The sequence below is a fragment of the Eriocheir sinensis genome, chromosome 31 (genome assembly GCF_024679095.1).
Source record: "Eriocheir sinensis breed Jianghai 21 chromosome 31, ASM2467909v1, whole genome shotgun sequence".
Taxonomy (NCBI): domain Eukaryota; kingdom Metazoa; phylum Arthropoda; class Malacostraca; order Decapoda; family Varunidae; genus Eriocheir; species Eriocheir sinensis.
In genome coordinates, this window is record NC_066539.1 from 15,497,978 (window position 1) to 15,642,156 (window position 144,179).

At 40.0% G+C, this 144,179-nt stretch overlaps 8 protein-coding genes and 1 long non-coding RNA gene across 17 annotated transcripts in view; 6 read left to right on the top strand and 3 right to left on the bottom strand.

The window, feature by feature from the left end:
* Positions 1-628: 628 nt before the first annotated feature.
* LOC127005951 (transmembrane protein 268-like) lies at positions 629-40,013 on the bottom strand. Of its 6 annotated transcripts, XM_050875405.1 has the most exons (10): positions 39,848-40,013; positions 15,505-15,674; positions 13,830-14,082; positions 13,394-13,509; positions 12,857-13,090; positions 12,125-12,271; positions 11,721-11,879; positions 7,336-7,525; positions 3,937-4,043; positions 629-2,545 (listed from the first exon to the last, which is right to left on the bottom strand). In XM_050875405.1, exons 2-9 carry the CDS (start codon positions 15,670-15,672, stop codon positions 3,955-3,957), a joined length of 1,356 nt encoding a protein of 451 aa, XP_050731362.1. In that variant the 5' UTR covers positions 15,673-15,674; positions 39,848-40,013; the 3' UTR covers positions 629-2,545; positions 3,937-3,954. The 6 variants fall into 6 exon arrangements, with proteins under 6 accessions (XP_050731362.1, XP_050731364.1, XP_050731360.1 ...); XM_050875407.1 differs by lacking the exon at positions 3,937-4,043; XM_050875403.1 differs by having other exon boundaries at positions 629-4,043.
* A 1,489-nt stretch (positions 40,014-41,502) lies between these two features.
* LOC127005954 (COP9 signalosome complex subunit 8-like) lies at positions 41,503-49,500 on the top strand. Its single transcript, XM_050875411.1, has 5 exons — positions 41,503-41,667; positions 43,352-43,422; positions 43,954-44,132; positions 44,672-44,927; positions 48,186-49,500. Exons 1-4 carry the CDS (start codon positions 41,611-41,613, stop codon positions 44,920-44,922), a joined length of 558 nt encoding a protein of 185 aa, XP_050731368.1. The 5' UTR covers positions 41,503-41,610; the 3' UTR covers positions 44,923-44,927; positions 48,186-49,500.
* LOC127005953 (regulatory-associated protein of mTOR-like) lies at positions 46,146-71,636 on the bottom strand. Of its 2 annotated transcripts, XM_050875409.1 has the most exons (25): positions 71,411-71,636; positions 70,579-70,813; positions 69,332-69,434; positions 68,610-68,851; positions 65,278-65,424; positions 64,667-64,902; positions 64,263-64,363; positions 63,434-63,567; positions 62,991-63,185; positions 61,991-62,185; positions 61,324-61,398; positions 60,733-60,990; positions 60,371-60,520; positions 60,072-60,281; positions 59,650-59,746; positions 59,064-59,215; positions 58,840-58,922; positions 58,578-58,653; positions 57,896-58,038; positions 57,111-57,278; positions 56,280-56,536; positions 55,755-55,922; positions 55,164-55,329; positions 54,376-54,492; positions 46,146-53,353 (listed from the first exon to the last, which is right to left on the bottom strand). In XM_050875409.1, exons 2-25 carry the CDS (start codon positions 70,714-70,716, stop codon positions 53,161-53,163), a joined length of 3,804 nt encoding a protein of 1,267 aa, XP_050731366.1. In that variant the 5' UTR covers positions 70,717-70,813; positions 71,411-71,636; the 3' UTR covers positions 46,146-53,160. The 2 variants fall into 2 exon arrangements, with proteins under 2 accessions (XP_050731366.1, XP_050731367.1); XM_050875410.1 differs by lacking the exon at positions 71,411-71,636 and having other exon boundaries at positions 65,278-65,412; positions 70,579-70,962.
* A 2,698-nt stretch (positions 71,637-74,334) lies between these two features.
* LOC127006026 (trypsin-1-like) lies at positions 74,335-77,766 on the top strand. The gene is made up of 3 exons (XM_050875502.1): positions 74,335-74,480; positions 75,021-75,268; positions 76,541-77,766. The coding sequence occupies exons 1-3, from the start codon at positions 74,426-74,428 to the stop codon at positions 77,087-77,089; spliced, it is 852 nt and encodes a 283-aa protein (XP_050731459.1). The 5' UTR covers positions 74,335-74,425; the 3' UTR covers positions 77,090-77,766.
* A 1,650-nt stretch (positions 77,767-79,416) lies between these two features.
* LOC127005956 (T-complex protein 1 subunit zeta-like) lies at positions 79,417-89,421 on the top strand. Its single transcript, XM_050875412.1, has 12 exons — positions 79,417-79,565; positions 80,250-80,474; positions 81,171-81,234; positions 82,775-82,954; positions 83,129-83,338; positions 84,503-84,720; positions 86,262-86,517; positions 86,727-86,906; positions 87,221-87,329; positions 87,502-87,673; positions 87,867-87,962; positions 89,307-89,421. Exons 2-11 carry the CDS (start codon positions 80,338-80,340, stop codon positions 87,934-87,936), a joined length of 1,596 nt encoding a protein of 531 aa, XP_050731369.1. The 5' UTR covers positions 79,417-79,565; positions 80,250-80,337; the 3' UTR covers positions 87,937-87,962; positions 89,307-89,421.
* A 4,064-nt stretch (positions 89,422-93,485) lies between these two features.
* Positions 93,486-106,466, top strand: LOC127005957 (TATA-binding protein-associated factor 2N-like). 3 transcript variants are annotated; one of them, XM_050875413.1, is made up of 4 exons: positions 93,486-93,554; positions 101,206-102,003; positions 104,519-104,687; positions 105,039-106,466. In XM_050875413.1, the coding sequence occupies exons 1-3, from the start codon at positions 93,532-93,534 to the stop codon at positions 104,679-104,681; spliced, it is 984 nt and encodes a 327-aa protein (XP_050731370.1). In that variant the 5' UTR covers positions 93,486-93,531; the 3' UTR covers positions 104,682-104,687; positions 105,039-106,466. The 3 variants fall into 3 exon arrangements, with proteins under 3 accessions (XP_050731370.1, XP_050731372.1, XP_050731371.1); XM_050875415.1 differs by having other exon boundaries at positions 101,206-101,793; positions 104,519-104,677; XM_050875414.1 differs by lacking the exon at positions 104,519-104,687.
* Positions 106,467-110,349: 3,883 nt separating this feature from the next.
* On the bottom strand, positions 110,350-118,875 carry LOC127005958 (endochitinase-like). Its single transcript, XM_050875417.1, has 13 exons — positions 118,735-118,875; positions 118,184-118,265; positions 117,423-117,625; positions 117,040-117,205; positions 116,726-116,832; positions 116,223-116,338; positions 115,633-115,759; positions 115,129-115,323; positions 114,441-114,519; positions 113,742-113,892; positions 111,610-111,676; positions 111,119-111,268; positions 110,350-111,000 (listed from the first exon to the last, which is right to left on the bottom strand). Exons 1-13 carry the CDS (start codon positions 118,744-118,746, stop codon positions 110,560-110,562), a joined length of 1,896 nt encoding a protein of 631 aa, XP_050731374.1. The 5' UTR covers positions 118,747-118,875; the 3' UTR covers positions 110,350-110,559.
* LOC127005959 (uncharacterized) lies at positions 111,600-112,435 on the top strand. Its single transcript, XR_007758990.1, has 2 exons — positions 111,600-111,744; positions 111,844-112,435. It is a non-coding gene; the product is annotated as an uncharacterized LOC127005959 (long non-coding RNA).
* Positions 118,876-134,567: 15,692 nt separating the features above from the next.
* Positions 134,568-144,179, top strand: part of LOC127005960 (liprin-beta-1-like) — a 118,777-nt gene continuing 109,165 nt past the window's right edge. The window contains exon 1 of the mRNA XM_050875423.1: positions 134,568-134,645. The gene's annotated coding sequence lies outside the window, so the exon portion shown is untranslated. The remainder of the gene's footprint in view (positions 134,646-144,179) is intronic.

The following is a 144,179-nucleotide window of genomic DNA, read 5'->3' on the forward strand; positions in this document are numbered from 1 at the left end:
AATGTCCAATAAATAAATAAAAAAAGCCCAATAAATAAGTGAAAAATACTAATAGATTAACAAGAATGTCCAATAAATAAATAAAAAGCCCGATGAATAAATAAAAAGCCCTATGAATGGATGAAAATCCCAACAAATAAATAAAAGGCCTGATAGATAAATAAAGTCTGATAAATAAATGAAGCCCAATTAATAAATAAAAAAAGCCCATGATCGCTTGTGTAGTCCTGAACCACACATCAGTCGGGATTACTGGCTGGTCCATTTCTCATATGCAGATTTGTTTTATATGCATTTCAGCTCATTATTGTTTGAGCTAAAAACAAAGCAGTAAATGAATTGCTGCCAAATATATAAGAAAATATGCAGATATCTTGTATGGACACATTTTTTATCACCATATTAAACATCTGCAGCAGTTGGCTTCAAGTCCTCCACTAGTCAAAGGACAAAGACTAACAACTGGGTCTATGTTCTCTCTGTTAATAAAAAAGATAGGAAATACATCTACATGGTGAACCTCTCTCTTGTGCTGAAATTCGTAACTAGGGGTATAATCAAGGATTCTAGAGTATATCTTCTCTAAACTCCTTGGGTATAATAAACACTGGGCTCAAGAAAATACAAGTTTCAATTTGCCAACTAAAATGTATTGATATTTATAAAGCATGTACAATGTTACAAGAATTGGGCTGGCACCAACATAACTCATGAATGCAAATATAATCACTGAAAATAACATGAGTCTATATGTCATATCTAACAGGACTGAATAATAGCAGTATCTATCTTCATGTAGTATTACAATGGAAATGATCTAGAAAAATATCATCTAATATGACAATTTTAGAACTGGGAAAAGTTAGGTACATAGGAGAGTCAACACATCTCAAGGCTTACACGTGTGGCACAACAATCTTGTACTAGACTTAAGGCAGCTCAACATAGCAGGTGAAGCCAGTCCACCCCCGAGGGGCCTGCCCAGTGACAAGGTCCAGTGCTGACGTGGAGGGTGAGAACTGGGATGCTCCTTATGCAGGTGAACACTATGAACACTACATCTATGCACCGCTTGTACAAAACCCTAAAGGCCATTACACTTATTGGACGGATCAAAGTGATTGAAGGCTACAATCACACACACACACACACACACACACACACACACACACATTAAACACCTCAACTCCACAACCCCTTGTAAGAAACGCTATCTTTAAAAAAATAAAGTTTTGTATGTTCATAGTAAATGTAAAGATTATAAACATGTATTTAGGTTAATAACATATCCAATGCATAAAAGGATCTTCCCAATTATTTCAAACAAAAAATGAAAAGGAGAATTCTAAGAAATTATATGTCTGCATGCATGCAAATAAGGGGACACACACACACACACACACACACACACACACACACACACACACACACAGCCCAGGCCTTGTAAAAATTACAACTAGGTAAATACACACACACACACACACACACACAAGCATGCATGCACACAGACACACACACAAACTATTTAAAGTCATTATGTTACAGCAGAATATAATGATGGTTATTGCATTAAAGTCAAATAATTTAATATTTAATACATAAATGAAACAATGATAAAACTTCACAATGATAAAACTTCATACAACAACTGGATGTCAGAACATGCGTCATAACAACAAATTATCCTAAACTATATTAAACATTTGGTAAATATTCACATCTGGAATAAAATTTTAATAATAACCAGTCAAGAAAACATGTAGAAGCTCCTACATAATTGTAACGGCAATTGTCCAAGCTAGGTGGCATCCGGTAGAATGAAAATCCTCCTGAGACACTGAGATGCTAGTATAATATGTTGTGTTATTGTGTAAGATTATCTAATATTAGAGACTACTCATTCTTTTGACAATTAAGTGATGTAATGATGAAACACAGGAGGCTCATACAGTCAAGTCCTCAGCTTTCCGGCCTTTATCCAAAATCATCACAATACCTTCTGCTCATGGGTCAGCAAACATACATTTCTTTTAAAAGATAGTGTGGACAAGAACTAATATAAATGGATTGATTGCTTCTACTAATACAAAATTTTACAATTAATGATAAAAATTCATGAGCACTTTGTTTTTTGGAGGGTTCCTGCACAATGATGAACATCAGATCATGCATGAAGTTATTATTAAAAACTAATAATAATAAAATAAATAAATATGATTACAGCAAGGCAGGAATCTATATTTCTTTAGTAAAATAAATAGTATATGTATTGCAGTAAATGACATCTTGTTTTCCCTTATATATAATTAAGAAACTGTAAGTCATGAAACTCTAAGACAAGGTTTGTCTTTTAGAAACTCATGGAATTTGTGTAATACTGAATATTTCAAATTGCATTAAAGTGTGATATACAATTAATCTGTATCATGACACTGACATATCCATTTTCCCCTGGCTGTAGTGTCCAAGGTTCGTCCATATTCATGCTAAACTGAAGAATAATACTCCATCATCTTGCCCATTTGTTCACATATCAGACACTCTCCTGAAAACAAACAACATTCACACAGGAAGTTAGGGAATACTTAGAAACAAATAATGCAAACATCTGGGGAAAGGAGTAATTACTGCAAACAGGTTTTATTGTAGTATGACTGTACGAGGATATTTTTCAATTAGGCAATGAAAACTCAATGTCATTACATTATTTCAACTATGGTTGACTAAAAAAAATAATGCAATTTTTAACCCATTTCCCAGATGCATTTGACATTTCCTTACATTAATATATGTATTTTTCAAAGACAAATTGCATCACAGGCTGAATTAGCTATAGAAAATGACATTAGGCTTGTGTAGTTTACTTACATTTATCTGCAAGTGAATACTCAGATGAGAGCAAGAAAGAGAGGACATTCCCAAGGGAAAATGTGCACGGAGACCAGAAGAGAATGAAGATTAATCTTAGCAAGAGACACAGGCCCTTCCACCCTTGATAGTGTGCACTTACTGCTAACAATGCAGCATTGAGACAGAGAAACATTTCACAGGTTTAGCTATAAAAGAAACTACTTTACCCAAGTCAGTCAGTCAGTCTTCTAGATCATTTACAAGATGTGGTGAAAAATAACATACTCATATGTACATATTTCAAGAGTTTCTTTGTAAAATTCTACTTATCGGAATTATTATTTTGAAGATGAATGAAAGAGGAGAATAACCGGAAATCTGGTTTAATCCCAAAGTTAGTAATATCTCCTAGAAATTACTAACATTCAGGCATTTCAGAACATTTGATATTTTACAGTGCCTATATTATTATCTTGTATAATTATTTGTAATTCATAGGAATTCTTGAAACATTTTTCTTTTGTTTCATCATTATGAATATTTTAAGAAACTTCTTTTGTTGTTCACAAATATCAAGGCTACATATTTTTATGGCCAATGAAACTCTTCAAAATGTACACAATATCACAACACACCAACCTTTTTATATAAATCAAACATTACCTAAACCACACTGATATATCAATTATCATTTTTTTCAGTAACTGAGAAATGTATTACCAAAACTGGCATTTAAAATTAGAGTCTAATACTAAATTCTTCTTGAATTATCATGAGTGTGAGTGGAGGGAAGTGTGTGGCTTTTACTCAGTACACTGTCTTCATCATTGCTCTCTGTTAGCAGTAATATCTGATTTCCAGTAACTTCATTGTCTGAAGGATCAAACCACCTCTCTTAATATGAAAATGAAATGTTAATATGTGTATTATATAATGTTGCATTGCAGTTTTTCTTTCCTTTTCTAAAAATGTACTACTCGGTCTTACGTATACAAATTTATAACAAACAGTATATGAAACTTTGTTTTGATGAGGAAAACTTGTTTACATCAATATAAGTTTCACACAGTTATCATTTCAGCTAACCCTCAGGCCAAGGAGATTTCAGGCGAGATTACAGCCGGTGGCTGGGGGGGCAGCGGTGGTGGTGGAGCGGCCCCCCTGCTGCCACAAGTCACACAGAGCATAACAACCTAAAATGGCAAGTTAAGAGATGGACTAGTCAGTGTGGGAGCCCTTCAATCAAGTCTTGAGAGTATGTATGCAGCAGATAAAGCATCTCTTAAACATTTTTTTTTAAATCTTCCTTTGTACTATAAACTTTTGTATCCATCCGAACACAAAAACACACACACCTGAACAACCAGTGGTGAACCAGTACTGTTTGCCAATCAATGCCTCATGCATGTTGGTTAAGATTAAGGGTTGATTTTGCATGCAGAACCAACCAACCGGATTTTTAATATTTGTCATGCAATATTCATCATATTGGAATGCAAGTATAGAATATATTAACAACTATAAACAATAAATACTCATTGTATGATAATCTGTGAAACCATCTGATTACTCTATTTACACCTTTAAACGTCTTACAGCATTAGCTACGTTACAACGTAAATTACAAACCAGGGATGGAGTGTGCGTATTTGGTATATTAGAAATAGGTACATTGTTTAGGTTTACTTGTATCTATCTTCTAAATCTTATTAGAAATCAAAGTGCTGCTCGCTCAGTGTCTGGTACACAAAGGTACCAGATGGTACGAAGTGTGGACAGTTGAGATATGCCTGTACTGGCCCTGTGTCCTGGAGTAATGGGCACTTCCCACCACAGGCTGAGGCCAGTGTGACATAAATGAGCACCAAGGCCATGTGCAGCTGTAGAGTATGCCCCCAACTGTACCTTTAACTAGTCAGTGAGAGGCTGTCTTCTGTTGTCCACCAGCCACAATTCTTTGCTCATGAAGTCACTCATGCATTACTTGAGTACAATGCTGTGCTGAGTTAGAGACAATTTTTTTTTTAATGAAATGTATCCATTAATGTATTTATGAATACTTTCATGAAGTATTTGTATTTGCATTTGAATTCACAGTATTTCTTTGTATTCGTTTTCATTTTCTTAGAAATTAGTGGTATTCATATTCGCATTTGAATACCTAAGTCTTGAATTCACTCCATCCCTGCTACAAATTGCTTTATCATGCCATTTCCCTAAATCCTGAGGCCCATAACTCACTCCCATATTTCAACACTCAAAATTTAAACAAATAGCATGCATGCTAATCCAGACATAACACACATACATATATTTCTCCTCAATATCAGTATGTCATGAGTATTTTGCAACAGATTCTACATGTATCATAATATTTTTCATTAAAATCTATTATAGTTGATATATTACATTACATTGCTGAAGGGTGCAATGCTGTTATGCATCAAGTGATCACTGACTGTTAAATATTCTACTAGAAACATACTGAAATAGCCGTGCTCATGGATGGCCCAATACATGTATAATAAATGTGCAAGTACTGTACACCTGATGCTGTAGGCATATGAAATTCTTAATGGCAGCAGCTACAGAAGAATCTGCAACACAGTTATTAAAGCTACTTGCTACTAAATTTCTCCTTAAACACGACTGCACAGGAAGGGCATGCAGCAACAAGAATGCAAACTGTTGCATCACTTTTCTAATTTCATGAGATGCTAAAAAAGGCCTGAAATGGGTGAAATTTTAGAATTACAAGCAAGCAAGCCCGAGCACCAGCCCCAAGTACCTTCCTCCACCAAGGTTGTCACTTCAACAACACCACCACCCTGTAAGGAGGCCAACCGTTAGTAGAGAGCTTCATTAGGAGATAAGGGAGACAAGGATATCACAACACACATCCACAATGGAAGGTTAATCCCTTGTTGGTTTGTAACCTGCCTATGTATACAATATTTAAGGTATTTAAGTTCACTGCTTTCAAAGGGCCTTGAGCACAATGGGAAGACTTCAGTAAGAGCTAAAGCCTGCAGACAATGTTCAATGTCTATGATTTATCTCAAACATATGCCAAATTTTTTAAATGTCATTTTGGTTTTTACTAATGCTAATATGCTGTCTTGAAATTTTAAAACCATTTTAGGGATGGGTTGTGGATATCTCAAGAAAAAAAGCAAACATCCCCTTTTAAAATTGTTGTAGGTGTTTGTATCTTACTTCCAGGTGTGTTTAGACGATCACGTTCACTGACAAAGATAGATAATTAATTCTTCACTTGCCAAAAATCCCTGTGCTAGATTATTGTATCCACTGTGACTTCATCTATTAATTCTTCACTAAACTTCCTAACTTGGTGTACAACACTCACCCATTTATCAAATAAAACAAAGACAAGAAAACTTTACCTCCCTGACCCATGTTAAACAGCTTTTCAGCAGAGCTGCCTAAGCCAGGACCACCCTCAGCTGGCTACTGCCATGTTTGTCTACAAATATATGGGGTAAAGAAGTAAACTGGGAAGACTTAGAAGCAAGAGGGAATGAGGAGTCTTGGGGAAATGTTACTCAAACTTGCATTGGATGATTTGCTTATGCAACATATAAAGTAAGAGCCCTCAAAGATCCCTCTACATTGGACTTTGTATTTACTACTGACCCCCAAAAAGCCTTTCTCAAGCTGAAGTTTTTTTTGGGCTGACAAGGAGGTGTTACCTCAGGTATAGCAATGATGTTTCATTTACTAAGAAAGTACATTTGGTTTGGTTATTCCAAACCTGAAGTAGTTTAGAAAGCAACAGACTATGTTTACCAGCTCATGGCTGATGTTCAAGTAGATATGTTACATTTCCTTCCAATCAGGACAACCAACCCATGCGTTGGGTGGTGGTGACTTAACCCTAAGCTAATGATAAGTGTTGGCACTTAATAAAAACATGGTTGGGGGATAAAAGTGACTTTTTACCATGTGGAGTTGACAGTTTTTACTGAAAACGACATTTGAAAAATTGGGTCACATTATATATTTATGCAATGCAGAAATTTAACAAGCACAACACTGATTGAAACATCAGAGAAATGCAATAATCAAACTGCAGACAACAATGTCTCTCACTGAAGTCCACTCTGGGAAAGCACAAGTAATTTGACTTATAAATAACAATAAAATATATAGAAAATGAGGCAATCAAAAGACCCAACTAGATTAGTTTGCCATGTGACATACATCTGTGCACTGAATTATGCAATAAATTGTAATGCCACAGAGGTGTGTGCCATGGCAGGCAGTCCAGACCAAAGCACCAGAAGCTCTCAAGTAATAGCCCCGGAGACCACCAAGCTGATGTTGTTGTTGCACAGTGGAGTTAGTGGCCAGAAACAGTTAGTAACACAGTGTGTGCTTGAAGTGACTGGACTGAAGGCTAAATCTGTTTCAAGATCTAATTGAAGTTTGGCAGTACACAAAATGTGCACAGAAGATGACACAAACCTTGAGGCTTATAATGCAGGTGGTCCTCAATGTACTGACAAGGACACTGTCGGGAGAGAGCGTGGCGCGGTGCCACGTGAGAGGAATTAGGAGTCGAGGTACCTTCTGCACCAGTGATTGCCAGGGCCCCCCGTGACACAGCCTTCACCCACCGCTGGCTGTAGCGGGCCAGCAGCAACCGGGCACGATCCTGTAACAGGACGCTGCACTCAATCTTAGATGATATTTGAATGTTTTCCTGTTCTGCACATAGAAGTCAGCAATAAAGCTGGATATAAGAATCTTGGTGATGGAAGTATCAGGAATAGGAAAATGGGTGACTCATAGGTAAGTATGTTTGTAGAATGGGGTTATGGGGATGACAAAATTACATGCCAAGAAAGGAGAGAGAGAGCACAGGACAGGAGTTACAGGAATAAGAGACCTGAACAATATGTTGGGATGGTAGAATGCTTTATGTTATACAGGCGAGAAGGTGATAGCACATATACAATCCATGATCTGAAAGTTACACAATAATTATACATGATGTATAGATGAACAAATAAAGATTCAATTCAGTGATTCAATTTAAGGGCAATTATGTTATCACTTAGAAATTAATGCCAACAGTTATTGACAGAAAGAGCTGCAAGGCAAGAAAAGACTTAAGATGATGAATAAATAAGTAAGTTAATGAGAAGGAAACTGTAATGCTTCAGACACCAATGGTCATGTGGAACTGTGGTGAGGTGGAGTAAACGGTGGGGGTGGGGGAAAGAGACAGTGGTGTGTGGTATGGGTGGGAATGTGTTTGACAAAGCAACAATATAAGGGCTGAGGGGGTGTCAGACTTGGAGGAACTTAAAATAACAGGAATAACATGAGGATAAGGAATGAGCCATAGTGGGGAAGGGTGGATACAGAGCAGAATATTAAGGTTAGAAAAGGGGGAGTGGTAGAGGAGGATATGGCCATGGGGAGGAAAAGGGGGTGGTAGTCTTGGGTATTTAGCTCCTCAAGGCTACCATGACCATGAGTAGTGTAAGGGCAAGGGAAGGAGGAGTTCATGGAGAGGAAAGGGAGGTGGTAGTCTTGGGTATTTAGCTCCTCAAGGCCACCATGAGAAGTGTGAGGGCAATAGAGGGAGGGGCTCACCATTCTTGTGTTACTCTTAGACTGTTAATGGCAGAACATGGGGTTTGCCTCTCCTCTCTGAATATCTCTATCTTATGAAAAAATGGGCTATAGTAGAGGGCAGAGGAAGAGAGAGAGATGAAGAAGGGAAAGTCCAAGCAAAATTTGTTGGATCAAGAGACCAGGCCCAAGGATGAGGAGTTGATAACAACGTCTCCCCTGGCATCAGGCACCACTCCCAGGTTCCAAAGATCACCTGACAGCGACATAGACCTTGGAAGTCAGGGGATGAATGAATGAGACAAGCCTAAGTGTATGTGATTTGTTATAAGAATGGTCACTAAGTATAAAAATCAGTCATGAAGGTGGAGAATAACAGTAACTAAGACAAAGAACCATTTTTACGATACAAACCTGATACCACTCAGCAGACAATTCTGGGCCAAGGAGCACGTGCATGTACATGAGCACTTGTTTGAAGCAAGGAAAGAATCTCCTTGCACTGTGGCTGGATCTAAAGCCACTAACTTCCCACCACCACCAACACCACTCCCTCATTAGTACTCTAGGATGATTTCCAAACAAAATTACTGGTAAAGTCTTGGCATTAAGCAAAATTTTATGGATTTAAGGTTCATAAAAGTTACTGAAGAATTTTGATAAGGGTCAGTTAAAGATTGACCGGTTCATTGCAAGTACAACAGTCAACTTCCAGCCATCTAACCTCCTCCTGCCTCCTGCCCCTGTGAGCCCTGACCACCAGGCGTGCAATGTTAGATCCTCTCTTTACTGAAGAAAAGTGCCTGCATCTAAAAGTGTCAGTGATTATCTTAAGGTGGATGGATACATACACAGATACATGTATGCAAATTTTTTAAATGGGAAGACAAGACATTAAAATCATTAAAAACATCAATCAAACTACGTTCTTTAAGTTCATACAAGCTTCAAGTATGCACTCCAACTAAGCAAATTTGTAAATGTTACAATTAAAGCAATGCAGTTAAGTAATCCATATGAATGATCTAAAATTAAAATGTCAACAAATATTTGTATACCACCCAGTCTATCCTGTCATACATAACTGAGCTACAAGACACTGCTGATGACATAAGAAAGGCTGGCTTTGGGCAAGAGATTCTTTTTAGTTCTGTGTAAAAATTAATGTGTGGCAGACGAATTTGCACATACAATTACAAGAACAATCTACCATTTATCAATGAGATATTTGCAGCCTTTTGTCCATTCCTTAGTATCAGCATGCATTTCATCCCTATTGAACACAGTGTAGGGAAAGTCTTATGAATAAGCATAGGAAAATAAACTACATATAAGTAGATAGCAAGAATCATGATATGTACTGACCTACATGTTTGACACACAGATGTCTATTACATAAGCAGGTTAGGCAGGACAGTTTTAGAGATAGAGGAATAACTTCAAGAAGAATGAAAGATGCTAAAAATATCAGTAGCTATTATGTTGCTCCTAAAATATGTGAATAATGTTGTCAAACTAAGATGATTATGCTGCTTCCACAACCTATAGTTATGTTAACCTGAACTGGAATGTTACATCGCATCACATAGGAGATTAAAACCTCACTAAATTATTTGTTTCCTATATAATATTTGGGGGAAGTATATTGAAGAGTGTACGTATAGTGTGGTGTGGCATGGTACTGTTGTGTTGTGTGATGTGTAGTGGTGTGTAATAGTGTGATGTGTAGTGGTGTGTACTAGTGTGGTGTCTGTCAGGCAGTGTGTGCCTGTGTAGGATCTTTAGTGGCAAGGGGAGTGTCACAGGTCAGCATCCTGACAGAAGCGTGAGAGGCAGGAACAGTGTGAGGAGGACTGTTGGCGCTGGTGGTGGGATAATTTAACAAACAGGTGCTCTTCAATATACTGGCAGGGGCAGCGGGCAGTGGTTAGATGGCGAGGAGAGACTGGGGGAGCCAAGCCCTCCATGCGTGCTTGGGCATCAAAGGCCCAATCTAGCCGCTTGCGCAGGTAGTCCTTAGCCCAGCGCTGGCTATATCGGGTCAGCAGCAGGTTGGCGCGCTCCTGTAACATGTGCAATACTTCCATGCAGCATATACTGCTTGGAACTAATATAAAGTACCAAGACTCTAATGTGCAGGACTGACCTTTTAAATCTGGAAGTTCTCAAGTTCTCATATCCAGGTATCTTAAAAGGCTATTTTGAGATTCTTTCCATAACTGTACATGAAATATGGCTAAATATTTTACAAAATTTGAGTAGTAGCATTGCTTCAAAGGCAGCTCAGTCCACAGAACCAACTCATCTTAGTAACCAAGAGAAGATGTCGGTCAAAGTATATCATATCTCTAGACTGTTATGCTTTTCTGCAAATTATATAATGTTGAAATTTAGACAAACCCTCAGGATTTCCTGTTCAGGTGAAAATGAGTCTTTAGAGATGTAGACACTTATTCTATTGCCGTCTTATTAAAGATGAAGGAGAAAACAGCATTTTTGTCTATAGCAAATAATCTTAGTTTGTCAACTGAATCTAAAATCTTAAAAGAATCTATCTTCTTCCAGATTCAAAGAATGCTCTGCTTGAGAGGAAATTATTTGTACACATGCAACATACAGGTCGTCAAACTTAACAAAGTAAATGTGAAAGCTATAGGTATAAAAACTAAACTGAAATTAGTCATCATCATCAGCCTTATCATCCCCATCACCTACTTCCCACAGAAGCAGGATGGAGGGTGGGGGGTTAAAATCAATGAATAATAAAATAATAAAACAGTCATTGTACATTACATACAAAACAGTACAAACATGCAACAGTCATATTAGATACATTGCTGTGCTTTAATTCATATGCTGATAGAGAGACAAGGAAACAATTCTAAAGAACAACCAAGGCCAGACACTGAAGCACATGTATTTCCATTGCAGTATGGTGATGATATTTTTTATTTCATGCACAGTTTTGTATTTTAATGACTGCTAAGGAAATCTGCACCTTGTCACAAATGTGCACTTACCAGTCAGTATAGTTCAACTGAATATAACAATGCTAAAAGCATAACAGCTACCACAAAAAATGGATCTGGCTCCATAAAGTCTTGAGCAAAATTAGCCTTACAGGTAGTGAAAAGATAACAAAGCCTCCTAGCTACACCTAACAACAAAGTACAAAACAGAAGAATCTACATTACCAGCTGAACAGCTCTGAATAAGATGCTGTGGGCAAGTGGTGACTTGAGTCAAACTTGACCCTTCACTACCATTACCTGTTGCCGGGAGATGCGAGTGTTTGTGGCACCAGTGATGATGATGTCAGAGTCATCGATGTCCATGCGCTGCCGGAGGGACGGCAGCTTGCCAGCCTCCTCGCTGTTCACTGCTCGCCCTGCCCGCTCCTCCTCTTCCATCACCTCCTGCAGCTTTGCCTTTGAGAGGTAAAAGATCTCAGTAAACTTTACTTTTTGCAGAAATGTTAGTGTGTAGTTGGTCTATGGGAAAGTTTTCCAGTGAAAATTGTGAAGATTGATCCTGCTTCTTGAACTATTTTTTTAGTCAGTTTCTGAGCTGCTAGACAGATATATGCATGATAATGAAGGTTTATCTACAACTGGACTGGTAATGTAGGCTTACAGGACTCAAAAGTACCAAATGGTATTACTTTAGGACTCACCAGACAGTCATGAGTGTCAAAATAGATGAAACAAAGGTTAACTTTGTGACACGACAATTTTCCACGGTCATCCAACCCAAGGATAATCTTGTGGCGAAGTAACTGAATGTTGATCTCCGCCAAGCACTGTTCCAGGGACTTGTTAAGCTGTGTGATGATAATGATAATAATAATAATAATAATAATAATAATAATAATAATAATAATAATAATAATAATAATAATAATAATAATAATAATAATAATAATAATAATAATAATAATAATAATAATAATAATAATAATAATAATAATAATAACAACATAGCATCATTATCAAATACTACAAACAGTTTCCCTGTAACTTGGTATCCACACAATAACCTTTATACTACTGCATGTACTTCTATACTGAATGTCAAGTCATTTTTACTTCTGTGAGCTACACAATAAGTATTAACTACAATTTACCTAATGATGCACATCTTCAAAATATTTGTTCAGCACTCCCTACACCACTAAAGCATTCTTACAGTGTCAAAAATGGTGCAAAATGAGAGCATAGATTTATGAACAAAGGAAAAAAGGGTAATTATTGGGTAAAAATCAGTCTGAATCTGTCAGCTTGGAACCAACTGTTTTTTTTCCTTAAAGTTTTTTACCTTACAGATCATGAATTTGCATTTAATGAAAATTTTCTGACACCAACTACACTCAAACTGTGAGAGCACAGTATGTTAAGTGTCCACTCACCCTGATTTTGATCCACATACAAAAGAATATAGCTGCCGCATTGACCATGAGCCAGCCAATGCCAGCCCCAAAGAGGGCTAGCTGGGAGAGCCCTGAGAAGAGGATGCAGAGCAGGATAATGAAGCCCATGATGATCCAGGCCATGAGGACTCGCTTGTAGCACACGTTGTACAGGGTGAAGCGGTAGTCGTTCACCAGCTGGGACATGATGTGCACGTAGTCCTCTACTGTTAGCTGTGTGTGCAGACGTGTGCCATTAAATAGTTGTGCTAAACCAGGACACAAAAAAATGTTCCTATGACTGTTCTAACAAGGGAAATTATTACTTGATCTATTAGGTGCATTTTTTTGTAGACAACTTTTTCTGAAATGGTAACATTACAATATAAAATAAGCCTCCTCTGTTCTTTTAAAATAGGATGCTGCAGAGGAGCTTGTAAATGTAGCTCATTATGATATTTGCAAGTTACTGGCAAACTAAATGGCTTATCTTTTAACTAAACATCCATACATCTGAGAGAATACAGGACCACTGACCGTTAACCCTTGTGCCATGAGCTCTTCTGGCACCAGCTCAGGACGGAACTGTGCTGGGGTGATCCATGGCAGCGAGGTGTTCTGGGGCAGCAGGGTGACAATCACATCACCATTGGCTGAAGACAACAGGGAAGAAGTTTCATGTCAGTGACCAGAAAGTGAAGTGGACATGCAACTAGGACACAAAAAGAGAAGTGCAGTTTTGTGTAAGGAAATAAAATATACTGTATATACGTGCATATATATAACTTTTATATAAGTAAATAACATAACTTAGTTTTTAATGTACTGAGGGTACAAGTAAAAGTAAACACAATGGCACAAACTTTGTGGGACTGTATTGAAAACAGTCATTATTCATTCATGAAAAAGTAAAGATGCTCTGTGTTCTAAAACGTATACATTATAAAATACATTCAGAGAAGCAGAAACTTACAAAAGCCTTGTCTGACCACTGGCTGGGAGGCAGGTGGTGGGCGGTGGGATGGTGGGGGGCCAGCTGAGGCCTCATTGAGAGGCACGTTGTGGAGCTGTGAGGGGCTGAGCTGGGACATGGTGACCCGTGACTCTGCCATGCCCCCCGTGGGAGGTGCCGGCAGCCTTGGTACGCCATTGGATGGCTCAGAGATAGCCTTGGCTAGGCTGTTTCTGTTCTTTTCAGGTGGTGCATTGTGGTTCTCCAAACTAACCTGAGAGAATAATAACACAAATTAGTCTATAGATCCACTTATGATGTACGTACATGCCTGAACTCTCCTGAACAGAATTAATAATCTAAATTTTTTTTCACATATTTTTTTGAAAAACTTATGAAAGTTTTATAATAAACATTCAACAGCAAGAGGATTCATGATACATAAACAAACTACAGACATTTTTGAAGAGTAACTGTAAAAATGTAGCAGTGGGTGTCCTGCCTAAAAATTGACTTGTTCTGGAGCCTATAGCCCCACACTATTTCATGACTCCTGCAAATTTTTTCTAGGTGACATTTTACATGATTCAGTAACCTTTTAAATGTGAGAGTCTGTGACACATTAGTCTCTTGCTGTTTTATTGTGGCTGAGAGAAAGGTTCTGGAGGTTTATCTAATCACGAGGAAATCCCCACTAGCCGTATTCTTAGCACCTTTGTGGTAGTTAACACATCTAGCTGTTCATCAGGAAGACTTGGGTTGACTCTGAGCTGGAGTAGATGGCACACACTATACTGACTGCACTAGGCAACACATTAAACAAGAATGCCACAATGCCAAACCCTTTAAAAATATGACCTCATTTAGTTAATGATTTGTAATCTACTTCAGGTTCATAAATACTTTCTCAATAGAATATCCAAGCACATCCTCCACTACCATCCCTTTAAACAATGAAAGTGTAGTTTTCTTTTTATCTTTTCATTACTACTCTTAATTATGTATATTGAGTTTAAACTGCTTTTAATGTTTAAACTATAACTGTCTTACGGTGTCCAACCGATATGTTATAGCTACATATATTGACCTATATGATACATATCTAAAATAAAAGTGGCATCCTCCCAGTCTGGGATGGCCATGTCCTCGCCTGTGCTCCCCCCAATCCATCTGCCTTTTAGAGCCCGTGATAAACGTTCATGTTCTGGATCATTAGTAAAAGTATTCAGGAGATCCATATCTTTGTAATAATGCATAAAGGCAAGCAATGGTACAAATCTTGGAGAGCTGGCTGTGCTTGTAAAAACAAGAAATGTGCAGACCTATCAGATAACTTCAAGTTCTCGACCACATCATCATTATCACTATTTTTTATGAGCAAGGTGAAGAATCTACTTAAGAATTAAGTAAACAATTACAGTCAGTTAAGGAAAACTTGCCAACTACAATCTATACTTCACCAATACTTCAGTTTCTGACAATAACTGTTACCACAAGAGCATTAATTGATATTATTTGATCTCATCTCATTCAATGTCCAATGAATCATAAAATATATATAGTATGTAATCATATCTGAACCTAACAAAGCTAAAGCAAATAACATATGCTCAATACTTATGCAATCCAATCCAATGCATGTCATGATGATAGAGTTAAGTGGTGTCAGTATTTGCATTGACCCCTGACAACTAACCTGCACAGACTGGGCATCAATGACAGCCGGCGTGTTGAGGGAGCCCTGCGTGCCCTTGCCATCCTTCTGGCCTTCTACGCCTCCTTCCTCTTCTTCAAACTGAACCCAGGACTTGGTGGGGGATTCAGCGTTCCCCCTCCCAGGACTGTCTTGGTCCTTGCCATTCATTCCTGAAATATAATAAATAAACAATAGAAAACAAAACATCAGTTTATCCATATCCATAAAGAATCTCTCTCTCTCTCTCTCTCTCTCTCTCTCTCTCTCTCTCTCTCTCTCTGTCCCAATTATTTTCACATTCCTTGATAGTATTGCACACTGTCAGTAGCACAGTATACAAGAAAGGGTGCAGGGGTCACAGTGTTTCGCTCAGCACTTATACGAACTCGATCATGACCACTAATCTTCAAGAGCACTCTGGAAAAGCTAAACCTACCTGCAAGTATATTATGAGCCTATACAAACTCATTACAAGTAACACAATTCCGTATGTCTATCATTCTCTAAAAACGTAGGCACCAAAACTCAAAGCACATATACGTCAGATATAAATAAATGTAATGCATATTGATTTTTCTTTTTATAGTAAAGGAAGCAGCTCAAGGGCAAAAATAAAGGAGAACGAAAAGCCTAATAACCACTGCTCCTCCTGTAATAAAAAGTATAGATGAGTGGCCAAAAAGAGAGGTCAATTTCTCCCATCACTTGCGGTTTTTCTCATTTGTCGCGCATACAACCATCACGAGGCTGCCATTGCGTTTGGTACAGCGAAGCGCGGTGACATAAAACCTTATCATTTGGTGCTCGCATGATAAATGGATCGAGTTTTAATACTGCTGTGTGTGTGTGTGTGTGTGTGTGTGTGTGTGTGTGTGTGCGTGTGTGTGTGTGTGTGTGTCAGGGCCGAAGATAGAAAGAGTTTAGCCATGCGCAACCCGGATACCATCTTGCCTCTTTGCTGCTGCACACACTCAACGCGTTTTACCCATCGCTTTAGACTGAACACAAGCCAACCACCAATGCATAGAAAATGACTTTGAAACACCAGAAGCTTGTGTTCAGGCAGGAGCACTGGACAGGATCAAGGATTATGAAGTACGGGCTGCATAAAGGCAACATGGCGACTGGGAGGCAAGTGGCCATGCATTGAAGGTCTGCGCGGTTACATAAGTTTTTTTTTTATTACGTGATCCGCGCATGATAATTTTGGTCCACTTCTTGGCCGCACGGTAATTTTTTTGGATGCCATTAAAAAGTTGTAGCCTATTAATTAATATTTTCGAGAGTGTGTAGAGTAAGGTGACCAGATTTCTGAGACAAAAAACGGGGACATTTTCGGTTCAGAGGCGTAAAAACCTCCAAAACATGTAGTGTTTTTGTCATTGAAAAACTAAAATGGGGACACTGCCCTTACCATTTAAAAACCAGCATTCAAAAATTTTTCTCACCCTCTTTATCCTAAATTGAATAAGAATTCAATTGATTAGCAATTTTTATGTTCTTGGAAGGCAATCTCGCAAATTATGCCGTGCAAAGCTGTTGATCATTTCCTTAGTTATATATACACTGTACACTGTACCTTAGCACTGTACAGTGCGAGTAGTACGGTGCGCAACTATACGTATAGTTTGATCAACATTTTCGTGTTTTTTTTCGGATCTTTCAGTCATAGTGAAAACCGGGGACATTTCCGGGGACAGCAGTAGCCGGGGACAGGTTCACTGAAAACGGGGACTGTCCCCGGAAACCGGGGACGTCTGGTCACCCTAGTATAGAGGCATATCATTACATCAAACAAGTAGAGGTACGTACTACAAGGGGTCTTTTTATATCTAAACTTGAGCCGTGTGGTGATAATTAACATCATCATTGAGGTCTCATTACTACATAGCAGTTTAATGTACGGTTGAAAGATTAACTGTGAAATATCGTGCTTCTTGCTATCTATAAAAAGTGTAACTGGCTCAACACTCATATATACGTATCTGGCAAGTGTGTGTGTGTGTGTGTGTGTTTCGTGTATACGTGGCTGGCTCCCATTCTCCCTCCAGTTCCCCATGGCAACAGGTAAAATTGTTTCCTGCCATTATGTTGCATCTCAAAGGTGTGTGTGTGTGTGTGTGTGTGTGTGTGTCACGATATGTGGAGCATCAATTACAGCTGTTATTGTTATTGTTACCACTAACACTGGCTGTCTCATTATCGTAATTACCGTCACAATCACAATTAGTTTTTGACAATATAAAAAATAATTATGCTACAATGAATGCAAATGAAAAGAAAAAAAAAACATTATTACGGTACAGGGGTCAAGGCAATGGAACCACTCCCCCCCCCCCCCCACACACACACACTAAAGCTGTAATTTGCTGGATTGATAAAATGAAGATTGAGGATAATGCAGAAAGACACAGATTGAGTTTGGTTCGAGAGGTGTTCTAATACTCTCCTCGTAGGTAAAGAATAGGGAAACACAGACGAAGGAAGGCAGTTACAGGTTTCCCGGTAATAAAACGTAGACAGAGGAAAATGCAGAAAGACAGATTGGTTTTGGCTTGAGAGGTGTGCTGATACTCCCCTCGTAGGAATAGGGAAATAGATGATTCAAGGCGGTTACAGGTTCACCGGTTAAAGTTTGCATCGAGATATGTACTGGTTAAACATTGCATAAGGATTCGAAGTTGCGAGATACTGGTTAAGTGTTGCATATAGGATCCTAAGTTGGACATCACGGGGCTGTAATAAAGATGAAAGCCATGTGCATGAGAGCCGTGTAAGGAGGTGGAGGCATGCAGTTAATTGGCGAGTTCAAAAGCACAGTAGCGTGAAGACAGTTATGACAGATGGCGATGGAATGAGCACTGCAGGAAAATGAAGAGAATAATAAGAGGAGTGAACTCGAAAAAGGGGAATGGCCTCTATACAAATACTCAAATACCAAGACCCACATTCGGGGAGGCAGTGAACCGATTAATATGAGCAATATATACTCTGAAAAGGAAGGCAGCCAGCAGGTAGCCTACATATGACCCAGTAAATTCACGCCTCAGCTCAAACCATGCCAAATAAATATAATGCAACAGACGTAAGTAAGTACACACACAAAAAAAACATACATGATTTTCAACCCCTTTCAGTCCACCCTCTGTTGCATTGAGTCGATGGCTAGAGGCGTGACTGAGGGGGTTGGCGAGGTAAGGAGGTGAAGGAGGAGGGGGCGCAAAACACACACAAGGAGGGAGTGAGGAGAAATGATAATGGGAGGGCAGGTGATGAAGCAGGTTGGGAAGAAAGAGAGATGCAGGTGGGTGGGTGGGTGGGGAAATTGAGGAAGGAAGAGAGTGGGAGGGAGTGCAGGTGGGGGAGAGATGTGAACGAACGATGAAGGGAAGGGAAAGTGAGGTTGTGTGATCAAGAGTGTAAAGGAAGGAATGGCTTGGAGCTTGTAGACGGGGAAATGCAGTGAGAGTGGAAGAGACAAACTATAAACATAAGAAGCACGAATGAGGTGGTTGATGGAAACAGGCAAACAGGTGCAACGAAGTGAATGAGAGAAACGTATGCAATGAGGAAGGAAAACGGAGAGAGTAATGTAGTGAGGAGAAAATGTAGTGAGAATGGAAGAAAAACTATAAATATAAGAAACACGAATGAGGTGGTTGATGGAAACAGGCAAACAGGTGCAACGAAGTGAATGAGAGAAACGTATGCAATGAGGAATTAAAGACACGGAGAAAGAGAGTAATGTAGTGAGGAGAAAATGTAGTGAGAATGGAAGACAAACTATAAATAAAAGAAACACGATTGAGGTTGAAGAGGGAGATAGGAAAACAGGTGCAGCGAAGCGTATGAGAGAAATGTATGCAAAGAGGAAGGAAAGATACGAAGAGAGTGAGTATGTGATGTGAAAAAAAAAAAATTGAATGAAGAGGTGTGGGAGGAAGCAATAAGAAGGGAAGAAAAGGATACAGAGAGTGAGCGAAGAGAATAACGGGATGTGGGAAGCAGAGAGAAAACATAAAAGAAGTGAAGAAGAAGAAATAATGGATACGAAAAGAGGGTGTGGCCGATGTGATAGCGAATGAATGAATGAGAGAAGACTAACTGGGATAAGAAAGAGCGTAAAGAGAGAGTGTAAAGATATGTAAAATAGGTGCATGAGTAAAAGAAGCGAGAAGGATGACGCATTTAGAGAGAAGCGAAGACCAGGATACGGAGAGAGGGTGTGGTCGATGTGGCAGCGGAGAAATGAATGAGAGAAGAATAACTGGGCTACGTGAGGGTGTAAATACATGTAATATGGATGCAATAGTAAATAATAGAGAAGGGTGACGTACTGTGGGAAGGAATGAGAGAGGGAGGAGTGTAGCCGGGAAGGTAATGCAAGTCTTGGGCAAAGGTGGGCTGGAAAGTGCGTCTGCCGCCGTCTCGTGAATGAAGATGAGGAGAAAGAGGAATCAACACGTAGGAAAGGAAACGAAGAAAGTGTAGTAAAGGAGTGAAGAAGAAGAGGAGGATGACAGATTGCAGGATGGGAAGAGATGAAAGAAGGAAGTGCAAGAAGGAATGAAGGAGAGGAGGATGAGGGATTGCAGTAAAGAGGAAAAAGAAGTGTAGGAATAAGGGAAGGAAGAAAAAAATGCAGGAAAGAAACAAGAAAAAAGGAAAAGGAAGCGTAAGGAAAGAAGAAGGCAGGCGGGAGGTTGCTCAAGTGGACGGGTATAGAGGTCGACGACATGGCAGGCTGGCACGTGACTGAGGAGGACCTCTGTGGAACGGGGTGGGGAGGAGGGAGGGAAGGGAGTTTGCACGTGTGAATATACAACAGCCTTCGTCTTGTCCCCCAGACACGACCCAGCCAACGGAAATATGCTTATGCTATTTATTTCTTCGAGTTAATTTCCCGTGAGAGCTGTGGGAGACATTAATAGGGATGAACCAGATTGCTGAGTACTCGTGTGTCTTACCTACGCCGGGAGTTCGTATTTATATTATTATTATTATTATTATTATTATTATTATTATTATTAGTAGTAGTAGTAGTAGTAGTAGTAGTAGTAGTAGTAGTAGTAGGAGGAGGAGGAGGAGGAGGAGGAGGTGGTATTATTATTATTATTATTATTAGTAGTAGTAGTAGTAGTAGTAGTAGGAGGAGGAGGAGGAGTGTCAGTGGTATTAGTAGTAGAAGTAGTTAGTAGTAGTATCACCAATTTATTCATCATTATATTATATTATTTATTTACTCTTTCGTCCTGTTTGTTTTCCAAGGCAGCAAAGATTTGTCACTATATAATTTGTCACTACAGACCTAATGACAGCCAATCCATTACACGTCTAAATGATCTATTCTCTGACCTCTACAATGCAACAGTATCATTTAATGGGACGATGATTTTATTTCAACCCTTTATAATTATCTAACTTTTCAGGAGCAATAAGAAGCACAGGAAAATAAATAAACAAACAAACCCAACTAGATATAACAACGAAAGACAAAATAGAGATCTGACAGAAAGAAAAAGACGCAAATTTTGTTTCAGTGACGCCATGCAACTATAATAGGCTTCCAAGTTTCGCGAGTTCGTGGATGGCGGAAAAACAGTTGGAGAAATGCGTGTTCCCGCGTTTAGGGTGACCCAGTATTCAGCAAGGCGAGTTTTTTTTACTTTCCCCGAACAAATTACGACGAGGCAGAGTTGGCAGGGAATGCAAAAACTCAATCTTCACCCTGACAAAACTATTAATCCAAGCCGTCCTATATTATATTTTCAACTCAAAACACACACACACACACACACACGTAAATAATATGCAGTCAGATTTTTATAAGATTGCTCTACTTTGTTAATGTATAATATAGTAGCAAGAATACTGATAATAATAATAATAATAATAATAATAATAATAATAATAATAATAATAATAATAATAATAATAGGCTATTTCACACCGTTCCATAATATAATTTTCACCTCAAAACACACATACGTAAATAATATGCAGTGAGTTTTTAAGGGTGCTCTCTTTTGCTAAGTATGTAGGTTAATAGTAGTAGTAATAATAAAGATAATAATAATAAGCTATTTCACACCGTTCTGAATATTTTTCGCCTCAAAACACACACGTAAATATATCATGCAGTGAGGTTTTATTTTTATCTTGTTAATTGATTTATAATAGTAGTAACAACAATAATGATATTGCTACTACTACTACTACTACTACTACTACTACTACTACTACTACTATTATTACTAATGATAATAATAAAGAGAAAAAGAAGAAGAAGAAGAGGAGGAAAAAGAAAAGAAGAAGAAAAAGAAGACGAAGGAGACGCAAAAGTAAACGAAGAAAACGAATAACAACAATAACAACAGCAACAACAACAATAACCAACTCCAAAGCGCATATCTAATTCCAGACCTCTTGCACAAATTGCGATGAGAATAATATCCCTGTAAATGTATGCAGAATTATCATGCATGTGTTTATGGAAATGTGTGTGTGTGTGTGTGTGTGTGTGTGTGTGTGTGTGTGTGTGTGTATCCTGTCATTACATACATGGGGAACAGTGTGTGTGTGTGTGTGTGTGTGTGTGTGTGTGTGTGTGTGTCACGTACGTTATAAGTTTACATGCTTCGTAACATACCAAGGCCACTAAATCATAAGGTAGTAAACTCTCTCTCTCTCTCTCTCTCTCTCTCTCTCTCTCTCTCTCTCTCTCTCTCTCTCTCTCTCTCTCTCTCTCTCTCTCATTTGCTTGTTATATCTGCGCCATTTTGATTTTTGAGATCTACTTCGAAAAAGAAAAAAAAATATTTGGGGCTGTAAAAATCATGAGAGAGAGAGAGAGAGAGAGAGAGAGAGAGAGAATGCAATAACCATCACCTCTCCACCAGCTCCTCAAGTTCACTACATTCCCTTCCTCCCTTTCCTTCCTCCCTCTTTCCTTGCGGTTCTCTTCCTCCCTCCCCCTTCACTACCCTCCTCTCCTCTTCATACAGACCAAACAAAGGTGTGTGAATAGCTTGGATATCAACACCTTCACCACCACCACATCAACATCACTACCACTACTACTACGACGACCACCATCACCACCACCATCAACAACAACAGTAACAAACATTTGGTGATGGTAACGTTACAATAGCATAATAAAAAATAAAAAAAATAAAGTAATATGAAAACTACTACTGAGAAGAAAATAAGAATAACATAGAAATTAAGTAATATAAACACTACAATTGAGAACCAAATAAAAATAAGAATAAATAAAGTATATAATATGAAAATTTCTGCTACCGAGAGAGAGAGAGAGAGAGAGAGAGAGAGAGAGAGAGAGAGAGAGAGGACCTACAAACAGTTTATAAGGCTACATGAACAAGGCAGCACCAGCAGTAGTCTCCCCCCTCCTCCCCCTCTCCACCCCATCCTTCCTCACCCCTGTCTTACCCTTGTCTTCCTCATTTTCATTGTCTTCATTGCGACACACAAATTAAAGTCCTCGCTCCTCCGCATCCTCCCTCCCCCCCTTCCCCCTTCTCTCTCTCTCTTACTACGTCATTCTACATCCCTTTCCTCTGCATTATTTTTTTTTTGTTGCTCTCTCTCTCTCTCTCTCTCTCTCTCTCTCTCTCTCTCTCTCTCTCTCTCTCTCTCTCATTCTTTTACTACGTCATTTTACATCCCTTTCCTTTGCATTATTTTTTTTTGTTGCTCTCTCTCTCTCTCTCTCATCCGCCTCATTCTTCTATTCTTCCGTCCTTCTCGTCGTAATGTGATATCGGTGGCATTGTCGATTCACAACACACCTGCCCCCCCCCTCCTCTCTCTCTCTCTCTCTCTCTCTCTCTCTCTCTCTCTCTCTCTCTCTCTCTATCGAGGCCGTTCGTCACCCCAACAATCAGGTTATTGCGAGAGCTATGAGATTTAGAGAGAGAGAGAGAGAGAGAGAGAGAGAGAGAGAGCAAACACAAGAGCAAGAATTATTGTCAGGTCTCCTTGGTACTCACACACACACACACACACACACACACATGCATAATACCTTGAGTGTCATGTCACCAAAATCTCTAATTACTACTACTACTACTACTATTACTATTATTACTACTACTACTATTACTACTACTACAACTTGTATAATTACTACCCCTTACATACCGAACACTACGCTAGACCTGGGGAAGGGGACACGGAGAGGAAGGAAGGAGAAAGAAAGGAAGGAGGTCGAGTGTGGAATAGGAGAGTCAGAAGCAAGCAAGTGATAAAAAGAGGACAGAAATTACCTCATATCCAAGCTTAGCGCCATCAACCGAGTCTTATGAGTCACCACCATTATCCACTTTCCATGCCATACGTTATGCCGTCTCTATTTCCCTTAACCTTACGATCGCTGCCTTTCAATACAATAACACATAGGCCATCTAGTTACTCAGTCATTCCATACCATACAGTCAACATCGTCTCTGTTTCCCTTAACCTTACGATCGCTGCCTTTCAATACAATAACACATAGGCCATCTAGTTACTCAGTCATTCCATACTATATTGTCAACATCGTCTCTGTTTCCCTTAACCTTACGATCGCTACCGTAAAACGGGGTAATTTGGGACAATTTTTTGGTAATTTTGGGATTATGAACGAAACAATAAACATTTAAAGGGCAGAATGTGGAAGGACATTTAAATTTTTAAGAGTTTAACTTTTTATAAAATTTTAGGGAATTTTGAACCCTGCCCTCTACAGGTCCTAAAGTAAAGGTTTTAAGGATTTGGAATCCTCTAATTAATCACTTACATAATTAATTCAGGCGTCCCAAATTACCCCAAATTACCCCGTTTTACGGTACCTTTCAATACAATAACCAGTGACATCTCAAGTTCACTGCAATAACAAATAGACCATCTAGTTACCCAGTCATTCCATACTATATAGTCAACATCGTCTCTGTTTCCCTTAGCCTTACGATCATTACCTATCTATTCAATAACACACCGTCATCTAGTTAACCATTCATTCAAGCTTCAGCTGTAACCTACTATCTTCCATCCTGTATATAGTCAACACCTTCTCAAGTCCCTTAACCTTACGATCCTATCTCTACACTCAATACAATAACACACAGCGACGTCTAACTACCCAGTCAACCATGCTTCACCTGTACTACCGTCCATACCACCTGTATACATACCTTACATACTCATCCTACCTCCATGCTTCCATCCTAGTCAACACCGTCTCAATTCCCTTAACCTTACGATCATATCTCTACTTATCCATACAATAACACACAGCGCCATCTATTTTTATTTTATTTTATAGTTACCCAGTTATTCATGCTTCATCTGTACTACCTTTCATCATACACTTAAAACCGTATCCATTCCTTTAACCTTACGATCCTATCTCCACCTTCCAGTACAATAACACACAGCTCCATCTAATTACCCAGTCATCCATGCTTCCCCTGTGTACCTTCCTTCCATGCAAATTACACTACCATCACCAGCTTGGACATTCACAGTATACCAAGTAAGCTCCACTTCCATACTCATTCAGGGGGTTAAGTCAAGTTTGCCTCTCGCTCTATTGTGCCTCAGCTCTTTCGCTATTTCTTTTGTCAACCTTCAAACCCACCATCCTTCACATTTCAATAAGCGGGAGTAGTAGGTCATAGCATTGGCCTTTCATTCCACACCACTTTGTCCGGCATTCTCTGACGCTTTCGGCACTCACAACACATTTCCAAAGGTCACAAAGGAGTCAGTCATGTTCTCACGTTCCAAAGGCCACAAATTTCAGGCGATTAGTCAATTTCTCATGAGTGTTTTATCACGTTCATGGTGCAGATGCCTTGTCCAACTATCAATAGGCGCAAAATACGGATATACTACCCATGGAAATACTAACACAATCTCTACGAATGTCATACCAAATGTGGGTGTTTACCAACGCTGCCAAATTGTCGTAATCTAAACATTCCATTTATCATTTTTAGGCCCCCCAATCTGTCGTACATTCATAAATAACGATAGTCTATTAAAGTCATCATTGAAACTGTTAAAATTTGATGGTTTTCTTTCTTTTTACAATAGTTATCGGTGAGAAACTACGAATATGCATTACGATTCGTACGATAATTTGGCAACGCTGGTGTGTACTGTGTAAGCCCGAAATGTTTGGGTGCAAGGCAGTACACAGCCCATACATAACTTACCCTATTCCTCGTGATTATATTAAACCTTTTCCTGCTCTCCCCGGCTGTTGCTGTGGGTTTGTGTTTGTACGTAGAGTTAGGTCAGGCTATATTGTTGTGAATGATGGAGTCTTGAAGTGTATGTATGTCAGGCGCTATGCTTAAGATGGTGAGCAACGTTGCCAGATTGTCGTACTCAGCCTCCTATGTTTGCCGATTTCCGACCCAAAAACTGCCTCTTAGACCCCAATAACTCCCTTCATATATAGTTACAGTTAAAATGGTTAATTATTGGTGCTCTTTGGCAACAGCTATGGCTCAGAAACAGGTAAATACGAGGCTCTGAGTACGATAATCTGGCATCGGTGGTAGTGACGTATCTGCAATAACAACAGCAACTACTACTACTACTACTAATATTATCCCTCACCCCATACCATCACTTCTATTACTGGTATTAATGCTCTCTCCACTACTACCACAAGAAACCCAGCCAGGTAATTCTTCGACACGTAGGATCGCATTACAAGACATTTCGCCGCTCAAGAACACATATTTAACAAGGCTTTCGTAGGAGTACGTTGTGGGCATTTCCAGCAGTAGTTTTATGACCCTGGTGGTAGTGTGAACCTTCTCCTGTACCATGAACCTGAAGAAACACTCATTAGAAGCTGACTGACCCCCTCTTTGGCTTTTAGAAATAGATGATGTGAGAAGCAAAGGTGTCTTATTGTACCAACCGTAATCCTTTCACACGCGCCCCCCTCCATCCTGTTTTCCTACTATGCCGTCCTACTCAAGCCGTGCCCGCCACACCCTCCTGCTTCTATCCTGACTCGCCCTCCTCCAGTACATCTTACACCACCCTGATCGGCTCACCTTCGCCCTTATAGTAGTTTGTGTGTTCTATTTATGCTCTCCGTGGTCAAAATAAGTATATATTCAAGGTACGACTATATATTATGCTTTTTTGTTTGTAAGTGTGTGTGTGTGTATCTATGAAGTCGGTTCCCAGAATGTCCAAAGGCGTCCAGCACCAAACATTATGACAATGAAAATGTCTGGGCGCGACAACGTTTCCTGTTATTTTGTTTTCTTATGCCACAGCAGGAAGACTTACACCATTACATGAAAACAAAAGAGTACGATGATTTTTTTTCTTGTTTGTTATTTATACTCAAACTACCACGAACTATTGCGTAGACTGAAGACTTATCACTTTTTCCTATTGTGGGATTTATTTTACTACTTATTGTGAGGCTTTTGGTATGAACATCATTTACTTCTGTGTAATTTTCAAGTGGATGCGATTCTTCTATGGCCGTATCCTCAGACGCTTTCGGCTCTTAAAACAAATACTACCAAAGGCCACAAAGGAGATTAGTCGGGTCCTCATGAGATATTTTTCAGGTTCACGGTGCATAAGCCATGTCATATTATCATTAGCCTCATAAAACTACCCATGAAAATATCCACCCATATAGATTAGTCGGGTTCTCATAAGTTATGTTTCAGGTTCACGGTGCATAAGCATTGTCAAATTATCACTAGCCTCATAAAACTGCCCATGAAAATATCCACCCATATAGATTAGTCGGGTTCTCATAAGTTATGTTTCAGGTTCACGGTACATAAGCCTTGTCAAATTATCACTAGCCTCATAAAACTACCCATGAAAATACCCACCCACATAGATTAGTCGGGTTTTCACAAGTGTTTTTCATGTCCATGGTGCAGAAGCCTTGTCAAAACTATCACTAGGGTCATACAACTACTCTTGGATATACCCACCCATATAGATAAATCGGATTCTCATGAGTGATTTTCATGTTCAAGGTACAGCAGAAGCCTTGTCAAAACTATCACAAGGCTCATGAAACTACCCATGGAAATACCCACACACAACTTCTACCAAAGCCTTATCTAATGCGGGTGTGAAAGCCCCGAAATGTTTGAGAATATGGACCCAACAAGACTCAGAGCAGGACAGAATGCGAGTCTTCGTGTGATGGGATAGAAGCGGGATTGAACTGCATTGTAACTGGTATACATATCATGCGTTGCAGTCTTCATGTCAACACGACACTTTCGCTTCAGATGAAAGAACGGGATGCAAGTCTTTTCCTATAATGAGGATATGACGGTATACGAGGGGAGGGAGAGGCAAGAGCTTTGTAACGAGTATAAATATCTTTACACTGAAGTCCTATGTTAGAACGCCACTATTAGGTTTCAGATAAAGAGACGGCATGTATGTAATTTTTTTGCTATAGCCTAATAATGGATAGCACGGTAGAAAAGGGGGAGCGAAAAAGAGCTTGTAACGACTAAAAGGTATACATATCTTGCGTTGGGTCAATGTTAACGACACTATTAGGCTTCAGATAAAGGGACGGCATATATTAAGTCTTTTCCTTTAACGGGGATACGACGTTACAAGGGAAGAGACAGAGAGCTTTGTAACGGGTAGGTTGTAAACATTTCTTTTGTGTTGCCGTTCCCCTGTTAACGACACTTGGCTTCCGATAACAGGATATAACGTTATTTTTAGAATGTCATCACTCGCTGCATGAGGGAGTGGGAAGAGAAATGGACGGGCGGGGCGAGAAGAGAAGGGTGAGAAATAAGTGCTTTGTAACAGTGCTTTTTGTGTATTTTGTTAGCGGGCTTTATTTGTTGTTATTGATCTTTCTGCCCTTTAGATGCACCCTTTGCCGTAAAAAAATGGTCTTGTACTTACCTAGTGTACTTAAGTTTTATTTTCCTAGTTGTAGTGTAGAGCAATTCGTTTTATCTCGTGTTGGTCTGTCTCCATATCTACTTTTATCTAACTTTTACTTAAAAGTCGTGGATGTTCCTTGCCCACACCGTATCCACTTCCAACTCTATTCAGGCATTATACTTCTACTGATTTGGTAAACTAAACCTTCTTATTATTATTATTACTATTGAAATCTATGAAAGGGCATCAAAAGAAAAGAAAACTAAAACTAAACGGAGTCCCCTCGTTAAAAAAAAACATGAAAAACAAGAGCGTGATAGTACAAGAAAAAAAAAAACGGGGGGATGGGGTGGGTGACAAAACAAAACAGTGTTATGTCTGCGCTAACACGATATCATAAGCTTTCAAGAACAGGGACTCCAGCTTTTTTAGGACACTGAGGTCGGTATTGTCAGACGCCTCCACCCCTCACACCAACTATTTTCAAAGGCCAAAAAGTAGATAAGTTGCGTTCTAATACATGTTTTTTTAGGTTCAAGGTACAGATGAAAGATTAAACTACCACCAGGGTCATAAAACTCCCCCTGGAAACGGCCAAAACGCCTACGAAATCTTGGGCCGTATTTTAAGACACCATCGCTTCTCACATCAACTATTTCTAAAGGTCAAAGAGGGCATCAATCGGGTTTTCATGAATGTTTTTTAAGGTTCATGGCACAGAAGGGTCACACTACCACCAGGGTCATAAAACTACTCCTGGAAGTGCCCCAAACTCTTAGGAAAGCCATGTCAAATTGGTGAACGAGGTGGCAGAATGTTTAAAAATACGGCCCCTTGTCAGATATGTGTGCTGGGGCGCGGAAATGTTTAAGAATATGGTCCTGAGGCCTAAGGAATAACCGCAGCTCATGAAGGAGGGAGCGAGGAGGGCGGAGGGGCGAGCAGCGGCACCCCACCAGCTCATTACCGTCGGCGTCCCTGAGGTCGAAAGCCCATCTCCATGCACCATCACGGCCCGGCAGGGGAATGGGGTGTTAGGACTCTGTATAACCTAGGAGGCTGCCTGGCTGATACTGTGTGTGTGTGTGTGTGTGTGTGTGTGTGTGTGTGTGTGTGTGTACAGGATTTGAGTTATCCTCGTGTTGTCCTGTCTCCCTAATGATCTGCTTTTATCGAGCTCAGATGCGGAAGTTCTTTGTCCGCACCGCCTCCACCAGTTCTAACTCGCATAGACCAAGCATCAATATTTCTTTGTGTGTGTGTGTGTGTGTGTGTGTGTGTGTGTGTGTGTGTGTGTGTGTGTTATGGTAAGATCAAGGGCAAAACAACCCCCTCAGCCCCTTAAAAATAATGTCCACAAGGCTGCCCCTCCAAAAGAACACAAAAGATGCCTCCATAGATAAAAAAAAAAAAGTGTGTGTGTGTGTGTGTGTGTGTGTGTGTGTGTGTGTGTGTGTGTGTGTGTTACAGTAGTGTTACAGTAGTGACAAGGAACGTGGCCGGCACCTCGAAAACTCAATAAGCGTTGCAAGACGAAGAATGACAATAAACTCCACCTCCACACCTGCGCCAAGTCGTTAACAGGTGTGGGCGCGGCGAGACCAAGAGGCTCACACCTGCCGACGCCTCACCTGACTAAAAGGCTGTACCAGTAAAACACGAATGGCTTCCCACCTCAACCATAACAGGGCAAAAACACGCAGGGGGTGATACTGAATATACCTCTTGCAAATTAAGAGAACTAAGCAATGGTAGTGACGGCAGTAACTATAGTGGGTAGAGTGGTAATAGAAGCAGGGATGGGGTGAATACAAGAACTGTATATTCGAACACGAGTGCGAATACTTCAAATTCCAACAAACACGAAATTGAATTCGAATGCACTGAAATGGCTTTAATTCGAACACAAATACCTCCTCGACGTAAATAGGTGTAAAACTGTTCTGAAGTTATGCAACAGTAAAATGAACTCATGAACACACAACGTCCACACTGGCTAGTGACAACTGAATCAGACTCCAGCGTCCAGCTCGGTCACAGTCTGCCAACCCTGTACTATTCACGGCGATTACACTTACACGTCCGCCCAGCAGGAGGCTTGAGTTGTAAGGAACAACGGTTGTTATTTCTGATAATAAATTTTGAAGTATTCGTCAGATTATTCGCAGAATAAGAATACTTTCCCCTTGTATTCGAATGCGATTGGGAATACTTTGATTTTTATTAATATTTATTCGAATACGAATACACCCAAATACGGTATTCAGTTGTATTGGAATACGAATACTCCATCCCTGAATTTGAGGGTGTGAACTCTTTGACAGCGATAAAAAAAAAAAGAGGAAGGAGGGCCGAAGATGGAGGGCGAAGGAAGAATAAGAGAAACAAAGGAGGAAGGAGGACGAAGAGGGAATAAAAGAGGAACAATAGTCGTACAGCTACAGTTAAGAGATGCACTGACAGCGACGGTACGAGTAAACAAGGCGGTAACAGCCGTAAAAGTGTCACAGATGACCGTCATGAGGAAGTAAAACATTGTAGTAGAGTCGTAAAGAGCAAAACATAGTAATAAAAAGCAGTATGGAGTAAAACTGAATAGTAAAATGTAATAGTACAGAATAAAAACATAGTAGGTAAAGAGTCGTAAAGAGTAAAAGTGGTAAAAAGTAATAACGGGTAAAACTTTAGTAAGAGTATAAGGATTAAAATAGTAAAGAGTAAAGAACTAGTAAAAAGTAGTAGAGCGTAATAGTACAAGTAGACATGACTCGCAATATATTAAAAAAAAACAATATATTAAAAAACAAACTCGTTGAACATAAAACCACTGACAGAAAAGGTAGTAAAGGTGAGGTTGGGGGCGCACGTTCTATAACTGCGCGTGGCTCGGGTGCAGTTGGTAATGGAAATCAAATAACAGCTGGATACAAGTAACACTGAATAGTGCGCCACGGAAGGGAGAGGAATAAAAAAAAGGCGAACCAACATAACAAGAATATAAAGCACAATTCCTCTTCTTCTTTTTTTTCTTCTTTTTTTTTGAGGGGAGGTTCTTTGCTTGGCTAACAGTAAAAATAAGAAATGAACGAAGGTGGAGAAGAAGAAGAAGAAGAAGAAGAAGAAGACGAAAAAGGAGGAGGAAAGGAGGAGGAGAGAAAAGAAAAGGGAAATAAAGAAGAAGAAGAGGAAAAAAGAAGACGAAGAAGGAGGAGGAGGAGAGAAAGGAAAAGGGAAATAAAGAAGAAAATGAAGAAGAAGAAGAAGAAAAAGAACAAGAATAAAAACAAAAAGAACAAGGATAAGAACTAGAAGAACAAAAAACAAGAAACACAAGAACAAGAAGATGAAGAAGAAAATAAAAGATAAAGATGAAGAGGAGGAAGAAGAACCAGATGAGTTACGACACTGACATACAACAATAAAACCAGAGCAAGAAAAAGAAAAAAAAAGTGACAACAGCAAAGGAGAAAGGATAAAGCACCAAGGCCAAATACGTGGAGTAAAAGTGAAAGCCGAACACGTATACATAACAGCAGCATTGACTGAGCATAATGAACGAAAAAAAAAAGGTAGAGACTCAAGGACAAATGAGCAGAGGGTAAGTGAAAGCTAGTACGTATACATAATAGCACTGACTGAGCATAATAAACAAGAAAGTGATAGAGCACCAAGGACGAAAGGGCAAAGTTAAAAGTGAAAGCTAAACACGTGCAAAATAGCATCGACTGAGCATAGGCACTGGCATGTATCTATCTATAATGGGAGAATAAGCTATGGCTGCACGCAGCCTCGGCATGCTGGTATAAAATAATAAAGTCAGTGCATAAATGAACACGAAGGGCACAGCGCCAAAGGGACACTTATGTTAGGAGAGTAGGTTAAACCGCAGAGGCGCTCGACATGGAAGTCACCGCCAAAGTCTGTGGTTACTATATTGAGGTCTCGTTTTCAGTGTGTGTGATTTGTGGGGTTTCTCACGTATGCAGACTTCCGCATCTTGTTCTGCGACACCGTACATCGTTGTGTGTATCATCATTGTATGTGTGTAAGAGAGAGAGAGAGAGAGAGAGAGAGAGAGAGAGAGAGAGAGAGAGACGGTCGACCATAATCATTCAAGTTTGTAATGAAGTAAATCAAACTCAGAACACGACTGTATGCTGTCAACCAATAAACCGCCTCGTATTCCAACGCTGTCACACGGCAGCCTGATACTCAAGTTCATTCTCCCTTACTAATGAAAGAATTTAAAATTTATATAATCGATCTAAGTGGTTATCATGAAACAGCATCTTGCGACGATCCCTCCTTTCTATCTTTGGTTCTTCGTTTGGTTTAGGGTAAAAAAAATTAACGATGATTATGATGATATTGAATGGGGAAGAGGAGGAAGAACAGAATGAAGAAGATGTAGAGGAATAGGACGATGATTAAAAGGAGAATGAACATGCTGATGATGATGATGATGATGGAGAGGAAGAAGACAGGGAAGAGGAAGAAAAAGAAGAAACAATGAAGAAACAATGATAAGAAAGAATAGAAAAGCGGGAAAAGAGAAAGAAAAAAGAAAAAGAAAATGAGGATTTTTTTTTTAAAGAGGAAGATGGAAAAGAAGAAGAAAGAAGACGAAACAATGCCCTTGGATATGACAGTTTGGTTGAAGTGACAATGATGTCGTGACAGCAACATTTTCTCTGGTAACAAAGCAAACAATCAAGGCATTATATTTCACATACGACACCCTACCGCCCAATCCATACCAAGCGACCACGTGCAACAAACAACCCCGTAACAATAATACAAGTTGGAAGTCGACCTCGCCAGGTGTATAGGGGTACGCTATTAGCCCGTGAGCGCTCCTGAGCCATACCTGGGTTCACCTGCTGCATAGAATGTTTACCTCCGCGACCACCGATTTCCTCGACCTATTGTCACCCGAGATACAACGTCTATTCAAACCAAAAGACCAACCATCCTTAGGCCCTCGAAGACAGATAGGAAGATGTAGATTGACAGATAGACAATAGACAAAAGATATAGACATATAGATTGACAAGTAACTAGATAGATAGATAGATAAACAGGCTCAGACGGAATGATTAGTATGTTTTTTTTTAACGAAAACTACTTACAATATAACAATCTGAAGCTCTAGCAGATAAACAGGGAGGTAAATATAGATAGAGAAAAGCACAGGTAGCCTACTGACGAAAACTACTTAAAAAATCAAGGACAAGATTATAACTGCAAACGTTTAGTCCAGAAACTCAAGCCACGAATAGTCATCCATGAGAGGAGGTCTGTAGCCTGTATATACTGCATACGTATGTAAATAACGTAGGAAAATGTTTCGGATACGTTTTATGATTCCCTTCGCAACAGGAAAGTTTGTGCAATGCTGAAGCGACTATAGGAATGCCGACTGTCAACCCTACGATGATGTAAAGGAAATTTCAAGTTATTTATTAGTTACCATTATCATTATTATTATTTCTATTATCTTTGTTAATATTGTTGTGGGGCAGTTTAAAGTTATATGTTAGTTACCATTATCATTATTATTATCATTATCTTTGTTATTATTGTAATAGAACGGTTTCTTGAAGCTGTATGTGATAGTTATCATTATTATTACTATTATCTTTGTTGTTGTTGTTGTAGAGCAGTTTCAAGTTATTTATTAGTAATCACCATTATCATTATTACTGTTATCTTTATTATTGTTGTGATTCGCTTTCAGTCTAGTTTCCTATTCTCTCTCTCTCTCTCTCTCTCTCTCTCTCTCTCTTGTATCCCCATTTCCTTCCAGTTATGATTTGAATGCCTCGCCTCATCTCGCCTCTTCTCTCGCCAAACATCTCAGTGAGTCAGGGAGTGGCGTTACCACCTACCATAAACTGTTGCTGGTGAAGCCCGGCCAGGCATGCAACAACATCATTTACTGACTTAATTAATGCATGATCTGACTTGCCGAGCACAACGCCATTTGTTATAACACACACACACACACGCGAGCTGAGGAATCCAGGGAACTTATTGAAATGGAAGATTTTTTTCAACATCAAGGGAGGCAGCTCAAGGGCAAAAACAAAAGGAACAACCAAAACAAGCCCGCTAGATTGCTCCGAAATAAAATAAAAAAAAGTCGAAAGAACGCGAGGCCAAAAGAAAGGTCAATATCAGGTGAAGAGGTGCCTCAATACTCTCCTCTAGAATGAAGTCTTAGGCAGGAGAATGCTTTGAAAGTGAAAAAGGAAAGTCCAAAAGTGATGAGTCAAACATTCTCAGGCTTCAAGAAAACAAGCAAAAAATCAAAAGACGCGACTCAACGACCATGACTCAGCTCCATAAAATTACAATAATTATTTCAAGTAACAATTTTTCCTGCTAGGCCGCCGGCGCTCCCGTCAAGGTCACAGAGAGCATCGCGTGACCAGCAGGACCGCCCGTCAGTAGGTCAGCGATGTACTCTTATGTAACTGACTGACTGACTGGCTGGCCGGCCTCTTGAAGCTAAAACCGAGGTAATGTTACATGACTTGATACTCGGATGCAAGTTATGTACCACGGTAGGACACTTCGGTAAAGGATGCGCTCTCTCTCTCTCTCTCTCTCTCTCTCTCTCTCTCTCTCTCTCTCTCTCTCGTAAGCCACCACCAGTCGGTCTGTCACAACACAAACGAGTCTACTCTTAACCGGTTCAGAACGTTGACTTTCCAGGACAACACACACACGTACACACACACACACACACATACACACACGATAAAGATATTAGTATTTATTCAGGACACACGTACGCACACGCAAACACACACCTGCCCGATATTTGTCAAGGGTTATCGCTCCTCCTCAGCTTCGGTAGGGTGGCTGGGCACTGGGCAGGGAGAAGGAAGGGTAAGATGGAGCAGGACGAGGACGAGGATGGGGGTGACGTGAAAGGGTTGTAGGGCTACTATCGTTTCGTCGCAGCACCCTCAACCAGGCCCCGTCACCACCACCACACCACCTCAGCTCGTAGCATTCCAACACAACAACACAGGACACACACAACACACGCACGTGCACGGGAATTAGTTAGCAGCTTGGAGGCGCATGTAACACTGCAAAGGGCTCCTGTGTAATGGGTTCTTGTCCGTCACTCACGTTGACCCAGGCACTTTATATCGAGGTGCGCGTAATAGTATTTACAATCCATCTCTCCAAGTAAGGGTGGGCTTCGTGGGTGTGGCATCAGAGGTGGGTCCGATATGGGCAGGTGAAACGCGCACCGCGGCTTGGCTACTTTCCCGACGCTGGTTGTGGCTCGACTGGCGGCTGGCTGGCTCGACTAGACCTCTAGACTACTCGAAATCTTGTAGTGGTGCGACACGTGGATGACTGGGATGTTGGCAAATGTAATACGAATAATTGACGCATAAGTATTATTATTTCTTACGCATGAAGACCCAGTAAGAGCTATGCCAATGTGGGACACTGCGCAGCGACCATAGCTTGAGTCGAGGATTAGTGGGATGAAGTAAGCCACGGATAAGAGGGTGGTGAAGGTGGAGGAATAGGAGGAGGAAGCATGCGGCACTAGATGAACTTTAAGAGTTCAGGCGCATATTTCTAAAGTGTCTGCGTGATTGACACTTCCCCGAGCGGTTGATCCGTAGGTGACGCTCAGAAAGTAAGCTTACAAACTACCACATAAACCTTTTTTAATCATTCTCGGTGTAATACTCTACAGATAGTATTCATGCACCTAACTCAACGCTAACCTAACCTAAACCGGGCCGGATACTGGACGCTGCTACAGTTTAGGAATATGCGTTATCCTCATTCAATTATTTTCAGTGTATTACCCGGCAAAAAGCACTCATACACCTCAAGCCTAACCCAACCTAACTTAACCTCAACTAACCTAACCGAAACCGAGCCGGATGCTAAACACTGCTGCCAGTTTAGAAATATGCGTCCGGGTCCTGCTAGGGATAAACAGCGGCAAACTCACGAGGTGGCGAGAGACCAAGGTGTGTGACCTTTATTAAATACCGCAGGTCGAGCCACGTAACAGCATCTGCCCGCCATAGACCGAGTTTGTTAGTACTGCTGTGACCAACGTTTGCTTTCACCGATGTCGCCTCGTTCACACGGGCAATTTCGGGTTCAGCTTTGACGCACTTTGCATTGAATTGTCATTCTCACTTCCTTTAACAGATTACATGCATTTAAAGTAAAGGTCATGAGTGAAAAGAAATAATGTCACTAGCAATATTGCCAAAGTTGAGTGCAAAGTTTATCTTAAAGGAATGCACTGCCTTGAGGAGGATAGACAGTCTACTTTTAGGCTCCAATTCTTTCTTAATAAGTTTCAGAATATTAAATAATAAAATATCCAGAAAAGCCTTGAGTCTCTTGTACAGATAATCAAGTTCCATGGCTTACTTTTTTTTTTTTTTTTTTTACAGGGTTCAAGGGCAAAAGGGAGTGGGAAAAAGTTCACTCTAGCACTGCTCCCACAACAATAAGGCAGCAGGTAATTCCAGGGTCAGAACACAGCCATTTATGAAATTAATGAACTTGCCTACCAGAAAAATTGAATATACTAACTGTCAGTATCCCAAACAGAAATGCAGTCCTTAATTAACAAAGAATTTATATAAAAAAAAAATTACTAAAATTCCCTAGGCTCTCTTCAAAAGCTAAACCACTAATGGAGAAGCACACAAACATCATGGCACAATCAGCCAGGGACAGAAGAGGTGTAGTAGAAACCAAATGTGTGCCATAAGAAAACTGAACAGGAAACTTGCATAAAACAGGACCAAAATAATAAAGTTAGTTGAGGAATTTTATGGTGAACTATATCATTTCAACCAGTGAATCCTTCCCATCATGATATATGGATCAGAGACATGGACACTGACAAAGTCTCTGGATAGGAAAATGAGAAGTGCCTAAAGAGGGAAGAAGAGAGTAATGTTGTATATCACTATAATAGATAAGTAAACTTCAAATGAATAAATGGATGAAAGAACTGACAGAGGTAGATGACATGATAAAAGCAATTAAAGAAAAATCAATTTGGTCCATTCCTATGGTAGATAGAGACAGACTGTATAGAAGCTGTGAGGATGAAAGGGCCATGAGGGAAACCAGCCAGAGGAGCAACAAAAAAGTAACATGAAGATGAATGACAGTGTGATAAATATGAGACAAAATGAAGATATGTTTGCAGTACTAAAGAGGCAACAGATTATTTGGGTTTTGTTCTGCACGCAATTAGAAGGTAAGGAAGAATCTCAGAGAGGTGGGAATTAAAGAAGAAAATGCAAAAATGAAAGCTTAATGGTTTAAGGGAGAAAAATGGATTGATGTTAAAAAAAATGGAAAAAATGAAAGAAACATGAAAGGAGGAGAGGAGAATGGAAGAGGATCAGAGATATATTAAGGCCAGATTTATTACGTGGAAGAAGATGTATGTGAAATTAAGGGAGAACCTTGAGATGTTTGAAGAGAAAGTGAAGGGGAGTGAGGAGGAAGAGATGGTGAAGAGAGTGACCGAGAGAATATTTGAGAATCTGGAAATGTGGGAAGTAATTAAAAAGGTAGTGATCTAAGATATGTCCAGGACGAAGTAAATAGGATCAGGATTGCAGTAGATGAAAGTAGAAAAGAAAAAGAGGAAGAGGCAGTGCTAAAAGAAAATAAAAATAAAAATACAAGAGAAAAGGTGGGAAGATTGTTAGTTTGGTAGAGGATCAAGGTAGAGGATGAGTTATCGGTATAAAGGAAAGAAATGGGTAGGGGGATGAAAAAGAAACACTAGTTTAAGTATTAAATAAGAAGGGGCTTACTAAAAACAAGGGAAAAGTAGTTTGTTTCACAGAAACTCAGAAAAAGACTAGAGATGTAAACTTTGATGATAGCTAATAAATTCAGAGTTATATATAGTATAAGAGAAGAAAAGGACAAAAAGGGAGGAGGTTAATTGTGATTTACAGAGAAGAAAAAGGAAAAAAATTCCAGAAGATAAAAACAAAATTTAAGGAAATAACAAAAATAAGAAACACATCAATATGTAGTCACAAGGAAAAATCAGCACTTGAGGGCTCACAAGGCCATGAGGAGGGTGGATCCTCCTGACGGCTGCTGTGACCCATGACCATCACCCTCACCACCATGGTCACCACTCTGCACAGTGAAATGCATTACAAACAGCAATCAAGATTGATTAAACCTAACAACACTGATCTAACCAAAAATTTTATGTGGGGGGATTCACCCCCCTTTGGCCTGCTTTTAACTGCATCTAACAAAACAAAACCTAACATCACCTCCTATGGGAAAGACTTCCGCAACAGTGATTTATTACATCAAGGAAACATTAGTATTACAGGAGCGAACCACTTGCAACGAAAACAATCATCAGAATTATGATCAACACATAAGACCTACCAGAAAATTAAGGTGTTAACCACTCCAGGTAGTTAGCATGTTATGCACTTGCACAAGTGCCCTGTGCATTATTATCAAGATCAAGATCAAGATCAAGAATACTCCAAGTTCTTGGAAAAAAAATGGGGTTAGGGGTCAAGTAATAAATATAATACCTCCAATAAAATTGAGGATTAGATTTCAGTGTATGGGAGTAACTTTTGGGATACTCTAGAGGGGTGAGGGATGACACTAGAAAATGTTTAGTATTACACCCTCTGCCTGGCGCCCCCCACACTGGGATGGTCATCATGCCAACGCATTATTACTTGATCCATCACAACATTTGAAATGTTGCATCCTTCTATGAACACCCCAAAGCTGTAAATAGCATCAAACAACACCAAGAGAACACAAACACAGAAAACATGAGCATTCAGGTAGAAACACCTCCACATCTTTCCTTTATCTTTGCGGTCTTTTCCTTTATTGTGACAAAAACTGCCAAAACACTGTCAAAACATTGTCATAAACTGCCGAAAGACTGCCAAAACACTGTCAAAACCGAGAACACACACACAGGTAGAAACACCATCACGCCTCTCTACATCAACTTGGTCCTTCCTTTCATTACGCCTTCTACCAATCATCATAACTTCTACCATTCATTATATCCTCTACCATTTCCTTCATTATATCTTCTACCATTCCTTGCCTGCCAAAACACTGTCACAACCAAGAACACACAGGTAGGCACAACATCACCTTTCTACATCTACCTGGTCCTTCCCTTCATAACACCTTCTACCATTAAAGGCTGTCAAAACCTGCCCAAAAATCGTAAAAAAATTGCCAAGACACTGTCAAAAGCTGCCAAAAACAACCAAAACAGTCACAACCAAGAACACACAGGTAGGCACAACATGACCTTTCTACATCTACCTCGTCCTTCCCTTCATTACACCTTTTACCATGCGCTACAAACACTTAAATTACTCACCGGCTTATATAGTTGGCGGCGGAGACTAATGGGAAGCTATATTATGGACGGATTCAATCACAGCATCGTGCTAATTACGGTTTCTACCTGACGTCCCCCCGAACAGGTGCCTCGGCCATAAGGGACGAAACTCTTGCTGGACTTTGGGATTCGAACCCTTCACCTGCGCTCCTGTTGTCGAACCTTCACACCACTTTACCTTCTGGAGGCTGGAGGGGGTGGTGGAAAGTTGGTATAATACACGCATGATGAGAAAAGAGCAGTTGGTTAAGTAGAAAATGAGATATTGGCACGTTAGTAATGCCAATCCTAAAACCAATAATTATATCTTTTACTTATCCTCCCATTGCCTAACCTTCACACTATATGACACTTTGGGAGGTTTAAAGTCAATAGAATACATATACAATAACAGAAGAGCAGTTTGTGAAGTAGAAAACGAGATATTGGAGTATTACTAAAAACCAATCTTCATCGTAGCAGGTTCTGATCCCCTTTGCTCCTAAGTGTTCCAAGCGTCTATGGCCAGGTGTGAGAGGCGACAGTTAGCCTTGAAAAGATGTTTAACGTTAGATTTTTCTTTTTAATAGGGGAGTCATGCTCATTAACCCAGACTCGGTATGTTACCCCTAGCCTTCCTTCATGCCGTGGCTAAATAAAGGGAAAATCTGAGCTCTGGGTATTACGTGGGTGACGCCAAACACGGGACAGCCAGCTAGTACAGGTAGCCAAGCAGCCTTGCCCCGTGTAATAAGGATATACCCCAAAAGAAAAAAGGGCTCGGTATGTCACCTCTAGCCTTTCTTCATGCCGTGTCTAAATAAAGGGAAAATCTGAGCCCTGGGTATTACGTGGGTGACGCCAAACACGGGACAGCCAGGTAGTACAGGTAGCCATAAGCAGCCTTGCCCCGTGTAATAAGGATATACCCCAAAAGAAAAGGACTCGATCGGTATATGTCACCCCTAACCTTTCTTCATGTAATGGCTTAATGAAGGAAAAATCTGCATGAGCTCTGGGTAATGTACGCGGGCGACACCAAACAATTAAGTTAAGAAACAAAATGCGACATGTATGAAGCAGAAATAGAAGACCTGAGACGCTTCCTGCTATTGAGATGTTACATAGAAAGAACTTATAAAATGAGAAAGCCATAGGAGAAAGATCGAAAAGTGCAGGTTGCAACAATCATATATAGAAGAAGATGACATCACTGGGGAATACTAAACTAACTTGAATAAATAACAAGCTTAATCCCTTCCGGTATTCTGCTCGCAAACCAAAAAAATCGTAAACCAAAACGAACGCAGACTGTAGTGCTGAAAATACAAAGATTGCACACTAGAGCACAAACCTAAGTGGACATGAGCGTGCAGGTGCTACATCTGCGAGTATACAGCGCGGACCGAGACCTTATTCTCATTGTTTTCCGTTCTGAGAGCTCTCGTCATGCGGTGAACAAAGGGAACCCACGTTCGTGTCTTCGACTTGTACAAACAGGATGCTCGTATACTAAGTCACCGCTCGTAAGCCATTGCATTTTTAGTGATTTTTTTTCTTCTCGTAAACCAACACTCGTAAAGTGGGGCACTCGTAAACTGAGGCATTACTGTACTGTGTTAGGACTACCGTAAAGAGGAATCAGTGAAGCAGGTCAGAAAAAGTACTAGAAGTTTACCTGCAACAATAAACTATCAATCAATCAAGAAGAAGTCCCGTTACAAAGGCGAAACTCCCGACCGTCAACAAAACAACACAACTCGATGGCCGAGGTGGACTACAACAAACTGGGCGAGGAGCTGGAAAAACAGGAGCTAGACGTAAGCATCTTCCCTCAGACTAACAATACATCTCGGACTTAATAGACGGCATGTGTTGGTGTTGTAGTTGGGAATTATTTGAGCTGTTGTTTGTCGCTGTCTGGTTGTCACTCCGCGGTGCCGCTCCGGGGATTATTCGCTTCAAGGCACCCGAGAACCACCATCTAAAGAACAACGCTCTCATCCACATTCTTCTTATTTCCTTTCTTGTTACTCATTGACATTGGGAAATACGGTTAATTTTTTGGTTTTCTCTCTCATCCCGTCGCACCTGGGGAATCACCCATTTGGAGAGTCAAGCAGGCTCACTGCAGACTCATGCCTTTTCATGCCATATTTTACTTAAACTTAAAGAACATCACCTTAACCTAATGGGTACTAACCTATCACTGCTAAAATAATAATATCACCATTTAAAACAGTGGTCATCTATCAATTCTTAATTAGTTGTATAAGTCTCAGAAAAGAGTAATTTGCAACAAACGCACCCAGCCCCATTTTGCTGGGTGTGTAAGGGCGGGAGAAGAGAGAGTGGGGGGTCAAGGGAGGGAAGGGGATTGGTAGTGCTGGAGTAGTAGTTCCACTGTAAAGTTCACAGTACCTATGTCAGTCAACATAAAAACACTGGTGTGTCATTGACGCACTGTGTATTTCACAACTAGGGCTTCCTGTAGTGTTTGTAATATGGAAACAAAAACAATAATTGAGACAATCTACTATAACCTGCCAAAGCTCCAATTAAGGAAATTACAGATGTTCTTAAATAGAGTAGCGAGATTACTCAAAGGAATTCCACCACGAGAGAGGATTACTCCTGTTCTGATAGAGTTCCACTGGTTGCCAATAAAAGCAAGGATAGTATTTAAGTTATGTGTTTTGACACACCAAGCTTTGATTACTGGCCGTCCACCGTATCTGAGAGAATTATTACATGAAATACAGCTAGGTGACGGCATTAACACTCGCCGAGCCACTTCTGGAATCACACTTCATGAACCACGGTACGCTTCAAATGTTGGATTGCGCACTTTCAGTTCTGCCGCCCCAAGACTGTACAATAAACTCCCTCTTGACATTAAAAGAACAAAGGATCTCTCCAAATTCAAGAAAGAACTAAAAACTTCTCTGTTCTCTGACTACTACGACATGGAAACATTGACAATTAGCGTGGCATATAAGTTGTGATCAATATTGAAAATTTAATGAATTAAAATATGTGGGTCCTGCAGAGTGCTTTGGGTGCTTTGGAGGAAGTGGGACCAGATAAACAAGAAACACAAGAAACAAGAAACACCTTTGATGTGTGATTTGATTGTGGTACTGTCAGATTCCTGTACATAAAATCAGTTATGGTACTTGCAAGTTTAGTCTCATGTTGTAAGATGTTATTGAAAGACCTGCAGTAGATGAAAACAAAGACCAGGCATTGGCGGCGGCAGTCACAAAGCATACGCCATTTTCTTTTCATCTCTCTATGTGCTGAAAATTATCATACTACTGGGAATTGTTTACAAATGTATGTCTCTTTCTAAAAAGTTGGATAATGAAAACTGAAACATTACCATTGCCAACAAATGGTCAGCTGGCACAGTAAGACATTTTTGTATATGTCATATATGTTTTATTTATTTAAAAACTTGTTATTTTTATTTTGAAAGTGACTTACTGCCATCATGCTTTCCAGGCTCCCAATGGTGTTCCTCCAGCACATGTCTATGAGCAGCTCCTCACCATATACCTGCTTCAGGATGATTTGTAAGGGCCTGTATTTTCTGAGTCTCATTAGACTTCAGCTGTTTCTTATCAATGTAGGCTCTCACCAGCAAGGTCCAATAGGTGGCTGAAAGATACTGTAATAAACAAGTGATATTTGTGTGACATTATGATAACTTATAAAAACAGGTTCTTGGTGCAGACATTCAGACTATAATTCATTCTTTCACTTATGTCATTTATAGCTTGCCTAGCAATTTCAATACTACAGAAATTAATATTTATTGATAATTAATATAATTAATAATAATGAATCCATGAATATTGTCTAAATGAAAATATGAATGATCAAGAGATTTTATAAGCTAAGATAGTTTCTTTTATGTATGTATATTATGCGCTAGGGCTCATTGAACTTTCTACAAAATTATTAACTGACTGATAACATCTGCTGACCTATCTAACTACATCATTCACATTTCATATTTCTGATTTAGAAATCTGTCATATGAATTTTTACATAAATATATTATCAGTATTTTGAAGCATTCTAACTGAAATAATCTGTCGCAGGACTGGTGCTAAATTTCTATGGAAGCGAATACCCAGCAGCACCAAGAGTGCAACTCCAGAGCTGGCGCATATTTGGGAGGTTGGACAACACCTGTGGCAGCGGGACCTACCGGCCGTGTACACTGCCCTGACTCATGAGTGGTCACCAACAGTAAAGGACATCATGAAGGCTCTCCATGGTATTCTACCTATATTGACAGCACATCTGCTTGTCCTGATAAGAATGAATAAACTTCCAATGGCAAACTGATGATAGCAGAGGCCTTTGTGGGATATTTACCTCAACTCAACTCAAGGTGGCAAAATGACTTGAGTGTATGAAAATAATAGACACAGGTCTTGCATTGTAAATCTCATTGATAATATTATGACTGCCAGTGAATGGCTGAAGATCAACAGTGTTCTATCAATCAACCTAATATTTAATTGTAAGTTTGAACAAGCAGCATGATCCTCAAGGAGTCACTATAAAAATCCACCGAACAGGCTGAGGGTTATCATCAGCTCATCACCTGAAAGTCTTAAAGCATTATACTATTACTGCATAGAGAGACATTATTGATCACTGTTACATGGAGAGCAGTGGTAATAACACTTAGTTTTGGATGATAATCATTAGTATTGCCGATGTCTTTCAGGCAGTTAATATAAAATAACAAAGTATTATTTTCTATACCATCTTTTTACCCCATCATCACCCTCTTATGTATCCTTACAGAACATGTGCGAAATCGAGCCATTGAACTTGTAGGACGAGCCTATACATCAATCAGGGCAGATGACTTTGCTCAGCTTTTGGGGATGAGTGTCGAAGAAGCAGCGAGTTTGGCCCAGGGGCATGGCTGGGGCTATGATGAGCCCACATGCATGATCTTGCCTGTGCCCCAGACACCCCAGCCCCATGCTCCCACTCCCTCCGAAGAACAGCTACGTCGCCTGGCTGACTATGTATCGTTCCTGGAAAATTGATGCAGGTACTGGCCTCATTTAATTTTTATTTATCATTGTATTGTTGTTCTTGATTATTTTTCTTCTTGGCCATGTGTCATGGGGTTATGGATTTTTATCTACCGCAGGCTCAATGGCCAATGAGATGGAGAAGAGCATCGAGACCTCAAATGTGTTCTTTACTCTAGCTCTGTATGGCTTTGCAAACTCGATAGTTTGCTCTCTTTTCTTCCCAAATATCATAACATTACTGTTCCCAGCATTTAACTTTCTCTTACACATCCTGTGAAATTCATCCAAAATCCTATGCAACATCCTCTTACTTTTTGCCGACAGACACTGCATTATCGGTAAAAAGGGCTCCCACCACTGTTTTGTACTTCTCACTTTCAGCTGTGGACCAAGCTCCCCTGCTTTAGGTTTCACTTATCTCATACAAACACTCATATCAAATATTAAGCAGACATGGTGACATCACACACCCACACCAAAGTTCACACTGAGCTCAGTTTTTAAATCCACAGAGGCACTTACATTCTTTTAAAAAGATTTGATTCTGTCAACTAAATGCTGTCCCACACCATGTATCTGCATGAAATCCCATGAACCTTTCCTGTTAACAGTCATAAGCCATTTTCCAGGTCTATGAAAGTAGCAAACAGCTTCCTGTCCTCCTCTAGGTAGTTTTCAACTATCATTTTCAGTGCAAAAATTTGATACACAAATTCCCTCCCTTTCCTGAAATTTCCTTGTTCATCATATACAATTTAATCAGTTATTTTCATCATCCTCTCATTTAACATCCTTTAACCTTTCCTGCCAGGAATCTCTCTCTCTCTTTGAGAGAGGTTCATGGCACTTTGTTTTCATCCACATTATAAGCACTACTGTTCATGATATTTATTAATGATTTTAAAGTAAAAAAAAAATTCCTTTGAAGAATACAGTAATGTTAAAATTCTGTGACAAACAGTGAGTCAGTCAGTCAGTCTCTCTCTCTCGCTCTCTCTCTCTCTCTCTCTATATATATATATACATTATGCTGCCAGGTGTATACCCACCAGTGTGTGATGTCATCACCATGTGGCAATAAGGGACAGCCTACGATATGTTTGCTGTACTTCTGGCCTAGTTCGTGTCACATATCTCTGGTTTAGTTATACAGCTTTGTGAAGAATAAAGGATTTGCTTCTATTAAGGTTTGATTCATTAAAGGTCTGAGTAAATTCTTAAAAATAATGTAGCACTGTAACTGAATATTTATTAAGAAATTATATCAAGCAAAACAAATTATTGATTATGCAGGAAATATTTCAACCTAGCTGCCAGGGACCTGTACAAGTTTCTTAATGACAATAAACATATTGCTTTCTTTTGCAGTGACAGAGAAAGTAGCATTGTTAACTCATAAAATCACATTGTACTGCCAAAGACTGCCTTGATGTCTACCTTTAGTTTATTATGAATATATACATATGGCAAGGTAGCATGACAGAAGGGTATTGGCTGATCAAATTCAGCCTTTTTGTTGTTGATTAAAGATACCACAAATGGTATTTGGAAAATTTTTGCCTCCTTTGTAAGATGTCACTTTTTATTGTGCTTCCTCAATAGTATCACTAATCAATGGATGGCAAGTTACTAGACCACTTTTATTGGCTTCAATCTTTCTCAGTTGGTAGCCACATACTATTTTCACAATGAGTACTATAATGAAGCACAACAGTGTTAACAGATAGTGGTAGCAAGTCCAATAGTAAGGTAAACATTTTTTGCTTATTTTGTCATGCCATACCCTTCCTCTCCTAGGCCACCAAAAGTTGGTCTCAGCCACAAAGCACTAATGAGCATTGCTTATCTGCCAATCAGAAATGTGTTGTCATACACAAGTAATGAACCCCTCCATTCCATGATATAGTAGGTCGTTTCATATATTATTCAGCAATGTTCTCTTTGGATTTTGTAAGGAAAAGGTATTTCTTCCTTTTCTCTGAGAATATCAAATGTTAAGTTGTCATACAGGTTCATGGCACTTTGTTTTCATCCACATTATAAGCACTACTGTTCATGATATATATTAATGATTTTAAAGTAAAAAAATATTCCTTTGAAGAATACAGTAATGTTAAAATTCTGTGACAAACAGTGAGTGCTAAAATGTAGTTGAGCAAATGCCACATCTAGTATTGCACCATCCTTACTGTCTTCCACATTGCAGGTGAATGAACAATGCTACTTGAATTCAAGGCCTACACATAATATTAATTAAAAAATGAGACTACATAATAGTAAACCTAGTATTCTAATAAGGTAAAACTTCCACAATAATGGCAAGTTATCCTGCATCACATTCTGGTGTCTTGCACTTTGTGATGTCTTTTTGGTGATAATTGTAAGGCTTAATATGAGCTGCTTGATGGCTTACAATCATAAGTCAGGAAAATAAACAGTAACACTAATTAAGGGTGTGAGTGACTGATGTTTTTGGTTCATATATCTGGTGGATAAAAGCTCTTATTACAAGGTCTCATTCAAGTAGTACATATTTGGGGAGTAGACTGTACTATTAGAGGTACTTGACCATTATGTATCATTAATGGCAATGAAACACCACATTCCTCCATTCTGATGATGAGGAGCTTTCTTGTTTTCTTGTATTTACATAATTTTTTTTTGGCCAAGACTTTGAAGCTCAGAAAAATATATTGTCCATAAAATCATAGGTCAGAAGCATGTCAGATATGGAATCTCATACTGTACAGTAATAACAGCGCAAGTTCATAAACATAAATACATTAATAATGATCTAATAAAACTACTTTTGTCAATTATTCTATAGTATTTACATCAACAATTTACAATCAAAGTATCTTCAAAACAAGGTTAAATTCCACTGCTAAACTTTTTTCCTCCATTACTTCTATTTTCAAGCCAAAATTATTTAAGTTATTACAGCTGTGCAGTGTTTAACTTTAACACTAACCTTTCAAGACACATTCACTGTAAAAACAAACCAATGACATAGTGTTAGGATGTGAAAGAAGTAACATATTATATCAGGCAATAGAATAGTCAATCTTTTATGACGGATTGTTTTTCCTGTATATATCACACAACTCAATTTCTCTTTGTTTTCTTTAAGATGTGGACTTTAGGTTACAGCTTTTTTCAAGTCTTGCAAGAGGACAACACTCAGGGTTGTGGGTATTAGATTCCCAAGTCGGAAATACACTACAGTGACATCCAGTATTAACCACTAACAACTACATTTTATCTATTTTCAGGAAATGAAACAGCCCCTGCCCATGATGCACATCAAAAGGATTACTCTCAACCACCACTTTGTATACTCTTTTTAATATTTTACTTAATTTTAAAAGATCAAACTTTCCTGTTTTATGGAAATGTTCATATTTTTTTTTTCCTTCAGAAGAAACAAATGTATAAAAACATAACATTGCATAATCATACAAATTTTCTTGCCAGTGGTCCAAATCACAGCAACCCAAGTCCAGAATGACTTGATTTCATCTGTGACTGCTAATTTTGTTAATATAATAAACTGATCCAGTGAATTTACATTTCATAAAGGTCAAGTGATAAAGACAGTGATCCAGCACTCTTGTGTGTATATGAGTGAAGTGAAGGTGGTTGAGGGTGGGACATGTTATACTGGTATATTTCCTATATGTTCATCTTCATTGAAGTGAATGTAGTACCAGACATACTTTTGTACATGCACCAGAGAAAACATGAGATGTGAATTAGTATGTTCTGTGATGTGAAGGAGATTAATGTGTGAGCATAATCTCTATAAAGTATGGTTTCTAGAGGCATGGTTTGCCAGAACTAAATTTTCCTATTTATGCTTGTTAGGCTTTGAAGCTGATCATACAAATAAAACACCCCAACACAAACAGACAATTTTCTTTAATATAAAATACCTGATAGATTATGTTTGTCTTGTTCTGCACCAAAGAATCTGCTGGTAATGCTGCTACTGAATCGGTTAATAGGTGGTGGGTGGAGTCAATTTCACTTCAGGGAAATAAACGACAGATTATTTTTAGGTATTTTCCAATTTACACAAGTTATGGATACACACAATAAAGAATAAGATGCTGGGGCTCCACTAAATACATATCCACCCTTTGTCCGTTCCACCATTATTATATTGCACGTGTAAGCTTTTGCACTTGTAAAAGTCAATAATGAGCCTCAGGAATGCCATAGGTTCTCAAACTAACCAGACCACAAGAATCATTCAATCCATTACAGGTATATACAATCAATTTATAATTACTGACAGGGCAGCATAACAACATGAACGTATAATTGCCATCCCTTAAAATAGAAGATATTACTCATTATTATTATTATTATTATCATTATTATTATTATTATTATTATTAATGTTATGAGAAATTATTTTATTTTTTCAATGAATTAAGTTTTATGAGGCAAGAGTGGCTGTACATGTAAATTTTTGGATGTATGAAGACAGTTCAGTATTGCTATCACAGATATGATCAAACACTTATCCATCCCACACTGTAAAATGGCACCACTGCCACGCAACAGTAAAGTCAATACAAGAGAGTGCCTCTTTATATCCACATCCTTCAATAAATTTATATTGTATAGCATATTGACCTTAAAATAGTAGTGAGACATCTACTGTTTGCCTTCCTGTATATTTCAGTGTTTTGATAAGCTGCTGGGTTTTAAGTTTGCAAGAAACGAATAAACATGAAGATGCAGATTTATCCCTGAATTAATGAGAATCAAAATCAGTAAGGTTGATAATATGCATGACTTCCTGATGTTCAGTGTCCTTTGACAAATTAACCCTTTCTATCCGTGACACCGTCGGACGCCAACGTCGGCGTTGCCAGAGTGAAGGGGTTAAGAACTACCATTCCTCTAATCAGCCCTGCAGTATGTGTGGGCACTGCGTCCCCTAACCAAATCTGCCAGAACCATTGACCACAAATCTACATAGGGTATGAGAAAAGGGAATGAAGTTCCATAGGAAATTTCAGCAACTTAAAAATAACATACATATTATCACATCCTCCAAAAAGTAGTTTTATAAAAGCAACAACTGATAATCATATATAAAAATGAAATGGAAGGCGTTATCTACCATGTTTCCACGAACTTGCCTGTGACATTCTTCTTCATTTATATAACTGATGGACCACATTTCCAAAAGTCTGATCCATGAAAATTCTGGCAATTGGCCTTGGCCAAGAGATATAAAATCAGTCAAAAGGACTGATTCTTTAAAATTATTTAGAAATGTCTTAAAATTCAACCCACAACCTGTAATATATATTCACTTGGTGATAAATCTTGGTATTTATAATAGTCTGGTTGACTTCTACTATTGTATTATCTGTCAAATTTCAAGATGGACATGGTTCTTAGCACTTTATAGCCCCAAGTGGTTTGGTTCCAACCTCTTCCACAATGAAGATCCATCACACTTAGGATGTTTCAACCCCCACTTAGTCACCTACGAAACTACCTCAGCACTCATTGATACAAGGAAATACTCTCATGACACAGGCACTTTGGGATCACTTTCAGATTTTCTCCAATATAGTTTTTGCTTAACACAGCAAATATTTATCTACTGAAAGGATTACGTTAGTAAGAAATTGCAACCTTTTAATCTACTGTTTTTCAGTATGGGAAGGGAGACTACATTTTACAATTGATTCTAATTTTGGATACAGTTCATGCATATATCCCTATCATTTTTTTAAATCTTCCTTAGAAGTCACATAGGCATTTATATTACTCTCAAAATTCTAACTGAAATAAGAGGAAATTTTAACCTTTAACAAACACATTAGTACTTCTTCAAATAACCACAAATTTTAGCTTTATAATACACACACACACACACACACACACACACAGACACACACACATACACACACATGCAGGCACACAGAAAAAATATAACTATCAAAACAAAAAGAAAAATTTAAAATTTGAGTTATGCAATATTAAAATTCTTGCCCACTACTATCTAATGATGTATACATTGTGTCACGAACGGTTAAAATACAGTGGGTTCACCTGTTTGTCAGCGTTTTGGTTGGCAATTTACCAGTTTAGCAGAAGATAGAAAAGTTCTCACCACAGCTGTCTGGTGTAAGGCCTTGCCTGTCTCAAGACTCAAAACACTGCTGCATAAATTTAAGGAAAAAATAAATAATGAGAAAAGATTATGAATATGTTGAAAATGTACTGAGTAATGTGTGCACCATGGGTAGTAAAATAAAAAAGCCCCTTGTATAGTGTGGCATCTCAATGATTCACAAAGGACAACAAACACCAGGCTTCCAGGACCACAGGACCTTCCTCTCACTAGTCTGTTGCTCACCACATTGAAAACTGAACCTTCCCCCCAATACATGCCATCCCTGTCTTACTGTAACTAACACGGTAGCCAATACACATGCACTAACTGTAACACAACTCAATGGTTGTTTAAATAGCCAGGAAGAGGTAAACAGCTGAGACAACATGCCCCTACCATGATCAATAAAGTAGAGAAAATGTGGCTTAACTGATAATGATCATAATAACAATGATTATAATAGTAAGAAAATAATATATAATAATTTTAGTTAATATTTAGTATTACTATTATTATTACTATTACATGCTCTATCTTGAAACTTTGGGTAAATGTGAGTTTCATCAGTGTATTCCATGCCTTACCTAGAATTTTCTGACTTTCAAGCAAGTTCAATCAACTCTTGACGGAATGTTTTCACTATCTGGAAAATGCAGAATAAGAGGCAGAGGAATGTGAAGTTCTGAACCCTGGCAAGCTATCAATGATGACTCCCTGATAACACTAGCATATCTTAAAGAATAAATGAATGAATGGAAGGGTTATTTTCATCATCGTGAGTGGTTCAGTATTCAACTAGACTGAGTATTTAGTCATTGTAGAAATATGTTCAATGCCCATCTCCCTGCCTACAAAATACTGATGAAGAGTTATCGGATCTGTAGAGAACTAGTTTAGTCAGCAATTACTCATGAGTGTGGATGATGTTAATGACACTATTGAAATGGATAAAGTTCTTAAGCCTGAAATGTTTTGGGGTGAGGTTACCATGATGTAATGGACCTGAGGTGCTGCAGCCATTTGTGCTGAGGGAAGTGTCATACAATTCCTGTACTGTCATGCTGAGGTGTTATCAGCGAGCATTAATCACAAGTGCAAAGTATTTTGGTGTGTAGTTTCTGCAAATGTATCATCCACAGATTTTCCTTAAGAATAAAAAACTTCCTGAGTATTTTTTCAACATGACAGATGAGACCAGGTCTATGATTATAAGAAAGCTGAAGATGAAAAATATTGGTTTGTCCATTAGGTTTGTCAATTGTCAAACTAGTGAACCCATTGTAAATTTATATAATTGTCTTTCTATATCCTACCATTCTGAAATACCTTTAGAAGCCATAATGCCATTTCATAGAAATAAATTATTATTATAACACTAAAACTTACCATTTCCTTGTTATACCTGCAAACAATCTACAGCATAAGGATGCAGAGTATAGAGACAAATTAATGTACAAAAATTGAAATGATATGAATAGGAGAGAAAATAAGGCCACACATTTCACACAGACCCTGAGGCACCAGTGTGCCCGCAATGAAATAGTTGTTGTGTAAGAGAAGTAGAGTTTCTCGATCATAGTCATTCTCCGTACATACTATTAGACAACTTGTTTGTTTTAAATAGAGGCTGGATGGATGCCAAAAATAAACAGTTGGTGTATGACTGATTGTACATTCCAAATTAACATCACCTGACTTTTGTGATTGCTTCTGTTCATGGCTATACTGACTAACTTACCTATCCTGCCTCTAAGATTACCTATATACTGCAACAATAATAGCAGCCATTGAGCTTGGTTGTGCAAACATATCAGTCACAGTAGCCTCATTAACAATAGTCCTGAAACAACACCACAGGAATAACACAACGGTATACTTCTTAGTATACCATAGGGCAGGACATGCCACCACCAGGCATTGGGTTTGGGAGGTAACACCTAAAATTACATTCCTTTAAAAAGCACAAAACTCTAAAAGGGAATTGGGACATAAATATGAAATATGGCAAAATTATTTTTGTCTTAAGTATAAGTCAGCAGCAGGCAGCCCATACCCTGCCTCAAAAATGATCAGGGAATGGGCAGAGGAACACACCTTTGATGATACTATCTGTGTGACAAGCCATACACAGTGATGTAGGTGTCAGTGGTGCCAGCTGCCAGCAAGACACGTCGAGGGTGGAAGGCCAGGCAGGAGACGGGAGCAATGCGGGTACCCATGAACCCCTCGTGGTACTTAATGGTGTTGACACAGGAGCCACTGGCATGGTGGACGCCAATGACCTGCTCCACTGACCCCCTGTGGAGGGCAAGGAAGCACATAAAGAACAACACACTTAATTGTACTGTTATTAATCATTAATTAAAGCACACACATTCAGGTCACACTGTCACAACTGATGGATATCCAACAATACTCACACATGCAAACTATGGTATATTTATCAAGTTTTCAAATTTCTTTGTATATGTTTATATATGTTCTTTTATAAATTTCACTGTTATTTGAGGAAGGCACATTGTCAACTGACACTCACTTACAACTCTCTATAATCTATATGCTCAGGCTTTTTATATCATGTGAAAAATTACTAGTGAGAAAGCCACTTACAAGCTTAATAATGAACTTGTGTAACAGAAAACCCTAATTTGCAGTTAGTACTCAAAACAGATGTGCAGTATCTAATATCAAAGAAAATTTGACACTGTTAAGATTAACACAAACCACTTTGCTAAAATTCTGAAAGAAGTTGCACTTGAATCAATAAGTAAAAATAAAAACAAAACACTGTAAGTTCCATTCAGAAGCTTAACAGACCCAAGTCTATATGTGAGTAATGTTGAGTTGAGGATAATGCAATGTGGAATAATTAACTTTTACTGTTGTGTGCATATATATATATATATATATATATATATATATATATATATATATATATATATATATATATATATATATATATATATATATATATATATATATATATATATATATATATATATATATATATATATATACTTATTCATATAAGTAGGTAGCAACTAAAATAATATAGAGTAATTTTATAGTATAATAATATTCACTTGTAAAGTAAATTGTTAGTTTATGGAATGATTAGTGCATCACATCTAAGATATACAGCTGAAAGATTTTGACAGATTACCAACCTTGCCTGTCACAAACAGGGAAAAAGAGATTTTGTTTCTTGATTATTTTTAACAGAAGGAAGAAGGTTGCTTAATATTCTGGCACAATAATAATCGTGACCTTTTTCCAACATCTACAGTGACAACAAAATCACAAGTTGACAGGATACTTACGTGGCGAAGAGATGAGCGTTAGCATGAGTGGCCATGGCAGTCATTTCATGGTGGGGTGCACACACTTGAACTGAGTTGGCTTGCCTCATATCCCAGAGACGAACCTCTCCTGACACTCTGCAAAGCCATAACCACACCATGATGAGAATCAATTTGCAGGAAGACAAGGAACTCATGGAATAAGTCCACATTTTTACTTATGAAACCTGGAAAACCCTAAATCATGAAATTGTCATGCCCCTTTTCACCTGTTTAAGGAAACCTCAGAAAAGGATCATGGGGATCATTTGTTGTGAGGGCAGCAGTAACTTGTTTATATGTAATCAAGGCATCAGGCTGGGTCAAGGGACAGGTCAAGACAACCACAGAGAGCATTACAAACTATCTATATATGGAGTTTTATCTAAGGGTTTCCAGTACAAGATATCTCTATCATATTCCTCTGCTCAGTTTACTTTTTTAAGCATGTCCGTATCATCTATAAGAAATTACATTAAGGAGGAATCTGATCTACTCTTCTTAAATTAAATATAAGATGGAGACAGTTTTAGACTGAGGTTACCAGTCCAGCCATTTTATTATTGTAACATAACAACACAAGCCAATGTTAGTCTACCCAAGGTATGTATTGTATGGACCACTTACAAACAGTGAATATGTGTAAATTTAATTTTATTTTCTGGCACCCTTTGGTATATTAACACTGGTAAATGTGGCACAAAGCCTACAAAAGGATGGGGACCACTGATGTACACAGACCTACATACAACAAAGACATAAACGCTTACACTCCTGTTATGATCTTAGTGGTAGCCTGCGAAGCATTGAGGAGGTGAGTGCTGATCACCCATGAGGTGTGCTCACGCCACTGCCGCACCACCGTCTTGTTGCTGGGCAGTCGCCTGTCCAACACACGCACATATCCATCGGAGAAACCAGCAACTATCCATGGCCCTATGGGAGAGATGGACACTGCAGATTGACATACATGCTATATATATAAAGATGAATGGACCATAGATATAACTATGTGGAACAGTGCCTACCATGATACACTGTAAGACTTATATGGTACTAGTGATAGTAAAATAATATGGAAAATTGTTGATATGTTCGTAACTTAACATGCATGATACTTAGCCAAAACTTAGGTTATGTTTTAAATACAGGTCTCTCTCACTATGATGCCTCAATATATGACATTTTGCATATACAACCCCTCTATTCAGTGAATCAATCTCCCCACTACCCTCCTCCTACCCACCTTGATCACAGTACGATTTGTTGTAGAAGTTTTTAACAACCCTAACTACCTCCTCCATGTATCTCTCTCAAGCTGGTCAGCCCTGATTTCCTTCACTGATGCAGACACCACGAACCTGCTTGATGTGAGTGGAGAGCCGTCACAATGGAGGAGCTGTCCCCGCCTGTGGGCAGTTCTGAGGTGCGTCGTTCAGCCTTTATGTCCCACAGCCTTATGGTGCGAGAATCCCCGCCCACCACCAGGGTTGTTGTGTCTTGCTCCCAGCTCATTAACAGTCCAACACCTGAAAATATTTGTTGGGGTGAATGTGATAACCAAGTAGGTTTCTTTATTGCTAAACTGAATATAGTGAAACATTATCATTGTCATCAGTAGCATCACCACTATAATAAATGATCATCATAATTAATAACCTTGTTTCCTGCAAGTTGACCAGAAAAAATATATTTTATACTTCATAAAGAATCATATATATTAAAAAAAAAAAAAAAAAAAAATCACATGTAGCAAGTAGAAGATTGTATCAAGATAATCAGAAATTATAATCCTTATCTAGTTTAGTTTATCCAAATAATTCAAGATATTATTGTGAAAATGTGACTATAATTGTGTTGAAGTAGAAAAAGGCAATACATCTTACTTCTGGTGGCAGGATTTACATCTGTTGATGCCTGGAAGGCAGTAAGAAGAGACGGTGTAGTTTCTTGGGGGCTAGAAGGTGCGGCCTGTTCCTGGAATACCCCTCGCCACACCCGGACACTGCCATCATCACAACCTGTGGTGACTAGTGTTTGGGGTGTGCCAGCATTCAGCACAGCCAGGGAGGAGATGCAGCTGGAGCCTCCATTGTTGTTCATCCAGTGAGTGACTCGCTGGTTGCGTTCTACATCCCACACCCTGAATGGTCCACCCACATCTCATTATTGAGGTAAATCATGTACAGGAGATAATTCAACAAAATGTAATGATTCATATATATTTTTGTATACTTGTATATGGTTTTTTTTAAGTGCATACACAAAAAATAAATTGAAAAATAAATAAAGTTTCACCACTTGGCAGATTTTACTATGTATGTGTGTCTAGTTATCCAGCAAGTTTTGAGACCCGACAAAACAGTTGATAGTAAGCTTTAGTAAAGTTAGCCACTGCATATCACACAGCTTACAAGATCTGGGGTCTATATTCAAGAAACAGAATTAAGAGAAAGAAAATATGGCCCAGTGAAATTAGACATAGTCATTCTGTCTCTCAATGTGAAACTTCAATCCCTGAAACTATCATTCTTGTAATAAATACGGTCTGTGGAGAGCTGGATATGATATATTTAATGAAACTGCAGTGCATAATTTGCTTAGCTTTCATCTAGACACTTCAAGACAATCAGACAATCACAAACCACACAAATTCTTTTTTTTTACCTTGAAGCAGGTCAGCTCAGAAACAAGTAAACACAAAAATGTTCACTCACGTTACATTGGTCTTGTCAGCCACTGTCAGCAGAGGATCAATTGGGTGGAAGAGGAGAACAGCTGGGGGGCCTGGGTTTCGGTGCACAAACACCTGATCATCAAGCTTGTTGGTGCCAACGCTTCGTCGCTCTTCAAACTCTCCCAACAGTCGGGAATTGGCTGACCTACTGCAAAGAAAGTAAATATTTCTGTCGAATGAACATGCAAACTAAAAAACTGTCCATTGCATTACATTTTGTTAATAAAGCAGTACGCAACAACATTGATGTGAAGAAAATTATCTTTCTTGCATGGAGTTCAATATTTATTCATTATTACTAACTAGTATCTCCTTGCTGATAAAGATATATTGATGACAGTGGTTTTAAAGTTATCCACACAAAGCTGTGGTAATGTCAGTCATTCATTCTACCAGTCATTCAGCTTTATAACCTATTCCATTCCAACCAATCAGCCATTAGCTTTTAGTTTCCTACATCACCACTACACAATGGGATATGTATCACCATACCTATCATATGTGGACACCTTGTGTATCATCCATAGTAGGCTACAACTTAGCCATGAAATGTGTTGCAGAGGAGCTGTTCCATAACATGGTTTTGATACAAACACAAATGGCACCTCAGAAATCATTTCCTTGATCCACCTTCCATAATGGTTTCTGAATTCCACATTTCCTAATATTTCTCCCATTTTCATTACTCCATTTGTAAGCAGAAGGAAAAGTAGTGGCATCATTTTGAACTTTAAACAGTTTTTACCCACCACCCTTTCAACTTACCTGCATGAGTATGAATGAAGGGGAGAGGAGGCAGAGTTTAGTTCTGAAGATTTCTGTCGAGGGAGTATGAAGGTTGTGGCACTCCACTCCACAAACTCTGTCGTAACCAATGGCTTCAAGAAGGTGCTCTCTCCCTCTTCACTCTGTAACAGATAATTATTCTCATCCACTATCCAAAAGCCTCCCTCCTATCATCATTAATCATCACCAAATCTTTTTGAAACTCGTTGTTTAGACTCATTTAAGTTCAGTCTATCCTGGCCTGGAAAGGGAGTCAACGGAGAGCTGGTTGACTCACTACAAGGCTCCCTGTTATATTCTGATTACATCATCTGGCACTTGAGTGACTAGTAGAGAAATTATAGCACTTGCTGTACATGTGATGGCGTGGAAAAAAAAAAAAAAAAAAAAAAAGGACCCAAAAGGCCTTAAGCCACGAGGATCCCTTTGCCCCAACACTAAAGTGTTCCATCAGCAAAGACACAGTTTGAGAAAAAACTCCTGTTGATGGCTGCACTACATTGGGAGAAAGAGGACGAGGAAGCATTCATATTTCCCCCGTGTTTAACAGAATTATGAATACCAAAGTTTTCAGTGGATGATTTTGGGTCTGAAAACCTTGAAGAGAATTTTTGTTTACTTCACATATTAAGATCCTGTAAAGCTTAACTGAGAAACTCACATGGTTGTGGTGATTCCTGGACCGTGTGCGGGAGGGCATGGGGTCCAGGTGGTGGTGTGAGGGTGGAGACTCTCCCCTATTGGTAAGAAACACAATGGGGTTCTTTACTCTTCTAGTCATGATCATCACTTCCACCCATATTATAATCACTGTCATCAACATTCTTAGCAGCTATATGTTCAACTAATCAACCCTTACATCAACAATATTGAGTTCTATGATGGTGGTGGCATTATGATAGTAAGGGCCAGAGAATACCTACACAATAAACATGGGCTTGTTGACAGGAGTCCCAGGGGCTGACTCTACACGCTGCTCAGATACCTCTTTCCCGCCGCTCTTGATCTGATGGAAAAAAACATACTAATAAGTGAGTGTGTGTGTGTGTGTGTGTGTGTGTGTGTGTACTGAACACCAGCAATACAAAGGAGTTTGTTGGCTGTACAGCATTGGATTATGCAGGAAAAAATCTTGTGAATGGTTTACCTTTGAGCGAATATGTTGTATCAGGGTGTTTGACAAGTTTGCCACGGCAGGGAAGGGGTCATGCTGCAGAGTGATTAGGGCATTCCATAACTTCAGATACATTCCACTATAGGACAAGCTGCTCACGCCTCCACTCAACATTCCCCCGGACCCTGTGGAATGTAAAGAAAAAGGTTGTCTCGAGAGCACTGAAGCCTGCCACTATTATTCCAAAAATAGAAATTCTTGTCATGAAAAGATAAATAATCAAACATCTACGATCTCAGCACAAAATTAAAATTATGCGACAGGGAAAGCTGAAATACAGATTTTAGAAATGGATAATCCGCTAAATTTACTTATGTGGGTCAATTCTACAAGGTTTGGAAATTATGCTGCATGCAACAATACAACATGAAAAAGAAAAGGTGCTATACTACTTTACTAAAAAATACCCTACCCCAAATATGCATGAAATTTTTTTTACAGGTAAAATGCAATGTAGATAAAAACAAGTAGTAATGTAAAGGCAAGACTCTGAGCCTCTATGCTGAAGAGGAAACTGAGCAACATCCTAAATCGCAGCACACCAGCAAGCAACACACACCAATGGAGGAGATGGAGTGTGTGGAGGCTGCCCGCTTCACCCCCATGGGAGAGTTGTAGACATCTGAGAGTGAGGAGTCTGGACTGGACCCTAAGCCCTGGGAGAAAGAAAGAGTATATAAAAGGTGAAAATACAACATAGAAAGCTTTGCAGTCAATAGGTGAAAAAATTCCCTGACCAAAAAGAAAGGGCTTGCAATTACTCAGAATAATGGTCTTTTACTGTATCTAAATGTAAACTTGAGAACAGTGCATTTAGTATTAACATATATATGGCTTTAAAGTTTAATCATACATGTGTTAAAATAATCTTCATCTGTGCTGGTTTTAAACTTGAGCTGAGTGAAAAAGCTTGGATTCCCAGATACTTCAAACAACCCTCCCTGTGTTACTTCAAGAAAACAAAGGTTGCTATATACTAACCTGGCCAGGAGAGGAAATGTACTTATTGTTGTGGCGTGAGAACTTGCGACTTAGACTGTTGGAGGGAGACATGAGGATGCTGTCCATAGAGGAGGCTGGTGACTGAGGAGACAAGTCACTGCCAGACTCATCCATGAAGTACTGGTGGGCCACACTCAAGAAGGCGCTCTCGTATGTTTGAACAAAGTACTGTAAGGCAACCACCAGCTCCTGTGGGGAGAAAAAATAATTAGATGCTGAAATCATAACACCTCTAGAAGACACTGACAGACAGTGATGCCGATGAAGGTGCTACTAACCTGCCTGACTAGAGGAGACCCATCATGAGTGACGGTGGTTGCAAGGGTGATGGCGACGGTCTGGTCTATGAGGCGGGCATGGTCACTTCTGTCTCGAGATGCTATGCTGCTGATGAAAGTGCCCAACGAAAACACTGCAGCTCCTCGCACCTGAAACAACCATGCTCCATCATCAACCTTGGAATTATCCAGTCTATTGGTGCACTGTTTATTACTCCTAGAAACATATTACACATTTTTGCTGACAAATTATTAACTGCATTATATATATAATAAATTTATGTACGAGATCATCATTACACTATATCATATTATTTGTTTCATTCTTATTTTGTGCATGAATGGATGTTGAAGCATCTCACCTCAGGCACAGGGTCAGTCAACAGGGTAAACAGCTTCTCATGGGCATTATCTCTGGTGGCAGCCCAACGAGCATCAGGATGGTGATGCCACGTGCGGCCCAAGCATATTGTGGCCCATTGTCGCAGAGGAGGGTGGGGATCACTGACTTGTTCAAGGCAAAGAGGCATAAGGCAACCCTGCAGGGCCACCCGCTGCCCTTCAGGATGCTCCCATACTATCACACCAAGGATGAATGCTGCCATGGTCCGGTGTTCAGCCTGAGGAGGCGACATTAACCCTTAAACGGCGGCAATATTTGAAGAGTAGCCCCCCCAAAATGAATTGTCTATATATATTCATTGCCGGCTTTAGGACCGTAGCACAAATATAGTTACGACGCATAAGAGGAGTTTTAACTATTGTCTATGTATAGATTCTACCGCAACCTGGAAGTGTTGTTATATTTCTGCCATACAAAACTGACTGACTGAATTTTGGACCATCTGTATATAGTTCCACTGCCATCTAAGGGTTAAAGACATAAAGGGTAAATCAGGAGGGTCAGTGTTACCAAGCCATACAAGGTTACTTGGCACCATAGTTCAACTTACCGGCATTGATGTGTCAGACAGAACCTGTAGGAAGTACTTGTAGCCATTCTCACGTACCAGGTCCCCTTTACAGCTCTAAGGGAGACAGAGTACAATGCATTATAAATAACAGCTGTCAGAGTATGAAACATCCTTTATGATACTCAAAATCTCATTTCTTGACCAATCAAGATGAGGCTGAGTCATGAATCCAGAAAATATTAATACTTAACAGAAAAAGGTCATCATTCACTGAAATGGAAAAAGGGAACCAAGAGCTGAAAATTCTCCCCCCCCCCCAAAAAAAATAATAAATAAATAAATAAATAAAAATCATGACATCAGCACCAGTACGAAACATTACGAGTGAAATATTAGCTATACATGTTTGAATGTTCAATTAATACAGTTTTAAGGTTCCAAGCCTCTCCGACACCCTTTATTATTATTTTTAAATGCCATATAAGATGAGTTTTCAAAGTTTGTACATATCTAGATTTATTATACGAACAATACACAGGCTCAGTGAATACAAGACACAGGATATGGCACAGAAAGGGTGCATATCAAATTATCTGCACACACACACACACACACACACACACACACACACACACACACACACAAAAAAAAAAAAAAAAAAAAAAAAAAACATATGTGGAAGGCATCTAAATGTAAAAATACTTACCGGGTCAACAGCCAAAATCTTGGCCCACAAGAACACAAGAAGAGGCCGCAGCTCCCTGGCAGTGGACTGAAGCAGCCGTAAAACATAAGGGAAGATGCCCACTGACAAGACCAGGTTCACTGCCCAGGGACCTAATGCCAAGAAGCTTCCTAACAGTTCCAGTGCTCGTGGACGATGAACTTGACTGAGTAAGACCTGAAACAAAAAAGTCTTTGCTCAGACATAAGTTATATTTATTAAAACTCTGTCTTACCACTTTACACATAGGACACTTACTTAATCTTTGTGGGATGTGTACCAAGGAATAAAAGGCTGAGTGTGACTTTTAGTTCATGTTATTTGTGTAACTACTGCTTCTGGTTGTCATGATTCAGTAATACAGTCATACCTCGGTTTTTTAGTTTAATTCGTTCCGGAATTTTGCTTGCTCACCAAAACACTCGTAAACCAAAACAAATTGAAATAAATAATATAATTAAATGCCATATATCTCAAAAAAAAATATTATAAAAAATCATTTCACATGTTGTTTTATGAAGAATTAAAAAAAAAAAAAAAAAAAAAAAAAGACATACAAACAGGATGCTCGTATACCGAGTCACCGCTCGTAAACCAAGGCATGTTTTATGATTTTTTTGCTAGTAAATCAAAACACTCGTTAACTGAGGCACTCGTAAGCCGAGGTTTGACTGTATTAAGATTCCTATGAGTAACAAGAGACATTACAAATGTCTTCACACTTCCCATTTGTCATAATTATTTCTAATTTTTATGTTTGATGCATTTTCTAGGTAATGCATCCATACTGAACTATGAGTTTGCTTACAACCTGCTGAAACTGTTAGCAACCAAATCTTTGAAAATGAAATAGCTAGGTTTGGTGTGTGCAATGCTACGTTTATTGGTACTTTATATATTCTAACCTGAGTAAGCAATGTTTTGTTTAAGCTATATTCAAATACATTTTCCTGCCTAAAATGTGAAGAACTCAAGATTTTACCTGGAGAACAATAGGAAGTTGCTCTGGAGAGTGGCGACGCTCATGGCCCAGGTCCAGCCACACTTGAAAGGCAGTTAGCTGCTCCTCAAAGAAGGGTGAGTGCACATGTGAGTAGGGGTCATCTGTACTGAGCACCAGAGGCATCTGATCAAGACACAGCTCGAGCGCAAGGTCCCACGCAACCCACATGGGATGCTGAAAGAATCATGAATTAAATTAAATTTAATAGTTTCATAATATCCTGATATAATAAATATTTTGGAGTTTGTCAATGTTACATTTAACACCTCATAGAAATCCATTAAAATAGGTAAAAAAAAAAAATAAAAAAAAAAAAGGTTGGTCTTATGCAATCAAAGGCTGAAGTTCAGTATATATGACTTTAAAAGTAAGACCCAAATTTAAACTAAATCAGGTTCACTGATAAGAGGCCTGCACTTCACCTGGTGTGTTGGAGGCAGCTTGGGGGAGGACACCGGAGTGCAATCATATGACCTCATGATTCGCTGAGCCAAGAGAAAGTTACGAAACAGACTTGCAACCAACAAGTCCTGGCGGAAGAGCTTTTGAAAAAGGTCTGAAAGAGAAACAAATGCAGTTTTAAGGTTTTGTATCTCGTTATAACTAACTGTATATTTTCTTCCTAGCATATTCACGAATCCAAACTGCCCATGCCCGCCCTTCCTACCACCAGGCTGCTTTGGTACAGCTCTCAAGTTCTTAGTAATTTTAAACATCTAGATAACTTTGTGCCGATGAATATTTTTACCATTAAGACTAGAGAAGCATGCTGAATTTCTATCAAAATTCAGTACAAGCAAAAATGAGGGAATTATCGTCAAAGCAGAATAAGCCGGAAAAAATCTGAACACACCAATTTGTTTTGGTATCATTATCTTATTACATGAACAGTTTTGTGTAATTAATTCATGTTTATGGTATGCAAAAATGTGTCATGAAATTGATGGGAAATATTCTTCTATACATAATACAGTAGTTTCATAATAATGGCTAAGAGTACATGATTAGGAACTATATTTTTTTTTCTTACTGTGACCATGACCTTTGACCTATGACCTTGAATTCACATAGCAATCTGAGTTAGGCCAATATACATGTACATCCTGAAATTCATCACTCTAGCACGAATGGTTCTCGAGCTAGAGGAATAACACAAGAAAAAAAATAATATTGCTGCTGGTGTCATGATAAAGTAATAAAGCAGCAGGCCACTCCTAGCTCTGCACCTCCATCACTGCTCCTGGGACTCACCACGGGGCAGTGTGTTCCAGGCTATGGTATCTGTGATTGCTGTGAAGATCCAGTTGAGTTCCCCCAGCAAGGTGCGTCGGTCACTGAGCTGCCCTGGAATCCTGTAATAAAACCACTGCACTGTATCACATTGTACCTAACTCAGTCCATCTATGAGGCAGATCTTGGTAGATGTAATATTAGAGTAACACTGTCTACTTAACAAAAGCAATGGATTGAATGTCTAGTACTTTTCCACTTCTTGGCAGCCTTCATATTTCCCGACTACAAGTATATTATCATTGAATAATAAGGAGTCAATATATATGATCTTTAATATTTACTTTTTATGGCATAGCCTCCTGTAGATTAAAAACATCATCATCTATCAGTACATACTTCATCTCCCTCACAGCATGACTTACTTATCTGCATCATCAAGGTTGACCCTCTGCAACAGTTTGCCTTTATTGTGGAGGAGGTGCCAACGCACAGCCATACTGATAGGAGTAGTGAGACAGGCTGAAAACACATCAGCAGGCAGATCGGGATTCATCGGCAATATTTCCCTTGCCTCACATGCTCCAAGCTGGATACACTGCCTAAAGGAGGGCGGGGCAGGGCTGGAGCTGGTATTATTACCACCACCATTGTTTCCTCTCTGTTTTTGAGGGGAGGGAAAATGTGTCATTTAGATATTATCAGTGAGTGCCAATGAGAGCAACAGAAAAGAAAAATATATAAATAATCAATCAATATCATGGTCATATGCTGCGTGGTGCGTTGCCTAACCCCCTATGACACCAACCCTGAAAGTCCCTCCAAACAATTTTCCCATCCTAAGTACTTAATGACAGGATAGATATTTTGTTCAAGCCACCTTCACTTGGGAGTGTTTCTTATAGAAACAACGTGTGATGAACAAGGTCAACTTCTGGGTTGAGAGACACATGCTTAGGAGGATATCTCTCATGAATTAAAAATTAGTTGATGGGTTTCTCCCTTTTTTGGGGGGCACACACAATCATATACTTACCCTCCATTCTTCCTCGTGCTGCTCAGCAAACTGCTCAAAAAGACGAACTATGACAGCTGCATTTGAGCAATCGTATACATATATTGAAGGTGCTCCCATCCATGTCTGGAGTTCATAGATGGACAGTGGAATATACTGTGTGTAAGTCTGCAAGCAGAAATTTTTATGAGATTCAAAGCTTATGTACAAAAAAAGTGTAATTTTACATGAGTTTAAATTCTGTGTTTCTGGAAGAACACAATACAAAGAGGCAATTAATTTCTTACTGTATACCTTATACAAATCAAATTTTATTATGTGATATTCCCTTTAAGCAGCCTCTTTAGGAACACATCCATCACGTAAAAAGATGTATCTGCGACTATTTTCCCTTTTACTGTTCTTGACTCTCCATGGTTCCTGTATTCATTTCCCCAGTCATAGTTCATCCACTCCTTTCCCACATCACAGACAGTCTTTTTATATCTCTTTTTTCAATGTGTAACAAGTTATTTTGATCAACTAGCACACATCCCTTCTTCATGCCTGTATCATCTTCATATTCTGCACACTAAATATATCTCTATTTCACACTCTCCTCCCAAATATACTCCACACACACATCAAACAACATATACCTGTGCATATTTGCTTTCCTGTAAAATCATGACTTGGACAGGAACAGTTACTGTGGCTAACCCATTCATCCTCCCTTAAAAAAAAAAAAAAAAAAAAAAAAAAAAAAAAAAAATCATTACTCTGAAGCAAACCTTAACCCTACGTGCAGAAAATCCAGATCCAGCTTATATTTTCTACGAGTTGAAAGCTGATGGAGTATTGTATTACATGGCCACAGCAGATGAAGTATGTGAATGATATATTACAGTGTGTAGTATTAGTCCTTTCAACAAAATAAGTAGCATGTTCACTTTAACATTTTTATCAGACTCCCAAAATCTTTGCAAGCATTTACTGATGAGCTTGATAGTTAAATTCCAGAGAGTGATGAGAATGGCAAATTTCATGAATGTCGAAGCTAATGATAAAGGAATCCCGAAATTACAAAGATAATTGGTCCCTGAAGGCATATCAGAAGTATTTTTTCACAAGTCAATTTCTTCTCTTTTATGCCAGCACCTTATGGTATAAATCAACATAGAATGACCTCACTTTGTTGTATAGAAAGTTTTATTAGTAAGGAAGCATATATGAATTTTCTGGGTCAAGACCTATGGTGTTTGTTTTGGTTTTGTTAGGTTAAGTTTAGGGTATCTTCAAACACAAGATAGCCAGCACCTTATGGTATAAATCAACAGAGAATGGCCTCACTTTGTTGTATAGAAAGTCTCATTAGTAAGGAAGCATATATGAATTTTCTGGGTCAAGACCTATGGTGTTTGTTTTGGTTTTGTTAGGTTAAATTTAGGGTCTCTTCAAACACATGATAGCCAGCACCTTATGGTATAAATCAACAGAGAATGACCTCACTTTGTTGTATAGAAAGTCTCATTAGTAAGGAATCATATATGAATTTTCTGGGTCAAGATCTATGGTGTTTGTTTTGGTTTTGTTAGGTTAAGTTTAGGGTATCTTCAAACACAAGATAGCCAGCACCTTATGGTATAAATCAACAGAGAATGACCTCACTTTGTTGTATAGAAAGTCTCATTAGTAAGGAAGCATATATGAATTTTCTGGGTCAAGACCTATGGTGTTTGTTTTGGTTTTGTTAGGTTAAGTTTAGGGTATCTTCAAACACATGATAGCCAGCACCTTATGGTATAAATTAACAGAGAATGACCTTACTTTGTTGTATAGAAAGTCTCATTAGTAAGGAAGCATATATGAATTTTCTGGGTCAAGACCTATGGTGTTTGTTTTGGTTTTGTTAGGTTAAGTTTAGGGTATCTTCAAACACATGATAGCCAGCACCTTATGGTATAAATCAACAGAGAATGACCTCACTTTGTTGTATAGAAAGTCTCATTAGTAAGGAATCATATATGAATTTTCTGGGTCAAGACCTATAGTGTTTGTTTTGGATTTGTTAGGTTAAGTTTAGGGTATCTTCAAACACATGATAGCCAGCACCTTATGGTATAAATCAACAGAGAATGACCTCACTTTGTTGTGTAAAAAGTTTCATTAGTAAGGAAGCATATATAAATTTTCTGGGTCAAGACTTATAGTGTTTGTTTTGGTTTTGTTAGGTTAAGTTTAGGGTATCTTCAAACACATGATTGCCAGCACCTTATGATATAAATCAACATAGAATGACTTCACTTTGTTGTGTAGAAAGTTTCATTAGTAAGGAAGCATATATGAATTTTCTGAGTCAAGACCTATGGTGTTTGTTTTGGTTTTGTTAGGTTAAGTTTAGGGTATCTTCAAACACAAGATAGCCAGCACCTTATGGTATAAATCAACAGAGAATGACCTCACTTTGTTGTGTAAAAAGTTTCATTAGTAAGGAAGCATATATGAATTTTCTGAGTCAAGACCTATGGTGTTTGTTTTGGTTTTGTTAGGTTAAGTTTAGGGTATCTTCAAACACATGATAGCCAGCACCTTATGATATAAATCAACATAGAATGACCTCACTTTGTTGTATAGAAAGTCTCATTAGTAAGGAATCATATATGAATTTTCTGAGTCAAGACCTATGGTGTTTATTTTTTTATTTTGTTAGGTTAAGTTTAGGGTATTTTCAAACACATGATAGCCAGCACCTTATGGTATAAATCAACAAAGGATAACCTCACTTTGTTGTATAGAGTGTCTCATTAGTAAGGACACATATATGAATTTTCTGAGTCAAGACCTATAATAGTGCTTGTTTTAGTTTTGTTAGGTTATGTTAAGTTTAGGGTATCTTTAAATAAATGATAGCCAGCACCTTATGGTATAAATCAACAAAGAATGACCTCACTTTGTTGTATAAAAAGTCTCATTAGAATATATGAATTTTCTGAGTCTAGACCTATAATGTTTGTTTTGGTTTTGTTAGGTTAAATTTAGCTTTTAATAAAGGGGATGTTAATAGAGTTTTGGTTGTAAAAGAGCCAGGCAGGACAGGAAGCACCAGTTTTAAGCTAGATAAATTCAGATTCAACAAAGACATACCGTAGGCAAGAATTGGTTTACCAACAGCGAGGTGGATGAGTGGAACAGGTTTGGCAGTCATGTCGTGCGTGCCCGTACCATAGACACATTCAAGAAGAGGATGGACAAATTCATGGATAGAGTGAAGTTAGGTGGGGTTAGGCTTACAGGAGCTGCCTTGTATAGGCCAACCGGACTTTTACAGACTCCTTACGTTCTTATGTTACATTATGTACTAGGCTTTCCCTTACCTTATTAAAGACCCAAATTTCTCCATTTGTTGTTGGCTTAGGCACCCCATGGCCATTGTAGTGAAATAGGACACGCTCTTCCTTGGCATTCCTTCTTAAAGACATGCACAGTTTCTTTACTTCCTCCACTGTGGGATCAAGGGACTGTTTGTAGCGTGCCCTGGGCTGCCATCGCTCATAAGCCTTCTGCAGGCTATTGCCGATTGCCTCAATGGCTTTATTTGGAGGCGTGGAGTGTGGATCTGGAACCATCATCAAGAATTGAAAGATACTCAAGACTATTCATCATTTATGATATATGAATAAATAAATAGTATATAATTATAGAAATAAGATACATACAAAATACAAATTATTACCTCTGAAAATGAAAAATCCACTTCAAATGTAGTACAAAGTACCTTAGCACAATGATCTTATGACAAAATTACACAACAGAAAATAATTCCTAAAAAGTGAACTTGAGTCTGAAAGTTATGATGACTAAAAGAAAATAATAATTTATACAACTTGAATAAAAGTATTGCACTGTCCCTGCATGATCTTCAGAATTGCAATAAAAGATACTGTTCATGGTAGTTAACTAAATCTTGAGCTGTATTGAATACCTTAGAATGAAAAGCTTCATATGAAGAAAGCAATGTTCGTAATAATGTTCAAATGATAAAACCAAAGACTGACTGATGTCAACGGTGCAGGAAATTATTAAAGAAGTGACTCACCGATCCAAGCCTCCAAGCGTGCACATGGCTGAGTCTTGACAACATCTGGTGGATCCACAGGAATGTTGAGGCACAGCACCAAAGCCACACTCACCGTCTTCATCTGAAGAACAATAAATGGATTGAGAAATTATAAACGGAAACTCACTGATAAACGTAAAACCACAACTGTACCATCATGAAGGAGAATAACTGTGCTAAGTATATATACTACATATTCTTTGGAGCACCTCACAATGCTACTCATATTATTATGTAAACTTGACTAACAAACTCTAGCCTGTTCTCACTTCAATTTTTGACTGATGTGCTCTGCACATTATAATACAGAAAATCATTTCTTTGAATCAACTTGCCTTCAGCATCAAAACATATATAGTTCTTAATCTAAACCTTGTATTTTAGGTATGCTTGCATTTACTTTCATGTTTGTACACTGGGTCCTATTTCAAGGTCTTCATTTTGGGCACTGACAATATTTAGATTTAAAATGAATCCCTAATTCAGCTTTCTTCTGAAAAAATAACTTTCACAATGAGCTCCCAGCTCCTTCCAGCAAAAGAACACTTACACCCAGGTAGTTCTCAACACATAGAACAGTAAGGTAAATACAAATTTTCATGAGTTTTGCCAGCATTCTTGAGGTTTATACTAGTATTGTTTGTAGGTTTAGTTGCACACAAGACAGTCTCACACCATAAGGAAAAAGAACTCATCTAGGGTGGAAGCTACCTTAGAAACACTAAAACTGTATCACTGCCATGTTAATCATAATGCTGAATGCAACACACAGGTAAACCTCAACATTACAGAAATGCTTAGCAACACCACTCAGTGGATACCCGACAAATATTTCTACAGCTTTTTAAAAAGCTATTTAAAATTAAAAGATTTTGTGAGTCATATAACTACAATAGATTCAACGAGTTGCTAAGTTGTTCATGCGCAGAAGACAATATTGCACGTAACAATCACATTCAGCTGTAAAAATGCCTAATAATACCAAAATCATCAACAGTCTTCCTTGTATGCTCATTGAGTACCTACACGCATCAGTATAGCTTTGCTTCAAGAAGGTTTTGGGCAAGACTTGTTTATTCCCTTGTGTTCATCAGTGGGCGTGTCAACCCCTCCGACCCCCGGCAGCAGCACACCCAGGTCTAGATGCAGGGTGCGCCGTGCCCCGCGTCCCACCGCCTGCCTCCCGACCCGCCCCCGCCAAGCACACCCAGACACCCAGCCCTCACCCGCTCCTTCAGTCTCCAGGAATGGGCTGCCGTGTTGGGCGCCGTGATGGCCTCCAAGTGGCGCGCCTCGCTCAACACCTTCACACTCTCTTCCTCCTCATCCTCCTCCTTGTCCCCGCTGGTCCTGTTGACGTCCATCTCTCCGTGTGGGTCGGGGCAACGCAGACCTGCACGTGAGGGGCCAGCAGCAGCCTCCACCACGCTCGTGTTTACATCGTATTTAGCGAGGCCGGGCCTAAAGGGAACCACGGGAAATTCATTGATATAAATATGATGCTACCTACATATATATCAGTAATTGTACAGTCATACTATGTACTGCCTGGGGGTTGGGATGGCAGGTTCCTCCCTTCTCCTTTGTTCTATACCTACGACAATACGTGCATGTTGAGTTATAATTAAGGTTACGGAATTTTTACATAGGTAACTGTTATACTGGCCTAGCTTTTGGCAATACAACAACTTATCACAACTTATTTGCGAAGGTTACTGCATGGCTGGGGTACACTCTCACATGACGAGTACTAAAAATAATACATGACATAAACCAGTCACTCAATATCTTTATGCATATGCACGTAGGGTAGACGCGCATTTAGCCTACATATGGCAATGAAGGCAATACACATATTATTCCATCTGACAACGATTTACTTGGCAGTCTAGGTCACAAAATGCAGCGCAGATAATTATGACGTCAAAGCCGTGAGATATCAGCAGACTTACCCAGGCAGCAGACCCGGGACCTTTGAGTTGTGTCTAGCTGTTCCTCTTCAGTAGGGCAAGGACAGACAATGGCGGGAAAATTATTAGGACCCATTATTATTATTACCTGTTTGTATTAGCAGTAGCCTGACGAAAAGGGCTCCCAATCAGTGCCACCAACAAGCAGGGTTAGGCACAGGATAGGCACTGGAACAAGGCGGCGCAAAGGATATCCGGAGTAATGGACAGGCAGCTATCGTGGTTAGAAGCTGAGACATTGAGAACGGTAGCTGGTTTGTTAGTGCTCAAGGATTGTATGCTGTATATCAAATGGGATCCTATAGCGCTCATTGGAATGAAGAGGCTTGGTGAGGAGCAGGAACAAGTTCAAAAAGAGAGTGTTTGTTTTATACTGGTGAAGCAAGCCCGAGGGTAGCAATCGGGAACTCCCAGAGGGTCTAGAAAAGAAATATGGTCTAAATCTTTAGAGCAGATAGGCGCGTGGTATCAGCAACACTTCAATTCATTGAAAGATACAAGCTGATAAATAAAGCGTATGCCCCAACATCTTATAGCCACAGCGACGAACAGATTGACCAGAGTTTTAAAATGATTTATAATAAATTTTAGACAGACGGGCTGCATGCCCATTACAGTGAGATGTGCGATTTTAACCCTTCAGTAGATATTCCCCCTGTAGCATTTGAATGATTCAGTTTTTTCTCACTATAACTCTGAATGTGTTCAGAGGATAAAATTTGCCAATACTTATGACAGTTGTTGATGCAATTTTTTTCCTTTACAATCGGTGTTTCCGCCTGAAATATAAAAGTGGTCCATATTACCACCTCCTCCTCTACTACGTGGAAATCCCTCTGGAGTAATAAAAAATAATACTAATTATATCCTCACAAAGAGGCCGAACCTAACGCCTTTCTTAAAATATCCTCTTGGAGAGTCAGGTAAAGTGTAAACAAACGGATAATGCGTAGTTAAGTGACCCGCAAGGTGTGTTAAGTTAATTACGAACACGCAGCTTCCCTTTCAGACCAAACTAATCAGTTTTCGGCCAGTTATATGAACATATGAACTTATCGCTACCCCTTATGAATTCACTTATCAGTGTTTTTCTCCGGTAGTGGTCTGTAATTTCAGTCAGTCAGTTCTAAAAACTAATCTCTGAGTATGAAAGCTTTACGAATATAATACAGACCTCGAACTGGTGGCATCTTGCTTTATCAATCCCCGATGTAAGTACTTTAATTTTTCATTATTAAATACACATAAAAGTTTTTGTAATTATGTTGGTAGTATTTCATCGGTAGGAATTTGACAGGAAAGCTCACGTCATCACACTGGTGTTCATTAGTAGTAATACATTTAAAATTTCCTGACCTTACACTGCTGGTATTTCAGAGGTGAAAATAGATTACAGACATAAAAAAATTCGTACCATTACACCTGCACTGACCCCTGTAGGAGGCGAAATAAACAAGCTCTAGAGGTCTGGGTGAGACATTGGTCCATATCATTAAACGTACCGAGCTCCCTTTTAAACTATTTCCCAAGGTCACAGAGAAGACAACCGAGCTTTCATGGGTGTTTTTCCTGTTCAATAAGCAGTGTAAAACTATCACTAGGATCGCAAAATAGTCCATGAAAATTCCAGCAACTTCCACGAGAGGCTTTGCAAACAGGTGAACTGAAGTGCCGATACGTTAGGTTAGGTTAGGTTAGGTTAGGTTAGGTTGACCCTCATCATTATCATACTACTACTGCTACTATTATTATCATTATTATTATTATTATCATTATTATTATTTTTATTATTATTATTATCCCTTCTTTTTTGCTAGCGGTTGATTGCGTCCGACTTTCTTCATTCTATCGTGATTCCGCGCCGTCAACAAACACCTTATCATCACTCAAGCAAGATAACTAAAGGGTAAGTATAGACTCCTCGGTAAGGTTATGTTTATCTACGGCCTTGGGATGATCCCCTGCAGATTAAGATAAAATTTCAAAATGTTTAATTATTTCTTTTTTTGTCTCTCTCATAAGACGGGAGATTGTTTGGTCACCTGCCTGGCTCGTGCTGCTGATTCGTGTGTGTGTGTGTGTGTGTGTGTGTGTGTGTGTGTGTGTGTGTGTTAGCAAATTCACAGTGGATTATCGCAGCATTCTATTAATACTCACCACAGAGCCTATAGATTCTTAGAGATCCCTTCATCCTTTTTCCTATTTTTTATTTCTTCAGTTTGTGATTGCGTGTTGATTGCTTCCCTGCTCGTCTTCAAGTGACATTTATTATCTCTTGTTTACATCAGCGTTCACAGCTTGACAATCCCTCGGTAGAAGCCTTCAAAGTGTTATCTCTGACATTTATTACACAAAATTTATGAAACAAACAAGGCAGTCAGAGATTTAACTTAGTTGAGATTATTTTCCTGTAATAGTGTTTTTTCTGCTCTTTTTAATGAATGCACGATGACCTTTTGGATTTTCAAATCAAACCGAAAAAAAAAAAGAAGAAATCATGCCGGCGAGACAACGCTCGGCAGTGTTTGCAATCTGACTTACTCACCAGTTTCAGTGTTGTTAAAAAAAAAAGGGAGGTTCCTGTCACCTCTATCCGAAGAAATACAAGAAAATAAAGGGGTTGTACACAGGCGTCAAAATGTACACAGGCATAAAAAATAAATAAATAAATAAATAAATATTAAAAAAAAAAAAATAGGCTCAGAGAGTATTAGTTATACCTAGAACACAGTTTCCTTAGCATCCGAATTCTAAAACAAAGAAGGATATGCCACACACACAACCCATAAAGCTGTTAGCTACTTGCGTATTTCCCCTGGGAAAGTATAGGTTTTGCTAAAGGGACACCTATTTTATATATCAATTTTCATGCCACAAAAGGTAAACAAACAAAAATATTGAAGATAACTTACCCATGTAGCAATGGAAGAGAGCTTAATGAATGGACACAAAAGTTTCTTGGGAAAATACAAAATTGATGAAGCAAGTCAGATTGGATAAGTATTAAGGTGAAACACATCGCTTGCCAGCAACGTGCCCAGGCCGGGGTATATAAGCGTGGCACAAACATCAGCACACCACTGTATAGGCAGTCGCCGTCACGATGTTGGTGTCTCGAGCTGTCGTCTTCGGCTTCCTCGCCGTCGTTGCCATAGAAGGTTGGTGTTCACCCTCTTTATGTCATACTGAATGTGCCTTGATAACATATTTAGTTGAATATCAGCATACTTTCTCAGCGTAATTTAACGTTGGAGCAGATTTGTTTTATATTCCTACAAGTAGAGGTGACGTGCATGGTAGTTATCCCTAAATTTGGGTCATTATTAAGGTGTAACAATATTCACACAACGTAAGTCAATTACACTCTCTCACCAAGAATACCAGGCACAGTTACTTTAACGTGTGAATAAATATACGCAAAATATTCTACATAGTGCGTCACTTGTGCATGCTTGGGGCAGCGACCCCCGTCTGACTCATAAACACAAACGGTCCCTTCACTTTGTTTATCACACCAGAAGCCCAGAGTTTTTTTTTTTTTGTTGTTGTTGTTTTGTTTGCTTTCAGCTAATAAAGCAATCACGCCTGCTACATATTTTTTAGTGCGAAAATCGTGTAACGTATAATGTGTATAAGTCTAAGGGGTATTATTATATATCTTCGCTTACACCACGCTTATTTCCCTTTGGCGAACGTAGGGGCGTCATCTCTGTCCTTGGTGGCGCGGCTTTCCCAGAGCTCGAACCTGACCACAGCCTCGGCGGAGGTGCTCGTTGTGGGCGGGGAGGAGGTTGAGCTAGGGGAGGTGCCCTACATGGTAAGCCTGCAGGACGTGCGCTGGACGCCCACCCAGCCCCGACACTACTGCGGCGGCGCCATCTACGACGCCAGCACCGTCATCACCGCCGCTCACTGCGTCAGCTCCTTCACCAAGGACTACTTCGGGGTAACCAGCCTTGTAGTGCTTGTGTTTCAGTGTTTTTTTCTGTAATTAGATCTGACAATGCTTGCTCCAAAGTTTTCCGGCCATTTCAAGCACTAGAATAAGGGAAAAAAATACATATCGTCTACAGAAAATAGATACATAAGAATAAGATGATGAATGGAGTAACTATTTAATCAGGTTAATCAATTGTATATAATAGATAGATCGACAGATAGATAGACAGATTGACTGATTTACAGATAGTGTTCCGTTAAATTAATTAATTATGTCAGAACTGTCAAAACTGTTATAATTAATTATGTCAAAACGGAGACATTTGAACAAAACCCCCAACGAATCATCACCTTAACAATGAGCTTGGGTCAAGGACAGACAAAATGAAACGTGAGTGTCTTTAGATAAGAGGGAGAAGAAAATCCCTACAGCCTACACTAATTAACCATAAAACTTCCAGAGCAAATGGTGACGCAAGATATTTGGCAGCGTTTGTACCTACGAATCAATGATAGTGTCCATAGAGGTTTGACTTTTGGTACATATGATAGTCTTGCTCTCTACAGATGTTGTGTCTCACTAAATTCGACTGTGTCAAAGTTCAAGGCCATTGGAAGCCATGTTGAAGCCTCCATTGCTGGCTTGCACAAGCGTCCTTTCCTGTATCATCGCCGGTAAACAGACGGATCACCGCCGCCACATTGACTGTGACGCAATAACGAGCCAGACGTCATTTTCGTACATGGACTAACAAAAAAAAAGCATCACAGACAGAAAGCTAAAGACATTACAACTAGTCCGGGTTGCTTAGTCCATTTTCCTTGACATATTTATATACTCATTTGACTTCTACTGATCAAACGTGCGCACTGAGCTATCATTTTTCACGTCTGAATTTGCATTTCCTTTCATACAATTTGCTGATTCTTGCAGAGAGAAGGATTCATACATAAAATTTTCCTCTGGTGACATATAAGCTCTTACAGGAAGTTGCAGGCTTTATGCTCTCCAACGACGTGGTTATCTTCTGGGAGATTGACTGACTGGTTGTTATCTTGAGTCAACTATCTTAAAATAGACAGGAGGATCCGTAGTGAATACCGCGGGATGATCATAATGCCAAAGATTTTATTTCAACGCAATGTTTGGCTTCTTAATACGCACACTACACTCTATAATCTCCCGGAGCTAATATTCGACTTCTCTGCATGGGCATCTTACGACGAGCCGCTGCCACTGGGTCAGCGGCATGCTGTCTCACTGGTTTGGTCCTTGCAGATGGAGGTGGTGGCCGGCGAGCACCAGCGCAGCGTGACAGAAGGAAACGAGCAGGTCATGGAGGTGAAGGACATCATCCTGCACCCGGGCTATAACACGCAAACGTACGAGAATGACATCGCCATCATCAAGCTGACGAAGAACCTCAACTTTAACGAGTACGTGCAGCCCATCGGGCTGCCTCCGGAGGGCAAGACCCTGGAGGGGGAGTGCATGGTGGCGGGCTGGGGACCAAAGACGGAGGGAGGAGAGGACATGGACGTCCCATACAAGGCATCAGTGCCAATCTGGTCCAACGACGACTGTGCCAACACTTTAGAGACCGTTTTTTATGTCACTGAACACATGGTTTGTGCCGGGTACGAGGAGGGTGGCATTGGTGCCTGCGAAAGTGACTCCGGCAGTCCCCTCACTTGCTACTCCAACGCCAAGCCCTTCCTCGGCGGGGTGGTGTCCTGGCAGTTCGGCTGCTCCAGGCCCTTCCGCCCCACCGTCTATACGAACATGGTGTACTTTTCTCAGTGGCTTATAGAACAAGTGTCAATATAGCACCTTCGGAGGGTCCAGCATACCTTACGTCATTGCTAGTCAGAAACCCAAATTAGCTGATTTCCATACACTCGGTAGGTGTTGAATGATCAATAATTTGGTTCATGAAGATGGATGAAAACACTCACTTGATTCTAGCTAGTGAGGAGTGGCGGCCGGGTCACTGATGACTGATGAGTCTGTGACTTGTGAAGTACAGATATGTAACAGCCTGCATGTATACGGAAAAGTAATGCATTACAATCTGGTGAGATCATTACTTGTTGCATAGCGAAGCTGGTATCGTTTACAGACTGGTGTGTGAACATTTATGGGGGAAACAGGAAAAATAAAACCTACCTTTATTATAGCACGTATTGCCTCATGAGGATGATGTATTTCTTTCTTCATACTATCTGTGTGTGTGTGTGTGTATGTGTGTGTGTGTGTGTGTGTCGCTTGGTCCCTCCGTATATGGTGAATCAGTGTCACCTAAGAGTAATCCCCCACCTCTCCCCAACAACCCCTTCCACCACGCCTTCCACTATCCCCTTGTCCCCACTCCATCTCGTGCCCATCGTCTACTTCACCCCCAGTCCCCTCTCATTGTTTTTGCTTTTCATGTTGTTTAATAATCTATAATATATAAATTTTTCAGCCTAAAGGCTGCCGAGACCAAATAAATGAATTGTAATTATAATTATTTTCATTATTATTATTATTATTATTATTATTATTATTATTATTATTATTATTATTATTATTATTATTATTATTATTATTATTATTATTATTATTATTATTTCAAGTTCAAGTTCTGCTGTGATCCCGCCGAGCAGGGGCTTCCCATCAGTCATGCTGGCACTCAGGAGGCAGGACGTGGATCACCCGCAGGCTATACTTAAAGATGTTGGAAAATATATTTGAAGGAAGCGCGGCAACCGCAAAAATTCGCAAAAAAAGCGAGAAAATTTATCTTTAACCTTAAGGGAGGTGTTAGGCAAGGCGGCACAATATATATATATATATATATATATATAAATCACGTCCTTTTTATAAATATTTAGAAAATTAGAGTGGAATGACACAGGAGTCAAGATAGACGGTAAACACCTTAGTAACCTTCTATTCACATATGACAGTCTTACATATTAGTGAAGAAAACCTACTGAATGGTGGAAGAAGTTCACAGAAAGAATATGAAGTATAGTCCGAAAATGAATAAGAAAAGCAAAGTGATGACTTAACAGTTGATAGGACAGTAAATAATGCTCGGGAATGAAACACGAGAAAGAAGAGAAAGAAACATTATGATTATCTATGTCAAGAACAAACATTTTGTGCAAACCCAGACCACGACTAAAGAAATTACAAAGAGAATGAAAAGGGATGGATCGAGTACTTTTGGTGAACATCGTAATGTCATGAATAACAACCTGCCATTCCCCATCAGAAGAATGGTAAACAATCGCTGTATATTCTGCCCAAATTAGACTTTGATCCTGCCTGTTCTAACATACGGCTCACATATATACTCGTACTTGGCGCCTTACAAAATATTTTCATAAAGCTAAGAAACGGACGAAGTGGAATAGAGAGTAAAATGCTGAGTATAACACGGGGCGACAGGAAGCGAGCATCATGATTAGATAACAAAGGTTGAAGATATTTTAGAGACATGACACAGGAAAAGACTCCAAAAAGTCATAAGCCACAGTGACCGCGCCACGCTATTGCATGTGCCTGTAGTGTCAGCCTTCCGCCTTGGGGATACAGGTTCGAATCCCGGGTGGAATGTTCTGTAAAAAATAAAAAATAAAAAAAATAAAAGAATCTGGATCACTCATGTGCTTTGAGAAGTGGAGAAACCCCCACGGCATTAATGATAAGAAGTAGACTTGGAAAGGTCATATCCTGCGTCGAACTGATAGCAGAAATGGTAGCTGGGTTAAGGAAAACGACAGAGACACGCCAGTCCTCGTCAACAGACCTTGGTCAAGCGCAGTTTCGGTAGCTGTCGGTGTCGGTCTGCTGTCTGCTACGGACACTGGCAACCTTGCAAGGCGTTCCTCCTTCCCTGTAGGGGAACAATCTCCCTCTTCGGAACATTCGGACACGCCCCTTGTTCCCTGAGTGATGATGGGGATAAATCTTAAAAAAAGGAAAACGAAAGAAAAAGAGGAGCAAATCAGGAATGGTATGGAGGAACAGGACAGGCTATTTGGTTTGTTCCGGGTTGCAATTTTGTGAAAATCTGAGAAAGGTAAATACGGTCGTCTGGATCGAATAAGGTGTGGCGATTCCTATCCCCGGGTTCCCATTGGGCATTTCAAGAAACCATCAATTTGTTCAAGCCACGAACTTTGTGGATGTCACCTTGGGGCTTGGCCTTCTTGAAGACACTTGAATTGTCTGTTACATAAACAAAACAGTGTTCAGGGTCGCCTTCTGGGTAGCGTGGCCGTAAAGCCGGAGTTGGTGTTCACGGACTATGCAGGTAATAGGTCTCAATTCAGTCTCACGGAATAATGGACGATTTTTTATATCAAATATGCGTGTTATGCACCTGTACGGGTGCCCTGCGCAGTATCGTCCAGATCCAGATCCAGATATGAAGTTTTTGTTTGCTCGACTGGTTGATACTTGACGAGTTAGCCCTTGTGTCTGGAGGGTTCTCTTAAGCCCACCTCAAAACAGGGTAACCTAGTCTAGAATCAAGAACTACACCTACACACACATATAGTTACACTTAGTTGGATATAAAATCATGCGGGACAAATCATCTGGGTATAATGTAGTGGCACATAACACTATTTATTGAGTCAAAGGCCTTGTAAGATGACTTTTGATCCATTTCTTTATAGTTCAATTCTTCATAGGCTCTGGTAGGCCTACCGCCACGAATATCTTATGCACTCTGCATGCTATTTTTTCGGTATATTAGAAGCAGTTGTTAGCTAGATTAACCTTAGATATTCTCCATTCTTCGATTTACCGCACTTTCATTTTATTTACCTCTCAAGATTCTTCCAGAAGATGACTCATGTGATGACAGTGTTCATAAAGTATTCGGGGAAAAAATAGAGTACGTCATGAACCATATTCCTCATTTATTCCGTTCAACAGATTATTTTTTGCTGCATGGCATCAATAATTCACATCATAAAACCGTACTCCTTAGATACAGCGAGTAAACCGAACATAGAGGAAAGTATTGGAACCAACCAGGCGGACACCACAAGACCGAAGCAGGACGTGTGACAACAAGGATGGCCGCTATTAAGACCCTCAACCCCAAAGCCGAGGTGGCCAGGGCTGCCCAGGCGCTCTCCATCAACATTTCTGGTGCCAGGGGGATCCAAGACGTCCTCAAAACCAACCTCGGCCCTAAAGGCACCATGAAAATGTGAGTTGAAGGTGCACGTGTTTGGCTGGGCGGGTGTTGATTATCGGGATTACTCATGCACAAGGGTTTACTCTGAAAGTACGGGGGATTTATTGAGTATTTGGGATTTTTAAGGTAATTTGGAATGTAATTAGGTTGTTTATGGGTGTTTATTTGCCTTATGTCGGGTGTGGGCCTGTATTTTAAGATGACAATTCGTGATAGCAACATTCGTACTGGGTGGAGACTATATATGGTCTTTTTTATTATATAGGGTTTACTCTTAAAGTTCTAGGGATTTATTGAGTATTTGGGACTTTAAAGGTAATTTAGAGTGATTAGGTGCCTTGATGTGGGCGTGAGTTCGTGTTTAAGGATGACAACTCGTAAGACTATATTTGGTATTTTTTATTATATTCTTTGTATCGCTGCCATGATTTTAATTCTTGCATGTGTATTGATTATTTGCAATTTTTAAGGTAATTTAGAGTGTAATTAGGTTGTTGATGGATGTTTAATTGCCTTGGAGTGGGTGTGAGTTCGTATTTTAAGATGACAATTCGTGACAGCTACAGTTCACTTGAGACTATATTTGGTCTCCTTATTTTTTTCCCATCTCTTGCTAGGATATAAATAATTACAGGTGAAGTGTGTGGAAGGACTGATGGCAGGTAGTCTCATCCTGATTATTATTATTACTATTTTTTTTTTTTTTAGGCTCGTGTCAGGTGCCGGGGACATCAAGATTACCAAAGATGGAAACATTCTCCTCCATGAAATGGTGAGTGGATGGTGAGGTCACAAACTAACCCTAGAACATATATTTCTTACCATATATTTTCCTACCATGTCTTTCTCACACCCCCATCTTTCATTACTTAGTGAGAAAAATCATTAAGATTTGTATATTTAATATTACAATATGTTGTTCCCACATAAATCATTCAGAGGGAGTGGGGGCTTCGTGGTGCAGTGGTTAGCACACTCGGCTCACAACCGAGAGAGCCTGGGTTCGATTCCCGGGTGGAGTTGAAAAGTTTGGGCGGCTTTTCCGATACCCTACGCCCCTGTCCACCCAGCAGTGAATGGGTACCAGGCATTAATCGGGGGTTGTGTCCTGTCTCCTGGGATCTGTTCTCTTCTGTAATTCCTTCCCCTTCTGTCTCTCTGCGGCATATGACCACAGATGTTGCGCCGACTAAACGAAACTTTCCAACTTTCCATTCAGAGGGAGAGGTGTCTTGAATCCTCTTTTAATCTTTAATTTTAAGAGTTATCTGTGACGGAAGCTATTATCAAATTCTTTGATAAAATATGTCAACATATGACATAATGGGGAGGCGGTGGCGGTGTGGTTAGCGTGCGGGCCCCACATTCACTGCATTCTGGACGACGCAGGTTCGAATCCGCCGTTACCACCTGGGATTTTTCAGTCACCACTGAGTGGCTTAAGATTACCCACATGCTGTCCTGAAGACCACCTATCAACCCGGACTCTAGAGTCTAGAAGAACCGTCCAAGTCATTCAAGAAAGAGCTCCGGGGGGCAGCATGAGCCAAGAAAATATGGCGCCACTATAAAAACTTCCCTGCACCAAGACAAGCTCAGGCCAACCACCAGGCCCCCAGTGCTTCAGGCTTTGAATTAAAAAAAAAAGAAAAAAAGTTGGTCATGACATTTGGTTATGACCATTAATAAAAGCTCTCTCTAGGGGATGGCCACAGCAATGTCTCCAGTCTTCCATGTTCCAGCACTGCCTCTCAGCACACTCAATCCCTCGCCCATCAACTCTCACTCTCCAGTTCTCAGCCACTCTATTAATGCATTTCACTGGTCTCCCCCTACCACCCCATCCCTCACTCTTGCCCTCATGTGCTCAATGTCATCCTTATTTATTCTCGTCACATGTCCGAACTATTTCAAAGCACCATGCTTCACCCATATAACCACGCTACAATTCACACCCTTTCTTGTTAAACCCATACCAAATCCCTCCTACATACGGTACTTTCTCCATCCCATTGTGACATACCAAATCCACCTCTTAATGGCTCCTATTCAGCTAATATCCTCTGCGGGTATTCGTGATTACTGTATGTCCATGTCTGTGATGCATAAACTACATAGAGTTGGGAGGATAGTGATACTACTATTTCTAATACCCCTTTTACCCCCATGCTCACTCTTCTTCATTTTATAACTTTTCTAAGCACCTGTCACCTACCTGCTCTTCACTCCTCTCTCCCATAACTCTAGCTCCATGCTTACACAATAAAACTGTCCACTTCAGTAAATGTACAATTGAATACTCAATCTTCCAGCAAATTCAACACCCTACTGCCAGCATGATTGCCAAGGCCTGCACAGCCCAAGATGACGTCATTGGGGATGGCACTACCTCAACTGTTCTGCTTATCGGTGAGATGCTTAAACAGGCAGAAATCCAGATACAAGAAGGCCTGCACCCCAGACTTATTGCTGAAGGATTTGATTTGGCCAAGGTAAATATTCTGTCAGTTATGGACATTTTACTTAAAGTTAGTGTAGGTGTCCTCAATGCCACAAGATTTAACTTTTTCAACTCCATAAAAAAAAAACTATGTTAAAGCCCTTGATCACATTGATTTTAAAAGACTATGGAAGCTGTTAACTTATATAAATCTCTTTTGCACCAGGTGAAGGCTCAGGAAGTGCTGGACAAGGTTAAAATCACTGAAGAGATGTCCCGTGAACGTCTCTGCCAAGTGGCCCGCACCGCCCTCCGCACAAAGGTTCATTCTGACATGGCAGACAAGCTGACGGAAGTGTGCGTGGATGCAATCCTGGCCATCAAGGAGGATGGAAAGCCACTGGATTTGCACATGGTTGAAATCATGGATATGCAGGTTTGTCTTAATCTTATAATGTTATTTGAAAGAATGCTGAAAGTGGCTTAAGGTGATACATCCGCTTAGGACCACAACCACTCACAGAGTCTCAAATCTACGATTTTGGTGGAGGTTATTGACCACCTCAATGTGATAATGCACAGCAAGAATGGTTAACCAACTTGAAAAGAAAAAAAAAAAAATGTTCGCAACCGCTTTGACTTAGGTCCACACCCTTGCAACTTTGCCAGTGTGTTCAAGTACACCTCACTGCTGGGGATCATCAGAAATGCCATTTCATTAGAAGGGTTTTGTTTTACCAACAGTGGGTGCTTTTCTTTTCCTATCTCTCTCTCTCTCTCTGACTTTAAATAAGAGTTGTACGTTTTCATTAAGGCAGTCTGGAGGTTATATTTAGATGCAGAATGATATTCGACAAGGCATTCAAACCAACCCGACTACCATATTAAAATGCGCAGGTGAACAAGCCTTATCTGGAAAGGAGGAAGATGATTAATCAACTCATTCGAAAAGCAGAGAACCTTTCAATGGAAGATGTGTGTGTGTGTGTGTGTTAAAGATGTATCGGATGTCAGATTTCAGAGATCTGCGGATGTCATATTCACATATTTTGCGGATGCGGACGCAGATGTCAGTTTCTACCAAACTGCGGATGCGGATGTGTTCAGGAATTTGGTAATTCACTATATAGCACCAATTATTGCCAGATGGCAGCTGTTTTTGTTGCACAATACTGCATTTTGTAATTTTAAAGTTTTATGACGAGTTTCAGCTAGACATGTTGTGTGTTACCATTATGCGGGACGGGGACCAAACTATCGTACATTCACATTACACAGACATGTATAATGCATGTATAGCCTATATTATTTATATATACTAATACGTACATACACACATCATCACACGACACACAGTCACAAACACACATTCTCAGGCCCACACACGATCGCTCTCTCTCTCTTTCTCTCTTAGGTACATCCAAGATATTAGTAGAAAGGAGTTTGTAATGGTGTAGGAAACACATGAATAACTTTAGATGGAACATACTGTAAAATGAGAGTGCTCCCTTAATTTAGGATACTGTGTTAAATCAATGATATTTAATAGATTTATGTTCAGACTTTTTTTTTTTTTTTTTTTTTTTTTTTTTTTATACAGCACAAGACAGAACTGGACACCCAGCTGGTGAAGGGTCTTGTGTTAGATCATGGTGGACGACACCCTGACATGCCCAAACGTGCCACCAACGCCCACATTCTCACCTGCAATGTGTCGATGGAATATGAGAAGACTGAAGTGAACTCTGGTTTCTTCTACAAGTCTGCAGAGGAGAGGGAGAAGTTGGTTACTGCAGAGAGGGAATTCATTGAAGAACGGTAGGTTGTAAATACTTCATATTGGAGAAGAACCTTGCTTTGATAGATGCTATCGTAACGGGATAGTTTTTATAATGACTTACAGTTTTGTGCATTGGGTAAAGGATACAAGATACATGGTATATTCTGCTCATTGACCAAGTTATGTGTAATATGCAGGGAAGATGGACTTTCTTTTATGACAGGTTTTATGTTCTCCAGATGTGTTGTTTATGATCAATACAAACCATCACATGGTGGATGTTTTCCTTTAGTGAATATAGATTGGTGTTATTAGAGAAATTAGGCAAAGTTGGAGAAGTTGGAGTAAGACTTCGATGAGGGAAGGAAGTGGGTACTGAATTCGATACTGTTTGCTGATGACACGGTGCTCATTGCAGAAAATGAAAGTGACCTACAAAATTTGGTCAGTGTTTTTGATAATGTCTGTAACAGGAGAATGCTGAAAGTAAATGTCAACAAAAGTAAAGTGATGGTTTGTGAGCGAAGTAGAAGTGAGGTTGTAGATTTTGTATGCCCATATAGAGTGGGAATTAAATGTGAAAAAGAATGCAAAATAATTTTGAATGGAGGAGGTCAATGAGTTTAAGTACCTTGGATCAGTTATGTGTAAGCATGGTGGTACAGAGGGAGAGATAATAGAAAGGGCATTGTAAGGAAGAAGGGTGGTAGGGTCTTTGGGACAAATCATGAATGGCAGAAGTGTGAGCATGGAGGTAAAGAGGGATTTGAGAAATACAATAATAGTACCAACCCTCACATATGCAAGTGAAACGGGCCTGGAATGAGTCAGAGGTCTAGAGTGCAGGCAATGGAAATGAGTTATTTGAGGAGTGCTTGTGGTGTGAGTAGAATGGATGGAATGAGTGGCTAATGAAAGTGTGTACGAGCATTTTGGAATGTGTCACAGGGGTGAAGGGAAGAAGTGTGGAGTGGTGGAAGAAGTGAAGCGACAGACTTTAAAGTGGTCTGGCCACATGGAGCGAATGGAGGAGAGTAAGATGACCAGAAGGGTGTATGTGAGTGAGATAGAGAGGGAATGGTAGAGGACGACCTCCAGTGAAATGGAGGGATAGGGTGCAAGAGTACGTTAGGGAGAGGGGGAAAGATCTTTGAGAAACTTTGAGCAGGCAAGGAGGGAGTGTCTGGATAGAGAAAGGTGGAAGCTCTTCTGCCGTGGCCATCCCCTGGTGGGAGCTCCTAGGAGCAGACGTCGATGAAATGATGATGATGATGATGATGAGATTATCTCTTGGTGTATATTGATATAGTAAAATAGTGCTGAACAGGGTATCTTCTAGGGACCACTTCAAGGTATAGGTAGATCATACTTTATTTTTTATTTATTTATTTTAATTTTTTTACTGAATTGTAAAGTTGTACAAAGCAACAAAGGATGTATATGCTCATGTCACTGCAGTATTGTGGTTACTTTACAAGAGGAATACTTTCATTAATTGCCTTAGTCATATACTTAATTGAAAAGGATTTCCATGTGTCAACCTCGTATATCACATATTTTACATTTAACAATTTTTCAGAGTGAAGAAAGTTATAGAACTCAAGAGGAAGGTTTGTGCTGGAAACAATGACATGTTTGTTGTGATCAACCAGAAGGGCATTGATCCCATGTCTCTGGACATGTTGGCCAAAGAAAACATCATTGGTCTGAGGAGGGCCAAGCGCCGCAACATGGAGAGGCTCGCCCTGGCCTGCGGAGGGATGGCCATGAACAGCTTTGATGATTTCACACCAGACTGTCTGGGATATGCTGGCAGCGTGTATGAGCATGTTTTAGTGAGTGTTTCTGTGTTGTATGCTGGTCTTCATTTTGTTAACCATCCAAAAAGGAGTGTGTATGAACATATCCAGGGGTATTTTGGATTGCATGCCATAGCCATCCCCTTGAGAAAGCTCAGATGAGCTTGCTTTGGCATAAAGTTTTATGTATAAGTTGCTTGCACCATTCTGTGACAAGTTCGTGATGGTGAATTTTGTCTTTTCAGGGGGAAACGAAGTACACTTTTGTAGAAGATCTGAAGAACCCTCACAGTGTAACCATATTGATCAAGGGCCCTTACAAACACACACTCACCCAGACCAAAGATGCCATCAGGGATGGGTTGAGGGCAATTAAGAATGCCATCGATGATGGATCCCTTGTGCCTGGAGCTGGTGCCTTTGAGGTGAGAATCCTCTGCAAAAACTTGTAATTTGTCCAGTGAATATTCTACCACTGTGCAGGTTTTGTTTTTGTAGTGACAGAGAGAAAGAGGTTGTATTTCCACCTTCAAGAGGGGAGTATCAATGCACCTCAAACTATCTGAATATAATTTTGGAATTCTCTTATCACTTTTCATTTTGGGGTCTTTTTTCCCCATTATTTTATTTTTTGGCCTTGGCTGCACCCTCTGATGTAAAAAAAAAAAAAATTATATAAACACACAAAGTTCTGTTCATTGCCTATAAGTTTTATTGAGCTGTTTCTGCTTTGTCACAGGTTGCTGCCTATGATGCTCTCATGAAGTATGAAAGTGAGGTGAAGGGTCGGGCACGGTATGGTGTGCGAGCATTTGCTGATGCTCTTCTAGTAATCCCCAAGACTCTTGGTAAGTACATCCAGGAAAGTAATTTGTTGTGAGGGCAATGAGGATGTATTATGTGAATAGTATTTAGAATGTGAAATGTTCAGTCATAAGCCTGTTAGCATTTTTATGATTCTTACACATACTGTGCACAATAACAGAGTACATTGCATGAAACATTTTTCTTCCCTTCCAGCCAGTAACAGTGGATGTGACCCAATGGATAGCCTGGTGAAGCTGAGAGAGGAATTCAAGAATAGCAATGGTACCCCAGTCGGGCTGGATATCTCTACTGGGGAAGCTCTGAACCCAGTTGATATTGGCATATTTGATAATTACTGTGTCAAGAGGCACATGCTTGATGCTTGGTAAGTACTTATGGCAGTTGGTTATACTGTAGTAATGTAAATTTTGTATTGGATACTGTTTATATTTATTATGTTATTGATATTGATGCATTAGTATAATTTTTCTACTGAGTATACATTTAAAGGTTTTTACTTTCATATTTGTCATATTGTAATTGACTGGGAAAATACAGTTAAGTGTTTCTTCCCCCAGCTCTGTCATTGCCCGCAACCTTCTTATTGTGGACGAGATAATGAGGGCTGGGTTGTCTCAGCTGAAGTAATTTAAATACAAGAACACTTAACCCAGGTAAGGCCATTTAAGTTTTTTAAAAGTACTAATTTGGTTTAAATTTCAAAATCTTTTATGTTGCCTGTTTTTGTGATTCAACATAATGGTGGTTTTCTTCAAGGCTCTAGGAACGTTGTGCCTGCATAATCAGTTCCTCGAACCTGGAAGAATTCTGCCATTATATTAATTCAATAAAAAGATGACTTAAAAGATTTACATATTTTTTGACACTTCACAAAGTTGGTCACAAATAGGACAAGTACATCAGCACTCTGCTAAGTTGTGGAAAAATCTAGATCATGGAACCATGCATGGACTCAGAAGGCAAGTAGATGAATCACACATAAAGGTTTTAGAAGGTACAGTGAGACAGAGAGAGACCATGGCAACCATTAATGTCAACTAGAAAGCAAGAAACTTTCAATTGGAGTTGCGTTAGGTATGTTGACAGTCTCAAAAATTTATCATGGCACTTCACAATAAATCTTGAGAAAAGGTAAAAACTGTGCAAGGTGACAACGGGGGAGTGCTATAACCCAGGGCAGCCAGTGAATTAGGTGGAGAAATGGACTTTAAACCTTTGTTGGAGCAGTATGTCATGCACTAACATCAGACAGAGAGAGGTGGATGGCAGGAAGGGCCTTTGCGCTGTAGTTTACCAAGCAAATGATGTGATGAGAGTAACAAAAGAAAAGGAAATGCTTTGCGTGTCAGTTTGCAACAAAAACACAATATTATATGAGTTGCTGAAGGTTTGCACTTTTTTCATGATGAGCAACACACAAGTAAGGAGCCAACACTAAGTAGCCAGGCGATGACATCATTGTGGACAGAACACATGTGGCAGGCATCTTCTGTGCAGCTGTGTGACTGATTATAGTCAAACATATAAAAGTCTCAGAATGGGAACTTTATTTACTCATTTCTAGTTATTTATTATTTATTTATCCATTTTCCTCAAGAGCAGGATAAATACAATGGATATTTTCAGAAGCCTTCCATTTTATTGCCTTTTGACAAATTTGATATATCTTTTACTGGTAAAGAAATTAACCCTTACACGGCGATAAAACTTTACATAGACGGTTCAAAATTCAGTCAGTCAGTTTTGTATGGCAGAAATATAACAACACTTCTAGATTGCGTAAGAATCTATACATAGACGATAGTTAAAACATCTATTATGCGGCGTAACTATATTTATGCTACAGTCCTAAGGTCGGCAGTGACTATTTATAGATTATTCATTTTGTGGGGAGCTACTCTTCAAATACTGCCGCCACTTAAGGGTTAATGTATGAAAATGCTGAATACAAGGCTTCAGATGAATATGTGTAAAAGTAATGTTTTCTCCCCTTGCAGTTCTGGCCTTGGCACGAGGTAACACATAATTTTATTCAAGTTCAAGATGGAATGCTGATGACTCACACTGTTCTGCCACTCAACACCTGCTAATAAAAAAATAATAATAATAATGTTTTATTTGTTTAATTTCAACCAAGGGAAGGACACCGCAGCAGTATTCAAAGCAAGATTCCTGTTTCCATTCAATAAACAAACATCATCTGGGACTAGGGATAATTTATTAGGTATTGCAGATAAAACTTTGATCAAAACTATGGAAACAACAGTGGTGGTTAGATTCAAGTCCTTTGTTCTATTTTTTTCCTTCCAGCTACATTGATTTTTATTTTTTATTCTTTTACAATTCGAGGGAGTGACCACATACTCTTCACAACAGTAATTTTCATCATATCTCCAAACCATCTTACATTCATTACTCATCCAGTCATTCAAAAATCCACTGTTCACTGTGAAACTCTTATCAAACCTCTTATACATACTTCATTCCCCATTTCTTTCTGACACACCACATGTAGCTCTCGTATATCTCATTTCGATACAGTGTTTTCATGATTGCTGTGCCAAATTCCATGTAAGTGTATCTGATGCTTAATTATACTCCTTATCCCCATGCTCACACTTCTTTTTTTAACTCCAGTGCACCTATCACTTGTCTGGCCTCAACTGCTCTCTGATTTCTCCCTCCATGCTCCCATGTTCGTGATTGCATGAAAATCAACTTTATATTTTCTGTGATATATTTGAATGTTTGTGTATACAAAAAAAACTCAATTCATCTCATATGAACCGCAAACAGAAGATTTGCATCGATAATCTACCATACAAGCACATGAAGGAACAACTTGTATATCAAACAGTATTTTATTTTATGTGCTCAAGGGCACAAAAAAAGGAAACAATAATAAAAAAAAGCTCGCTACTCGCTGCTCCTAAAAAAGAATCAAAAGAGGTGGCCGAAAGAGGTCAATTTCGGGAGGAGAGATGTCCTGATACCCTTCTCTTGAAAGAGTTCAAGTCGTAGGCAGGAGGAAATACAGATGAAGGAAGATTGTTCCAGAGTTTACCAGTGTGAGGGATGAAAGAGTGAAGATGCTGGTTAACTCTTGCATAAGGGGTTTGGACAGTATAGGGATGAGCATGAGTAGAAAGTCGTGTGCAGTGGGGCCGCGGGAGGGGGGGAGGCATGCAGTTAGCAAGTTCAGAAGAGCACTCAGCGTGGAAATATCGATAGAAGATAGAAAGAGAGGCAACATCGCAATGGAATTTAAGAGGTAGAAGACTATCAGTAGGAGGAGGAGAGCTGATGAGACAAAGAGCCTTAGACTCCACTCTGTCCAAAAGAGCTGTGTGAGTGGAGCCCCCGCACATGTGAGATGCATACTCCATACGAGGGCGGACAAGGGCCCTGTATATGGATAGCAATTGCGCGGGGGAGAAGAACTGGCGGAGACGATACAGAACGCCCAACCTCGAGGAAGCTATTGTAGCGAGACAGATGTGAAGTTTCCAGTTGAGATTTGAGTAAAGGATAGACCAAGGATGTTTAGTGTTGAAGATGGTGATAGCTGAGTGTTGTCGAAGAATAGGGGATAGGTGTTTGGAAGATTGTGTCGCGTTGATTGGTGGAGAAGTTTTTGAGTCATTGAAAGACACAAGGTTCCTTCTGCCCCAATCGGAAATGGTAGCAAGGTCTGAGGTTAAGCGCTCTGCAGTCTCCAGTCTGGAGTCGTGTACTTCCTGTTGAGAAGGTCTTCTATTGAAAGAAGTTGAATAATGCAGAGTGGAGTCATCGGCATATGAGTGGACAGGACAGTTTGTAATGGAAAGAAGATCATTGATGAATAACAGGAAGAGAGTGGGTGATAGGACAGAGCCCTGTGGAACACCACTATTGATAGGTTTAGGGGAAGAACAGTGACCATCTACCACCGCAGAGATAGAACGGCCGGAAAGGAAACTCCAATTATCCTCAGGACATTCCATTAACCCTTCCTGTCAACCATCATAATCCTTTAACAGCCACCTCATACACATACACATTACATCTTATGCCAGCAAAGAGCTTCAAGTTCTCTATATCTTTTCAATTATCCTCAGTGCAAAAAATTTGATCCTCGCATCCCTCCCTTTCCTAAAATTCCCTTGTTCATTGCCTACACTTTCATTGGTTATTTTCATCATTCTTTCATTTAAAACCCCTCCATATACCTTTCCTGGCACACTGAGTAAGCACATTCCCCTATAACTATTACACTCATTCCTTCTTTCTTTCTATACAGTAACACAATGATACATCCTGCTTCACCCAATTAGCCACTGCTATACAATCCCTCAAGCAAATACTTTCTGTACAGTGACACAATGATACATTCTGCTTCAACTTATGATATGTTGCTAAAAAATCTATCAAGCTCCTCTTATTCCCTGATGCCCAAGTATGCCTGTGGATTAACATTTGCTGAAAGGTGTTTGACAGAAGGAAACATATCTCGGCACAAACATCTACAAGGTATTTTCTGCTCTCACTCACTCCAACATCCCTCATCCCAACCACACACAACCTTAATTTCCACACACAAGTTGGCATTCATATCCCCTACCAAATATAATTCCTTCATTCCCAAAGGTTTTCTGCCAAGCTTGTAGTAGACTTTTTTCCTCTGTTTGTTTTACAGGAATGACAGCAGCTCAAGGGCAACCAAAGCAGGAAACAAAAAAGCATTCCAAGAACTGTTAAAATAAATAACTTAATAAATAAATAAAATCGGTACAATAGGCAAGAAATAAAACAAGGCGAGCAATGAGTGAAACAATGTAGTCCTCCGTTCACATCCCTTTCATATATAAGTGCCGGGGGATGGGTTAATACGGTGCTGCCCACTACCAAAATCAGATGAGATATTAATGATTGCTATATTTATGTGTATTTAGTGAATATATGCCACCTTCATAGAACTTCGCCCTCTGTGGACTCGGCCATGTTAGACCTCTGCTACCAATCCGTTTTGAGGTATCTTGGAAGTGGACTGGCCATGTTCATATTACAAAACGGGACAATAATCTAATAATCATTCATTCATCTTTGACGCCTGCTCCTAGTTTTTATTTATTTATTTATGGGAGCTCCCACCAGGGGACGGCCACGGCAGAAGAGCTTCCATCTCTATCCAGACACTCCCGATCCTTGCCTGCTCAAAAGTTCACTGGCCATGTTCATATTACAAAACGGCATAATAATGTAATAATAGTAATATATAATAAATGCCAGGGAGCAGGGGTGGCCAGACTAAACACAGAGGCCTTCACCTAAATTCTTATGCTGGTATTGTATAATAAGACACGTTTGCTTCCCACATCAGGTATTTCTGAAAGTCAAAGAAGGGATCAGTGAGGTTCTAATGAGTGTTTTTTTAGGTTCATGCTACTGAGGAAGTGTCAAACTACCACCAAGGTTATATAACTACCCCTGGAAAGGTTCAAAACTCCTATGAATGCCTTGTCAAATATATGAACTTGGGCGACGTAATGTTTTAAAATACGACCCCTATGCCTACAGCAGGGAATCCAAGGATGCATATATGTATTTCTTTGTTATATAGTGGTGCATGGAGTACCAATGATGAATTACCTTAGATCTTAGTGACAGTCTTTATTCCATGCTACGTTAAACCATTTTTTTGGGGGGAGACAAATAGCATATAAATTTTTGATAGCCGATTTTGAAACCTCCTTTGATAAAAATACTTAACATTAGCCTTATTATCCATAAATATTTTTCTTTAAGGGAGAGAGCTTTTATTTTTTTTTATCGATCTGGTTCATTCTTAGCAACATTGTCTCTGTATTTATTCATAAAATAACTCTTTTGAAAATACCACTTTTATTCAAGCGGAATTCCTATCACATTCCAAGATCCAAAATGTGCCGTTATGTAAGTATTCCATTAACCCGGTGAAATTGACGAGCACAGACGCCATTTTCAAATACCGCGCTCCTCCCGGAAGTCAAATCACACCAACAATCTTGCAACAACACCCAATTAAAAAATACACCAAACCGCTGCTACCCCATATATACATGATAAAAAGAATCTACTACAACCAAGAACACAGTGAGGGAAATAAAATAAAATAACGATATAGTATACTTTGGGGTGACTGTAGATGCTGATTTGTCTGTTTTCATCGAGCGGTGGGAAGCGACGCCATTTGCACCGAGCAGCATGGAGGGCAATCTAAGTGAAGAGTAAGGACAGCAGCACCTCACCCGCGGCCCCCTGGAGGACGGGGACGCGCGTGGCTTAATCCTGAGGCCGCGAAGTGCCAGTGTGGTGCCTGGGCGGTGCTTGGAGGGCGAATTAATGGCTATATTTGCGGCGTGGCGGGGGCGGACGGGGCCTGGCCGGGTTGACATTGGGCAGTGCATGTGTGGGTATTTGTGTCTGGGGGTTTGTTTTGGTTCTGTTTATTTGTTTTATGTGTTCTTCTGAGTCTATGGGTGACTGGGAGTACGTGGGTGGTGTTTTATTTTTAGGCTACGTCAGGTTTTGAGTTTAGACGGTATAGCATTTCCCGCCCGCCGGTACCCCCCTCCCTCCCAGCCATTTTCCCTTTTAATTATTTGTTTTAAATGTTTTTCAGAGTCTATAGGTTGCTGGGAATACGTGGGTGGTGTTTTATTTTTAGGCTACGCCAGGTTTTGGATTTAGAGAGTATAGCATTTCCCGCCCGCCGGTATCGTCCCTCCCTCCCTCCCTCCCCACCCAGCCATTTTCCCGGGCGCGGCCTTTTTTATTATTATATCTTTTCTCCGTGTTCTGCTGGGTGACTGTGATGGCGTGGGAGATGTTTTATTACTGGGCTAGGTCAGGTTTTTGGTTTAGACAGTATAGCATTTCCTGCACACCGGTACCCCCCCTCCCTCCCAGCTATTTTCCCGGGCGCGGTCTTAATATTTCTTTGCTCTCTGGGTGTCTGGGATGGCGTGGGAAGGATTTTATTACTAGATTAGATCAGGTTTTTGGTTTAGGCATGATATAATTTCCTGGCTGCCTGTACCCTCCCTCCCTCCAAGCCATTTTCACTTTTATTTGCAGATTAGTAATAATTTCAGAAATGTTTATTTAATATTTTTCAGGCATTTATTCATGATTTGCTTGGTACTCGCATTGCTGTGATCAATATGATGCAAATAGGCTACTCTAAATGCTGTCCCTAGTGGCGATAGGTTATTATTTTAGTGGCAGTTTGGTTTCTACTCCAGAATTACACCCAACCACAGTGGTTCATCCTATTAGTTCTCATATTTGCTTAATTTTTTTGGTTTGTGATTTTAGTACTTTTTTACCCAATCATTTCCAAAATCCCTTTTTATTATGAAATTCTCCTAACTGACTCCTGTCGTTGACATTTTTTTGATAGATTTAATTGTGCTAACCATCACTTACAAGTGTTTCTGTTACAAATTATTTGTTTTTTGTTGTATGAATCACCTCCCTTGTATGATTTGGCAGATCGTTTTGTCTTACCTGGCTGACAGGAGTGGAGATGGACAAGTCGAACCAACTCTTTAATTTTGGAACTCATTAACCCGTACAGTGTACGGGTCAGGAAAAATCGATTTTATTTTTTTTGCATAACACAGCTTAAAACCATGAAAAATGGAGAAACATAATGTCTTTAGCTTACTGTCGCCTAGAAGTTGGTGTTTTGGGCCATTTTTTATAAAGTCGGGAAGCAAAATGGTCATGGATTTGAGGGTGCGTATTCGAGTAAATCGTTTTCTCTTGACATGTTTAGCACAGATGTATATATATTGGTAGAGAGTAACTCATTTTGAGCTTTTTGATAGTTCAACTCAATGTACAGTCGCCCACAAGAGAGTTCGCTCATACAATTACAGGTAACTCGATTTACGCGAGTGTTGCGTTCTTGAAGAGGTCGCGTAATTCAAAAACGATGTAAATCAAACAAGAGGTAGGTTTGTGTCGAAAAATAAATACCGTAATTTTCGGCGTATAGCGCGCATTTTTTCACATAAAAAATGCCTGAAAGTTTAGCCCTGCGCGTAATATGCTTAATGTACAAATTTTTAATGATTTTTTTCTTCTTTAGAATGTTTTTAAGGGTCAGTTTTTTGTCTTATCCAATAACAACGACAAACTTACCTTTATTATTGTTTATAATCCTTCATAGTCCGTAGCTGTCCTATAATATGTTACCATAGAATACAGGGCGATCTAATAACTACTATACAAAGACTAAATCGGTGGAAGATCGTCCATGCCTTGCTGTTATCCCGTTTTTCCGTCGGGCGCCATTTGTATGATCTTGATCTTGATGTCACAGGTGGCTTAAGATTGTATGACTAAGGAGCAGTACAAGGTACATAAAAAATCATATTGGAAAAAAATGTCCATGTGTTCATTATTAATTATTAATATTAGTGAGAATAATGGGGTGAATATGATATCAGAAACTGTACATCATGAGTCTTGAACGAGGAGTTATTTCACGCAATCCCAGCCCGGCCGCCATTTACATTGTTTACAAACCACACAACCACACCCATACATCAAACAGCTGCATGCCGCGTGTCACCAGAACCGAGATATCCACTCGGGCACTCATTCTCAGCCTCTCTCGTGTGAGGAAGAAATGAGGGACACCATGAGGGGCTGGCTAATATTGGTACCGGTACCAAGCAGTCTGGTACCAGTACCGTACCGTATTGCTGGTACCGTTAGTACCGGTACGGGTACCGGTACCTGCCGACCCCTATTGTTGAGTAGCGTGGCAGCGTAGGTACTGTATTGTTGTTCAAGTGGCGCGCGGGAAGAACTGAGCTCAGCTGTGTGACCGTGTGAGTCCAGTTGCGTGAGACATCTGGTGGCCACTCCATAAAATATTGCGTATAAGTGAAAAAAACGCCTAAATTAAACATTTATTTGGATTTTGGACCCCGCGTTATTTCAAAAATGCGTAAACCAAACTCGCGTAAATCGAGAGTTACCTGTACAGTTTATACATGGCCCCCTCCTTACCAAAATTGCTGGTACATAATTGCTAGTTCTGGACGTCAGTATACCCCCTATACCTCACCCACAATACTGTCAAACCACTTTCCAACCACCAACCATTTCAATTTCCACATCACGATTTTCAAAACCTCCAACATCCCACACAAATAAATAAAAAAAGTGTACCTAGAATAATGGCTGCCAGGCTTGCCAGTTATGCCAATAAATGAAATATATTGGGTGGTCAGTATTCCCAAAAGATCAATCTACTCGGGCACCACCACAGTAATCGCCCTCGATATACTGCAGTGACGGGAAAAAAATAATACATTAAATATGTATGATGTACATATCTGACGCTCAGTGGTATTAAAAAATTAATACGTAAGTCGTACGTATCTGACGCTGTTCGGGTTAAGGATAACACATTGCCCTAGTCACTATTGCGAGGTCTACAATACATAAGAAAATTTTATTAAGCCTTAACTCTTTCGTTACTGGATTTCTGAAATGTTGTACTTGCATGCAACATGACAATGTCTGCTGTTGAACCAATGTTGCACATTCATACATCATTATAATAGGGTGCACGGCGCTTTTTTGAAAGTCGGTTCAGTATGTATTGGTGAGCACTCATCTTGTGGCTTATGGCATTCAAGCAGTGATGTCATGCCACCCTCTGGCACTGTAAGAAGGCATGACTATATGCCAAGTATTTTCATTCGTTTCGTATGGCCATTATAACTCGTTCATTATTTTTCTATATACATGCTTTGATTTATATCGCAGAATGTAATATGTAGAAATTATTGCTGCTGACACCTCAGCCATGTGTCCTTGAGTGGCACAGCTGCCAGCCTGCCACCCAGGAAGGCAGCAAATATATAGGCAAGCAGGAAGAAAGCTTGGCTGGATGAAATGCTTGAATTGGTGTCAATACCTGCTACTGAGACCAGGAAAACACCACTAAAGCAGTGCAGTGTGTGTCACAGACAAGACAGAGTGAAGGAGTCTAAAAAATATTGCCCCTCATTCCCTGGTGTGCCTGGTTTGTGTTCTGAGGAACACTTCTGGGCCTGGCACACCTGCCTTGGAGTGCACCACTCCTGAAATCACATCACCCAAATTTGGAGGGAAATCAATACAGCTTACAAGGAAAATAAATCAATATTTTTTATGGTTTAATTTTTCTGTCTTTCTTACTATTACATTTACATGTATAATGAACGCTGACTAAAGTATTTGATTATGCAGTAAAATGTCTTCAAATGTCATTTCAGCATAATCTCATCTTGTGGCCAATATGCATTTGGTGAAATACAAAAACATAATAAATACTGAAAAGTAATTATGTAATCCTGAATTATAAACCCCTATTTTCAAATGGCGTGGGTAGTGAAAGTTGGTTCGGCGGCATTAGGTTAGTTTGGCGGTGAGGGGAAGTGTCGGTTATAAAAGGGTTACGGTAAGTTTCATTTTAGTAACTTGAGTTGCCCAAGTGATAATGTAAAAACATGATGGGGTGAAGGGGAGCTTGGCCCCCTGTACGAGGTTATAAATATATTCACCTGTCTTTTATGGAACCTAAGGAAGGTCAAGGAGGCAACCCCCCCATGTAGGAAAGGGCAGGATCACTCCGTTTGGATCTTAGCTATGGTGAGCCACGGTGTGCTCATGGCCACTCAGGTTTGCACAGTTCATTATTTTAACGTTTGCAATGCCGGTCATGTGCATGCGTTTTTTTTTTTTTTCCATTTTTTTTTTTTTTCCATCAGTCAGTTAAAAAATTCTATCCACATGTGTATGTGTTTTCAGTCTATTTGCTAGTGGATTGTCTGAATTACTTCAGATAACCAAGTCATATGTACATTAAAGAAAAAGAAATATGTAACAGTAAGAGAAAATGTTTTGTTAAAGAAGAGGTAAAAAAAGTATGTGAGGAAAAATCAGGAAATAATGTAAAAAAAAAGAAGAAAAAAAAAACTAAGCAACAACAAAGAAAAACAGCTGATCACAAAGGAATCTTGCTCCTGAGATTTGAGCAATAAAATGAAATGAGTGCATGGCACATTGGAAAAAAAACTTTGCAAAAATAATGGAATGTGCTTTTTCTTGTTTTAATATTACAGACACTATTGAAACCACAGTTGTTGGTGCCATTTGCCTTTTACTCAGGAAAATGCTGTGAGTGTGATCAGTGGCTGTGATTATGACCTGTGTATGGGTTTGTACATCAGGGTTTATAGAATTGGGAAATGTGCCCCATTGTACAGATTTGCCTTTCCACATTGTAGTTGTTTTTGCCCTTCCCAGGGTCCATGATATCAGTAGTAGATCAAGTTAAAGATTCACAGGCGCGTCAAATATTCATGCCCATTTGCAATGTCATGCCGTCATCATTGCTTTGTAAATTTTTCTGGATCATGTATCTGTTGATAGGAGTGCTTGAGAGTAATTCTGTAAACGTGTCAGGGAAATCAAGGAACCCATGCAGTTTACCTTTGAGTACAGTACTCTCCCGAGTTTCGCGCTATCTGAGTTTCACGATCCTCGAGTTTCATGGTTAGTCCTAAATTCTTACCATCCTGACTTTCATGCATTCTCTCTCCGAGTTTCGTGCTGCTTTGAATTGTACGGGTCATGTCTACTTACCATCAGCGTCACACGCCCTACCTTAAAAGGTAGTGTCACACTGGACGTTTTCGTCCAAACATTGGGGCTATGGCAAGAGAGAGATTTATTAAACGATGAAGCCAGAGTTGGGGAGAGTGGGAGGAACTCCTCTCCAAGTAGTCTCAAAATACGTAACTTGGAAAAAGGAAGAAAATGGAAAGAGAGAATGGGTCATTTTGAAGCTGCAGTTGAAGGCGGCTGCCTTACGATTGGCTGACAGTTCTGAAAACACGCTTGTGATTCGCTGGGAGTCTGATGACATCATCGCCGGCGGTCACCCTATCAGCGGCCTCACTGGCTTAAGGCAGTGTCACACTGGCCATTTTCCTCCAACCGTTTGGGCTACAGGCAACGCCCGTATGCCATACCAGGAGTGAGTTGTCAGTTGTGGGTGTGCGTCACACATGGCCAAGGTTGGATGCCGTATCCACATCCACAACGTAAACAAAGCACTTGCCCTGTCTTGACATGGTGTCGTCTACTAAAGTAAGGGCTGTCGTGGCTGGTGCTGCCATTGCCCAAGTTATGGACTTGTTGCTGCAGTTAAATGGAAAGAAGTGGTTGTGGGTGTTGTGTGCCTGTGGTTCCTCCATGCCAGTTCTTATTGTCACTACTGTACGTGCGTGGCCAACCCACCCATCTAGACTCCAACTACATAAACACGTGGATTGAATAACAACAAACACACACACCAGACTCATTAGGAACCATGGCAGATGTTTCTGACAAACAGAAACGACCACCATTTCTTTGAGTGTGTTAAAATGTATTTGGTGAGTGGCTCACATGAACCAAACTAGCTCTTGGCAAGAAGAGAACGGTTGTCTTTAACACTGCTCTTCTTCTTGCCATTGGGTATGTTTGGTTTGTGTGAATCACTCCCCAAATAAGTTCAACACACTAGGAAATGGCAAAGCCATTTCTGTTTTCTGTTCATCAGAAACATCTGCCATAGTTCATGATGAGTCTGGTGTGTGTGTGTGTGTCTGTTGTTATTCGATCCACATGTTTATGTGGTCGGAGTCTAGATGGGTGGGTTGGCCTTGCACACGCAATGGTAACAATGAGAAATTCTGGCACAGAGGAACCACAGGCATGCCACACCCACAACCGCTTCTTCCTTCCATTTAACTGCATCAGTTTCACGATCCTCAAGTTTAGCTTTACTCGTATTCCTTCGGAATGAAGAAAGCGCGAAACTCAGGAGGGTACTGTAGTGCACAGAGTTTGTTATGCTTGAAGCCATGCACAGATGTTTACATTAATCACTGGGAGTAGCCAATGCTAAAGTCCAGTCACAATGATCTTTACATAGTTTTTTTTTTTTTTCAAGTTAACGGATGGGAAGATTAAGTAAAAGGAATATGTTTCATGGTAAAACTTATGCTCCTGTGCCTCTACATTTGATTATTCTCCCTATCCAGAGTTTTGACTATGTTAGCTCAGTTCTGTTTGTAGCAAATGGTCAATTTTTTTATGGATAAGACCCACTTGATTAATTTTTTGATTGATGATCCTGACAATTTATATGTACAATGCAGACTGTGCCTGCATGTTATCCATTACTGAAATGCTGCTGCTGCTAAATTTGGTCTCTGGTATGAGTTGCTTTCCACCAATTTGCATTCAGCAGACAGATTTACTATTAATATTAAAGTACTTTATGCTTTGTTTCATTCATAGCAGATTCTGTATGCATCAAATGACACTGATCTAGATTTTCATATATTATTCTTGATAGAGAGAATTAATTATTTTGGGATTATTACGTCTGTATTAGTTTCTGGTACAAAGCCGTATATATGCTATTGCCATATGGTGGATGTGATCATACAAATGTAAAAGATGAAGAAATGTATCCATGTTTACCTTAAAATCATGCATGTGTACACCCATAGCAATTTTTCCCTGTAACCTTGAAGATTAGAGCAAAAGTTACTGTCCAAGATAGAAAAGTTTATCTTAAATCTTCTACTAGATTGGGAGATACTGTTGGGTTACCAAGAAACTATTAGATGTTTATTGTTGTATTTGACTGAAAATGTTTTCAATGTCACCTTTGTTTAATTTAAGGGAGAAGACATGCTACATGTCTATAATTAGCCTTTACAAGTCTAAGGGTAAGATGCAAAGTGTATGCTTAATTATTGTAATCAACTCCATTTATATACTGTCAGTTAATGATCATTTTGTTTGTCTTTTCAGTAAAACCCAAAACACCAGAGTGTTTTTGGAAAGTCTTCCAAAAGACATTCGCAAAGACCAGGTGGATAAGGCGTTTTCCCGCTATGGCAAGATTGCAAAGGTGTACCTTATCTACGACCCTCCGGGCTCAGGATTCGTGGAATACTTTGATGCCCGAGATGCAGAATATGCAGCCAACCAGATGGACGGGGCTGACTTTATGGGATCTCGGGTGTCTGCCCGTGTAACAAAAGGAGGAATACCCCGTGGCAGAGGCCGCGGTCGTGGATATAACAGAGGAGGTCGTGGGGCTGGGGGCTATTACTCAAGCAGTTACAGTAGCAGTCAAGGCTACTATCCAAGGGGTGGTGGAAGCTATAGGGGTGGATTTTCCAGAGGGGGTTATAGGGGTTCTGACAGGGGTGGCTATGGAGGACGCGGCGGCTATTCACGAGGAGGAGGATACTCCAGAGGCGGAGGCGGCTTCTCCCGTGGTGGCAGCTATTCCCGTGGAGGTGGCTATTCCCGTGGCAGTGGCTACAACAGAGGGTTTTCGCGCGGAGGCTACAGCGGAGGATCCAGCAACTACGACAACTACTCTTATGACAAGTATGAAAAGTCGTATGACAAGCCAGCTGAGAACGGCTACTCTCGCTACCCCTCTGGTGACAAGTACAAGTCCCACTATTCAGATGACAAGTATGACAAGTATGTGAACTACAGCGGGTCGCGCAGGGAGGAGTACCAGCGCAGCCGTTCACCAGTCAGCCATTCACCTGATCGATATCGTTCTGCCTCTCCGGGCTACCAGCGCACCAGGTACCCTGCTCTCGCCACTCCAGGAGCTGTCACTTGATGTTGGCCAAAAGACAAAGTCATATAATAATACTTGATTCACGAAAAGTGCTGCTTACATTAGCACGTGCAGAATTTGTCAATATGTTTGCCTGGCCAGTTACTGATAAATCTATTTCTTATATTCTCTGAAAAAAAAGTAAGATAAAAAGTTGAGTGACTAACTTCAGTTCAGGATTCTTAGTGGCTACCACATGACTGGTGAAAGTAATGTATGAAAGCCAGAGTGGAAACTGATCATATGTCAGTTCCTGGATCATAACAAATAGCATAGCAATAGAAAACTTCCTGCCACATTTATGATGAAAATTTCTTTTTCAGATCCAACACCATTGTTTGCAGTATTTTTTCTTAAAACATTCCTCAGTTACAGGGAAAGAGATCCTTGAGAAACCAGAAGGCTGGCTTAAGATAAATTACTTTTCAGAAAAGAGAAAGTTGCAGTGATGGATTCGATATTCTGTGCCATGTTCATTGTATCGAATCTGGCACCTGTGCATTCTGAAATATCTTTTCTTTGGAAGATTTCTTGTTTGTTATGTTTTCTTGTGAATCCTTTAGTTTGCATGCTTATGAAAGCAACCCAACAAGTTGACAAGGAAGGAAGTAAGGAATATGGAAATAGTAACTGGTGCTCAGAGATGTGTTGGAAAGCTTGACGTAAGAAATAATAATACTTTCAGTAATATTCTTTATGGTGGTCTATAAAAATTGTGAAGGTATTACTGAATATCTTGAAACATAATAGATTGAGAGGCAGACGATATGAGAAATTGGTGTTGGCTTATATGGCAGTAAGATAAGGATAATTAGCAAAATAATGCTATCTCCATAGAATAGATTTTAGGATTAAAAATATATTATATATATATATATATATATATATATATATATATATATATATATATATATATATATATATATATATATATATATATATATATATATATATATATATATATATATATATATATATATATATATATATATATATATATATATATATATATATATATATATATATATATATATATATATATATATATATATATATATATATATATATATATATATATATATATATATATATATATATATATATATATATAATGTATATATATATATATATATATATATATATATATATATATTATATTTTCATGTATTGACAAAACAATTGGAAGAGCAATGAAAAAATAGAATTATGCATATTTCCATGAATTGGAAATATGTACTGGTTCAATGTTTTTTTTTTCCTTTTTCTTTGTTGTAGAAGAAGTTGAGTGGAAATTTAAAAACTGTCCAGGAAATTTTAAATGGACTCATTAAGATCTGAATTACCTTCAAGATATGAAGACGACAGTCAGAGCGCTACTGGAATATGAAAACTTCTCATCTTGAAGAAGACAAACAGTTCCATGCAATGAACTTCTATAAAGCAGATGTTCTTCACCAAAGAAAATGTGACATGAAAATTACAAAATTTGAAAATGGGTTTAATCTTTGAACATTTTTCTGAAGAAAATTATAAATTGTCAAGCCTAATGAAACTAAATAATATAATATTGCCGAAGGAAAATTAGAAAATTATGCAATGTTTATAAAATGATCACCTTCACTGACAGTTGTTGAGATAATGGAAACTGTTAAAAAAAAACTGTGCCTTTGAAAATCAGAAATATTATTGGAAACCGAAATCAGGCACCAGAATAAAGTCCGTAGTTTTGCGAGTTGGAAGATGGAATCTATAATTGAACATATAGAAGTAAGGTATGATTTTGCAAGTTGAAAAATGGAATCTTGTAATTGAAAATGCTCACGTAATATAATTTTGCACGATGAAAGATGGAATAACAAGATGGAACTTAGAAATGTAACATGTAATTTTCCAAGTTGACAACAGGAGCACCGTCATGGAACAGACAAGTCAAATATGTACTTCACATGTTGAAAGATGGAGGCCTGTAAAAGAACTTAAAGAATGTAGTATAGAATTTTGCAAGTTGAAAAATGGAACCCCATAATGAAAATTATGAAAGTAACCTGAAAATATTAATTCAGAAAAATGTCCGAAAAGTGCATGGATAGAAAACTTTCATTGAAGGTCTTGGCAAGAAATTTTGGTATACTGTAGTGGAACTTGAATTCTAAGTATTCATGCAAAACGAATATAAGAAATAATGTAGAAAGTTGCATAGAAAGAATTAAGCGTATAAATAGATTGCCAGCTGTTGGAAATGCTTCAGAAAAAAAAGAAAAATAGTGATTTGGTGGATTAAATTATCAAACTGTGTGCCAACTTCAGCAAAAAAGTTTCAAAGGAAATCCTTGCCTGCTTGTGTTAGCTTCTTGGGTTGCCTGATGATATTTTATTTCTTATTTCTTTTGATTTGAGATGGAAACACTAAATAGTGAAGTGATCGCAGAACCCCACAAGAAGAATTATCATATATCGGTTACATAGCTAGCGTGGTTACAGGTCTCGGTCGCCAATCGGTGGTGGGTATGGCAGCTCGTCTCGCTACTACTCTGCCTCCTCTCCCCCTCCCCCCTCCAGGGAGGTCATCCGAACCTCACGTACTCGTGAAACACGCGACTATAGCCCTGAGCGGGCCTTCTCACGCAAGGAATACTCCAGGTAGAATGATGTAAGGCATCGTTCTGATATCTTGAAATTTCAATGAGTTTGACAAGTATTTTGTGACTGGAAAACTGATTGACGTGAAAACAAGTGTTACTGTGGCTATAACATGAGAAACTTAAATATAGGCTTGAAATACCACTTGTGATAGTCTGTGAAATATGAAAGATTGAAAAGTATTCGACGTTTTCTGTAGCAAGTTCGTGGGGAAATAAAAGAAAAATGGGAAAGTGCTTCATCATGAAGAAACTGATTGTGATACTTAAGCTAATTAATGTGGATGGAAATTTATTTTTCATTTCAGGAAAAGTATGACGGTAGATAATTTTTGACAAGGCTTTATCTCTTCTTTGTCTAGTTCATCTTATGGAGGACGTCGGAGCCCTGTCGATGGCCACTACTAGAAAACATAACAAGTGGGGATCACTTTCTTCAGCCCATGAGGCTGAGAAAGAGAAGAGGACCTGAATAACATGCCAGAGAGAGAGGGAGAGAGAGAGAGAGAGAGGATTTGAGTAATAGGAAGCTGAAGGTTCATCTCTGTTGTACAAGTTTTGGAAAATAATGTAGTGAGTAGTACATGGAAATGTATGTTAACCAAGTCGGTTTTCAATGAACTTATACGTATTGTTGGCTTTATTTGAAAATGTGGTAATGATGAAAAGTTTTACAGCCTCAATGTAAATCATTGGAAAATAATTGATAATTTGAAAATGCAATTAATGAAACATAACCTGCTCCTGAACGCACAACCTTTATATATTGAATCATATGGTAAGATATTAGGAACATATTAAAGTGAAGTGCAGACAAGCAATGACTGCAAATGTTAAAAAAAAAAAAAAGTTGAAAATATAGAAGCAGAACAAGGGTTTATGTGTTTCAGGTGATACAGGGTGGTTTTCAGGAAGAAATTTGCTGTGGAACTTTTCTAGCTACAGGCTTGAACCATTCTCTTGTAAACCTGTTCACGCTGGATAACTTAGTGTACAGTACAAGATTTTGACATGGGTGAAGAAGTTCTCTTCAGGACTTGAGAATGGTTTATATGCTTTTTAATTCAAAGGTGTTGAAGTAGATTAACAATGTGCATTATATGTTAAGTTTAGAGGTTCAGAAATCATGCGTCCTAATTTCATCAGAAAAAAAAAAAAAGGTGTTACATGTGCTTCATATTATTTGTGCATTGAAAATGCATTACTTGTAAAAGTTATGATAGCGCGTCTGTGTACGTCTGAAATTCGTATTATCAATATTTTTGGTCTTCGTCTGTAAGAACCGTTTCTTTATCCTGTGAACAATGATGGTAGAACCTTTAAGAGAAAAGTAGACAAACTCAGAAAAAAATAGGTTACTTTAATTCATATTAGTAATTGATGAAACGAGTGAATCGAATTTGATACAGAAATATTTGCATGGAACAAGGAGGTAATATTCAAGGTGTGCATAGCTGAAAAGTATGACAGGACCACTTTACAGTCATAATATCTTCAGAAAACTAAGTATTTAGTAAATAGCTGTGGTTCTGAATTTTATGATGTAGTGGAAGAACAGTACCAGCATCTAGACTTTCATTACAGCTTGAAAGAATGATTTTTATTACAGCTGCAAGTGTTAGCATCAAACTGTGGTCACAGACTGGTTGAAAAAAGTATTTTTGAGTATACATGCGTTGCAGTGTGTGCGCTCCATTCAGGGGATCAATGTAGCAAACAAAGCAGCAATCAGGGTTCAACTTTATATTTCCACTTTCAAATTGTAAACCTTTAATAAACAGTTAAAAGTCTTTATTTTAGTCTTTTGAAATCATTTTTCATCATTGACCTTATTTTCCCCATCAGTAAGGTGGAAAGGTGAGAAACTTAAAATCCTTTGAGTAAGAAGAAATTTCTCAGTGAAATGGTCTACATTGCACATTCAATGTCCCTAATGCTGGCCATGATCACAATATTCTCACTGCTTTGAAAGGTGTTCCATTGCAGAACAATTGGGAAAAATGCTGCAAGCCTTTTAATCCCAGGTTGTCATTTGCTAGCTCACAGTCATCCTTCATTTTTATTCCTTTGTTCTTAGTTTATCATTGCGTTTCCAATCGGAAATTATGTGCTTTTGTCAGTAATCATGTCTTGTGAGTTCTTTACGCCTTTTGTTACTTTACATAGTTTTCCTTGGATTTTGTGTGCTTTATTATGAGGTACTACTTGTTTTCTTTATAATACATGTTTCTTGGTTAGTTGGTGGTGTTTTTGCTACTGTATTGTGGTCATAGCTGGTGTCAGGGTTAGAGATAGTAATTGGTGTATTTACCTAGTGATATATGGGAAAGGAGCTATGCTTGTACTGTCCTGTCTGTATCTATTATTATCTAACCTGGCCTTGAATTCATGAATTGTCTACGTGCACCACATTCTTTTCCAGACCATTCCAGGCCTCCACTATTCTTTGTGGAAAGCTGTTTTTCTTAGTATCTTCCAGGCATCCTTTTTCATCTTCCTTCAATGGCCTCTTGAGTCTCTTGTATCCCATGTTATATATTCCTTGTCCACTTTTTTTCCATTCCATTCAGCACCTTATACACTGCAATCATATCTCTTCTCTTCCTCCTCTGTTCCAATGTTGGTAAATTCAACCGTCTCAATCTCTCTTCGCATGTTGTCTCCTAGTCGTGGAACCAGCTTTGTTGTTGCCCTCAGAATCCTCTCTAATATCCGTATATTCAACTTTGTACTCGGCAACTACACTTTTTGCGTATTCCAACCTTAGGTGTATCATTGTCACAATTGGTTTTTTCATCAATTCCTCATCTACATATTGAAAAGCTACTTATGTTCCTCAACAGTTTATGTCTCGCCTACAATTCTATTTAGGTGTTTCTCAGGTGACAAATTATGCTAGTTACTCTCAGATCCTCTTCCATTGATGTTTTCTTAATGGTTTTATTTCCCATTGTTTAGTTACCTGAAGCTCTCTTTTTAATCTTCTCAAATTCCATCACACTGCACTTTGTGTTAAATTCTGTTTCCCATCTACTACTACACTCCTATATCATGTCTAGGTCCTGTTGCAGTGGTTGACTATCTTCTTCACTTCCAACCTTCTTAAGTAACTTTGCATCATCAGCAAACAAACTCATATAACTGGTTACTCCCTCCGATATCATTGATGTAAATTGCAAACATGACTGGAGCCACCTCTGACCCTTGTGGAACCCCACTGATCGCTTTCCTTCACGAGGACATCACATTCCTGATCACCGTCCTCATTTCCCTGTTCTTCGAAAAATCTTTCATCTACCTCAAAAGCCCTCCTCTCAGTCCTCTGATGTCCTCAATTTTCCACAGCAGTTTCTTATGTGACACCTTATCAAATGCTTTCTGAAGATCAAATATGTTTGTGTGTGTGTGTGTGTGTGCAGTTTTTCCCATTTCTCTAGATTTTTTTTTCTGGTTCCTCCCACCCACCTTACCTGTAAGTAAACAGGTCTAGTATTGATGTTCTGGATAAGAACTCTAAAATGAGTGACCAAGTAGCCAGCCATTGCTTATCTTTTCATACAATTTTACTAGTTTTCATAAGGAAACCTTTTGAATAATAGGAATATAAATAGGTATTTCATATGTATCAATAACAGATTATGCCATTGATGCTTTTCCCCACATATCCAGTGTCCTATACTCCACTGGCTTTTGTTTCTGTAATTGTTAAATGGCCTCGGAGAATGAACATGCTGTTAGTTGGAATGCCTATGTACAGCAGTTTTGATGAGTAAACCTTTGCACGTCGAGTACAATTTTTGCATTAAAATGATAATCTTGCGCATCCATTAGGTGAATAGGTACTAGTGTTTGGTTTCTTTCCTTTGCTACGTTCTGATTAAACATTGTTTAACGCAAAGGTTCCTAATGTGTGGTGGGGGAGCTTTTAGTGGTCGGTGGAAGATAAATTAGTTTGCAGATAGGTAACAAAGTTTGAAATTACCTTTGGCTTGAAAATTTTGCCGTATCACATTTTGTGGAGGCGAGTTGTATTTCACAGTGATATCGTATTGTAGGGAATTAAGCAATATTAACAATACTAATATTAATGCTCATACCCAGTGATGTCCCACATATAAAAAAGAAAGAATCCACAGGTTAGGATCATGTTTGCTATTTTGTTTATTCTAAGTTTCCTGTTAAAAATATGTACCTTATATATATATATATATATATATATATATATATATATATATATATATATATATATATATATATATATATATATATATATATATATATATATATATATATATATATATATATATATATATATATATATATATATATATATATATATATATATATATATATATATATATATATATATATATATATATATATATATATATATATATATATATATATATATATATATATATATATATATATATATATATATATATATATATATATATATATATATAAAACGGTTTATCCGGCACGAGGTTCCCCCCGTTCGTGCCAGTTAAACGAGGTTGTTTTAAACTTGCAGTTTAACAAAAAAAATTGGGGATGAGGGTGGCCTTATAATATAAAAATCCTTTATATTCGAGGGATTTAAACTTTTTGCAAATAACGAACCTTGTATACGTAGTATAAGAAAGGTGCTTCAAGGGGGAACTCATAAGAATGACGTCGCAGGGTCGACAAAGCACCTCGGCCCCTGGCGGATCCACCGTTGATTATTTGAGTGTCTAACTAAGACTCAATCTGATGAGCTTCCTTCCTCTGACTGGCTGTCTTCTACTTTTTAAATTGACTCGCAATGTTGCATCTACTTCTGTCGATAGTTATACTAACTGCTCTTCTGAAATTGTTAACTGCATGCTACCACCATTTTCCGTCGCACACAGCTTTACTCTTACCTCATCCCTTTGGTATCCAAATTCTTTATGTACGAGTTAATCAGTATCAGTCTTTCTTCTTTCATCCCTTTCTAAATGCTGGAGCAGTCTTCCTTCGTCTGTTTTTCTTCCTTCCTACGACATAAAAGCTTTTAGTAAGGGAATATCAAGTTACTTCAACCGAATCTTACCCAATGTTGGGTTCTACTGTCCTATGTTTGCCTGAGCAGCGCTATAGTAGACTTTTTAATTATTTTTGTCTTGCCCTTGAACTGTCTCCTGTAAAAAAAAAAAAAGTGGTGGGGTTCTTGGATTTCTTTACAAAAGTATGTGAATCTTTTATTCTTAATAGTTTATCGAGCCATTGTGGGAAATTCTTTTTAATGTTCTTGAAACGATGAAATTTCATCTCCTTTGAAAGTTTACTCTCCAGAACATTGCATGGATCTTTTCAACCATTGTGATCCATGTGGCCTCCAGCCTTGAAGACTTATTCCCGGAGTCTTCTCAGTTTCACAGCCAGTAGCCATTCACGCTAGTCTGTAACTTGAGGGTGATGAGACAAAGTGTGAGGTTTAGACTTGAAATGTAATTCATTCGAATTTCTCGAATTCGGCTGAGTTGCGATGCAATACTTGAAGTCCTGATTATCAATTTCACACTGTTTATGTCTACGATAAGGCAGCATGACTACATAGAGGACAAAATCATCCAATGTTTAAAATATTCTTAGTGTTCGTCTTCCGGTATAATGTTTTCGGTAACCTTTGGTAATTATTTAAAACAATTTGTAATTAAAATTTTATTTAGTGGTAGTTTGCTGGTCTGAGTCGTAACATCCAAATACTTAGATTGAGAGCACCGTTCTGGATATTTAAGTACATGTGAACTACATTTGGGTCAAGAAACAAAACATAGAGAGGAGTTTGTTGTATGTACAGTGCTCTAAATGACCCCATTATAGGCCATTATCTTGCCGCCTGGGTTATGGTGGCGCTTAGGGTAGCTTATTTAGTACCTTCATTAGAGGGGGGATTTTGACGTTCTTAGGTTTGGGAACAGCCTTGGGGTGAGAGGCACTTTTACTCTTGGGGTGAGAATGGTCGACCTCGTTAAGCTTTGCGGCGAGTTTAGCATGGGCCAGGGGCTTGGCTTGAGCCTTGAGGGCTTCCTTATGCTTGATCTGCTCTTTGAGGACAGCTTCATGTTTGGGCGGGGCGGGATGGGCTTCCTTGGGCTTGACTGGAGCTTTGGGCTTGATGTGCTTGGTCGTGGGTGGGGGTCCATCGTGTTGTTTGGGTTGGAGCGCGAACGCGGGCATGTTGCAGTTCGAGGTGTCAACGTTCTCGGGCCAGTCGCAGTACGCCCCGGCATTGTTCCACACGGTGCCGTCGGGACACTGCTCCAGGTGCGGCACGCCGTCGTAGCACCAGTAATACTAAACACGAAAAGAAAAAAATGTCAGCCTTCGCACCCCCCCCCCCCCCAAAAAAAAAAAAAGTGGAAATTAGAGGACTATACCAAATATAGCAGAGAGTGGTCGTGACTCAAGGTACCTTGTCACAGTCCTCGTGGGGCCAGTATGCGGCCAGGCTGCAGTCCATGGGGCCCAGAGTGGTGGTAGGTTGGTTAGGGTCCCGCGTAGTGGTGGACTCGTTGGGGTCCCTGGTGGTGGTGGTGGTGGTAGGCTGCGTCCACCACGGGCTCTGTAAGACACAAAAGGTGTGGAACTCGCTGAACAAGGTACGAGTGTTATCAATGGTTATCCTCCCTTTACAATCAATCTCCGTTGTATAGCCTTAACCGATTTTGAGTTTGGTCATTTTAAGAGGTATAATATGACTGAAAGGTAACAAATAGGGGTTATGAAGATACCATAAAAAAAACGAATTTAAACTTCCGCTTTTGGCTCAGTGCATGTTGAATAGTCAGCTCAATTGGTACCGTACATGTTCGTCACACAGCAGGTAGTTTATTTTCTAGGTTTCAAAACTAAATTTATTATCCATTCCCATTTGTTGTGAGACTGTATAGGCTAGTTACTGACCGTGGTGGTGGAGGTGACGGTGGGGGCCACGGGCACGATGTAGTCCTTCATCCCCTCGTAGAGAACCCTGTGGTGTGACAATCATCATAAACGCGAGCAAGGGGAGGCAGATATACGAGAGATCAATCAAAACAGGTGAATTCAGAAACAAGATCCTAACTTTTAAGTGGAATGAGAGAGAAATATTATAAACGCGAGCAAGGGGAGGCAGATACGAGAGATCAATCAAAACAGGTGAATACAGAAACAAGATCATAACTTTTAAGGGGAATGAGAGAGAAATATTATAAACGCGAGCAAGGGGAGACAAGATACGCGATAAATAAATCAAAACAGTTGAATATAGAAACAAGATGATAACTTTTAAGGGGAATGAGAGAGAAATATTATAAACGCGAGCAAGGGGAGACAAGATACGCGATAAATAAATCAAAACAGTTGAATATAGAAACAAGATCATAACTTTTAAGTGGAATGAGAGAGAAATATTATAAACGCGAGCAAGGGGAGACAAGATACGCGATAAATAGAACAGTTGAATATAGAAACAAGATCATAACTTTTAAGGGGAATGAGAGAGAAATATTATAAACGCGAGCAAGGGGAGACAAGATACGCGATAAATAAATCAAAACAGTTGAATATAGAAACAAGATCATAACTTTTAAGGGGAATGAGAGAGAAATATTATAAACGCGAGCAAGGGGAGACAAGATACGCGATAAATAAATCAAAACAGTTGAATATAGAAACAAGATCATAACTTTTAAGGGGAATGAGAGAAATATTATAAACGCGAGCAAGGGGAGACAAGATACGCGATAAATAAATCAAAACAGTTGAATATAGAAACAAGATGATAACTTTTAAGGGGAATGAGGGTGTAATAAATATATATATAAAAAAATAACAATGAACGGCGCGCTGAAATGAACTTACTAAGGGTCATATTCTTGAGCATTTAGACACCCACGCACACATATTTAACAAGGCTTTCGTAGGAGTTTTTAGGCATTTCCAAGGGTAGGTTTACGACCTTGGTGGTAGTATGACCCTTTTTCTGTACCCTAAAGCTAAAATCCCACTCATTAGAACCCGACTGATCTCCTTTTTGAAAATAGTTGATGTGACTAAAAAGCCTCACTACCCAGTATAAACCATCTAGCTAATTTCCTTTTTCTTTTTTATAAATATACAGAGGCTGAGACTCGTATTAGGTTACAATATGATTAGCTGCTATGTATGTTAGAAAGCCTATCAATAGTTTCCTCTGCTAATGCTTAATGTTGAATTTTAGAGTTGAAACATTCCCACCACGACGTATATAATGATTTTCTTGACTTCAATGCTTGCTAATTAATAACTTTCTCTTCATAGATTTACTCAGCCACCTCTCTTTCCTTCCTTTCCCTTTTTACCTCTTTCAAACTCTACTCTTCCATCACTAAAACTAAGGCAAAATGACTCCCAAAATGCAGTAAGGAATGACGCAACACGTAGGTTCATTAGAATTTCACTCAACCACCCCACTTTCCTGTCTTCTCCTTTATTCTTTACTTCTCATTCACTGTGTTTTTACTATAATTTCACTATAATTCACAATAATGTCAAATTCAGTAAATCACTAAAATTAAATTAGCGACCCTACTCCCTTGTCTTTCCCTTCCTTCTTTACTCTTTTTTCACTTTACATTTCTTTTTAACATCTTGGACTGAAGGAAAATGGTGTGCTTTTACGAATCGGATCCCAAACGTGCGAGAGAATGACGGATCATGCTCATTCTACCCTTCAAATCTACTTATCGAGCTCCCTGTCCTATCCTCTCTCCTTTCCCTCATTTGATTGAGGCATTGGATTCTAAACGCGCGAGAGAATGACGGGACACGTTCATTCTACCCTTCATAATACTCATCAGCCTCCTTTTCCTATCCCATTCTCTCTTTCTTGCTCCTTTCTCCGCGCGAGAGAATGACTGCACGCGTTCATTCTACCCTTCAAACATACTCAACGACCTCACTCTCCTATCCTATCCTCTCTTCCTTCCTCCTGATTCTGCTTTCCTCTTTGCAGCACCTCGGAATGAAAGAAAACGGTGGACTTTTTATACACCAACCAGTCCCCCAAAACCTACGTCATCATAGGGTTCACGCCGCGGCCGCACCAGCCCAGGTAGTCGTCTTGGTCGATAGCCCACGTCATGGCCCCCAACAGCCCCTGCTCCTTAATGTAGTCCATCTTGATCTGGAGGCTATCGGGATCCTCATAGCCCACCCACTGGTCCTCTGCAAACACACACACGCTTGAGGTATATTCGCCGTTTATCAAGACACTTCTCCATTCGAAATTCCCCCTCTCGTTTTAGCCTCTCATTCTATTTTCTTTAGCTACAGGAGCAGTGGATAGCGGACTTATTTATGTTTTGCCCTTGATCTGTTTCCTCTGCTGTAAGGAAAATCGTGTGCCCCCTCAAATCAATACGAATGATAAAGGGAATATTTAGGGTGAGATATAGAATGCCATCAAAACAAGTAGAAGTAGATTTAGAATAGGTATCAAATCACTGAGGTATGGAATAGTATAATTGGTATAATAGTATGAAAGGTAGTCTATGTATATCAGTGAGGTAGAGAATAGTATTGACACTTTTTACGTAGAGAGCTGAGGTGCACTGGTCTTATCGGTCCTACGGTCAGGAGCTACATACTCCAAACCAAGGGACCGATAGACGCAGTGTTGCCCTCAGTGTGATAGTTTTGAAGAAGAGAAGGAAAAGAAGAAGTCATTTGTATCAGGCAGGGATGGTCTAGCTCTAGTATACACGTTTTCCCACCTTTGTGCGTGAAGGGAACAAGTCCCACGTCGTCGTAGCGATCCACCCAGGCATTGTCGTCCAGCATCATCTTGCAAACCTACGGACATATCCAATCACATTTCACTTCAAAGGCCACTCTGCCTTGTCTTAGTTGCCTAACCGAAAACTAGAGAGCTTTCGACCCAGTTATACGCTAGAACGCTGATGTGAAATGATAAGCAAGGTATATTTATCAATTCGTATGTATCGTATGTATGTATTAAGGTATAAAAATCACTTGCTATTGTTCTATTTAAGATTCATCAATCCTTAGTTTGACAATAGTTTTTTTTTTCGCCTCCGTTCAGTTAAGTTAGTCTTATTATGCGTACTGATTGGAACGATGCGTACACATTGGTGAATACATCTTAATAAGCAAGCCCTGTCAAACTAAAACTATGCAATATTGTAAAGCTGCGGTCACTTCCAGCCGAGTATAAAGGTCAAACTGAAGGTGTGTAATGATGAAAAGCTGCGGACACTTCTAGCCGAGTAAAGGTCACGTTAAAGCTATGTTATATTAAAAAAATGTGGTCCTTTCTAGCCGAGTAAAGCGAGTAGCGGGCTTTTTTTTATTATTATTTCCTTTTTTTGTGCCCTTGAGCTGTCTCCTTTGTTGTAAAAAAAAAAAATAATAATAAATAAAGGCTCAGGTAAGCTCACTCACCTCGAAGTAGGCGAGGGTGCCGGTAGCGTTGGTGTAGGGGCCTGGCTTGCCGCCGCCCTCCCACTTCTTGATGGGCGCGTGCAGGTCGTTGTTGTCGGGGCTGCCAAGCGTGTAGGTGCGGGCGTAGAAGGGCGTGCCCAGGACCAGCTTGTCGCGCGGGCACCCGAACTCCTCCCACAGCAGCATACCGTCATTCTGCAAGGGGGGACAAACTGTTACTATTTTTTCATCTGGTTATGACTGTAATGCGTGTAAATTAATTCTCTATGGTCCAATGTAAGTTGTATTAATATTCAGCCTTACATTAGGTGAAGATTAACTAATGTTGGGGGCATACGGTATTGCTACGCGTGATCTCGGCGCTTATCCCCGTCTCATTAGCCCTTTAAACTAATTTGCTGAGGGTAGGAAAATGGCAAGAGAGGTGTGTGTGTGTGTGTGTGTGTGTGTGTCAGGGTTGGTGTATGAGCGGGGAGTGGGGGAGGATAACAAGCTTGGCCTCACGTCGTTCAGCTTCTCGTAGGACCACTCGTCGAGGCCAGGCCGCATGTACAGCATGGAGTGGACGTCCGCGAACCCGCACCAGTTCCCGCGCAAGTCGTAGGTCATTAAGTGTATGGCGTCCAGTAGGCTGCGTGGCACAAGGGGAAAGACACGAAGAGATTAAGAAAAGAATGTCAAATGTTTAAGTTGAATATCTATCATGTATCCATTCAGCCAGTGAGTCAATGGTGCGTGAAGGGCGGCAGTTTGTTAGTTTGTCAAGCAGTCAATTAGTTATGTGTGCAGGCAGTCGCTCAGTCAGCCAGTCAGGAAGTCAGTCAGTCAGTTAGTAAGACAGGCAGGCAAGTGAACAGTCAATCATTCGCCCAGTCGGTGATGTTCGGTCAGTCATTCAGTCAGTTAGTCAGTTGGTCGGTGAGTGTGTGAGTCAGTCAGTTCAAATAGTCAATCATTCAGTCGGTCGGTCAGTCATTGATGCATACAGTCAGTCAGTCATGCAAACAGGGAGTCAGTCAGTTAGTCAGTCAGTCGGATAGGCCAGCAGTCCTTTACGTAGCCAGTCAGTCGGTGTCAAATTATGGGTCCATCACCTGCACAGCTCGGGCACGTGGTAGCCCTCCTGCAGTCTGAACCTGGCGACGGGCACGGCGGCGGTCAAGTCCCAGCCCATACCCACGGCGTCGAAGGCCTCGCGAAGCTCCTGGACCTGTGGCGCGGGAGGAAGAGAGAACGAAGAGGAGAGCAATGAGAGGCTGATAGGATTTTTGTTGGTTAGGTTAACGTCTAATATTTTCCCCTGGTGCTTTCTTGTACAATTAACATCTGTACTAAGCTGTAATTCGTTTTGCAGTTTTCTTGCTTAAAAACGCTTAGTCTTGCATGCCTACTATTTTTTTGTTACTTCTACTACTACTACTACTACTACTACTACTACTACTACTACTACTACTACTACTACTACTACTACTACTACTACTATTACCGCTACTACTGCCACTAATATTACACCTACTACTACTACTACTACTACTACTACTACTACTACTACTACTACTACTACTACTACTATGACTACTGCTGCCGCTCCCCTCACCAGCTTCAGGTAGTTGTCTTTGTCAGCGAAGGTGCCGCCGCGGTCAGTCGCTCCGGGGTACTCCCAATCGAGGTCGAAGCCGTCGAAACCGTAGTCCGTGAGCAACTCTGGAAAAGCATTTCAGTCTCTCGAGGAACATTCATAACCGTAATAAATGGGATGGCATTCTGCATACCTAAGTGTTTGGTTTCTACTTCAGTGTCATGTGTTCTGTTTTGGTTGTATTTTTTATTATGTATGCGTTATTGAGTTTATTTTTTTGCTTAGAGAAGGAAGGTGTGTGTGTTAATGGCGACCTCCTGCTAAGGACTCACGGACAACACTCCTGATGAAAGTGTCTCGGCGCTCCTTGACGCTCACCATCTGGGAGTACTTCTTGCCGCCCTCCGCCCAGCCTCCCACGGCTATCATCGTCTTCACGTCGGGGTACTTCTCCTTCAGGGCAACGAACCGCCGGTAACCATCGGCGTTGATATCGAGCTGGGGCACAAGAACAGTGACTGATTGCTGATGATGTGTGATGACGCCGGAATTATGTATCAGTATATTCAAGTTATGTCGACGTCTATTTCAAACTTACGGTTAGCCTGATATCTGGTTAGACTGGCAAGTTGAGTGTCAATGATAACCATGAGTTTTGCAGATATGTTGCAAGTGTGTGTGTGTGTGTGTGTGTGTGTGTGTGTGTGCCCCTCACCTCCGGGTCCAGCATGAGGACCTCCCATGTCACGTTGGACACGCCGCAGAAGGAGTAGATGAGGTGGGTGCACTTGTCCCCGGGGATGTCCTCGATGTCGTAATGCACCTCTTCGGGCCGGTACTTGGCCCACGTTTCGTAGTAACACACGCGGCGCGCCAGGCGGTCAGGCGTCGCGCGCGGGTGCGGGATGGGCTCGTGGTCTGTGGAAAACGTCGCCCAGTGAGCATTAGGACGCGGAATTTGCATTTGTATAATATTCTGGAGAGTGTGTAATAGTGTTTGGTCCAGAGGCGTAATTGCAATAAGTTAAATCCCTATTATTTGTATTACACTGCCACTGACAAGCAATCCAGTTACAAAGTTTTGAAATGGGTCAAGGCGTGGCTTAGCAATAGGAAGCAAAGAGTGCAAATCAATGGCAAAAGATCTGACTGGGGCTGTGTTACGAGTGGGGTCCCACAAGGATCGGTATTAGGTCCACTGTTGTTTATTATCAATGACTTAGATACTGGAATTAGTAGTGATATTAATAAGTTTGCTGATGATACCAAGATCGGTAGAGTAATTCACAGGAGCTGAGGTTCAAAGGAGCTGTACAGGCCTTCCGGTCTCTTGCAGACTCATACGTTCTTATGTTCTTTTGTTCTTATGTATGGGTGTGGCAGTGTAGTTGACTGCCATCAATCCCCAACACAACAGTTTTGTAGTGCATCAAACCATATGAAGCTGAGGCCCCGCAGCGCCCCGCTCCCCCTCACCTCCGGGCCTGGCGTAACGAGGCTCGGCGCTGACGCAGGCCGCCAGCAGCAGCGCCACCAGCGTCCCGCAACACACCGCGCCCTGCAGACACAAAAACTTATTGCTAGTACTTCACTTGCCTCTTGGTTTGTTTGCCTTTGATAATACAAGCGCTTTAACATCAGAAGACAGTTATTACTTATATCCCCCAAGTCCCCTTCCTCCTCCTTAAAAACGGTATAATAATGAGATGATTTGAAGTATCAGTATTTGCTAGATGTGCTCAACGTACTTGACTAACCCCATGAATAAAACATTTACAAGTTAATTTCAGCTAAACCTTCACTTAAATCACATATATTCAATTTGAATCGTAATTTAATGAATTCACTAATGACAAGAGTGAATTATACAGTGCCAATATATGGTGTAAACTCTGCAGCACAATCGTTGTTGTAATCATGCAAATGAGAGCACGAATGGATTTTAAGGCAGAAGGCGCTCAGTGACTGATCGGGTATCAAACAGAGGACTCGTGTTTCAGATAAGCGTCATTATACAACCACTTTACCTTTAAATTCATAATAAGATCGCTGCACAATCGACTGGGGTAAGTGTTGGCGGTTTGACACGCAGACGACACACGTACAGTAATTAATAATGGACTGTGGGGGACGGATAAACTCACCTCCTTATATAGCCGAGCGTTCAGCGCCGCGTTATCGCCCCCTTGGGTGATATCAGCTGATATGGTAATACTTGAAGAAGTTTTTCAGCGTAAGGAAACAAAGGCGATCACTTCGCTGCGTAGTAAAATGTTTGATTAGAGGCAGACATGTTTGAAAGAGCAGCCTAGGAAGAAAGGTTATTTGATTTATGTTATATGAAGTAAAGGTTTAACAAATGCAAGTAAAATTGTTCTATGGTGACTCATCTCCAACAGGAAGTAACGGACTATAAATATAAAGCTGTTAATAAGTAAATCTGAATTGCCGGAAACTCCTCTTCCTTTTTATCTGATACTACCGTGACGAGGACTGCCTGTTATTTCTAGGGGGAGGGTTGTGAACAGATTTCCTATTGTTGCGACCCCCCCCTCCCCCCCCCATCTCTCTCTCTCTCTCTCTCTCTCTCTCTCTCTCTCTCTCTCTTTTTCACACACACACACACACACACACACACACACACCGTTCCAGTGCATGTGCACGTAGAGACTATAATTATGTTCAGCAGCAGTAGTTGTAGTAGTAGTAGTAGTAGCCTTATTATTATTATTATTATTATTATTATTATTATTATTATTATTATTATTATTATTATTATTATTATTATTATTATTATTATTATTATTATTATTATTATTATTATTATTATTATTATTATTATTATTATTATTATTATTATTATTATTATTATTATTATTATTATTATTATTATTATTATTATTATTATTATTATTATTATTATTATTATTATTATTATTATTATTATTATTATTATCATTATTATTATTATTATTATTATTACTATTATTATTATTATTATTAATATTACCTCCGCCAACGAAGTTGGAAGGAGGATTTATTTTCGGTCCGGTCAGTATGTTTATTTTTTATTTATTTGTTTGTTTGTTCGTTAACAGTCTCCTGTGCACAATTTTGCGGATATCTCAACCAATTTTTCAGGGAAGCTTCGTGTCCATCCAGAATAGAACCCATTAAATTTTTTATGTCAAAGGTCAAAGGTCAAGGTCAAGGTCGCACAAAACGTCAGATTGGCCATAACTTCGGTTCTCGTCATCGTAGAGACTTCAGACTTGGTTCATATTTTAGCTCATGGAAAGACGCACCTTGCATGGCCTTGACCTTGACCTTTGACCTTGACCTCGAAAAGTTCGCCCAAGGTCAAAGTAAAAAAAAAGAATTTCATCAAATTTCGAAACAAAATTATCAGTTTGTGAAAACATCAATGTAGGGTAATAGTAAAATTCGACAATAACAAATGCTTGCATCATGAAAAGTGCTTGACTTACGCATTCCATATCTATACTGATTAAATACCTGTATCTCATCAGTGTCCATGTGGCATTATCTCAATAAACGCCAAATTTACACATTCGCCGGTTTGTGAAAACACCGACGAAATGCTTCCATATGATGCACGGGATCACAGTTGATGCCCATACCAATTTTCAGGACGATCTTTGGCGGAGGTGTGCACTCTCCGAGTGCTATGCGTCTAGTTATTATTATTATTATTATTATTATTATTATTATTATTATTATTATTATTATTATTATTATTATTATTATTATTATTATTATTATTATTATTATTATTATTATTATTATTATTATTATTATTATTATTATTATTATTATTATTATTGTTATTGTTATTGTTATTGTTGTTGTTGTTGTTGTTGTTGTTGTTGTTGTTGTTGTTGGTCTAGATGTTGTCGATCTATTCAGCAGTATTCCCAATTCAGATATGATCTCTCGAGGTGACTTCTAATTGCTTATCTGTATGTCCAATCTGATGCACCGCAGAATGTGGGTACACTATACATTCCTTGCTAGCTGTGTCCCAGCATCCCAGGCCACAACACTCGAAGCATTGTGACAAATCCCCGAGACGCGGCTAAAGACCCCAGATTATCTCTAACCTCGGGATATCCTTTGACTGACGCTATAGTGTTCCGCTTACAGTTTCGGGCGCATGAGTTTCGAATCCCGGGCGGAATGGTGGGGAAGAGATTTTTTTCCGATTAGATAAATTTGTTATGTGCTTCAAGAAGTAGAAATTCCTCCCCCCACACACGATAAGGGTTTAGATGACCTTAATCACTCCTATAAAAAAAAAAAAATAGGAATGCACCTCTCATGTCTCAGTCACCTGTCCCTGAGCAACAGAGTAAAAAAGACACAGCTCACCTACTCGATGGCTCACTTTTTTCAAGTTTTTTTATGAGCAAGATATGGCTCCGATCTCTTCCTCGGAGCACCAGATAAGATTATAACTATATTGCTTCTGCATTTGTTTGTGTCATAATCTCGTTGAGGAGGTACCAAGAGGTTACTGAGCACAAACAAGATAGCGGCGGAAGACGAGTGCTTGCCATTGGTGTGTGGGGGCGACGCCGATAAGCGGGGAGTGGACGCCACCTGAAGGTTGTGATTGGCTCTCTCCACCTCGAAGGTCACTCCGTCCTTTACTATGTTTGTTTAGTGCAGTTGTTGCTCAATCAAGTGCACCGAGCTGGCTGCCTGTAGCCTGTATGAGGTAAACAAGTTTCCAGAAAATTTACTGGTCTTTTTTTTTTTTTTTTTTTTACAACAAAGGAGACAGCTCAAGAGCACAAAAAAAAGGAAACAATGATAAAATAAAAGCCCGCTACTCGCTGCTAACAGATAATCTCTCATGGCCGGGTGGATGTCACTTACGAGAACTTATAGAAGATCTTATATAGCTGTTACATATGAGGATGATATGAAAGTGCAATAATAAAAGGAATTTCCACAACACCAGTGCGTTTATTGCTCTAATGAATGGAAATGGCATTGCTGGGGCTCAGTTCCCTGGCGGGGGTCAGTATCGCCAGCCTGTTTCCCATGACTCGTATGTTATGAAATGAAGGACGATGGTGGAGGTGGAAAGGATTTATAGATATATTGGGATATCAGTACGCAATGATTTATTAAGATTAAAGATTAAAATAAACTTACGTAAAAATATAATTGAGAATACTGAACAAATTTTAAATATACCGATAGTATATTGATTAATGTAATAATATCTGGCATGAGATGAGTGCAAGCTGGAAGAGCCGCAGAAATCGGGCAAACAGAGTACTTGGTTTCATCTCAAGGAGCGTAAGCAATAGGAGCGCTGAAGTCATCCTCAAACTTTACTTAGCACTAGTTAGACCTCATCTCGATTATGCAGTTCAGTTCTGGTCCCCCTACTATAGAACGGATATCAAGATGTTAGAATCTGTACAGAGGAGGATGACAAAGATGATTCAAGGGGTGAGAAACTTGCCTTATGAAGACAGGCTGAAGCAGTTAAATCTACACTCTCTAGAAAGGCGAAGGTTGCGAGGAGACTTGATCGAAGTCTATAAATGGATGAAGGGCTTTAATAAAGGTAAAATATTTTGATAGTAAAAGAGCCAGGTGGGACGAGCAGCAATGGTTTTAAGTTAGACAAATTCAGATTTAACAAAGATATAGGCAAGAACTGGTTCACCAATAGAGTGGTGGACGAATGGAACAGACTTGGGAGCCATGTTGTGGGTGCCAATACCGTAGATACATTCAAGAAAAGGTTAGATAAAGCCATGGATGGTGAGGTAAGGTGGGGTTGAGTGTACAGGAGCTGCCTCTTGCAGACTCCTTATAAATTACGTTCTTATGTTCTTCTTATGTACTACTACTACTACTACTACTACTTTTTTTTTTTTTTTTTTAATATACGGGCCTCCATCTATTAGAGTTGCGTTGTGAGCGGTATATTTTCTCATATCCTTTCACAAAGCAATTCATTGGCCCCACCCCGCCTATGACTGTGGCCGACAACCATCTTTATTTAATATTACAAACTTTACTAAACATTTTATTTTTAAGCTAACAGAGCTTGTGGTTGATACGACTATCAACCACCGTCGCCTCAAAGTCCAGGTCAGCAATGCGGGTGGTTTTGGGTGCAGGTGACCTGGTTCCTCTCAGGCAGACCAAGGCTGACCTCAGGAGGGAGAAGGACAGCCTGCATCTCATCCAGGCGACCACACTGCTTCTTGGCTGTTGTTTCTTATTCGCCAGTGTTTCGGCGAGTCTTGCGTAGAAGCTCTGCGCCCTTGGTCCCATCCCTCCTGCCGTCGTGAATACTACCGGGGTGAAGGAGCCCTGGTCCACATTCTGTATTCTTTCTTCATATGCTCTGTTCTTCTCTTGTTCTTTTCTTCTGTGGCTGCGTCAAGGGTCAGGTCTCTGTGGCAATGGGCCATGGGATCAAAGATCCTTATGTCAAAATATGCCCTTTGTCCACGAGTCCAAAACCCTCTGGCGCTAACATCCACTCGTGCTTCGTTCGAAACATTAGCGGTGCGTCTGGCGAGGTGTTCGCCTTGCAGAGGGAGCAGCATGGGTTCCACAGTCACGTCGTGGCAGACTTCTTTCAGCATCTGAGCTGCTACTACTACTACTACTACTACTACTACTACTACTACTACTACTACTACTACTACTACTACTACTACTACTACTACTACTACTACTTCTACTACTACTACTACTACTACTAGTTCTACTACTACTACTACTACTACTACTACTACTACTACTACTACTACTACTACTACTACTACTACTACTACTACTACTACTAGTTCTACTACTACTACTACTACTACTACTACTACTACTACTACTACCATTTTCATCTATCGTTGGTTAGTTTGTATTCAGGCAAGGAGGCAGCGAGCATGATCGGGAGAGAGACAAGATGGCGCATGGGGAGCTCCTGGCCACTCGCTGCCAAGCCACGACTCTGCTGGGGGCACACGCCAAGATATTGGTTCTTTATGCAACTACAGATTTTATTATTTGCCTCCCCCCCCCAAAAAAAAAAAACAATAAAAAAAAAAGGTGCCATTTCGATGTAGTTTACTGGTACGCACGAATTATCTAACTAATGGAGAGCATATGCCCGGGGGCGCGTCGTTTCACTCACTCGTCACCTCCACTCCCGACGGTCCCCCCAAGCAAGCTCTCATGCAGCTACCCTGTCCATCTCAAGTCCCAATCAGCAGGATCGATCGACTTGGCCCAACGATGAGTAGCGTGGGTGTTCCCCGTGGTCTCCTCCACTCAGGTTGTCTTGAACAGAAACAACCCTAGGAGCAGGAATGACGTCCGGAAGGCGTGCCACGTGCCCATACAGCCGGAGTTGATGTTAACAGACTAAGCTGGTGACAGGCTTCGATTCAGTTTCACGGAGTAGTCGCTGGTTCGACACGAAGGCAATCCAGCGATACCCCATGATTTTGCAAAGACAACGATACCAAAGGCATCGATACGCCTCTCCAAGTTATTATTCGGTGTCCATGTCTCACAGCCATACAGTAAGACAGGGAGAACAAGCGACTAGAAGATTCGAATCTATATCCGCTTGCATAAATATCGACAACGAAATATACACGTGCTAAATGAAACCTATACAACGCGTGGCTCAGGCCAATCCGTCGGGTGACTTCCTGGCGAGACCCACCATTGCTATGCACTACACTACCAAGGTATGTGAAACTTTTGGTGACCTCGACATCCTCACCACACGCATGAACAGACTGAACTGTGTCATCCAGCAAGCCTCCAAACGACTGGACCTTGGTTTTGGCCCAAGACACCTTAATTCTTGAGGGACAAATTAACTGGTTAAAGATTGTTTTATAAAATAGTTGAAAAAACTCGTAGGTGAGCATGTCCGTGATACATTCGGCATCTAACATCTCTCATCAATTCCTCCTCACGCTCTTCCTCATAAATGCAGGGCCGGTATTCCCAGACACACACACACACACACACACACTCTCTCTCTTTTGAGAAACGTCGCCTCCGAGGAAAACTGATACCAATGTAGACAGATTAATTTTTTTTATGATCGATGACACTTTGCGAACGAGGAACAATGTCATAAACTCGAATGTAAACATGCAAATTCAGACTGCACCAAATTTTTCTTCACCAACGTTGTAGTGCGAGAATGGAATAAGCTCCCATCTTCAGTGGTGCAGTGTAACACGATTGACTCCTTTAAAAACAAGCTCGACCGTCACTTCCTTGAACTTAATATTAACTAGAGTAGAAATGCAACGTTTTGGAGCCATCTGATTAATGTAGAATCACTTAGGTTTAAGGACAGGCCACTTAGTCTGGACCATGGGGTCTGTGTGGTCTGATTTCCTATAAAAATGTATGTAAATCTCTCTCTCTCTCTCTCTCTCTCTCTCTCTCCTAAGGTGTGTGTGTATCAGTGCGCCTTTCAGAACGCGGTATAAGGGGTGGCCTTGACTATACATGATCAGGGGCACAGCCAGGCATTATTCTTTGAAGGGCCGCACTTGAATACTGAGTGTAGCCGTGTGTACTGTGTAGGTATGGGTCAGGAGTGGTAGCCTTGCACGCCAACCCTTGGACTCCTTCCCGCGGCACACCTGTCACGGGCTTAAATGGTTGTCAGTGAATAGTAGGAATAGTAATGAGGCTCGCTTGTTTGCCGAGGCCCATAGTGACTGTCCCGAGGCTGCAGATAGATAGATAGATTGATAGGTACTTAGATGGATAGATAGATAGATAGATTGATTGTCTGACAGATAGCTAGCTAGACTGACAGATAGATAGATAGAAGTTGTATAAATAGATTTTTTACGGTAAATGAAACAGCAGTGGCAAAAACAAATGAAAACCGAAAAAAGCCCGCACGATAGATAGATACACTGACAGATAGATGGATAGATAGATGAACAGATAGATAGGTAGATAAAAAAAACAAAGATACGTAGACATACAGATAGATAGATAGTTAGGTAGAAAAGACAGGCAGAGAGAGAGAGAGAGAGAGAGAGAGAGGGGGGAGAAGAAATAAAAAAGGAGAAGTAACACGTGCGTCATATCATCGGCTGACTATAGCTTCTTATCACTGCCGAATAAACAACGCTATCGATCAGTCCAACCACTTCAAAGTGTTGACCCGCCGCGGTCCCCGACATGGGTACAAAAAATGAAGAATAAACTGAATGATAACGTAACCTTTCTTTGTCTGGGTAATGTCTGCGTAGTATGTGACAACCTTCTTTTACTGGTTACTTAAATACATCCCGTTCATTTCCTGCACTTAAATCGACGTTGCTAAGCGATGATCGAAAGGATAAGATATTGGCTAGGAGGCTAGAGGTTATTAGAATCCTTGGGTGACTAATAAGGAATTCAACCCCTTAGAATCCTTGGGTAATGACTAATAAGGAATCTAACCATTCAGAATCCTTGGGTAATGACTAATAAAGAATCCAACCCTTTAGAATCCTTGGGTAATGACTAATAAGGAATCCAACCCTTTAGAATCCTTGGGTAATGACTAATAAGGAATCCAACCCTTTAGAATCCTTGGGTAATGACTAATAAGGAATCTAACCCTTCAGAATCCTTGGGTAATGACTAATAAGGAATCCAACCCTTTAGAATCCTTGGGTAATGACTAATAAAGAATCCAACCCTTCAGAATCCTTGGGTAATGACTAATAAGGAATCCAACCCTTTAAGATCTTTGGGTAATGACTAGTAAGGAATCCAACCCTTTAAAATCTTTGGGTAATGACTAATAAGGAATCCAACCCTTTAGAATCCTTGGGTAATGACTAATAAGGAATCCAACTCTTTAGAATCCTTGGGTAATGACTAATAGGGAATCCAACCCTTCAGAATCCTTGGGTAAAGACTAATAAGGAATCCAATCCCTTAGAATCCTTGGGTGACTAATAAGGAATCGAACCCTTTAGAATCCTTGGATGACTAATAAGGAATCCAACCCCTTAGAATCCTTGGGTAATGACTAATAAGGAATCCAACTCTTTAGAATCTTTGGGTAATGACTAATAAGGAATCCAACTCTTTAGAATCTTTGGGTAATGACTAATAAGGAATCCAACTCTTTAGAATCTTTGGGTAATGACTAATAGGGAATCCAACCCTTCAGAATCCTTGGGTAAAGACTAATAAGGAATCCAATCCCTTAGAATCCTTGGGTGACTAATAAGGAATCGAACCCCTTAGGATCCTTGGGTGACTAATAAGGAACAAACCCTCCAGAATCCTTGGGTATTGCCTGATGACCCTAATCTCTGGCACGAGTTAGAGAATATTAACTTTGCTCGCTATTGGTTGGTTGCCGTTGATATGTTATTGCAGTATCAAAAAGTAGGTTCATAAGGTTCAACTGTCAGCTATGTGTAATCTATGGCCATATTAAATTACGGATGCAGGCAGGGGCACAATGGCCTCTCCGAGAGTGCCCCCCTAATGCCCCGCCCCCTCCCCCCCTGCCACCCCACCATTACTTATGATGAACGGGCGGAATCATTTTGTATATATATGATCTTACCATTTATATGCTTGTGCTCATGTAAGTAATATCATAGTTCAGATTGACAAATAATAGTTCCAGGTTTCGTGCAAATGTGCAACAGTTGGCTTGTATTTCTCAAGAGGTGCCAATCAGGATTTTCCTCCTTATATCAACCGACATATTGTAATAATTTTGTAATTATATTCTTGAAATAAGCTAAAATCATTGTCCATTATAAACTTTCTCTGAGAAAGAAAATACATCTAGAATTGTTAAGAAATGTTTGTTTACAAATCTCTTCCGGTGGACACTTGTGGCCGCCCAGCAGCACCGAGGAGACAGGCCGCGTCCAGGCCCGGGGAGACCGAGACGTTCTGGCGTGCAGGAAGGTGCGTAGGGTGGCCCAGGGCCCGGCCTGCCTCAGGAACACAGGCGTGGCTCCTGGGCACGGGGCCGAGGTGGTGCTGGGCCGCGGAGATAAGGCAGGGACGGGGCGCTGCCTGTCATGTAGAGTGTTTACAAATAAATGGGTTAAATTAGTGGCTGGCGTGGACCTGGCCTAGCCGATGTAGGTTACCGTGGCTAGTTTTCCCCTGGCAAGGCTATGCGTGGAGGGGCTGCAGAGTAGCTGTGCTGGTGACAAGGCGGGTCATCAGACCTGTCACTCCCCATAACCTGTTTGTCACTTTTGTTGAATTTCGTCCTCTGTGGACGCAGGCAAGGTGGAGCTCCACTATGAGCCGGCAGCGCGGCCTCCAAGCCATTTCACAGTTCCAAAATTGAGTTAGGACAGCCTGGTGTAGAGGCCCGTCCGGCAGCGTCACATTCCACCCGTCAGGTGTTGTTTGAAAGTGTCGCGTGTGGCCCAAACAGCTTCCTCATGGCCCTTGGCACTGTATGGAAGAGGTGAGCCACATTTCTGAAAAAAAAAACTGCTGTAGTATGTGGTAGTTACAACAATTTATCTAGTATTACACCCACTGCACTACGAAGTTTGACTTTATTATTTCTAACATGCCTTATCATACTATTCACCTTTCATTATAGCCATTTCCTCGTGTCAGGAGGTGATGTTATATATGTTTGGTTAGATTTGTTAAGCTTAAATATTTTTGATAAATTCTTGATATGCTTCATAATATGGTGTTTTCAATATAATGGTCCACGCCTCATCACTTTTATAGATTCAGTATTAGGCAGAGTTGCAGACCAAAGTTACTGTGGAGCATCTATAACCAAGATCAAGGTTACTGATCATGTCTTTGTTCTTGATGTAGTAGTCTTTGCAGAGTCACTGGTGATGGCTCTTGAGACACTGCATGAGCAAAAGCCTTTCGGACTTCAGGTCTGAGCCAAGGTCAATTTACAGTATAGCCTAATTATGTATATGGGTGAGACATGGGTATCTTGGAAAATTTCATATATTAAGATAGTTCAGTGCAGAAAAACAGCAGGTCACGCCAAGAAGTTTTCTGGCACTTTGACTTGGCCCGTGGTGTTATGGACTCACTGAGCACAAGTTTATGGTGTTTGGGATACCTGTGCAGGAAGACAAAGATTTGTATCTTCTATCTGCTTGTGCTAGGTATTGTCAATAGATATATTCTAGGTAATGTAGTCAAGTTCATTTACATTGAAAAAGTTTAGACCTGCATAATACTATTATAGCACCATCAAATCAAGGCTGCAACTTGAGCACAAGTATTGGGCTCAAAGTGTGTTAGGGTATCTGTTTTGAATACCGGTGCCTAGTAGGTGGAGACATCTAAGTTTGCCATTATCCTAATGTAGTTTATGGTGGTGCTGCAAAGTTATGCCATGCCGTGTACTCCCAGAATTTAGCCATTTTAATATTTGTAAATAAATAATCTGAATGTTTGCAGGTGTTTATGTATGTCATTGTATTCTAGTGTCAGCATTATTTTTCAATCCCTTTCAAAATTGTATGTTACTCAGCTTTGTTGCCATTTACTCAGAAAGTTGTATCTATAATGTAGATAACTTATAAATTATACATAAGGGTAGCATTAAAGTAGAAACAAAGTATATGAGCACAGAGAGAAGTTGAAAGTAGACCTCAAGATTAATATAAAGATAAAGCGTAATGCTTAATAATCAGTTGGCTGGAGAACAAATAATGATATGGAACAAAACACTTGAAAGTAGAGGACAAACAGTTAGTGCAAACTCAGACCACGAAAAATGAATCGGAAAGATAACAGGAATGGGATGGAGTGTTTTTGGTGAATGGTAATGCCATGAATAGGAACCGTCACTCTCCCTGAGGAGAAAGATGTATAGTCAGTGTATCCTGCCATTCCTAACATATGGTTTAAAAATTTTACAAAATGTTTAGTGTAAGAGCTAAGAAGCGTGTAAAGAGATATTGGAGAAAAATGCTGGACGAAACATGAAGAGACAGGTAGCGAGCATCATGGATTAGGGAACAAACATTGGTTAAAGATATTTTAATGACTATTAAGAATAAGAAATTGACTTGGGCAGGTCATGTTATGCATAGAACTGATAACAAATGAACACCCAAGGTAACAGTGGCAACCCAGAAATTGTAGAAGTTAAGGCATAGAGTGGACCAGGTGGAGAGGTGAAGTTAGAGCATTTGCCAGAGCAGGATGGAGTACAATAACATCAGACAAAGAGCTGGAGAATGCTGGGAAATTCCTTTGTCCTGCAGTGGAGTAGTAAAAGCTGAATATGATGTTGATGACCCAGCAGAAACTTAAAGATTAGTTGTTGGCAGTGAAATGTTTTTATAATTGTCCTATAGGCATTTAAACTTGTGATTACAGCTACGTATCTTGCTTGTGTGCTGCTTCTTGCTGATGATGTCAGCTGCTGCTTGTGTTGCTTTGCTTGCATGGAATAGGTTAACTGATTGTCTTAATGGTTTTTCCTACATATACTATGTTTTGTTTTATTACAGGATGCATAAGTGATCTGGAAGGTGTAATTTGGAAGAAAATGAACAAATAGACTGTATGATTCTTTATGAAGCATATTGGGGACGCTTTTCAGAAAAGTTTGAAGAATCTCTGCTAAATTCCTTTTGCTATTATTGGAAGACTTGGAAATTCTGTAAAGATTTATTATTCTCTTAGAAGTACAATGAGTGCCCAGCTTCTACCTCACAATGTGGAAGCTTCTAAAATGCTTGAGGCAGCCTTGCAGCAAATGGATGGCATCATAGCAGGTAAGGAAATAGCATTGCATAGGGACTTGTAGAAAATATTTGACTGCTCAATAGAAATATAGGCATATAGGTAGTTATTATATATAGTTCTATATATTTGTCATAATCTCAGTTATTGAATGACTGGGAAACCATCAGTTAAATTATTATAAAAGCTTGAGAAGTACATAGCTTAAGATGAATGAATTTGTCAGTGTTAACAACAAAGGAGTGTAAAACAGCAATAACTTGACTCATGCTGTTGTTACTCTTGTTTAAGGAAATTCTTGCAGGAACTAGGTCCTAGAACTCAGGTACAGGGATAAAAACAGATATAGGTAGATACATTGATTTTATATTAAACAGAATTTTAAAAATTAAAATAAAGGAAAAACTTTAGTGTACATAAGGATCGGATGATTATTACATTTCACATTATTTCAGTATAGATATTATTAAGATGTTGCATTGGTATATATAAAAAGAGATAGATTAGTAGATAATGTGTGCATATTTAAAATAAATGAATTAAACCGGTTAATGTCATTAGCTCATGTAGTGTTGCAGAAGTGAAGTATTTGTATATGACTTATTGGTGTTAAGTCCTGGCCAGGTCACTTGGCATGCAGCCCACCCAGCTGTTCATCCTTCTCTTTGGGATGGTTGTTAAATGGGTACCTGGGGAAAACTGGGGCAGACAAATATGATCATTAACAAGGCCATGATATTCTGTGGGTGCCCGAGTTTGTTTTACTTTTGCCTGTTTTGGCTTAGTTTGGCTTCTTGACTGTATTTTTTTGCATACTGTCAGACATCCCTTCCTCTGCTCCTCTCAGGTGCTTCATTGTGAATGCTTGTTTGTGGTCTAGAGAATTATTACTTAAAAGTCACATATGGTATATATTTCCTTTTATTATTTTTTATTGATATTTCTTTGCCATGTTATAATTTATCATATTCATTTTTTTATGCCACTTGATTAGCCAGTTTAATATGAGGATAAGTGCAAAACCACTTAGCATATTCCTTTATCATGAAAATTATGTAGAATTCTTTATTCATGACTCATACAACAGTAAACAAAGGGGATTTTAAAATGCCTCTGTGTTTTCTGGGAAACATGATATGACCTGCAACAGATGGGTAAAAATGATAAGATTTTCATTTTGTGGCAAAAGAACTGTTCTTCATATGAATTTGACAGTTGGTAAAAAGCTAGTATGCTGTAAGGTTTATTAAGCAGCAGGCCTAGGTAGGTACTGTATTTTTATTCTCATAACCCAAAAGAATATGAGGAACTTATGTAGATATGCTTTAAATTTCAGTTTATTGCAATAAATTAAACTCCTGAGCCTCTTAATGTCTGAATGGGGCAGCATAATACTATAATCAATATAACTGTGTTCCACTTGTTTCATAGGATACAGCGAGAATACAGAGGAATGTTAACACCAATCAGAAGTTTTAAGACTTTAAAACCAAAACAGAAACAAGTTATTTTATACTTTATTTTGCTTGTACAACAGTGATGAAAACTATACGTCAACTGAAGTGATGTATAATGCCATATTTTGTGTGCATATCCAGCTGTCAGTTTAGCCCACCACTTTTATGAATACCCCATCAGACTGACGGTTGTGATGCTTACAATGAAAATTTTGTGTACTTGCTGTTGTGATGTTGTGGTGGAAAAACTGCAAAAGGGAATGTACTTAAGTATGATGTTGATCCCCCATTCTAGGTACACAGTTGGAGCTAGCCAGCTTGCCAGACCGCAGCATGTCGCCGAGTCTCGCAGTAACTGAGGCGGCTGAGAAGCTTCGGCAGACAGTGCAAATGTCTCAGGTGAGAGCAATGTTCTCTGTAAATGTTCTCAGTAAGTACAGATTTAATTGAATAAGAATAAAAATATACTTGATGAGGGTTTCCACTTTTCATACAGTACAAGACAGACAGACAAGACAGACAAGACAGTAGGCTCTCACCAATAATGTCCTTTGACCGTTAGGGGGTGTATAGACAGGGGACAGGAAGGTTGACATTATTCTCGGTGTTTTATGTAAATCACCTCATTTTACATATAATATACCTTTGAGATTCTTTCCTGAGATTAGACACACCACTACACACTGAGCCAGATCATATGTAAAGCCATGTTCATATCAGCCCCCATATCTGAGGGTTGCTAACACTTGCACTATTTTTCATTGTACGAACTGACCTCTAAACAAGAACATTCTTTGTTATTACTGTCAACCTGTTTCATTTTTGTCACATGCACTTCCATCACTACAGAAAGAAATCTTAGCCAGTGCAATACTCTGCTTGGACTCTTTTATGTTCTTATGTAGTAATAATTCTCACTGTAGACTCAGGGGGGTTGAATTTCCTCATGATATAAAAATTTTGTGCTTCATTCTTAGTGAGTAACAGTCTTCATGAGTGTGGCGAGGACATTGAGACCTTGGAAAATTTCACATACTAGTTTGGAGAGCATGACAGAGTGTAAAATTTGGCTGGGGGAAGAGAAACTGGGGGAAGTGACTGCATTCATATGTTTTGGAATGATTATGTAAGTATGAGCATGGAAGTGGGAGTTCAGGAAGAGGGCAGTGAGGGGCAAGCCGGTAATGTGTGTGCTACGGAGAGCTACAAAGGGAAGAAGTGTGAGGATGGGGATAAAGAAGAGCATAAGAAACAGCACATTCCTCCTGACTTATGAGCATCAGTCATGAACATAAAATTGTAGCACAGCAATCATGAGTGTGTTCGGCGGAAATGATAAGTGAGAGGAGCATGTGGTGTGTCAAGGTGGTTTGGGGAAAATAGTGAGGATGTGCATGAGAGGTTTGGTTTGGGTGTAACAGCAAAAGGAATGGATTATAGCTTGGTTCAGTGGGTGATTCATGGTACCTGATATGGCTTGAACATGTGACAAGAATGGCTTAGGATGACTTGATGAATAGTGTATGAAAACAAATTTACGGGGAAAGGAATTGTGGAGAGACAACCAGTAAATACAATCGATGGAGTGAATGACGGGGTAGAGATTGACGCCAGATTTTTCAAACATATAATCAGTATTTATCAGCAGTCCTGTGGCTATAGCATTTGGCTTTGTAATTCCATTTTTGGGACAGAGTTAGTTAGAAGTGTTGGATCTTCACAGAGTTAAATCGACATATCGTCACCTTCGTAAACAAACCACCTAAGTCATTATTTTCTACTTTACAGGAAATAGGAAAAGAACTGTCACTATCTCATTTGGCTTAAGATTTAGGCAGAAATGAAAAGGCCAATTCTAGAACACTCAAACCCTGAATGACGAAGGAAACTATACAAAAACAGGCGTCGCGTGTTGAAAAATTGATGTAGACAAAAACCTGGAAATCGCTGAAAATTGACTTAAGTGATTATTTTATGAGGGTGACGATATTATAAACTGAGTCGTAAAAATGGACATAAAAGAGCCAACAAAACTGACCAATGACCCCTTGAAAAATGGTAGAACAAGACAAGTCAGCCACCTTGGTGTTAATAAAGACTGATATGACATTTAAAAAGTCAGGCATGAGTGTGCAAAGAGGGAATGCTGGAACAGGGCACATCGGGGACTTCTGTCTGGGCCTCAGGGGCAGGGCACTGGAGACATCGATAGAGATCACATTCATATTTCTGCTCTTCCTCACTTCCTTGTAGATTTTCAATTAGCCTTATTTTTCCTATGCCTAACTAATAGAGATCAGTATGCACACTTAACACTTATAGATTCACAGTTTTGTACCATTGCATTTTTTTGCATTGCAGTTATAGGTGGATAGTTTTCATTTTATAAGTGGATGTATTTAGGTTGCAAATATTCATTTTATATGTCTATTTTTTTGTTTTTAATCGTGCATATTTAGAAAACAATGTGTTGATGATGAGTGTTTGACTGCTAAATATCATGTCTAGCTAATAATCTTTGTTGTAATAACATTAAGGTTTGATACCCATTATCTGCACACTGTAGCACCGACCAATTGTACAAAAGGAAAGGTGGTTCTGGTTTCCATAAGATACACTAAAAGATGTGTTTGGTCTTTTATTACAAATAGGATGACGGGGAAATGGATGACATACCTGAGGAAACGAGGAACTTCCTGCTGGAGTGGCTGAAGGGACGGCCTGGGGAGGTGAGTACCCAGCTTACTCTTGAGCCTGAAGGGCGTGTCCTGGCAGCAGGCTCGGACGGGCAGATTGGTGGGCACAAAAGATGTGGCAATTTTTCTATGGCTTTGTGTCGGTGGTCCAGTGGTGAAACATTTTGGTCACCATAAATGGGTTATTTAAGAGGTTATGTAGGGCCACTGAGCCTGCTGCCAGGGGATGCACTTGCAGGAATGTACTCAAAGCCACTTCATATGAACAAAATGTATACAACGAACTGCTTTACATTATCAATTTTTTTTAACACTTGGGCTCATACTGCTGCTAGGCTTTCTTGATGGGTCCTGGTGGTTGGCCACAGCCTGTTAGTGTTGTGGGGAAGTATTTAATCGTGGTGCAAAGCTGGGCTCATACTGCCCCATGGATCTTCACTTGATATTCTTGAGAGAGTTTTGGTAAAGTTTGGGCTGATGGGTGTTCATCAGGACAGCACAACAATAGGAGATAGAAGTGTTCCTGTGCAGTATGTGTTTGTCCCAGAACTTTATCTCTCTTATTTCCTTTTGTAACTTGGTAAGAGGTGTTCATTGGTGTCTTTCGTGATCACTGTGTGGCTGTGTAGCATTGAGGAAGGTATTTGTCCTGCAGTAGACTAACAATTGCTGCTGCTCCTGCTGTGTAACTGAGGTTCAGTGATCAATTCTTTCATAACCAAAAATTGTTGAATTGATGTATTTCCTTTCATAGCAACTGTACGTGTTAAACATTTCTGAAACTCGTTATTGGCTAAGGGGATGTGGTGTTTGGGCTTGTGCTGTGGGGTAGTGTCTTTGCTGCCTAGCTGTATATTCAGTACAAAAGGGAAACAACTGTACCAATTTATTTTACCAAACTGTTTGCGTGTAACTTATCTTTGTAAAGATAGATCTAGTATTGGTGAATTGTCTTTCTCTTCTGGGTGACTTTGTTGTTATTTGACATAAGTATGATTTTATCTCTTGAATTATTATGAAAGAAAGGAATCACTCAGACGATTGTGTGTGTGTGTGTGTGTGTGTGTGTGTGTGTGTGTGTGTGTCCATTGTAGGAGTTGCTGCTGGGTGGAAAGCTACAAGTAAATTTGGTAGCATTGGTTGTTCTATGTTCATAAGGTCCAAAGGAAGTTTTTTTTTTAAGCTATATTTCTGCCTATATATATATATATATATATATATATATATATATATATATATATATATATATATATATATATATATATATATATATATATATATATATATATATATATATATATATATATATATATATATATATATATATATATATATATATATATATATATATATATATATATATATATATATATATATATAATTCCAACGAAGGGAATGTGAGCATCCCATTTGAACGGTAACATGAGACAGCGAAGGTGGTGAAGGAGGTGGTTAGCGGTGGTCTGGGTGGGTGGCGGGGGCGGGGGCGTGATATTACAGGGTTACGAGGGCAGAGCAGCAGCGTCACCACTATTACTGAGAAGTCGGCCAGGGCTGGAGGTGACGTCAGGCCTCCGTCTAGTCACTAAGAAAACTGCGCCTACCATTTTTTACACTGCCACACACAGACAGCCTTGGGGAGCGTCAGGGAAGGGAAGTCACACAGCGGATTAGCTCTGTAAGGCTAATGGAAGGGAACAGGTGGTGGATAAACGCGCAGGCTTCTGTCTTACGTTCTTTTCTGTTTTCTTTTTTCTTTTTTTTACGGCTGTCCGACTGGCTTTTATTTACCGAACTTTTTTTTTAGCTAATTTAGAGGATCGATAGTTATTCCCTCCCAAACTGAACCCCAAAAATGTTTCCTTACTAATACTATAATGGGACTTACTATTACAATGGGGCTTAATGGGGTGTCGTAGTGAGGCGAGGCTACTATTGTGTTCTGAAGTTGTTATTTTGGGGGCTCGTTAAACGTCTCCGCGCAGTCGTATAATCAATGTGTCTACTCCCCTGACTAAATCAAGGCCTTAATTTTTTTGGCACTTGTCCCCAACCATTGTATCTTTTTAGTTTCCTGGTGCTACTTACACATGTATCCTTAGTTGTATAATCACACTCTGTACTGCCTGGGGGTTGGGATGGCATGCTCCTCCCTTCTCCTTTGTTGTTTACCTGCAACAATAAACTATCAATCAATATCAATCAGAATTACCTTTATTTCTTGAGTGGGCGCTGCTGCTATTGTTACCACTGCCGCCACTGTCTCCTATTTCTTTTCTTATGAGGCAGCATGGCGGTAGTGGAGGTGACGACCGAGAAGGCATTATCATTATTACTATTTTTATTATTATTCTTATACCTGTTCTTCTTTTTCTTCTTCTTCTTCTTATTATTTTTCTTCTTCTTCTTCTTATTATTATTATTATTGAGATCCATTCTTCTTTTTCTTCTTCTTTTTCTTGTTGTTGTTGCTGTTGTTGTTGTTGTTGTTGTTGTTGTTGTTCTTCTTCTTCTTCTTCTTCTTCTTCTTCTTCTTCTTCTTCTTCTTCTTCTTATTATTATTATTATTATTATTATTATTATTATTATTATTATTATAGGCCTCAAAGCTGAATAATCGGGTTCTCGTGAGTGTTTATTTACATTCATGGTGTAGAAGCCTCGTCAAACTATCACTAGGCTTACTAAACTACCCATGGAAGTACCCACAACATCTACGAAAGCCTAATTAAGTGTGGGTGTGTGGGCCCCGACTGTATGAGAGATGGGCTTAGAATCGTTGTTTGTGTATTCCATGAGCTTAGATTCCTTCCTTAGTCGTGTTTTGTGGTGTCTGGGAGCATGGTTTTTAAGGCATTGTCTGGCAGCGAACAAGGAATGCTCCACTTGTTTACCATTACTCTCTCTCTCTCTCTCTCTCTCTCTCTCTCTCTCTCTCTCTCTATTTCTGATGGATTTAAAAGATAAGGAAGATATCAGCCTTACTCTAAGCTCGGTTGCCCTGCCCACCCGAGAGAGAGAGAGAGAGAGAGAGAGAGAGAGAGAGAGAGAGCGTTTATGTTTATAGGGCTCGGGACTACATTCGCATTCTCTTTACACACACACACACACACACACAAACACACACAAACACACACGCACACACAGACACAGAGAGAGAGAGAGAGAGAGAGAGCGCACAAGTGTTAACCCTCGCACAGTCGCTCGTTATCTCTCCTCGCAAGCTTAACTGACATTTGGTGATTTACTATAGCATTTTATTTACTATGGCAGTGTGCCCCGCCAAGACTTGCTGCCGCTGCTTCAAGGCTCTCTGTCCCCGGCCTTCCTTCCTTCCTCCACGCTGCCATGTAAGAGGGAGACATAAACAAACACTAAATATTCTGCAACGTATCTGGTTCCCATTACGATTATTTTCTAAGGCCACAGAGAATGTTAACCGGGTTTTCATGGGCGTCGGCCAATAGCTCCCCGCCAGTTAGTATTATTGTTCAAGACTCGGACAGGTATAGTTTGGCAGAGCTGGTAAAACTGACAAAGAACATAGGGAATGGTTAAGAAGGAGAATGCGTCCATATATAGAGCCAGTTATTAATACCCGCCACACTTTGAAATAACCACGCACACGCACAGTTTTGTAGCCCCGATAAAACGGATGAAGAAAGAAAACATAAGGAATGGTTAACACGGAAAATGGGTCTGCTATCAATACCCCTTCACCTTAAAATAACCACACACGCACGCACACAGTTTTGTAGCCCCGATAAAACGGATGAAGAAAGAGAACATAAGGAATGGTTAACACGGAAAATGGGTCTGTTATCAATACCCCTTCACCTTAAAATAACCACACACACATGCACACAGTTTTGTAGCCCCGATAAAACGGACGAAGAAAGAAAACATAAGGAATGGTTAACACGGAAAATGGGTCTGTTATCAATACCCCTTCACCTTAAAATAACCACACACACATGCACACAGTTTTGTAGCACCGTTGAAACATTACATCGGTCTCAGCGTCACGTGGTTGTCGTCGGCTGCGTGGAAAAAAAGGCCTCAACATCACCACCATCACCACCACCGCAGTCACCGAGGTCCATTAGTTAGTGTCGCCGCCCCGCCTCCCCGTCAGGTGTGGGGCGAGCCTCGAGCCAGCAGCAGCGTCGTGGCGGCCTGAAGACATCCTTTTTAATACCCCCGTGACTGACTGCCTGGTAATAGTCTCGTCTCCACCCCCTCACTAGGAGACCCTGGCTGCTATTTTTCTTCCTTGCTATGCGTTATCCAGACAGCTTTCTTGATTATGTGTTTTTTGGGGGGTGTGGCGTAAGACATTCCGTTAGTCTTGATTGTTGAAAGATAGAGATTGTTAGAGATTGTTGATGTGTAAAGAAATTAAAGACTGAGTTCTCGTGACTATTTATAGAAGACCTCACCATTACCACTAGTAGGCTAGTTGATTTCTGCTGCTGATACTACTATTACTATTGCTACTACTTCTGCTTCTACTTCTATTACGTCTACTTCTCATACTACTACTACTACTACTACTACTACTACTACTACTACTACTACTACTACTACTACTCAACCAATTAAAGCGGTGTTTCTTCAAGGTTCTTTAAGCAACGCAAAACACGAGTTGTATCGCGCGCTAGGCCTACGACAAAGCGTACCTGGCCTCTTCTATTTTTATTTTGTCTGAACCCCCCTCCCCTCGCCCCCCCCCCCAAAAAAAAAAAAAAGATTCAGTTAAGTCGTCGAAATTACTCTAACTTCCCTTGATTGCGTAACCCTCAAGTTGGTGTCGGTGTGTCTCCACTGGGAAATGGAAACAATCAATTTTCAACTCAAGGCAGCTTTCCCTCCCTCTCTCCCTCCTCCTTTTCTCCTCCTTCCTTCCTCCCTCTCCTCCCTCTCCTCCTCCTCCTCGTCATTAAAAAGTTGAAAAAAAAAAGTGACAGCCTCCAAAGTGAGATCAAAGCCATATTTTTCTTTAATTTCTCCTGACAAGCTCACAAGACACGCACAAACACACTCACAAAATCTTTCCGCACAGCCGGCCATTTCTCAACCTCGCGCGCGGTACCAACATTCCACAGAAAGAAGAAAAAAAGTAAAAGAAAACAAGAAAAAAAGCATTTACAGACACTTCCCTTTTTAGGTACTGCCCGCTAGGCTCTCTTGAGGGGCCTCTAGGACGACCCCAGCCCGTCAGTGGCGCAGGCGAATTTATTTATAGTGTCTGCCGTGATGGATGACTCTTGCTTGGCCCATACTCTCCCCGGTGCTCCAGTTGAACGAAGTCATTGAACTTAGGGTTGACTGAAGATCTGGGCAGCATGTGGGTAATCTTCCTCCACTTGGCGATAGTTGAAAATTGCCAGCGTCTTACGGTGGAACTCGAACCTAGGTACTCGGGATTACTACGTACGCACGCTGATCAGTCGGCCATCGCCTCCCCGTCCCTCCCCGTTTAGCCCTTCCCCTCTTCTCCCCTTTCCTCTTTTCCTACGTCCATCTTTCACTTCTCTTTTTATCTGTTTCTCCATTCTTCTTTCTGTTGTCTTCCTCCTTATCCTCATCCGTTTTCCCCTTCCCCTCTTCTCGAGTTGACATTGGCTTGCATGGTCCTCCCCCCCTCCCGCCTCACTGTCTCGCATTCCTCTGGCAAAAGTAAGATCGAGTTGATATATGAGCTTGCATGGTTCCTCTCTCCGCCCACCTCAACGTCTTGCAGTCTGCAGAAGTAAGATCAAGTTGACATTGGCTTGCGTGATTCTTCTTCCCGCCCGCCTCTCTGTCTTGCATTCCTCTGGCAGAAGTAAGTCATCCTCCTCACCCAGCCACGTGTGTTCGCCAGGACGAGAGTTAAGGTTGGTGTTATAAGACCCTTTTGCTTCACACATCAGCTATTTCTAAAGGTCAAAGAGGGGGTCAGTCGGGTTCTAATGAGTGTTTCTTTAGGTCCACGGTACAGAGGAAGGGTCAAACCACAACCAGGGTCATAAAACTACTACTGGAAATGCCCACAACTCCTGCGAAAGCCTTGTGAAATAGGTGTTCTTGGGTGACGAAATGTCTTGTAATGCGACTCTAACAATGCTCGTGACCGCCTGTTTGTGTGTGTCTTGTTGTCCTCCTTTCCTCGGGGTGACGACCTCTACACGTGGGCCGAAGCTGGGTTGTATATAGCCATCACTTGCTCGCTGTTTTTGCCTCGTCTCTTCTCACAAATAGTCGAGCTCGTCAGCGAAATAGACCCACCATTAGTGTTGGTGATAGATGCGCGGCTACCCGTGTGTGCAGCGGTGGAAAAATAATACACACGTGGAGATACATGGGAATAGTTAGCACACACACACACACACACACACACACACCACCACCACCAAAACACCACACCACACCGCGCCACACTACCCAACCCTACTCTACCTTACCTTACCTTACCTTACCTTACCTTACCTTACCTTACTTTCCCTTCCCTTACTTTCCCCTCCCTTCCTTTCCCTTCCTTTCCTTTCCTTTCCCTTCCCTTACTTTCTCTTCCCTTCCTTTCCTTTCCTTTCCCTTCCCTACCCTTCCCTACCCTATACCACACCACACCACACCACACCACATGACATGACACTGAAGCTGTACATAACCCCCGTGGACCTTAACCAGTACCAATCTGCCACATGTAGGAGGGCCGTTAGGGGTGTATGCGTTCCCCTTAAGTGTATTTACGCACGGCTACTAACCTATCTGTTAAGGCGCCAGAAGGGTAGATCAGGCGGTGGTCTCGTCCTGCTCTGGTTACTCTGAGACGCTACCCTTCCTCTCTTTCTTCGTCTCCAGCCGCTGCAAGAAATATAAGTCCATTTTTTTTACAGCAAGGAAGGCAACTCAAGGAATAAAAAAAAAAAAACCCCGCTAGGCCTGCTAACTATAGGGCCCGCCATATTATTAAACTCTTCGGAGCCTTCGTACATCTATTCAATAAGGCTCTCGCGGAAGTTATCTGTTGGGGGTTTCCATGGGTGGTTTCATGACCCTGGGCTGTAGCTTTGTAATTCTTCCGCGCTATGAATGGGAAAGGCGCTTATGACAACCCGACGTAGCTTCTCCCTGGCCTTAGAAATAGTCGTAATAAGAGATCGAAGCGTTTGATAGTACCATTTACGGAGATGCGATACTTCATCCCTCCCTGGTATAGTTCAAAGCACTAGTATATATCCTTCTCTATACCTCCCATAAGTCTTAGTTTGCTTCGTGCCTCCGTCTCCGGCAAGAGATATAGGATCATGACTCTATCCTTTTCTCGTATACTTCATAACGCTAGTATTTCTCTTTCTCTACTTCCCATATGCCTCATTTGACTTCGCACCTCCTTCTTCGTCGGACCAAAAGACAGATTATTCTTTATCCTCAAACGTATCAAGCTCCCATTACGACTATTTTCAAAGGCCACAGAGAAGATTAACCCGTCCGCTGCGATTGGCACGGATTTGGCTTTCACTGGTAGCCTGGTAACATCTATTCCCAGGTCTTTCTCTGCCTCTGTGGTGGATAGTGGAGTGTTTCCCATGTGGTATTGGTATGCTGGATATCCCCTCCCAAAGTGCAGGACTTTACATTTTTCTTCATTGAATAGCATCAGCCACTTTTTGTTCCGTTCCCGTAGCTTGGTGATGTCTTCTTGTAGGAAATCCGCAGTCAAGGGGCTAAGCAGGTTTTCGTGAGAGATTTTCCCGTTCAAGGTGCAGAAGTCGGGTACAACTAACGGGGTACTGGTCAGCGGCGTGCGTCCAGCCCTCGCCGTACATGTAGTGGCATTGCTGGTCCGCGCCATACGTCCTGTCGGGGAGGTCGGCGTGCAGGAAGGCGTTGTTGGCGTCGACTATCACTAGGCTCACAAAACAGTTCATGAAAATCCCAGCAACTTCTACGAGAGTCTTTTCAAACAGGCGTATACGGAGGTGCCGAGGCTTGAGAATACTGGCTTGGAGACGTATGACATTCCTCCCGTGGTTCGAGTTGATGACCATGCATACTTTTGGGCACCGTTGCCAAATTATCGTATTAACCACATATCGTATCTATTATTTTTATGCCTCAAACTCTCGTACCTACACAAGTAAGGTGAGAAATTCAAAGTTAGTGCTAAAACTGTTGAATATTGATGTTTTTCGTTCTTTGTTGTCATAGTTATCGGTCAGCAACGACGAAAATGAAATGCGATGAGTACGATAATTTGGCAACGCTGCTTTTGGGGTGGAGGAGCGGGGGGCGTGACAGGCAAGAGTGTTTTGACGTGCAGGGAGTAGCATCGAGCAGGAATGTATGTACGAGTATGGCAATAAGTAGCGGGCTGGGGCAGTAAGTAGCGGGCTGGGGCAATAAGTAGCGGGCTGGGGCAATAAGTAGCGGGCTGGGGCAGTAAGTAGCGGGCTGGGGCAGTAAGTAGCGGGCTGGGGCAGTAAGTAGCGGGCTGGGGCAGTGAGCAGCGGGCTGGGGCAGTAAGTAGCGGGCTGGGGCAGTAAGTAGGGGTCTGGGGCAATAAGTAGCGGGCTGGGGCAGTAAGTAGCGGGCTGGGGCAGTAAGTAACGGGCTGGGGCAGTAAGTAGCGGGCTGGGGCAATAAGTAGCGGGCTGGGGCAATAAGTAGCGGGCTGGGGCAGTAAGTAGCGGGCTGGGGCAATAAGTAGCGGGCTGGGGCAGTAAGTAGCGGGCTGGGGCAATAAGTAGCGGGCTGGGGCAGTAAGTAGCGGGCTGGGGCAGTAAGTAGCGGGCTGGGGCAGTAAGTAGCGGGCTGGGGCAGTAAGTAGCGGGCTGGGGCAGTAAGTAGCGGGCTGGGGCAGTAAGTAGCGGGCTGGGGCAATAAGTAGCGGGCTGGGGCAATAAGTAGCGGGCTGGGGCAGTAAGTAGCGGGCTGGGGCAATAAGTAGCGGGCTAGGGCAGTAAGTAGCGGGCTGGGGCAGTAAGGAGCGGGCTTTTTTTTCATTATTATTTTTTTTAAGCCCTTCAGCTCTGTCCTTTGCTGTAAAAAAGAAAAAAAATCCTTCTGCTGTTTTCTTACCCCATATCCTTTCATCTGCTTCTCCCCTCCCCTCTTCTCCCCATCTCCCTTTCCTATTCCTTCATTTTCCTCTTCTTTTCATTTGTTTTTTCATTCTGTTGCCGTTTTCTCCCCCTTTCTCCTTTCCTGTGTTTTCCCTTTTCCCTCTTCTTCATTCCATTTTTTCTGTCTTTTTTTCCTTGTTTTCATTTGTTGCGTCATTTTTCCTGCTTTCTTCTATCCATTATCATCTCATCTCTTCTCCTCTTCCTCTTTTCCCATCCTTTTTTTCAACGCCCTTCTGCCTCTTCTCTTTTCATTTGTTTCTCCATTCTTTTTGCTGTTTTCTTTCCCCTTATCCTCTCATCTGTTTTCCCTCCTCCCCTCTCGTTTCCCCATGCCCTTCTTCCTCTTTCCTTTTCATCTGTTTCCCATTGCCCTTATTATCCTCCCATTTTCTCTCCCCCTCTTTTCATCTGTTTACCATTCCCTCTTTTCCTCACAGCTTGTCTTCTCTCGCAT

What these genes read in the sequence shown, in the direction of transcription:
- LOC127005951 (XM_050875405.1), bottom strand. Translation starts at nt 15,672, where the DNA reads ATGAATGGCAAGGACCAAGACAGTCCTGGGAGGGGGAACGCTGAATCC. An exon ending in AGTGGTCAGACAAGGCTTTT is followed by an intron (nt 13,510 to 13,829) that starts GTAAGTTTCTGC and finishes TGTTGTCTTCAG; the next exon opens with CCAATGGTGATGTGATTGTC. An exon ending in TTGACACTCATGACTGTCTG is followed by an intron (nt 11,880 to 12,124) that starts GTGAGTCCTAAA and finishes TACCTCTCAAAG; the next exon opens with GCAAAGCTGCAGGAGGTGAT.
- LOC127005954 (XM_050875411.1), top strand. Translation starts at nt 41,611, where the DNA reads ATGGCCGAGGTGGACTACAACAAACTGGGCGAGGAGCTGGAAAAACAG. An exon ending in TACCTGCTTCAGGATGATTT is followed by an intron (nt 43,423 to 43,953) that starts GTAAGGGCCTGT and finishes AATCTGTCGCAG; the next exon opens with GACTGGTGCTAAATTTCTAT. An exon ending in CATCATGAAGGCTCTCCATG is followed by an intron (nt 44,133 to 44,671) that starts GTATTCTACCTA and finishes GTATCCTTACAG; the next exon opens with AACATGTGCGAAATCGAGCC.
- LOC127005953 (XM_050875409.1), bottom strand. Translation starts at nt 70,716, where the DNA reads ATGGACGTCAACAGGACCAGCGGGGACAAGGAGGAGGATGAGGAGGAA. An exon ending in GGTCTCCTCTAGTCAGGCAG is followed by an intron (nt 60,282 to 60,370) that starts GTTAGTAGCACC and finishes TTCTCCCCACAG; the next exon opens with GAGCTGGTGGTTGCCTTACA. An exon ending in TACAACATATTCGCTCAAAG is followed by an intron (nt 58,923 to 59,063) that starts GTAAACCATTCA and finishes TTTTTCCATCAG; the next exon opens with ATCAAGAGCGGCGGGAAAGA.
- LOC127006026 (XM_050875502.1), top strand. Translation starts at nt 74,426, where the DNA reads ATGTTGGTGTCTCGAGCTGTCGTCTTCGGCTTCCTCGCCGTCGTTGCC. An exon ending in CGCCGTCGTTGCCATAGAAG is followed by an intron (nt 74,481 to 75,020) that starts GTTGGTGTTCAC and finishes TGGCGAACGTAG; the next exon opens with GGGCGTCATCTCTGTCCTTG. An exon ending in TCACCAAGGACTACTTCGGG is followed by an intron (nt 75,269 to 76,540) that starts GTAACCAGCCTT and finishes TGGTCCTTGCAG; the next exon opens with ATGGAGGTGGTGGCCGGCGA.
- LOC127005956 (XM_050875412.1), top strand. Translation starts at nt 80,338, where the DNA reads ATGGCCGCTATTAAGACCCTCAACCCCAAAGCCGAGGTGGCCAGGGCT. An exon ending in CTGGAGCTGGTGCCTTTGAG is followed by an intron (nt 86,907 to 87,220) that starts GTGAGAATCCTC and finishes GCTTTGTCACAG; the next exon opens with GTTGCTGCCTATGATGCTCT. An exon ending in AGTAATCCCCAAGACTCTTG is followed by an intron (nt 87,330 to 87,501) that starts GTAAGTACATCC and finishes CTTCCCTTCCAG; the next exon opens with CCAGTAACAGTGGATGTGAC.
- LOC127005957 (XM_050875413.1), top strand. Translation starts at nt 93,532, where the DNA reads ATGGAGGGCAATCTAAGTGAAGA. An exon ending in GAGGGCAATCTAAGTGAAGA is followed by an intron (nt 93,555 to 101,205) that starts GTAAGGACAGCA and finishes TTGTCTTTTCAG; the next exon opens with TAAAACCCAAAACACCAGAG. An exon ending in CCGGGCTACCAGCGCACCAG is followed by an intron (nt 102,004 to 104,518) that starts GTACCCTGCTCT and finishes GCGTGGTTACAG; the next exon opens with GTCTCGGTCGCCAATCGGTG.
- LOC127005958 (XM_050875417.1), bottom strand. An exon ending in TCCTCATGCTGGACCCGGAG is followed by an intron (nt 117,206 to 117,422) that starts GTGAGGGGCACA and finishes CTTGTGCCCCAG; the next exon opens with CTCGATATCAACGCCGATGG. An exon ending in GGCGTGAACCCTATGATGAC is followed by an intron (nt 111,677 to 113,741) that starts GTAGGTTTTGGG and finishes GTCACACCACAG; the next exon opens with GGTTCTCTACGAGGGGATGA.